We start from the raw sequence: 144,179 nt of genomic DNA, 5'->3' as shown, positions 1-144,179 counted from the left end.
CTTCCTGCAGATACAGCGTCTGCCGTTTTTGCAGAGCTCCCACCTGGCCTTGGACACTCTACGAAATAACGACGAGAGCATCAGCTTTCAAGACATACTCAATGGTACATCCAAAAACTGTTTATATATATATATATATATATATATATATATATATATATATATATATATATATATATATATATATATATATATATATATATATATATATATATTTTAATTGCATGGATCCCAACCCACCATACCACGTACGTTCACACAATATTGGCATGAGAAAAAATAATAATAATAACGATGAGTGTCTTGTTACCTTGCAGATCCTACTCAGAGTGAGATGATGGGCGAGCCGCACTTGATGGTGGAGTACAAGCTTGGACTTGTATAAAAAAATAATAATAATAAACTGATGGAAGCATATGAAAATAGACCAAAAAAAAAGCTTTAGTTATTGTCTTCACTTTGTTCCTTTATTTTAATTGAGAGTTGACAGCTGATCCAAGGGATTTACAGACATCGGCCATCCCTCATGTAGAAACATGTTTTTTCATCACGGCTGAAATAGTCAAGGATGGATAATAACTGCTTCAGGATCTGACATGAAAGCCAGGAGAGAACGTAGACCATGGTTATTAACCCTTGAGTTTTAATTTTAACTGTTGAGACGCTCACCTGAACAATAGTGACTTGTGTGACTTCAGCTTTTGTATGGTTGGATTACCCTTTGGCGTTTTTAATAAACTCGTACCACACAATGATCTGGGTTTGCCTGTATGATGTGATGAGGTCATAACTTCAAACTAAGGTTTATCCGTTTGCAAAGACCACAAAACACTATATTGAGCATTCGAAAGATGTAAATGACAAACCTTAGGATACAATACATGGTGGACTTAAAAGGATGTTGAATGATTAGAGAATACATTACAAACTTACGGAAGAATATTATATAACATAAGCACAATAAACACACCAATATGTGATCCATAAGTACCCGCAAGTCCAGCATCTCTCTTGGAAACAAAGGCTTGACATCCATTATAAGTTTTGTAAGAAAATGTATTAATGTAGTGATTGCGATAGCGGCAATGTTATGTTATTCAAGATTCTTTGTCACAAAGTCATAGAGTACTGTGCAATGAAATGATAACAGGGCAAACTCCTGAGAGCTGTGCAAAATAATGTAGGAATAGAATAAATTGAACTCAGAAGGAAATTGTGCAGAAAGCAAAAAAATCTTAGCAAAGTATATACAGTATGTTAAATGTATGTACAGTATGCACTGTGCAATGGGAAATAGATTTTCGGTAGGGGGAGCAATCCACAGATGTGACAATGTGCAAGTGTATTGTGCAATGAATGACTGAGTGATAGTATACATGAATATAAATATGCAGGCAATGTAGGTACAGGTACTCCTCACTTCAGGACCAACCTGTTTAACGACCGCTCAGACTTACAACCAGCTCTCTGACCAGTCTATTGTACACTGTGTACAATACTGCGGCGTGCGCACTGCGTCAAGCATCTCATCGTGCATCACCTTTTATACACTATATATAATATATACACTACATACCGTACACTATATATACAATTTACACTATATACACTACATACTGTACACTATATATACAATATACACTATATATACTATGTACACTATATGTAACTATACTGTATATACCATATACACTATATACACTGTATACATCTCATCTCATCACCGTTCTCAGTCTGTGTCGTTCCCGCAGTCTGTCAGTATTCACTACACTAGGGTTCGCAATGGCCACGCCCCCTTACCGTGAAATAACACGGGTCCCCGCTTATCGACCAATTCGCTTGGTCCTCGGAACGTAACTCGGTCGTTAAGTGAGGAGTACCGATGTACAGCTATACAGATGGATCCGTCGTTTGAATAGTAACGACAATAATAAATCTAAGCTTAACGTCTTGTGACAGTGAATCCACAGTGAAAACACTTACAAAGGTACAGATCAAATATTATCTACGAGATAAATGTGTGAGGAAACAACATATTCTTCTTCTTGAAAGCTGAAACTTTGCGCATTTAAAACTAGGACCTCGTAGCAGCAACGCATGATGGGAAGTACCTCAAGACGGGAAAGCAAACTATTATTTTTGAATGGTTATTATTGTAACAGTCAAAAAGGAATTAAAAAAAAAAAAACAGTAATTAACAGCAGCATCGCAACTGATCAGCCCACACAATAATGTTACATTTTGTTTTCTTTAAATGTTTGGAAAATAATAATAATAATAATAAATACAATAGGAAATATGTTTATAAATTGGACCAATCATCACATTTGCAAACAGTTGTTCTCCATGATGAATGATCCATCTATCTATCTATCTATCTATCTATCTATCTATCTGTCTATCTATCTATCTATCTATCTATCTATCTATCTATCTATCTATCTGTCTGTCTATCTATCTATCTATCTATCTATCTATCTATCTATCTATCTATCTAACTATCTATCTGTCTATCTATCTATCTATCTGTCTATCTCTCTTTCTACCTGTCTATCTGTCCGTCTACAAAACATACATTTTCACAAGTTAATAAAGAAGTTGTTTGATGCAACATTTGTTATATAAATATGTTTGTGAGTTTTGGACTGTTTGTAGAACAATGAACCCATTTAAATACGTCCTTGCCATTTTTTCAAAATATCTCGCAACTCTCATTTATCTGTTGACCGTTGGCGCCATTTAGTGGATGTAGGAGAAAGCAGGGAAATTGCTGTTGGCTTTTTTACTCTTGATTTCACATATTATTTCACATATTATTTACGGATAAGATATATATATATATATATATACTCATTTAATTTCAATTGTAAGATGTCTCATATAATGTCAACCCATATTAGGAGTTGAAAGTCATAAACTAGTCAAATTAATCAATATATTATGTTTTTTGATTCCAAATTTGCAAGATTCGAAATATTTATTTGTAACACACGGTGTACATACAGCGTGTAGTGAAATGCTTTAAAGGCAAACTCCAGAGATGGGGCTGAGCAGGGTATCATAAATAGAAAAATATTAATAGGAATAAACATAAAAACAGGAATAAAATAAAAATCTATATACAGCATTATTTCTAAGTATTTACGTAATGAATCTGTTACATTTTATTCCATCCAACGGTTGTTTATTCCACGTTTTCGTTCAAACGCTGCCCCGAGAAGAAGTCACCTGCGGGCAAACGGAGCAGAGTCTTGTCCAACCGCCAGCGCAAATCTAGTCGCCATGGAAACGACGCGTCAACACATTTGCGGGAAATGCCCCGCAACGCCCCCCCCCCCTCTCCGACGGCTGCGGTTACGGGGGGGCGTGGCTACCGACGTCACAAAGGCTTCACGCGCTGGCCTTGTGACGTCTCAGCCCCCCCCCCCCCCATCCACCAATAAACGTGGGCGCTGGGGTGCGCCTGGCATCATTCAAACGCACCCAACCTACCGCTCTTAACAGCAGACAAATAAGAACGTGCATTCCACACACAGACACACACACATAGACCGACACGCACACGTAAGTAACACTCAAACCATTTCTGGCAAAAGTCTACCGCCATGTAAACACATCACGGGGATTTCGCCGCCACCCGGCTGCGACGACCATCGACACATACTATCACAGTGACATTGATTGGTTCCCGAAAGTAGCGGCCACTCCCAACACTGCTCTGCTTCTACAGGCCTGGCTCTTCATACAGGACGGCCATGCGACACCTCAAGAAAGACAGCGACCGCTCACCCACCATGAAGGTACGGTTGGCTGCTTGCCGCCCCGCCCGTTTGGCGAAGTCCATATTGCCTGTGCGGTGGTGGGTAACGCGGCTACGCCTGTGTCCCTTGTCTAGGACGACTCACGAGGGAAGGACTGCGAGAGCGAGGTTCCGCCACCGACACCGCTACCACCGTCCTACATGGGCCCGCCCAGGAAGAAAGCCAAGGCCGAGAGGACGACGCCGCCGGCGCAGCAGAGTAATGTCCTTGCATTGGTGGTCTTTTCCAACCGCCATTTCCAAAAGTGACCAGATCTGTTGTTGAATAGGCCTGGTATAGAGGCAGAATCTATCTATCTATCTATCTATCTGAAGATAGGAAGATCGTCCTTCTATACAACCAAGAATAGAATCGTTCATGTGTGTTCTTCGCTCATCAGCATATTTACGAATTCAACATGTTGGTGTGACATGGTTATTTATGCGTTGCCCGTCTCTCTCTCTCTCTCTCTCTCTCTCTCTCTCTCATCCCTGCAGCGTTCATCCTTGGAGGTCATGTCCACAGCCCTCTCGAGGGGGTGCAGAGCTTTCCCGTGCTGGTTGTGCCTGGACCGACCATGTCGGAGCCCTCACAACCAAATATACTCCAGTGCACCGGACAGATGGGAGACGGTTTTCACGTGATATCAGGTAAAAACGGCGTTGCCGACATTGGAACAGGTGTTGAGGTGACGCTGGGGGCCTGTAAAGCCCTTGATATTAGATAGAGTGAATAATATGCGGGAGACTTCAGTCCTCGGTAAAGACAAGTCGCTTTGAACGCGCACGGCCCTGGTACGGTTAAGGCGATACTTCACTTTATTATGAAGCATGCTGTCAACTTGTGCTATCAGCGCTTTTTCTTTATTTAGCAAATACACAATAAAGAGCACGGAGACGGGGTAAAAAGCAATCCAAGGGCAATGACAGCGTGAGACCACTGTGCTTCTAACGCTGCCTTTCATCGCCGCCCCCCCAGCCTCCACGGGTGACATGTCGGGCTACCAGCTGCACAACCCCAACTCCAGCCTGCCCCAGGGCGTGGTGATGCTCGATGATCCCCATCAGGCTGCTGGCGATGCCTCCAGAGAGAAGAAGCTGATGAAGAACAGGTAAAGGACCGCACAGATCCCACAGCATTTACAGTGCACCACCCACCCCCACCCCCACCCCCTCACCTGGTCGTTCTCATTCCGCTGCGGGTTGCTGCGAGGGAATCACGTGGGTCGTCCCCATCCGTTTGTGCAGGGAGGCCGCCAAAGAATCCCGGAAAAGGAAGAAGGAGTACGTGAGCAACCTGGAGTCTCGGGTCAGCCAGCTGGAGGCAGAGAACCGGAGGCTGACGGCCATAGTGCAGCGCTTCCAGAGCATCCACAGCATGGAGTTTTTAAATCACATAGATTCTCTGTAAATGTCGTAGCAGTGTTATTTGTTGTATATTATTATTTGCTTTTAAATTAATAAATATTTGTAATGACTTGAGGGCGAGAGGGTTTTCCATTGACCATGGCTTGAAAGGTCTGGTCAGAGGGTCCAGGTCAGGTCGGTGAAATTAACACAAACCAAATAAACCGCGCAATGGAATAAAATAGAATTATATAAAAAAAAAAAAAACATTTGAGAGGGTTTAACCTGAATGAATCAATGAAGCACTGTTGTAAAAATGCCATTAGAGGCGGCAGGGGTGGCCATAAATTGAGTTTTGAGTCAAAGTCAGAATCAGAAATATATAATTTTGCGTCCTGCACTACGCAGCGCGGGAAGGCCATGTACGTACGCGTTTGGCAATCACGTTTGGGACAAAATAGTGGATTATACTCGACACCATACTCGTGATTCGGTAAGCTGCATCGAGTTTGGAAACACTTGTGAGAGGTTTTCTGTGAATTAATGGAAGTGAGGGGGTCATTGCCACCCATTAGAATTATGTATCCTTTACTATTAACGACAGAAATGAACTCATTAAAATCAAGGCCTCTTGCAGACAAGACCATGGTGCGAGCCTGTAACCATGCAGCAGCAGCAGCAGCAGCAGCAGCAGCACTCCTGAGTGACCGCGAGGTGGCAGTATCGTTCAGCACTGTTCTAACACATTTTACCAACCGACGGTGCGCGCCGTCACCTCCGGCCCTCCTCCAACTCCGGCCCTCCTCCAACTCCGGCCCTCCTCCAACTCCGGCCCTCCTCCATCTCCGGCCCTCCTCCATCTCCGGCCCTCCTCCAACTCCGGCCCTCCTCCAACTCCGGCCCTCCTCCAACTCCGGCCCTCCTCCAACTCCGGCCCTCCTCCAACTCCAGCCCTCCTCCTCCATAAGCGACCAGGTCAGGTCAACGTTTCCATTTTTCTGTTGTCCTCTGGCAGCCACCGTGCCATAACAAAGTGGTTTATCGGTACGACAGCGATAGACACGCTTCGAAATCGTCTACGTTTCTGTGGCTTTCTTCGTGTTTCATTGACAAGAGTACCATTTTCAAAACGAACCGCCAACTAAAGGTTTATGAATAAGGTGTTTGTATTTAATATGGTTAGAAATAAGATGTATGATTATTATTATTATTATTTACGTCCTGTGGACCTGCAAAACGTTACCTGAGTTTCCCCCCGACGTCAAAAAAGTGCTATCTTAAACAGTCGCAGTAAATAAAGTTGAAGCGTCGGTTACGTGCGTTACGATGTGGCCCACCTTGGTGACGACATTTTACCTGTACAAATCCATTTTAAAGACGGGTAAAACAAGATCAAAACAATAAATAAGACGTTTGCGAAACGTGTCGCCTGGTCAAAACGCGCACCGCGTTGTTAGGAGTCCGGGAGAGGTTAAACGAGCGTCTGACTCCGGCCGTCTCACGTACTTTATTTGCGACTTCTTTCGAGTGTGCCGACGAGGAACTTGCGTGATGGCGCCGTCCCTGGGTGGTTACGACATTCGGCGACTGCCACCACGCCGCGACGGTGTGATGCACTTAAACGTTTAGACTGCCACATGTTTGGGTTTCGATGGCGTCTGGTTTCGAGGTTCCGGTTGAATGAAAGTTGACGTTATTTTACTTTATTTTCAAATCCCAATGTTAACAGGTATGTTTATTGATCGGACACGAGTGGGGATCGAGGCCCCCCCCCCCTCCAGCGCAGGTAGCAGGCGCAATTTATGCGCAATTGATGGCGCTATTAGCGGCTGCAATCCGTTCTTTGTGAATTCGCCCCTGAGTGTGTACTTTATTATGTACTACACCATTACAATCCAATATTATCCAGTACACCAGCTCAGCCATACATTATGATTTAAGTTGCCTGTAATGGTTTTTTTTAACGCTGTCATAGAAGAGGTGTTAAGTCAATGATCTGTTTCAGCATCAAGGTTATAGTTGGTGGTGGTGCGGTACTGAGCTGCATTATATTCAGAGTTGTTTCTAATATTCTGTCCCCCTCATGTATGTAAGTGGGGAGGCCAAAAATTTGAAACACAACAGCACATTTAACTATGACCACACTCATAAACATGTAATTTAAGTTGCACATTTCCGACTCTGTCAACAAAACTTTATACAAGTAATATTCATGGCTGAGCTGGTGCATTGGTTTGTATAAGTGTACGTAATATATACAAGATATATACTGTATGTATGTGTATGTATGTATGTGTACATATATATATATATATATATATATATATATATATATATATATATATATATATATGTATGTGTGTGTATTGGACCCCCCTGGTCCCCCACTCAAAAAGAAAAATCCTGATAACCTGATCTCAAACTTCTAATTTTTAGTGACTTTGTCCTTGAACCTTTAGTTTTGTGACAAAAAAAACCTCAGCTCAGCTGGACATTTACCATGTTCCATGAATTGTGGTTTTAAACTCCCTTCATACTGTATAGTGTTTGCAAAGTGTAAAAAAAATAAAAAACCTGACTGGACCACTTTCGGCCACATGAGTTTGAACATTTTTAACACATCCCGTAGCCTGAGTCCGAGTAGACATTTTACACCGCAGCACGCCATAACTTTTCGCATGAAAAATCCAACTCTCCCTCAGAATGAATAGACTTCTGTTTGTCGTTCTAGGTGTGAATCAGGCTTCAGTAAAAACGTTCCCACTCATGCTCCCACTAATTCATTGCTGTTATAATTACACTAACGCATTCCATCGGAGCGGAATGGCCGTTGCTTGTGTCAGAACAGTCTTTTTAACCGGCTGTTGTTTGGATGGTTGGACTCAAATAGCCAAAGCCCCCGTGGTGTGCCAGTGGGTGGGGGAGGCTATTCTCAAAGCTGGATCCCTCAGCCGCCCAATCGATGGTGTGCACTTAAGTAGCACTCTGCCACTCTGCCCACTGATGGGAAGACTGGGGGCCTTGTCTCTCCGCCTTGGGGTTGGGGGCTCTAGGTCTCTGGATCAAACCCTTCAAAATAGGCCAACCCCTCCAATAACATGGTGCATGATAAATCCTCATGTTTTTTTTTTCCCCATTCAACTTTCAGTATCAATTATTATTCTATTACTGTGTTGTAATTGCCTATTGTTTTCATGAGTCCTGCTGTAATTCCCCCACAATTCAACTCTATCTATCTATCTATCTATCTATCTATCTATCTATCTATCTATCTATCTATCTATCTATCTATCTATCTATCTATCTATCTATCTATCTATCTATCTATCTATCTATCTATCTATCTATCTATCTATCTATCTATCTATCTATCTATCTATCCATCCATCCATCCATCCATCCATCCATCCATCCATCTATCCATCTATCCATCTATCCATCCATCTATCCATCCATCTATCCATCTATCCATCCATCCATCCATCCATCTATCTATCCATCTATCTATCTATCTATCTATCTATCTATCTATATATCTATCTATCTATCTATCTATGTTTATCAATCTAATCGTGTCTTTCTTTAATGTTGCTTTTTTCTCTATCCTCTGTCTCTGTCTCTCTCTCTCTCTCTCTCTCTCTCTCTCTCTCTCTCTCTCTCTCTCGCTCTCTGTCAGTGGGTGGTGAGCATCATTGGCTGGGCAGCAACGCAACATGAAGCAGCTTCCCACACCTTGTCGCCAAATGCCATACGGCCGATCACAGCGCTGCCACTGTCCGACTCTAAAGACGTCTTTCTCTCTTTCTTTCCTCCTTTCTTTCTCTCTGCCACCCCCGGTCGTCCACATTTACCAATACAATGAATATTCCTTCTCCTCCAATAGTGCATTTGCTTTCTTGCCTCGCCCAAGTTAGCATGATGTTGAAGTTAAAGTGCTTTAAAGTGCCTGTACGCCTCCACGCCTCCTCCACTGGACCGGCCCCTTTTATTGGTTAAAGTTCCCCTTTTGAAACACAATTAAGTGACAAATAACCCGGTGTGAGTCTCGCAGACACCGGAGGATGTTCCTGTTCTCATCCAATGTTGTCTCTTTAATGAGATGGAAAGAGAACTGCCGCTGCCCAATGCTGATGCGCTGATCCATCTTTATCAGGCGCGACGTCCACAGCCACCTCGGCATCCTCCACAACTGCACCACTGCCAATAAAACCGACCGGAGCGTGGAGAGAGAGAAGGAGGGTGGGAGGGAGGGAGGAGGGGGAGGGAGAGGGAGGGGTTTAAATGAAAGGAGAAGCCCAGAGGAGAGGGAGGAAGGAAGCAGAGGAGGGTTTAAAGAGGCCCCCGAGGTCGCACCCTAGGAGGCCTCCTAAGGACGGACGCATGGCACCTCGTTGCTTCGGGGGAGCACTTAGCCCCCACCCATGGAGAAGTGCATGGCTGCATCCAACATTGCTGCCGGAGCGGTGGGGGCTTTATTCCGATTTAATTCCGCTTGCAAAACGTCCCCCGCCACCATCCCCAGCCGTTATCCCCCGGTCCCGTCACTCTATCCTTACGCTCTTATAACCCGGTTATACACCAGCATGCGCACTTTGTGATGCCCAGGTGAGTATTTATACCTCTCGTTCTCACTGCTGTTAAACCTACGCTCCGTCTCCAAGGAGAATGTCTCCGGGATCTCGCTCTATACTCGATGCGTGTTTTATTTCTCGCTTTTACAGCGTCAAAACACTTTGGCCCTTGCAAAGCTTCGATTTTCTCCTGAAAGACAGGGGGCGCTGTGCACAAACCACCAGGGGAAACGGAAAGGACTGCGATACGCATCACGAAGAAGTCCCGAGAAAAGGATCTGAATAACTACAAAAGAGCAGTAATATCAAAATAGAAAGTGTTAAATGTATGTTCATTTATTGTAGTCAGTTGCAGGTTTTTTTGTTTTTTTTTGGATTTTGTGCAAAGTGTCGGTGTAAATATTATGAAGAAGTGCCCGGGTATTAAAAAAGTCCAAATTTTTGGACAGAGACGCTGCTATCTCCTTCCATGAATTCAACTCCCTCTGGTTATTTTTGTGGTCATGCATGGATGGATCGTACAGATTGTACCTGCGGACCTCGCACGACCTTCCCTCGGAACACGTCCGTCTTGAATTACCTGAAATTGGGAAAATTGCCGCGCAGCACTGTGGCGAGCGTGTGTGTGCGTGCGTGTGTGTGTGTGTGTGTGTGTGCATGTGTGTGTACAATGACAGTAATATACTTTCCAACAGGATGTACTAGAAAAAGATCATCTAAGCGACCCTAAACACCGATAAATGGTTAAAGAGAATGAATGCCGTCATTTTATTATTCTATCACATCATATGATTTTGATTTTACTGTTATTGTACAATAAAAACCTGTGCTTGGTCTTCTCTCAGGCCCTTTTCTCACTTCAGCTCGAACCTGAAATGGTTTGATTAATGATGATTGGCCCAATCTCTCATTCCCATGGAACTTATTCATTCAGTGTCTGGAAGGGTCCGGACGTCACTGCACTTACGCCAGTGACCTAACATCACCGAGTCACTGAGGCAAGATGCCGGCGGCACATTGCAGTGCGTCGATAGAAGACGCACATCACAAAGGGACGGGTTTTCCTAAAGACAGGTACGACGAGATAGTGCATTTGCGTTCAACAGCGTTGGGAACTGGGAAGGTGAGATAACCGAGCTGCTACCATCAGATACGATTTCCTCGTTTTGACACAGGTTTTCATAATTCTTCCGGATGTGCAAATGATCTTAGCCGACCTGCATCTCAACCCTCACCGGGGAGGACCAAATTATTCAAAATGAATTTGTTACATCAATACACAATGAAATAAATCAATAATTTAATGTTGTGGTGTGGGGATGGTGTGATTTGAGCAGCCACGCCTGACCTGGAGCTAGGTAATTGGGGGCCCAGGATCAGGGTTAGGAAGGGAGGAGGGGGCAGTCTGTCGTCACCCTGGGGGAGTGTCGCCAGTGGACCATGCTGTTCCGTGGAACCGGGTCCCTGCGAAGGGGAACATTGTTTTTATGTTTGTCTAAGGTATGGAACCCTGTTTCAGAGCCACAAGTATATGTTTATATATTATTTTACATGGGAGTCAACAGGCATGAGAGTTCCTAAAAACAAATGACTTAATTGTTTTCATTTGAGGCACTTTTTTCCAAAATATTTATTTTTGAAGTGAAATAAGAGCATTGAAAAAGGTCGTATTGGCACTACCTTTATGCAGACACACATCAATGCAAACGTCTTAAATGTATACATGCAACAGATAATTTTATTTAATAATATAACAAGTTAGTAAATTCAATTTTATAATGAAATTAGTATCTATACAGGGATGAGCAACCCTTCCGGGACAGTATGCATAATTATTGAGCTTGCCATCCTCCCTGAACCCACCACCCCCCTGGGGATGAATAATATGTTGCCTTATCTCGTTGGTCTTTTTTTTTTTTGTGACTCGCAAAATAAAGCCAGAGATGAGGATCTGGGCACGGAGCATGAGGAGAGGAGGGGTGTTGCTGGTCACCAGACCCTGCAATATATAAGCTAATGATTCATACTGTATCCCCCGCTGACCTGCTCTCTATGATCAACTCGTCAAAGACGTCAATGAAATGGAGTTCTTGAGTCACTACAGTGGGTCTGTTCTTGAGGAGGACGCGTTGGCGGACTCAAAGGGTGAATTCAGTGATTGCATTTATAAAACGGCAATCTGTCTTAGACGTCGTGCAAAGAAGTTGCAGTGACTTCAAAGACGAACCTCGCTGAATTGTACAGTTTTGCGGTATTGGTTCGATTAATACACCGTTCTTGCTTCCAGCCAGGATCCATCCATATTCAACCTGTCAAACCTACTAAAATCTGGGCTGAACTTAAAACCTTTGGTGTGGATGTGACGTTCAAGACCTCAAATTGATGCTGGTTGGACAACTTACTGTAATGGGAGACCACGTTAAAGTCAGTATAATGTACATATGGTCTCTCTCACCCCTGGCAATCGGTGTGATTTTCCATTTTGATCCTTTGATATTTCGATCAGGCAAAGGTCGAAACCTGCTGATTGTTTTTTGGAAGCAAGCCGTAATACAGGGTGCAGGAGAGCAAGCACGTTGCAGTCATCTCACCATAGAATTTCAAACAAAGATGATTCCGTTCCAAAACGCAGCCACTTCAAGAACTAACTCAGCAACTTCTACGCTACTTCCTTTGTGTCTTCCTCGAAATAAAACCTGTTGGATCGGACTCCTTCGGTGAGAGCTTCCTGCTCCCTTATGCAAACGACCGTCCACTGAGCTGCTGTTTCTCTGGCAAATCCCATCAAAACCTGTCGCTTCACACGGCGGAGCCTTGACAACTTGACAGCCCCATAAAATGTTCTGGGGGAAAAAAAAATAAAAACCGAGACAGGGTTTCAATTAAACACACTTCACTCTGAACTTTTCCTTCCTTTATTTTTTAAACGGCGGCGAGGGAGAAATATTTCTGGCCTTCATCCTTTCACACCGCACAGCCAACGATACGTCTCTTCATCCGCCGCAAACGGCGCTGCATCGTCGCCTTCCAAAAGTTTAATGGGGCCCTATTATGCTCCTTTTTACACAAGTTAATATAGGTCTCTGAGGTCCCCAAAACATGTCTTTGAAATTTGTTGCCGAAAATACCACTCAGATTGTGCATTCAAGCCATTCTAACATGCAATAAAAATACACCATTTTTTATTGGTTTTGTTTGGAGAAACAGCGGATCGGATGGAGCAGGTGACCATACAGGAGGCCTGAACGTTTTGCTCACAGTGATTCCTTTGGCATTAGTTTACCTCATTATATGACACCTTTGCCACATCTAATATGAACATCCGACGTTGTAACATTATATATACGACAGAAAATAAGAAAAAACATAATAGGTCCCCTTTAAAGACGAGTTACCCCTCTGTGGGAACCGATCTGTTCCACTGGTTCATTTCTCCGATGGAATATTTGGCCTTGGCTCAATTAGTACGACATATTTAGTCTCCTGCTTTGATATATGCTCCCCTTGGCCGGTTGTATGCATGTGTATTTGTGTGTGTGTGCTGTGCAGAGGTGGAATAGAGGATATAGAATTAGAACATGAGAAGGAAAATGCAGTTTGTGTAGGAGTAAACAATCTTTATTTTTGTCTCGGGGGGGTTAAACCGAAGCGTAGAGACTCTTGGTGCTGTCAAGCTGTGACCAGGTAAAAGCAATTAGACGAGGCGCACACAGGGGAATTTGTCGTTAAGCAGCGGCTTTACACACTTTTAAAGCAGAAAGTAGTATTTTCGTACTGTGCACTTTCAATGTACAGTATCTGTAATGTATCTCAAGCAAATTCAGTTCCAGAGGTGTTTGACTTTGACTTCACCACATTTCAAAGCATATATATTTATATTCTAATTTATATAGAATTTATAGTTCACAGTGTGTGTATGTATGTATGTATGTATGTATATATGTAAATATATATATATATATATATATATATATATATATATATATTTTATTTTTTTTACTTACTGTATGTAGAAATCACAATGTGGTACTTTTACTTGAACTTTAGTAATTTTGAATCAGAGTTGTCAATTTCAATCAAACCCAGGCAGGGTTTGTATTTTTACTGCAGTCAAAGGTCTGAGCGCTTCTCCCACCACTGTTTTCGGACCAAGCAATGACGATAAACGGAAACACAGATTTTTCTTTATTTTTTTCTTCTTTTTTTTTTTACCTGTGCTGTCAGCATGCTGGGCATACAACACAGAGTATTTGTATGCTATTGCATCGAGGAAAGAATTAGTCTGCGAGTAGAGTTCAACTTCTCAACCTGCAGAACCACTCTTTATTCATTCTTTAATCACCAAGAACTGCTGCAATAACTCTGTCCTGTGGACGACCTGTAGGATGACAAGAGCACAGTTTTTTTTGTTATACAGAGCCGCCACCAATCCCCCTCTTTTGTAGAACTATTTTCCATGTTTGGGTCTATAAACAACTAATCACTACTCCAAGCGGGGGAGAATCACCACGGGTGAGACAATTAAACATAGAACCAAACAACAATATGAACATGGAAAAACACAGAAACAAACAACAACATGTACACAGAAAAACACAAACATCAGACAACAACATATGTAGAAAATAATTATTTTGGTCCAGGAAAACTGGAAGAGCAATTGGACACGTAGCCCCTTCCTGTCATAGTTATGGCAGTAAATGAGGAAGAAAAGGAGAGGGATGCAACCAGGAGGGTGCTGGGGTGCGTTCAAAGCAGGTGGCAGTGGCATGAGCTCACCTGTGATGAGACCACCTGTGTCTGTGTGTGTGTGTGTGTGTGTGTGTGTGTGTGTGTGTGTGTGTGTGTGTGTGTGTGTGTGTGTGTGTGTGTGTGTGTGTGTGTGTGTGTGTGTGTGTGTGTGTGTGTGTCTTGGTGCCGGTGAGTGTACAGGACTTATCCCAACTGATTCCGGTATAGAAGGTTGGCGCTATGTCGTGGCCCTCCAGGCAGCGGAAAGGGCGCCAAAGCCCTCCGGCACAGACACCCCGCGACCACAGGAAAGCTCCAAGTACTCGGTAATGGTCATCGAAATGAAAATAGTGGAGTTCGATGTGTTAGAAAATAACTGTGGCAGTTCTGCCTGCCACAGGCGTTTTTTAGGGCCCTCTGACACAGAGACACAGGCAACTGGGTTGAAAACGCACTAGTTTTTATTGTAGAGAGTGTGCAGAATGGAACAAGCCCGGAGCAGATGGAAAACATGTCACGAGGCGGGCTCCTCTCCTGTAAATGTGGGGTTGGGGGTTTTGCCTGTTGCTCGTTGATTGCCGATTCCTGACGCAGCGTGGGGGTGTGTGTGGCTACTCAAGCCACACATACCCCCACACCACAATAACTTTAGTTAAAGTATACGTGCCGAAGTTTAATTCCACTCACAGTACCATTACAGCTGAAAATGTACTCAGGTATTGCAACAAGTGTTGTATTTGGTTACTTTCCACCTCTGCGTTTTAGCAAAAAGGGCACAGACCAGTCAAAGCTGTTTACTGCGGTCACGTCACACACACAAGTATAAATGTCACAACACTTTTTATCCAAACTATGATTTTTAAATCACATAACACTAATCCGTCTTGGTCGAGGGCAGAGCGTAAACATGACATTTGGAGCAGCTGTTTGAGAGGGAACACGCTTGATTTCTTTCTTTGATGGATTAACAACGACTTTTCTTCTGCCCTGTTTCAAAGTAAAAAAAAAAAGAGTGTTTTCAATATTTACCACTGTGAAACTTCCTCGGAGCACGCGTGTGCATGGAAAAAGTGATTGAAATTCCATTCTTAAGTAGAGGTGTGAACACTCAAAGATAACTAAATTGATGTTAAATGTACTCAAGTATTTGAAGACACATTCCATCATTCATTAATTAACCTCCATTAGTCAAGCGAAAGGTGTTGATTGGCCAAATGATTTCCTCTTTTTGTGCGAAAATATTTTTTGCACATTTTTTTGAACTAAAACTTAAAGCAAAACCCATTTTACAAACTTGTTGCATTTCTTTTATTAAAGAAATACAGTTTTATTCAATAATACAAATAATATTTTTAATATTTACTTTCAAATGTAGTGGGGTAAAAGCAATCCTCAGTGTGCTTTGGCTATATGCGTGTATGATGGTTCAACACCCTAACAGAAAAACATTGTTGAGACTATTTTGATGCCTATACCTTTTTGTTGCGGTAAAGCAGCCGAGCAATACATTTTATTTGTTTTGCTGTACTGCCAAATAGAGTCAAATGCAGACGTCAGCAACACTTTATTTTCCATATGTCGAGACACATTTTGTCATGGTCAAGGTGCACAACAGAAAACGTGTAAAAGCAGTATAGGAGACGAGGAAAAAATGCACAACCAATTGGCCAGCAGTGCAAAGGACAAACAGCTACAATGTGCAAGAGCAAATTCAATCCCGATTTTTTTTTACACTCTTTTTACACTTTTTTTACAATAAGTTATGTCTGAATATGCTGCCGTCTGTTAATGATGATCGTTGTCACGTGCGACCGCTTCGCCGCCTGGTTTCACGTTCCTCGTTTCATGGCGTCTACATGCTAATCATATTCAAGATTCAAGATTCAAGAGGTTTATTTTGGACGTCATTTTTTTTTTTTATAGGTCAAATAGTTCAAGACGTTGTTTCAGTAGCTTTTGTGGACTATTTTTCATAGCGGAAGCGCAAAGAAGCGCAAAACTTTGCAGAAGCCGAATAGCCACAATTCTTATTAAACAAGGTAGTTATATCATCATGGAATCAATATTACGTTTCAATGTATTCTCTTGTAAGTAGCCTTGTAATAAGGTCATTATTGAAAATAACCCCCCCCCCCCAGAATGGTACAAGACCCAGTCAGGGGTTATTTTACTGGCTGAATATTTTCCCTCACTTAGATTTTTGTTAACGCAAACAAACTAAGAACTGTGAATTCCGAGTCATGTACCAAGGCCAACGTCGTCCCCAGACGACTGCCGACCGATTGCGTTTGTCACCGGGAGACAGCTTGTTGACAAACTGCCGTCCACAACACGGTCTGCTCTGCGATCAACAGTGGCATGTTGACCCCACAAGTGTTCCTCTTAATCTCCCCCCGAGGCCCTGATGAGATGCCCGTCCAACCTCCTCACAACGCCGCGCCCCGCGGCTCCGAATGATTACCGAGCAGGGTCAGAGGGAGGAATAAAAGAGAAGGAGGGGGGCGGGGGAGAAAGAGTCCCGCACAAATAGATTCCGAACGAGAGAGGGATTTAGGTCTGTGAAAACCCGCCCGTCGTCGCGCAGTCTGAGGCGTAATCCAGCAGCTGCAGAGTCGCACGGGTCTTCATCTGACTCGGAGGTCGGTTTTGTGCATTTATGCGATTTGGGGAGGTGTTTTTCTGTGTGGAATTAGAATGGCGCGAATCAAATCAAATCAAACATCATAACACATAAAGGCAAATAAAAAAAACGACCATAATTGAGAGCAAAGAAAATAAGTCTTGCGAATAAAAACGTTGACCTCGACAGCAAAAAGATTTAACTTTATCTGAGAAGGAAAATTAATAAAAATAATATAAAAAATAAAATATATAATATAATATAATACAAAAATAATTCCACACAGAATTAATACATTTTTCATTTGCTTGAATACATTAATAAAATAAACTAATTAGTAAGCGTTTCCTCTCCACTGTGATTGCCCTGGTGGAACCTTATTTATCATTTAATAATTTCCGCTTCAGATTCTGTCCCATTGTTCTTGGGATAATGTGTTTTCAGTAACATCTTCATCCAGAGCTAGAATTGTGAGAAAACTATGCAACGCATCGACTTTGGCTTGATCCTCCTCCCCCCCCCCCCCCCCCATTTAACATGGTCCATCGCACGCCTTACAGATTGAACAGGGAACATTTTGGATTAAAATGGATGGCCGAATTCTGGATTTTGTGAGAAGCCTGGACAAACACTTTTCAGACTACTTCATCTTAAAACGATTTCCATGTGTTTGATAACATGTTCTTATCCTCTGAGCAATATTTTCTGGAGCTTTCAACTCAAATTCCTTCCCGATACAGTTATCTCAATGAATCTTCAGTCTCGGAAAATGATCGTGCAGAGAACGCATAAGCAAAGGATGATAAATAATCAAATAGTCTGTACATTCTACAGATTCTGCAACTCCAAAAAACGGGAAATGATGATAGGGGGAAAAAAAGTGGAGGTCATATCCAAGATCATACGGAATGATCTTTGATAGGACAGAGTGCAAAAGACATAAAAGTGGAGTCAAATTGCCTGGTGTTCAGCAATGTCAATTTCAATAGGAATAAATGAGGTAATTTTGTCTTCGGAGCAGGAACCCTAACGCGATGCGGGCCTGAGGGCAGACGCTCTGTCAGGATGACTTTCGCCTTTCTTATAACCTGCGAATTATAAATTTAAAGAGGCTGGGAAGACTGTTCTTATTGGGAAGGTTCAGTTTGGCATACCATTCCCACACAGAAAGTCAATTCAATAACGCTTTGATAAAGAAAGTTGCATGAGAGCAGAGGTGCCATGCTGTTGTTCCCGACGACCCATTATAACGAAACCCCAATAGCCTGAAAAATGGCCCATTGGACATGGATGGCACGCTAACCCTAACCATCTCTAACCTTATACCTAACCTTAACCCTCTCTAACCTTATACCTAACCCTTACCATCTCTAACCTTATACCTAACCTTAACCATCTCTAACCTTATACCTAACCCTTACCATCTCTAACCTTATACCTAACCTTAACCATCTCTAACCTTAAACCTAACCTTAACCATCTCTAACCTTATACCTAACCCTAACCATCTCTAACCTTATACCTAACCTTAACCATCTCTAACCTTATACCTAACCCTAACCATCTCTAACCTTATACCTAACCCTAACTATCTCTAACCTTATACCTAACCTTAACCATCTCTAACCTTATACCTAACCCTTACCATCTCTAACCTTATACCTAACCCTAACTATCTCTAACCTTTCAAGATTCAAGATTTCAAGATTCAAGAGGTTAATTCGTCACATACATATACATACTTTCATACATATATGCAGTGAAATGTAATGCAACGCACCCGGTGAAACACACAATATGTCCTTGTTAAATTTCTTTCTACTCGACCAACTAACTGATTCCTAAAACGTAATACAGTAAGTCGAATACTTTAGAATAAAATAAAATTATATAGAATAAAATGAAATAAAATTAAATGGAATAGATAAAGGGAATAGGCTTATGTTTATGGGATAGGAAATTATGTATATACAGATATGTACATTAAAGTGGAATGTGAATGAAGTGAGGTAGTGTTTGTGGGACAATACAGCACAGAATACAACAGTACGGCGCAGCAATACCGTATCACCAAACAACCCAGAACAGTGACACAGTATGCGATACAGAATGCTACATACAGTACCGAAGGTAGTGTAGCCTATGTGTGTGGCTCAGTGAGGACCCCTGGTGAGGTCAGCATTGACAGTCCTTATGGCTTGAGGGAAGAAACTCCATCTCAGTCTCTCTGTTCTCGCTGTGTGACTGCGGAGGCGCTTGCCTGACAGCAGCAGCTGTAACAGTCCGTTGTTGGGGTGATGAGGATCCTTCATGATCCTGTGGGCTCTGCTACTATAACTCCTGCAAGGAGGGGAGGGTAGTTCCAGTGGTACGTTCAGCTGAACGCACCACCCTCTGTAGGCCCCGCCGGTCCTGAGCAGTACAGTTACCAAACCAGGCAGTGATGTTGCCTGTCAGGATGCTCTCCACTGCTCCACAGTAGAAGGACTTGAGGATCCTCACCGAGACCCGGAATTTCCTCAGCTCTCTGAGGTGGTAAAGACGCTGCCTCGCATTTCTCACCGGAGTGTCTGTTTGTAGAGTGATACCGAACCTTATACCTAAACTTAACCATCTCTAACCTTATACCTAAACGTAACCATCTCTAACTTTGTACCTAAAATTAACCATCTCTAACCCTATACCTAACCTTAACCATCTCTTACCTTGTACCTAAACTCAACCATCTCTAACCCGATACCCAACCTTAACCATCTCTAACCTTGTACCTAATCTTAACCATCTCTAACCTTGTACCTAAACTTAACCATCTCTAACATTATACCTAAACTTAACCATCTCTAACATTATACCTCAAATTTTTAATTTTTTTTTTCAGAAAGAAACAGAGTAAGTTGTACTTTTTCAAATTGAATTTGAAACGGCGTCAGCATTGTGACTAAAGCATGAAGTGTGAGGACGGAAAGTGTGCGGAAGGTTGGTTGGCAATGAAGAGCCTCCACAATAAATCCACCACATGCCAACATGCTAAAAGAAAAACTTAGTGGGTTGCGTGTCCCACAGAAAGAAACTTATTGTATTGTTGTGAATGCACTTTAGGATATCATGTTGTTTTTTATTGTGCATTCCAAGTAATATCAATCAAACGGCAGTTGGTTTGCTTTGATTAAGTAAAAAAGAACACAGAAAAATACAGATAATTAACAAAATTAAACTTGATTAAAAGATCTTTTTTTTTTCAAATTGAAAGGTTTTTTTTTTTGGCAAAAGCAGATAACTCCATACTTCATGTTTCAGAGTTCAACAAAGCCATGTAATGGATATACTGATATATAACAGCAATATTTAACATTATTTAACACAAAAATAGTGGGCAAAGTGCTGGAAATTGCAACAAAAACAGCCCATTGATGGGCAATATTAAACATTTATAAGATCGTACCCTGGAAAATCCCAGCCAGACTAAAAAATTCCTGAGCCAATGTTTTAACCTGCAGAGAAGACCACAGCGGTCCTTTTCTAAAAAAAAAGCTCCCACAGCGGTGACCAGACAAGGTCGTGTCAGAAAGGACTCACTGTGCTTAAAGTCTTGGAAAGATCTCGGACTGGAAAGGTGTAGTTTATTCTCAGTTCTTTGAATTGATGCTTCCTGGGGGCAAAAAGTATGGATAATACATTAATGTTCTTGTTTTGCCCATAGCGGGAATCCGAGAAAAGCCTCGAGGTGTAGCGCTCTCTGAGTTCACGCCGAACAACAGCCCCGAAATAATACTGCAAAGCAGAGGCCACCGCGTTGCTGTCTTTCTTGTTTTGATTCTCCGACCATGTAAAAATGGTAAAAAGTCCTCTTTTCTCTAATTCCGGTCATGGCCATGGTGGCGAACAGCACCAAAAACATACTGGCACAGCTTTGTCGAATCGAAGACGAATTGCCATCCCATTCTGCATCCTGTACTTGGCAATGTCGCAGAGATGATCTATTTTGATGGCGTGGAAAAAAAAAACCCCCAATAATTCTTTATTAACACACTGCCCCCTCTTGTAAAGATTTTGACAGCGGTAGCAGTAAAGAATGTTCGCGAGATGTTCTTTCATTGTAAAGTTCTTTCTTCTTTTGTAGTATTAGTGCATGCCCGTTAAGACCTTCCAAGACGTAATGGCACAATAAAAATAAAATATGTCAATGATTCAACCTGTGTTCCACAATGGGAGACCTTCTTCTTTCTTCTTCTTTGTGTTTTTTTTTTTTTTGGCGGATTGCAATCCCAACTTGAAGCTGCACCAACCGTCCCGGAGTATGTAGAACAGGATTTAATTGACATTAGTCAATAAAATACAATGAGTAACAAAAACAAAAATTAAACAACACCTATATTCTATTAAATAATCCGGTGTTTATCAAGAAATCCATTACCCCTCTTTGTGTTTCCCACACTTTATCTCCATTTGTTCCGAGTATCCCTTCCAAATCCCATCTTTACCCTGCCACTCTCACCCTTTGTTCATTATATTTGACACATTGCATATTATGTGTTGTTACGTGCTATATTACAATGCGCACGTGATAGTGAATTTACTTTTCCCAATAGAAATGAAGTCTTATTTAAACCAGTGTGATCAAACCTTAATCTGGATAGAACTACCACCTCCCTTCTACTCCTCCCTTCAAAACTCAAGTGCTCAAAATGTCTTTTGTACTCTATACTATGTTCCAAAATGGTATGTCAATTATATGCCTCAAATTTTGTGATTTTTTTTTGCCAATAAGCGTTGAAAGATTTCAAACATTAGATCCTCCCTGACTGACTCCATAGTCTGTAAACCTAAAATAACTGCTCCAGAGTCAATACACAGCACCGCCCTGTCTGGCCTCGCGTCTTTCACCGGCTGCAGACCAGTAATCGCTGCCATCATCTCAGCTGTATATACGGATAATTTATCCGTCATTATGTTCCCTAAATGAATTTGAAATTGTGGGATGTATATGATAATTTTGGTCTTTTGAGCCATGAGTAAATAACAACATAATTATATATAAAAATGATTCCTTATATATTGGCTTGCACAGTGTCCTATTTCACTTTCCACCCAATCTTTTTTTAACTTCATGATACTGAAATCTATTTAAGCCAGAGGAAATAGCCATGGGGGGTGGGGGGCCGGGGCATTACTTATTAGAATAGGGGAATTAGAACTTGTTTCCTTAAAGTCACACTCTTCTAATTTATCTTTTATCTTCCATCCAAAGCCATTTCCCTTAAATTTGTTCTACTCTCAGCATTCGTTCAGGACACTTTTGGTGGAATTTTCACCCCAATATCCTCTAAGATGAATCCAGTAAGCTGCAATTTTGTCCCTTCTGAGCTCTAGTGTGGTTCCTCCTGTTTCTATCAACACAGCATTACTTGGGAGTTGATCTCATTGCACCGATGCTCAAAACTTCTCAATGCTTTGTTTTGCATTCTATGAATTTTTTATACGTTTTGTTTGGCCGCTGCTCCATAAACAAAACACCCATGCCATGAAACCCATGCTGATCTCATCAAAGTCCTATATATATCTATTAAGGCCTGCTTATTTGCTCCCCAGGCATAATCTAGTTATAGCTCTCATTCAATTAATCACTTTTTAAAAATTTGTTTATAGTTTGTTGTTTGTAGTTGTTTATAGTTGTATCTTCCGTGTACATCTTTCGTCGAGCCAAATCCCCAAGTATTTAAATTTCTTTACTTTTTCCATCGGTTGTCCTTCATCCACCGGGTGAAGACGCTCTTTGTGACTCCTTCCCTGTGGGAGCCCTGAAGCCCCGCCCCCGGCTGGTTCCGTTTCGCTGTTTATTCAAAGTTGATTAATATGACACGTGTGGCGCCAAATTCAACGCTGCACATCCATCAATACACCCGCCAAGAGTGAAGTAGATCGGATGAACGGTTGTTGAGATAAGAGAAGGACATTCATACATACATCATACAGATAGAGGTTCCTTTCTTTATTGTGAAGTTAATAGTTAGATAGTTTGATTAGAAGACGATTACATTAGAAGATAGTTCGATACTTCTCGGGTCAAGGTAAATTCCTCGCTTCTCTGGTCCAGAACAGGGGTTTCAGATGAATTTCGATTTGCTTTTTCTTCACAGTTAGACCGAGGAGGGAGCGCAGAAGAAAGAATCTGCGTACAATTCAACGGGTTTGGCAAAGATGAAGCAGGTTGAAAGTTGAAAGACTCAGCACCGGTTTTTATATGTATCACTTGGTACGACTTTGATATGTTTGGTCTGCTTTTTCCTCCTTTCCTTGCTCCTCTTTTTCCTTTGCATGGCATGTTGCACTCACTGTACCACATCAACATATCAGACGCTGTCATGGTATTTTGTCTCATCTGATCAACATCTCTACAAAGTCGCATTTAATTATCACATTTTCTGTTCTCTGTCGGGGCAGGGAGCGTGGTTAATTAGTAGGTGTTCTCGGTTGGTGGGTGCCATGCCCACTAATGGCTTTGGTACGCTCTGTTTGGTGAAACAGCCGAGATCACACTCTCATTCTGTCTTTTTTACCAGCCTCCCATTCTCCACTCCCTGCAAACTGGCAGCAGATTGGAACAATAACCATAAATAAATAAAATGGATAAAAGATTGTGGTCTCACTTTAATGGCATGGGGCCCAGTCAACCATAAACAGCTCTGGGGGAGAAAAAGTATTAAAAAAAAAAGTGTGTGTGTATATATATATATATATATATATATATATGTGTATATACAAAACACTATAAAAGAGATGTACCGTGGATAGGCATAATGCCGGACATCTTAGAGAGCAAAACATCTTAAACATCGTGGCCCTTGAGGACAGGTGGTTCCAGGCAGAAGTTGCAGAGTGAGCGAGAAAGTAGCCGAGAGTTTGAGAGGGCGTGAAAACGAGAATAAGATCTGAAGTAAACAACAAATTCCTGAAAAATAAAGGGATAGCATCATAAAACAAACGATCATTGCTGATGGGTTGTCTCTTTGCTGCGTGTGTGTGTGTGTGTGTGTGTGTGTGTGTGTGTGTGTGTGTGTGTGTGTGTGTGTGCGTGCGTGATAAATGCAGTGTTGGTTTTGCAAACGGCGTCTCGAGCCTCTTCATCTCCTCTATTTGTTATTAAAATAATCTGCTTTTAATAGTGTTGTTTATAGGGGCTCCAAAGCCGCATAATCCTTCACATCCAAGGGTGGATTCTTGCCAGTTAATCTAATCAATATTAATTACAGCAGAGTTAATGATTCAGAATGCGGCTCATCATCTGCCATCCCCAGCATGTGGCTTAACGTTCGCTTTTTGCAAAAAACACCGATGCCATTTTGTCATCCAAAGGGAATACTGTGATCTTTGTGCTATAAACCAGGGCTTCTCAACCAGTGGGTCCCGGTCTAGAACTGGGTCGTAGGTCCATTTCCATTTCCATTTCCATTTCCATTTCCATTTCCATTCAAAGCAAAGACATGCCGTCGAGATAAAACATAATTTTGTAAGCTCAGGAAATTAGCCCTTCATTGGATTTTTTTATTTAATTGGGTCTTCAGTTTCTTTTGTGCTTTTAAGCAGATTACTGCACTATCCATTTTGGGGGAAAAAATTTGAACGTTTGAATCTCAAATTGCGTTTGTTTTCGCGACTTAACAACCAAAGGCGAAGCTGTTCTTCCCTCCTCTTCTTGTCTTTTCATCATCCCTACTCGTTTCCTGTCCTCCAGCCGCTCCTCCCCCGGCCGCCCTCCCCGCCCAACCCACTCTAGCGAGCACCATGGCGCAGCAGATTGTCTGGTTCAATTTTGTTGAGCTGACCTTTTCTGCGGCTTCATGACTCATTGTCGTCCATCCTGGTTGGGGTGAGTCAGCATGCGCTCGCCGCCGATGACTGAAAAGATCACATCCCCGTAAATCACAGGACACGAGCGCAGGTTTAACTGAGGTTACGTGACGAGTGTGGAACCTGCTCCCGCCTCTATCTCTGCGACGCTGAACCCCCGTGGACAATTTGACAACAGCATGATTGTATTAGGCGGTTGCTGCAAAGGCCTTTCTAGTTCCAAGATCTAATCGGTTTCGAGGTGTCGGATTTACCTGGGGGTCGTCCTTGGTTACCGTAAATGATGCGTAACTGGCGGAGCTAGTTCTGTCGGACAACTCGACGGCGCCACATGCTTCCACGCCCTTATATGGGACGGCCTATTCCAGCAGCCGATCCCTCTTGCCCTATCTGGTTTTGCTGCCTGCTTGCTTGCTGACCCCTCATCCACCTTTTGTCCTCTATTATCCAGTGGAGGGGGGTTCAAGCTCATCACTCCATCCTCCTATTTCTAGCTCACCAAGGATCGTCGGGAGTGATGAGCAGTGGAGCCCAGATGCCAACCACCTCCAACCACCAGTCCAAAGGATCCAAACATCTGCCCGTCCTTGAGTAAACGACGGCGCCTTCCATCATTTTGTGACAGCGCGTTCTGGGAAATGATAAGGCTTGGACACGGTACATAAAACCGTAGGCTATACATAGCACTGCTTCAGGGTTCAAGGGCACGGGCTAAAGAAGCGGCTTGTATAATTCTGGCAGCTTCTCCAAATCGAATCTCTCCCCACCGGATTTGGCCCGTTGTTCAACCTCACAGCTAGAATCTGATTTAGCTTTTCCTGGAACGTACGTTCTCTCCTCCCACGTTTCTGCGTGTGTTCCCGTCTTCCGCTACCGTTTAATTAGCCGCCAATGACACAACATTTGCGATTGGTCCGCTGCCATGTTGAGGCTCTCCTGCAAATAATCGGGTTCGGTTCCTCTCGCGTTGGGTAAATGAAGCGAGTGATTGTGTGGTTTTTACTGCTCTCTTTCCCTTCATCTACCGCTGTCTTTCACTGCTCGTTGCACTAACACTAACTAAACTGACACCGACCAATGAACAGTTGCGGAAAAGGTATGGGAAACTGACAGTGCTGCGCTCGCAAAATAAGCCCAATATTACGTCGTTTTCGAACAGCCGTGATCCTCGCCTCCAGTCACGGCAGCGTTCAAAGAAAGGTCACCGTCTTTATAGTTAACACTTGAGTCAAACCCCAAATGTTAATCGGAATAATTATCAAACAGCGATGCTCCGAGAGAATAAATTAGATCTGAAGTTAACATAGAGATACCGTCATGGTGGTGATTTGGTATTTTTTGGTGGATTTTGTGCGTGAGCTGGTCTGATGGTAGCCAGCTGGTGGAGCTGAAGTAATGTGTCTGCAGAGTCTGTCGGCATCAGATGGCCATTACATCACGTTGGAGAAAGGCCTTCGTAAGGATTTTCCACATTTTTTCTGCGTAGTGAGTACCATTTGGAAAAAGCTTTCAAACACATATTTCTGTAAGATAGTGTAACATGTTGCGTACAAAAATACTACGCCCAAAGTACTCAATTGTAATGCATATTTCAAATACATTTACGTTTAATAGTGCCCCGGAAAGTGAAAGTTCTTGGACAAGGAATAGTCAATTACTTCTGATGCTTCACCTCTGCTGATGCTGTTGCGAACATTATGTAGGGGCCATCCCACCGGGGTCGCACCATTTGAGTGACATCATTGTACTCTTAATGGATCGGTGACATGTTACTCTGTGTTCACAACTCGAGACTTTCAAGCTGCTTCTGGCCGGCTGTGACGTCACACCGGTTCACGGGGAAATTAGTCACCCTGGTAAAATGAAGGTATCAGTTACTTCAACAGTTGCTGTTAGTCACGCTCACTGACAGAAAGAGAGGGGCTCCAGTTCCCTGTGTCAACAGACACCAGGGACAGTACGTGCAGTACGTTTTACTGTTTTTTTTATGACGGAGATGACATCAGGCTCTGCGTCTCACCTTTTGGGAGTGATGCGACATGATATAACCAACTTCTACCGACGCCGATTCCGAGTAAAATATCTTGTTTTTGCACGTCTCTCTCTTTCCCCTCCCGGGGCCATACGTATTGAACATGAGCATATGGCTGTCATCAAGGGAGGTCAGCGCTCGAGGCAGAACCGTGGTTGCGTCCTGCGGGCCATACATCTGCCCCTATACCCTCCTAGGGGGTGCCAGGGGGAGGGGGGGTTAGACAGAAAAAGTACGAGAGAGAGAGAGAGAGAGAGAGAGAGAGAGAGAGAGAGAGAGAGAGATCTGCCCAAGCGTGTGTGATTCCCACACATGGCTGCAAAAAGAGAAAGTGTGTGTGTGTACACGTAGGGCTGGTAGATATTGACAAAATATCACAATTTTGAAGAACACCGCGATATTGATAATTTGGCGAAGTTTTGGGGATGACTACTGGCGCTATTTACACAATACAAATATACACACATTTAAGAAACAATCAGTACTTTCATGACTCTTACGTCATTACATTTTTTACTATTACAATTATAACTGTTGTTTTATTACTAATTTTTTTTTACTTTGTGGAGCTGAGTCGAGTTAATTGCTTTTTTATTTTTCAATGTATATATTGTATGCATCACTCTCTATTTTATCTTCCTGCTGCAAGGCCTGAAGTTCCCCTGCGGTGGATCAATAAAGTACCGATGATACCGGAACGTGGATATTGTGACTGTGAATAATCATTACTGTCGTTCATAGTATTGTAACGCTCCGTGTGTCAGAAGAAGACGCACTGTGGTTATGACTCACTGGAGTTTATTGTCCCTTCCAGGTCATTGTCCGGGCCATATTAAACATGCCGAACTCGAACTCAGCACAACAACTCCAACACTTCTCTCTCTCCTCCTTCCCCCTCTCCCCCTTTCTCGCGAGATTTGGAACCGCCGGCCGTGCAACACATTCCGACAACCATAACAACCCCAACACGTGCAGGGTCATTACAGTATTATTAGAAGCATAGATTAGCAGTTAAAGGTCTAGATTTTCGGAAAATTGAAGACAACATTTAACTACATCACCATATTACGATAACCAAACTTCCCAAGTTTGTCACAGTGTCAAGATATCGATATTTTAACGCTATATCGCCCAGCCCGATGGGTACGTGTACACTTATGCACAGCTATACACACAGTTGCAAACAGGGTGTATCTGTTAAGATTGCAGTGCAGCTTATGCTCTGAGATATTGCCACTTTAATTGGACGCATAAGTGCACAAATGCTAAACACACACACACACACACACACACACACACACACACACACACACACACACACACACACACACACACACACACACACACACACACACACACACACACACACACAGTCAAACACACTGCAGCAGTGTGCAGTACTCCTCTCTGATGGCAGACGCTGGAGGATGGCAGAGGTTCACGCAGCTGATCTTCCTAATGCACTCTCCTCTGCAGAGGTCATAAATTAGTTTGAAATGTGAAGCAGCCCACCGCTGCCAACCTCATCTGCAAAGTGAGTGAACCGAAGCAGAAAGAGCCTCTGCGCGAGACGCAGTGTCAGGCTACGCCGAGCGCCCAAGCCCCATATGTTTGCAGTGATGGCACACACTTAATTTTTTTGGTTCGGCAAGAGACATTAGAGATATTAGATATTACATTTGGCCCTCCTCTCATAGTGCAGCGCTTCGGCACGAATTGACAGTTTTCCCTCACAGCTCACTCCTGAATAATTTTGACTGATGGGCCTAATTCCCTAAACCCTGCATTAATTGGAAAGTCATAAAATATATTGGATTTCCAATATAAAGGTAGGCAGAAAGATAAGAACCACCTTTTTTTTGTCTAGAAAAATTCTCTTTGCTTAGCACTTCTGAATGTCGTGAGAGAAGCAGAGAATGAAAAAGTGAGATATGACTCAAAGCAGACGTTGCTATTTTAATTTGATAGCATTTCCATTTTAACCTCCTTTTGAAGCGTCGCGGAAATGAAAAATTGTGCGTTCCGGAGAAAAGCCTATACAGTATTACTCCATTAACCATCCCTACCCGTTACGTTCTAAAACATCGGCCTTCTTTGGTGCCGTCGGAAATTAACTTGGTGCGGATTGACGAAAAAGTAGACGGGAGTTTCACTTTTTGTTCCAAACCATTTATAAAACCTTTTTAAATTATCATTTTTTTCCACCACCTGGTTTGGCACGCAAACACTGTATATTTTTGAGCCGGTCTCCTTGAGTGTGTTTTCAGCCATCCATTCATGCCACTTTCAAGGTCAAACACAGAGATGAAAGAATCTGCGCTTATTGAGGCCCATTCAGCAATTTCGAAAAACGTTTGTGTCTTTTAGCCAAAAATCGAAACATTGGCAAAAAGTGGTTGTTTTTGGCTGATGACTACTGACTACTGATGCATTCTTCAAGAAGCCTTCAGAGTCATTCCCATAATTTGGGGTTGGGGGGGTAAAGGGGTGGAACATTTCAAAATCGGCCGCAGGATAAAATTCATTAGCTAATACTTTTTAACATATTACAGTAAATAACATGCTTTTTTAACATACAGTAATTCATTTTAAAACAGTTTTCTCTATCTATTTTCAGTGACATAGTGGAAAGGTTTTGCTTGACAGAGCCCCTCAAACATTATAACTAACGTACAATAACCCGGCCTCCTCCTACATCGCTCCAGGAGGTCCGTCAATTCATCGGCCTGGCATCATATTGCCGACAGTCTGTAAAAGACTTTGCCACTATAACTGAGCCCTTCCATGCTCTGACTCAGAAATACGCCCGTTTCCAATGGACTATGGAATTCCAGGCGGCACTCGACTGACACACACACCTGCAAACCACCACACCAGTCCTGGGTTACCCACTAGACCAGGGCAACATGATACTGGACACTGATGCGAGTGATGTTGGCATCGGTGCCATCCTGTCGCATGTTCAGCAGGCAGGGAGTGTATGCTGGCCTCAAGCTTACACAAGCTGTCCAACACCAAACAGAACTGCTACACCACACGGCGAGAACTCCTAGCAGAGGTGGAGTTCACGTCACATTTTTGGCAGTACCCCTTCATCGTGTGCAACGACCACAGCAGCCTCCGTTGTCTGACAAAAATGAAGGAGCCTGAGGGACGGCTTGCCAGATGGCTTGAGAGAATCGGCGAGTACAATTTTGACATCGTCCACCTCCCCGACCGGCTGCACAACAACGCAGAGAGCCTCTCCAGGAAGCCCTGTCGCCAGTCCTGCCCATGTAAGCTACCAGGCCCCTCCCCTCATCCAGGGAACATCTGCCACCAAGCTGTGCAGTGTCATCAACCGGGCATTTCGGAGTCCATTGGGGGTAGAGAGACGCCTAGCCCCAGCAACAGCGAGTCCAGTTGGGGTAGAAGAAACCCTGCACACAGACACAGACAATTTAATGCCCCCTTGAAGAATCTATTTGACCAAGACCAGTGAGACTGCACTGTTTTGCGGCTGGTCCCCAGAGGAGCTGCAACAGGCCCAGGAGGCCAACTCAAACATTGCACCTATTAGGGTTACAGTCTCCCCATGCACTCCAACCACAGCCGTAAAACTTATACAGACTTACAGAGACAAAAGGCCTGGATGACACCCAGTTCTATTCACAATTTGTGCTGCCAAGCACCTTTCAGCCTGATATCATGAGGCAGATGCACGAAGGACTGGTTGGTGGATATTTTGGCGTGGTGCACACTGTGACATCACTTGAAACTTGATACTACTGGTAACGGCATAGTGACCACTACTGAGTCCGAGTGGTCACAATGCCCCATAGTCGGGCATAGTGACCAAGGTCGGAAGTGTTACAGAAAATGTGCACACTGTTCGGTATTGACAAAACACACACCACACCCTCCCAACCACAGTCAGATTGCCAAGTAGAAAGGTTCAATGCCACCCTGCAAAGGATTCTAGCCACAACAGCCGAGTTTTGTTACTGGGACCACATGATCCCCATGTTGTCATGGCCTCCAGAGCAAAGACACAGTGGCACTAGTTTCACCCCCAACTTCATGATGTTCGGCCAGGAAGTGAGTGAACCAGTGGACCAGGTTTTTCCTCTATTAAATGATCCATTGGTCTATTAATTCAAGGTTGGGTGAGAATAGGGATATAGGGTCATCCCCTCAGTATGAATTTGATTCATATATACAATTTTACTGGATATAAATGTCAGTGTTTGCACACCTGGCCAAGTATATCCAGACCCTATAAAACATGGCCATTATCATAATTTGTTAGCGGTGAAAGAGGTGAAGCAGCTGCAGAGTCCAAACCACGCCTCCTCCAAAACACCGCCACTTGTACTCAACGCTATGGTAGCTGAGGAAAACAATAGACCAAGCAGATCAAAAAAAAATAAAATGTGTTATTAAAGGGAGCAATTTCAGTCTATGTAGTTTGGTATGTTATTGATATGGGCCGTTATGGGATATTGATAACACCCTTTGCACCATATTAGGGGACCCACTAATGAGCTAAATCCTTCACATTTATTTTTTTTATTTTAGGGGGGTTACAAGACCTTTACTGGAATCCTTATGCACTCTGGATGTTTCTTTCGTTTCCATGCTGGCTTCATGGCTCAAGATTCTGTTGTTGTTTGGGATGATTCACAGTTATTTTAGAATTAGATATCCACATTTCCTCTTCAAAACTGAAACAAGGCAGTTGCTCAAAAAAGCAATTCAGGCCTCAAGCTCCCTGCCACTGACTTTACCCCCTTCTCCACATTGTGCAGTAGTCTTCCAAGTGCAGTACTTTCAATGCTGTTTTGAAAATGTATTGTTCAAAAGGTTTATAATAATGTATCAAACGGCAGGAGATGCCTGGAATCGATTTTTTTTACAACACCCATTGTACGACAAAAATATAATAAAACTATTCCAGTTAGTTGCTGGTGGTCCCCCTGAAGCCCCATCCAGTGAGGCACCTCAAGTTCAAGTTCAAGTTCAAGAGATTATTTGTCACATACATATACATACGGTCATGCATATATGCAGTGAAATGTCATGACACCTGGTGATTACGCATAATAAGCTTTATAAGCTCTAAAAATACAAAAAATAGTAAAATGTGCGTCATCGACATGAGGCACTCACGCAGGTGGTCGCAAGGTGCGGCACCACAATCGCGATACTGGGTTCTGTAATTAAATAATATAACTAATTGTCTGTGTTTTATCTTGATATAGAATACTTAAAAATGGCTTAGCCCACAAACACAAGAAATCAATAAACGGAAAGAAAAAGTTTAATGAGATATACCAAATGGAAATTTTAACACAACGTCACTCTTTGAGGTGAGATGGGAGATAGTTGAACAAAATGTGTCTGTGGCGTTTTCGAGTGTCGTTTTCAGGGCCCTCCGGCATAGAGACACAGACAAAAGTAGAAGACACACAAGTTAATTGTAGCGAGTAGGCTAGGTGAAACAAGCCCCGGAGCAGATGGAAGATATGTCATGACAAGGGCTCCTCTCCTGTGTGTGTGTGTGGGGATGGGGGTTTTACCTGTTGCTCATTAGATCAATCAACAAGCAACAGGTGTACAGTCACCCACTGTCCTCGGTCCTATTACCTAGACCCAGGACAGTGTGGCTGCTCAAACCACACCATCCCCACACCACATATCCCGACACCAAACTGAGGACAGGGAGACTGGGTACTTCCTGGTGCCGGAGGGGAGCTAGGGCACAGTCAGGTCCGGAGTGCAGTCCGCGTTGCCGCTGCCTGGCCTGCTGCATCCCTACATTGATCTGGTTGTGCTTCCCTCCCAGTGCTAACACTCAAACTGAGCACATACACCATACAATTACCCTAGGGTTAGGGTTAGAGCTATTCGGGTGCAATCTTGTCACCCTTGGTATGACTGTCCTGCAATTTTAATACCACTCATACTAGCTTAGATCACATACACACCCACACCCATCTTACTCCAAACACACCACCAGACCAGGGTGTGTGGGGCAGGAGAGGTGCGAGTGACTCGGGTTTAATGTGCTTGGATGGCTCGCACCCCACACAGACCACAATTTTAACTGCACACACAAACAGCACACGGTGGTAGGTTGGTGTGGGTGTGTGGATGGCCGGTCCTGGCGGCTTTCCCCTGGTGTTTGGTGGTGTCTGGCCTGCTGGGCCAGACACGGCAGGAGTGTGGAGAGCAGCTTTCCAGGACCCCTTGGTGGCTGCTCGACATCGTGGATGTGGGTTGCGGTGTGGGAGGCGGCTGTCAGCCTTACTCCCGCCGAGCGGCTTCTCTGCGGCGGGTGCCCTGCGTGCTGGCAGCAGTGAAAGGGCGGCATATCTGGCTGTCTGTGGGCATTGGATGGGGCTCAGTTCGTCCGAGGTGGGTTGATGTTGGGGTGCCTCGCATCCTATGGGCTAGATGGGGTAGTGCTCAGGGCTTGTGGCTTGGTTGGGAATTTAACCGGTTACAGTATGGTGGGCCTTGCCTTTGCATGGGGCGTTGGTGGACATGGGCCGCCGGGTGGTCCTTGAAGGGTGTCAGTCTTTTGGCCGCAGGGCCAGGCTCCAGGCCTGTCCACGCCTGGTGACCGCAGCCCGGGTTCTGCTCTTGCAGGTGCATTTCATGCCTGCTCATGGGGTTGGGTTCTATGTATGTACCTCATTGGTGCAGGGTCACTTCGTGCTCCCTGCAAACAATTCTTGATGATTAATAAAGAGTGGCATTGCAGGTTGAGAATAAGAACTCCACTTGCAGATTAGCTGTCCTGTATGCAATGGCATACAAATACCCTATGTTGTATGCCAAGCCTGCTGACAGCACGCATAAAAATAAAGAAAAAGAAAATAAGAACCCTAAACAAAATTCATACTGAGGGTATGACCCTATATCCCTAGTCTCGCCCAACCTTGAATTTAAAAGATCATTCAATCGAGAAAAATATTTTAATACATCCATGGCCCGCCACCTCCCTGCAGTGGCGTACTATCGTCAGATTGATTTAGTATATGACTCTGTGCCTGAAATATCAGAAAATACACGCCACGACTCCTAAAGAACAAGCTGGGCTTCCGTGTTGTGCTTGCCACATTTGCTGGGTAAAGTGAATGGGTTTAGGCCCGACGTTACAGAAGACTTCGGCCCTGGAGCAGAGAGTCTCCCCTGTGCTTCCTGACTACGGTCTGGATGCTGAAGCAGGAAAGGTTAACACCTTCATAAAATGTTGTGGACTAAAATGGCACTCCTTTCATGCAATGACTCACCACATCTTCCAAGAAAGCAGCTCTGAATGACGTCCATCTACCTTCCTAGCTCCCAATCTCTAACCAGCTCAACCCAGTGCTCAAGCTCCTCAAATTTTGAATCAAAACAATTTCATAAAATGACCCATGAAAGTGTTAGCTGCATTCTCCTGCACTTACACAATGAGAATACCCAAAAGTGCCTTTTTTCTCTAATCCTTCAAATTCAGAAATAAATAAATGAGGGATTCTTCCCTGAAATACTCAGAAGCACACTGGGTTGAAGATGCTTTATATATTTCTGTAGTTTTATTTGAAAAAGATATATATATATATATTCCTGTGTAGCGCTCAATCATTTTCTTGTGCAATTCTCTTTCGGAAAAAAAACCTCTGTGAGCTGGAATTACCCAACAGGTTGATTAATGATCATACGTTTAAAGGAACCGTCCTAAAAGAGACAGAAAAACAGAAAGGAAATTTCCTAGATTAATAATATATTATATATAGATATAATTATATTGAAATTATATACTTAAAATGAGGGACAAATGAGAGGATGGAGCATCGAAAGGGAATAACTGAGTGTCTCGCATGACGTTTCCAGGATAAATACCCCCAAACTCATTATCCAAGGGGTATTGGGTTTTCCTGCAGTTTGGCCATTTCTTCTTCTGCCGATAACCTCGTAGAATGCGGAATGAGCAGATTGTATGAGATGTGTGGCTGCGTTATAATGAAATGCATGACAGCAATAAATGGGGGTCTCACTTATCGTTTTCTAGGGGCAATAGCTGTAGGGGGCGAGAGGGAGAGAGAAAGCCATGCCAATTTGGCATTTCTAAATTTTTACTAGTTTGGTTCCTCTCTGAGCCAAGGCGATGTGTGTGTATCCAATGTGTGGCCAAGGTGTCTTTCAGGAGATCTCGGGTTTAATGTGTGGTGCGGATGCTGCAAATTTATATTGTGAGCCCTTTGACAAAATCTCGCCCGGTTGCCAAACCCCCCCCGATTCCTCACTTCCTCACTCCAAAGTCGCAATCTGCTCACACGACACCGAGTCGAGGATAGAGAGCTCGGCACGTCCTTCGTGCTGCATGATTGGGAATAACAGCTGACTTTAAACAGCGTTTAGCCAGCTGGCAGGCTCTCTTTCTCCACAGACCCTTCATCTGAATGAAGCCTCTTACCACACACACACACACACACACACACACACACACACACACACACACACACACACACACACACACACACACACACACACACACACACACACACACACACACACACACACTCAAAACCATCTTGTGCGGTTCCTTCCTGTCTCAATGTAAGGGCAATCACCATTTAGCAATAACAGTGTTTAATCAGAAGAAGATGACGGAAGCCGGTCTGCTACCAGATTAATCAGCCCACTTTACCACTCCTCTTCCGGGCTCATTATGGCTGAGCCACTAATGGTTTGATATGTGTCATGTAGAGATGGGTGAAAAATTAAAGGATAAAAACTGAATAAATGAGTGGAGAAACATAACTAATAAAGGTGCTTCCATATAGGTGTAGTCCATGATACAATTAAGCAATGCTCTGTGGCATGTATTAAAATGCTGAGCAGGCCCAGTTGACCTCGATTTTGGATCAAGACAGTAAGAAGAAAACTGACTTTGACAGAGGGTTCGTTATTGGGGCAAGGACGGCAGGAGCTTGAGTCCGCTCAAGGCCCGCTCAACTGGATAGTGTTTCAATAGGAACGGTGACTAAAGCGACATCTTTATTCAGATCTAAGGGAAAGACATCAGTATATAGGGTCAGAAAGTCAGCAAAAACTCAATCCAGTTCAACACCTATGGGAAATTTTGGACTGACGTGTTGGAAAGCGCTCCCCATCATTATCAAATCACCAAATAAGGGAATATCCTTTGGAAGAATGTTGGAGTTCCATCCCTCCAGTAGAGTTCTAGAGACTAGTAGATTCTATGGCAAGGCGCACTGAAGCTGTCCCGGCGACCCGTGGTGACCCAACACCTTACTAGGACACCTGTTCGGTTTTCCTTTAATTTGTCATCCGTCTTTACTCCATTCCTATGGCTGCACACCAGTGGAGAACCTTTGTGCAAAGAGAACAACATACTGAACAACTTTGTCGGATCTGTCTGTACATCTTCCCACCTGTGAAGACACACGCTTGACCAATTCAATCCAATGTCAATTTACTCTAGAAAGGGGAGGTGTGCGCATGTAGCCAGAGAACACAATGATAGGGCCATGACACCTCCCATTGTGTTCTCTTGTTCATTCACTCCCATCTGAGAACTACTCCTGTTGTAGTTGGCGAGGAGCAGCAGCAAGCGATGCGTCTCAAAGTAAAGCTTGATCACACAAATAACCTTTGTTTTAACTTTGGTGTCCCCTCAGAGAGTTACCTGTCATCCTGGACACTGCCGGATGAAAAATGAATAGACGCCCAAGTCACAAGGTAAGGTTTTTAGTGTGACTTACTGGCAATAACAGCTGTAGCCCACTCCTATTTTCCTTGTGTGTGTGTGTGTGTGTGTGTGTGTGTGTGTGTGTGTGTGTGTGTGTGTGTGTGTGTGTGTGTGTGTGTGTGGCTGTGTGTGGCTGTGTGTGGCTGTGTGTGGCTGTGTGTGGCTGGCTGTGTGGCTGGCTGTGAGAGAAAGAGAGAGAGAGAGAGAGAGAGAGAGAGAGAGAGAGCGAGAGAGACAAACAAACCCAACCAACACCACCACCAGAGACATTTTTGAGCTTCAACAAGATAAGTGAATGTGCTAGACAGTGAGTGAGAGAGCACTTTAGTGAATCTCTAACCATAACTGAATACTGTATAATAACTGAGTATTAAATGAATGGGGGAAAAACAGGTCAGTTATTCATGTGAGAATTTACAATCTAGAGCCACACAACACACTCCAACTTAAGAAAACACATGCAAATCGATAAAACACAAATGCAAAAGCCACAACATAACTGCAACTTAAGAAAACACATGCAAATAAACAAAACACAACCAAATTAGGTGCGTTGAGCTCTCAGGGCTACATTAGGTTGACCCTTCTACCGCGTTCATCAATCACTGGAAGTTCTCCTACGCACATTGTACGTTATACCAAGTGAATCAAGGGACTAAGTAAACCTTCTGTTTACAAATTCAAGTTCTTCATGGTCAACATAATTTTGAGCATCCTGCGATGGGAAATAAGTTATCTGGAGGGAAATGCAACCAATCTGTCCAGATGACAAACTAGAGCACTTGCATCCATGCATACAACCCTGCAGACCTGTGGACGTTGAACAAACATTCCCAATTACTGACTGGAATTAACAAGAAGCTTAAAAAAAAAACCTAGCAATCAATAACTTGCTGCACTACTGTACTGAGTAGTGGCTGTGGCAGGCTAGAGTATTATTCTTTGTTTCGATTGCTTTGGAAGATTGTGCAATGGAAACAGGTTTTAAGGAATTAATAAGTGATAAAAAAAATGAACTATAAGGACAAAAAAGTATATCTTTGATGAAGTATCCTGAGAATGTCTTCAGCCACTGTTCTTCAGTGACTGAGCTGCAGCTAGTCCATTCAGTTACACTGTAAATAGATATATAGGTTTACCGCAGACACAAATTAAATATTTCTGTGGCAGATAGAGCTGCCACACGTCACCTGAGTGGCGCATTCAGGGCCCTCTGACACAGAGACACAGGCAGAGATGTTGCAAACACACCAGTTTATTGTAGAGAGTGGCAAGATGGACCAAGCCAGGAGTAGATGGACACATGAAAGAGGCCCTCCGTGTGTGTGTGTGTGTGTGTGTGTGTGTGTGTGTGTGTGTGTGTGTGTGTGTGTGTGTGTGTGTGTGTGTGTGTGTGTGCGCGTGTGTGTGTGGGGATTGAGGTTTTACCTGTTGCTTGTTGATTGCTCTGATGAGCAACAGGCTTACAGCCACCCTGATCCCAGGCCCAATTACCTAGACCAAAGACAGGTGTGGCTGCCTCAACCACACCACCCCCACACCACCATTTTCAATTTCTTTTGACTAAGTTAATTAAACATTTGCTTATTTATTTATGAGGGACCTTCAGTGCAAGAGGGAGCACTGGCCACTGGCCACTAGCTCATGACACATGAAAGAAAGGGTGCATTTTTGCAGGGACAACGGAAACAACAACAAAAACAGAGACGATCTCATGGCCCGGCTGAGCGAGAGAAATGTTGCCTTACACAGCAAGCCACAAGCTGAGAGCCTGGGCTCCTCTGGAAGTCAGCCATCTTGCAAGGCCCGTCGCATTGTCTCGGGTTAATTAACAGTGTCCTGTGAGATCTTTATTTCTGAGAGCTTAATTCAGCAGTCTCTCCCGCCGCGCATCTGAAGGATTCTACTCGCCGTCTGCTGCAGACACACTTAAGATAATGAATAGCCAGAGGAGGATGCTGTTCTTTATCGCGGCCCCATGAAAGGCCACTCTCCAGTTGAAATCCGGGATGCTAAAAAACATTTCGTGGGATCGGGCAGTTAAAAATTTTGTTTCCAATATTAATATCATATTTATTTGTGGGGGGGTGGGGGGGAGGGAGGGCTGGGTTTGAATAATTATCAGCTCCTGTGACCTCATCAACAGTTTAACAACAATGTTTTTTGAAGACAAACTAAATAATGCAAACCACACAGTATATTAATCATATGTGTCCCACTGCAGCAAAACACGACTTGTCGCACATTTCAAAAATTGCCACGGGCTGCCAAATAAGTTGAAAAACCTTTCTAGCAGGAAAATTACATTTTTCCAGATTCGTGTTCCTTTTCGTTTTTTTTATCGATCAATGTATTTTCAAAAGCGAGTTTGATTCATAGATAGTAGAAAAATGTGAAACCGTCAAGTTAAATATTCCTGTTAAATTACATGGGGTAATGCAGTTCACTTACTGAGATGCTGAGCAGCGCGAACGCCGATCGATCATTTCCTTTAGTAAGGGTTTAGGGAGGGAGAGTTTTTCTGGCCGTCATGTGCCAACATGGCGAGAGCCTTTATTGTCAATTTCCACAATAAGTTACGCTGGCCATAAGTATAAATAACAAATGCTGAGTATTATAATAATGTGGACGATAATGATCCTCTCGGGCGCAGGGGAAATGGCATTCCGCTGCTAGGCTGCTGACGAGCCCCTGCGCCGATCCCCGAAACGTGCTGCTGTCCGCAGCTGGTGCTTGACCACGCCCCTTTGTCCGCCATCCAGGTGAAGATTATTCCTCCACTTCCAATTCACCGTTTTGATAGAGTCCAACCTTCAAATCTTACGTGTCTTTTACACACACCTGGAGACATTGTTGTGTATGCTGCGTAACACGCCTAGAAGAAAAGCTGACGTCACTTCCATAAACAAGACGAGGAACCTTTGGTTTCACTAGTCTGAAACTTTCATCCCTATGTTGTTATGGATTACCAGAAGTGGGTGGCGGAAGCTCTAAATCATATCGCGGACCTTAATCTGACCAGTGCGATAGATTCAAGTCAGTGTAAGCAGTGCGTACTGGACTTCATTTTCCACGATGATAGTCAGTTCTCTGACAGCGATGCTGAATTTGATACCGGCATTATTCCGGAGGGAACATTTCAAGAACATTTCAAACAACGGATTTCAACCTGAATGTGGCGATGAAACAGAATATTTTCAAGAACAACCAGAGGAGACCGACAACAAGCCCAACTTTAAAAATATTTGCTTGATTCGTACAAGTGACGCCTTTTTTGAAGCTCTGATTTTCAACTTTCAAATGACTAAAGAGAAAAAAAATCAAAAGGCACCAAAACCACCTAAAATATGCGGTGGGTCGCATATTTCAAGATTTAAAAAATGGGTGTTTTGAGTCAAAGTGATTTGATTCTGTTCAGGATCAGAAACAGAATCTGTCTATTATAAGTACATTTTTATATACAAGGAATTTGTCGTGGTGAGGTTTGATTTCTGTATTGTCTGTTGTACTGTTCTTAGCTATTTGTTTCTATTTTACTTAACCTGTGCTGTCAGCATGCTGGACATACAGCACAGAGTATTTGGATGCTATTGTGCCTAGGACAAAGTTAGTCTGCAAGTGGAGTTCAAGTTCTCAACCTGCAATGCAACTCTTTATTTATTCTTAAATCGTCTAGAACTGCTGCAATAACTGTGTCCTGTGGAGCACCTGTAGGATGACAAGAGCACAGTTTTTTGTTGTACAGAACCGCAACTAATCCCTTTCTCACCACAGGTGAGCCTAATAAACATAGAACCAAACAACAACATGTACGCAGAACACCGGATGACAACATTTATCGAAAAAACAGAGTTAATTAGGTCCGGGAAAACTGGAAGAGCAATTGGGCACGTGGCCTTTTCTTGTCATAGTTATGGCAGTAAATGAGGAAGAAAAGGAGAGGGATGCAACCAGGGGGGTGCTGGGGTGCATTCAAAGCAGGTGCCGGTGACGTGCGCGTGCCTGTGATGAGGCTGCCTATATGTGTGTGTGTGTGTGTGTGTGTGTGTGTGTGTGTGTGTGTGTGTGTGTGTGTTTAAGTGTCCACCGCTGAGTCTCCGCTGACTTATCCCAATTGGTTCTGTTGTGTAAGGTTTGTAATATGTCATGGCGCCTCAAGGCAGCGGAACAGCGAAGCCACCTCTGGTTGCCACAGCCGCATAGACAATCCCGGCTGCGGGAAAGCCCCACCCTGCAGCCGCAGAAGACCCCCCGGTCCCCAGAGAAGCCGGAAGCCTGCGGAGCAACCCCCACGCCCGGCCCCTGAGGACCATAACCCAGTCCCAGGGAGTGCTAGGAGATGCACACACATACAACCCACCCCCAAGTAGCAGGCACAAGATGCAGCTGCAGGCGCAGAACCAGGGCCGCGGGCGCCAGGCACGGACCGCGGGCCCAGAGCCAGGTCCCATGCCAACAGACTGACATCCCCATGCCCACACGCGCCTCACGCAAGAGCAAGGCCCGCCTCTCCCCACCACACCAAACCCTAGGCCTATTGTGTGGTGTATGTACTGAGGATGAGTTTTGGCACTGGGCGAAGCGCAACCAGATCAACGCAGGGGTGCAGCAGGCTTGGGAGCGGCCACGTGGACCCCCCCCCCCCCCCGGACCCTACTGCGCCATAGCACGCCCACCTCCTGTACCCGGCGCCCACCTCCCATACCCATTCTTAGCGATTTCTAATCTGTAAAGACAATGAGAATAAAAAAGCCATCACAGTCAAAAAAAATAAAAATAAAATAAAATATTGTGGGAGTCTCTGTCCACAAGTAAGGGTTTAGGGAGGGAGACAAAGTCCTTTTGCCGTGGTGCGCCAACATGTTTTTAAGAGTTTTCAGAGTTTCAGTTTTCATCAAGCGTTGAACAGAACGGCTCGCTGGCCACACGTTTATATAATAATTAATAAAAAATAATGATGATGATAATGCTGAGGATGGTTTTGGGCGCAGGAGGAATGACACTACGCTCCCTGGCTCGAGGGCGGCTGACGAGCCCGTGCGCCGATCCCCTCTGCAAGACAGACAAACACTAACGAATCTCCCTGCCTCGAGTCGGACTAATCAGTGGCACACGGGCGCTGATTAGGCCAATTCGAGGCAGCTTGGCGGCTGCGGGAAGGGGAACCGTGCTGTCGTCCACAGCGGGTGCTTGACCCCGCTCTTGTTCAAATATAATTAGAAATACAAATAGCCAAATATACTCAAATTGTACAAACGTATAAAATATATGGAATATACACAGACAACAGAACAAATTATTGTTCAAAAACCATTGAAACAAATGATGTTGTGTTTGTCAGATTTCTTAATTTTCTTCTGTTAATAGACTATTCTATTCTGTTCCACTTGACACGTGGCACAATGGCACAATCTACCTGGCACCATGTGGGTGTTGTATTCCCACCCACTTTCTCCCATGATTTTCTGTGTTGTTGTCTTTTCCCGGACTATATGTCGCCTCTGCCACATGCCACCGCGATCAATAATATCTAGATTAAGGAGAGGCCGGGATTAAAACCCTGAAGGGAAAACATTTTTAGTGGTTAAAAGAAATAAATTCTGTGACTGTTGACACCTGACCTGACTTACATAGTCGTTTCTACTTTTTTAAGACTGGGAATCCTCAGCCCCCAATAAGAAAAAAAAACAAAACCTTTTCAAATGGGGTCAGGAGATATTTAGGGACGAGAAAAGTGTTTGGGGAGGAACAGAAGGGAGGATTCAGAGGGATTTAAAAAGCTGTTTTGTTTCATTGCCGTTGGTTATTGATGCACATGGGGGATTATGGTGCCGGTCCCACGTTTTTTATGACTGTTTATTTTAATCTATATAAAGTGGAGGTTTACTGTTGCGAGAGGACTGAGGGCAAAAGGGGGCAAATCGCTGTGGACATGCCGGGGGACCCACATAAGGTTGCTGTCTTTTTCTAAGCTGTTTACATAATGACCTCCCCTCCTGGTGTTTAGTGGTCCAAGACGTCGTCACAAATTACAGTTTTACGATTTCCCATGAAACGCAGCATCACTTCCCACCGAACCAAATTACAATTTTCTGAGTTCCCATGGAACGCAGCATCAGTTCAAACTAATTTTCGAGTTCCCATGAACTCGGAAAGCACCGGCTCCCTCTCGTCTCAACCCAGCGCAGATACTGCGCAAAGCAACTAATACACGCCAATGAGTCTAGACCGTAGTGCACCGCGCACCTCGCCCCGTACGAAAGTGCCCCCTAGAGCCACAACCTGCACATATATAACAAATTGGTTGATGATGTTACAAAACGTTTTGCTACTTCCGGTAGATTGGCCAGGCTTTTCACCAATTCCTGCTCATATATTGATGAATGTGGATCAAACTGGACCACAAAATGTCTGAAGTAGCCCCGAATCCAACAACACTTCATTCATGTCCATGGGTTGGTGGTTGCTGTGCGCCAGACACTTTCAGTCGGAAAAATGCCAAGGCAAAAATAATAATTAAAATCTGAACAAAAACAGTGGGGTTCTGGTATTATTACCTCACTAAAAATGTGTTTGGTTTTGTTCCACGACAAAGTAAAAAAACAAAAACCCTGCCATTGCAATAGGGTGCCATGTGTGGATTCCAATTCATAACAACCATTCATAATCTATATGGAGTAAAACAGAATTATTTTTTCAACTTTTTTTGACACAGACATGCACACACAAAACATATGCATGTGCGTGCAAGCTCACGCTCATGTGCACATATAGAAACAAACTCATTTCTAGTCATTTCTTGTCCTGGAACTAATCCTCTGTCTAAAAACACACACCCACACAAAACGCACACACAGACACACGTGCACACTTACATGCACATATTAGCAGTGTGAGGGCCAGATGGAATCACAGCGTGGGCTGTTGGCCTTTCACACTGTGGAGAAACTCTGTTTCTCCAAGCTTCCTCATCTCCACTGACCCCCCCCTCGCTCTCCCTATCTCATTCATTTCTCTTTTCTCATTTTCGCGTCTTCTCTCGCATAGTTTTCCCACGTCACCTCGGCCTTTTTCCATCTTCCGCCCCCTCTCCTCTAAGTGTCCGGCGTTGTGTCGGTGACCCTCGTACGAGGTGCGCTGACCCCCACAGCTCGTGGTGACACTGAGCTCCCAGCCGGGATTTAGATGGGATTGTTCCCCGACTCGAAAGGTCGGAAAGAGACGCGCACGATCAGGGACGTCGGACCCTCCCGTCATCCGAGCCCGGGACCAGGCATCGCACTCCGGCATCGGCTTCCCGCAGCGGTCCACCTCTAATCAAATTTGGATGCGCCGGGAATTGATGGAGAGATGCTTAGTCTTCCAACTCTCCGGGTTTGCCTGCGCCGTAAATATTGATTACACGTTAAAGGCAATTAGAATAATTGGGAAAAGAGAAAGAGAACGAAGGAATGAAAACGTGCGTCCTCTGCCAAAACATTCTTGGCTTTGTCCCGCTGTTTGTAGATTGCAGACTGTGGAGGGGGGCAAGCGGCAAGCAGGCCCCGGTTCTAATTTAGAGAGCTGGAGTGTCTTACCGAAATAAGCCTTTAATTCGTCTTACGGTGGATAATGCACATTATACACTACAGCGTAACATCCTGAGCGAGGGAAATCACTTGCCAATGCCCCAGAGCTGAACTTAAGAGGCAAACTTAAAAGTTAGCCAGCTAAGTGTTTCAGGAAACATCCGGCCCCAGCAGCGCTGGAGGTTTAATCACCGCAAACAAGCAAAGGTGTTTTGTTGCCCCCGCCTGACGCTAAAGAACAGAACGCGCAGCTTGGAAATTGCTCCCCGGGTTCACGCAGAGTACAAACATGCCACGTGAAAAGACGCCGCTCCCACGTTCACTGTGCCGAGACTCTTTCATTACAGGAGTTGAAAACAAATGTCTTTTTCCTCCTGCCGGACGTTGGCCACGTCTCCCCGGCGGCGTGGCATCATCAGTAACGGAGCCTCCCGTTGCCAGGCTACAGATGGCGGACGCCCCAGGGTTCCCGTCCCGGAGCAAAGGGGTGTGAGCGACCCTGTTCTTTTCACAACGGTGAGCCACGCAGCTCGGGGCAAAGTCTGCATCGCCCCGCAACCCATTCCTCATAACCTCCCCCTTCTCCCTCCACACACACACACACACACACACATAGTGTCCGTGTCAAAATGTCTTATAAATATTTAAGGTGTGATCAGGGGACGGGCAGCTGCCTTGAGGGTGGTGGGACATGGAGATTCCCGCAGGGTCCATAACCTTCATTCCCTTCTGTCATATTCAATCCAATCCATTTTTCAGCTCAGACCACGCACATTCCTGTCGGAATGCCGGTCCGATCAACTGCTCGTGATCACACGCACCCCCGAAAAGTCATTTCCGTTATCAATATAGGCTTTCAATCAGCATTCCAGCTGTGCTGTGAGAGCTGTGGTTATATGCTTCATGACCCACGCCGAGGTTCAAGAACCTGTAGAAATCCCATTTCTTTACTGGAAGTAGAAATACACAACAGTCGAATTCAAAATAACTTCAAAATGAATAAAAATATATAACTAAATAAATAAAACTGTGGTTTTATCTTTCATGTACCAACGATGATCGATGGCACCATGGAAGTTATTTATGTATTTAGTAATGGACTTATCTGTTACTAAGTACATAAATAACTTACCTTGGGCTCCAGTATCATTTAAAGGTTTAATAACATTGATAACATTTTGTCAAGAGCAATTACATTTTTACTTTTACATTTTTTCATTCATTAAAAGTCATAGCGCTTTAAAATAATAATATCTCTGCCTAGCTTTTCAAAAAGAAACCCCAAAATCGCCCATAATCTTTCTGTACAGACCTATTTGTTTTATTTCTGGCTCAGGTCAGCGGTTTTGAAATCTGCCATCGAATGCCATGATCTTCAGGACTGGATGGTGCCGATGCCGCTGAGTCGATACAATAGCAGTATTGAATGTGGACACTGTTTCCTTGTCAGGCCCGCACCGCGTTGCACGGCACAAAGCCGTTATTATTAGCACCTCGGGGAGGTACGGGGGGGGTTTGACCGAGTAAACAGAGTGATGTGGTGATAAACATTCAACATCCTTAAAGGCCCTCCAACCCGACTCTCGCCCACTCATCACGCTGTTAAAATAAATGTGTCCCGCTCTGAAACGACTGGAACAGGGTTCGTCCATTGAGTCCCGCCATAGACAGGAGTGATTACCGGGTGACCATTTCACCTAAAATAAACAACACGGCGGGGAAGGTTGGGGTGGGGTGGGGTGGGGTGGGGGTGGATTGTGAGGTTCTTTCCAATGGTGGCTTGAGCTTAGGGAAGGGTGTGTGTGTATGTGTGTGTGGTGGTGGTGGTGGTGGTGGGGTGGGTGGGGGGTAAGTTGGTGTGGTACAGATATGAGATTTGTGAGCGTGTGCTTGTGTGTAAATGGAGCAGTTGTGATGCAGCAAGGGAAGGGGTATATGGGGTACCAGTTTGGAGGGCTGGAGTGGGGGGGTCCCTTGGTTAAGGAATGGGACCCCAGAGGTCCAAACTGGGTCAGACAACCGTAGAGCCTTGTTGGATGGCCGTGTGTGGGAGTGCTGTACACATGTGGAGGCACCTAAAGCGACGATACTTCCTTATGCATATATGACCAAGCAACCCCGCCACCCCCATACACATACACACATCCATTTATACATACATACATAACCCTTCCTCCTATATATATATATATAGATATATATATATACATATATCGTATTTATAAAGCAGAGGGCCCTAGTGGCCCTCATCCCGGGATCTGCTGAGGCTCTAGTGGTAATTGGTCCTAACGTCAGGCGTTTTGCCAGTGGACTAAAGAAATCAATAGAACAAAATGTACTTATGAAATATGCAGTTATTGTCCCCCCCACCCCTCCCGGGCTGATTCACTCGGGCCTGACCACTGATAAAGAAAGCAATCTAAAGCAGGCAGACACATGCATGTGAAGCAATGCTCCACCTTTCCTTATGTCTGAATAATTTCTGGAAACAGCTCGGTCAAGCCGGCCCCATCTCCCCGCTGCCCCTAAAGGGTCTCAGTCACCTACGCAGTAAAAGCTCCATTATAGCTAATTCGTATTGTGAGCGTGTACTCTGGGAAAAAATAAAATAAAATTGGGAATATGTGCTCCTTGGAAAAAACTGGGAACAAAACATTGATGCATTTGTGATGGAAAGTAACAAGTATATCAAGATGGCGCTCGTTTCGCCCGGTCCAGCGTTGGAAATATTTTATCCCTCTTGATGGGTCGTCTTCTTGCACAGCGACGACGCCCGTGGGGCTCTGGGGAGAAAAAAAAAACAAAAAAAACAACAACACGCAGCGCCCTGCGTGGAGACAGGCTCATCGAGAGGTGAAAATACCCCCAAAAATATCTCCACGTGATATCTTCCCCGCCGATGCTTTGAATCTAGAGCCCTGGCTTTGATTCCCAACAGCCGCGTAAATGAAAACTAACCAGACAGGCGAATCTAACAGAAATGGGCTGGTTTTCTGGAGCTTAAAAAACAAAAAAAAACCCACACCACCCAAAAAAATGAAAGGAAGCGGTACAAACAGCTGATATTTTCGGTGACAGGAGAACATCTGGGATGCCTGCACTGTTAATGAACCTGCCTGTTCATCCGTTTTGATCTCTTTTCTATCCAGCCGGCAATTCCCTCCACAGCGAGAATTACGAGGAGTCGCTTGCTGGAGCCGAGCCAGGAGGAAAGGAGGACGGAATCTGAAAGATAAATGGCAGAACAAACAACCGCTCCAACAAAAGACGGGGAGATGAAGTGAAAGAGGGAGAGAGAACCCGTGGCAGGCAAACACACATAGCAACACGGCAACAGACCTGGAGTTCACAGAGTGTGTGTGTGTGTGTGTGTGTGTGTGTGTGCATATGTGCATTGTGGAGACATTAAGCATTTGTGTGTTTGCCATCTGTGTTTTACGGCCATACTGCACAAAGCTGTGTGTGTGTGTGTGTGTGTGTGTGTGTGTGTGTGTGTGTGTGTGTGTGTGTGTGTGTGTGTGTGTGTGTGCGTGCATGCGTGTGTGTGTGCGTGCATGCGTGCGTGTGTGTGTGTCAGCACTCAATGTAGGGACACACAGTCATCATTTGTGTGTTTGTGTGTCTGTTTGCTGTCATATTTTTTGTGACCGCACAAGTATATTTTGGTTGATGAGTGTGTCTGCATTGTGTGTGTGTGTGTGTGTGTGTGTGTGTGTGTGTGTGTGTGTGTGTGTGTGTGTGTGTGTGTTTGTTTTACTATACTTGTGAGGAACGTTCCCCAAATTGACAGTTTCTTTAGTTTAGAAGTGCACCAGAAACACGGGTCCTCACTAACCATATATATTTACTCGGACCTTACTTTGATACCAGTACAAGAATATGTGTGTGTGTGTGTGTGTGTGTGTGTGCGTGCGTGTGTGCGTGTGTGCGTGTGCCATGCTTGGGACAAAGGTAGCTCTGGTGCAAGATAGAGGAGGGTGGAGGTTGAGAGAGGGGCGGGGGCGCGGGGCACGGTGGGAGGGGGTTGTTGGCCAGCCCCACTTGCCCGAAATTGCTTCCAGCTTTCGAATAAAAGAGGAAATAGCATTCTCTGGGAGTGGGATCCTTTACGTCTGCATTAGACGTTGTTCCCGTCTGAGCATTTTAAGCTGAAGCACCTGCTCCGCGTCCCTCCCCTCCACCTCAAATTATAACAAGCTTGTTTCTCCACGTTCCTTATTGACGTTTAACTTTCACTCCGAGAGATTTAAACCAGAAGTGAGAGGTTTCGCTTTTTCTCGCGACGGCCTCCAGTTGACCTGACGCCTCCATTAGCATTTTTTCCTTTTGGGTTCAGGAAGGGAGAAAAGACGCCTGGTGAGTCGAGGGAACCGCCGAGCGCTCGAGGAGCAAATCGTGAGCGTTCGCCGGGAGCATTCCCATCATTTGCATAACAATTTGGTTTGATTTATTCGCCTTTGCACCCCGTGTCTACCCACCGGCAACCGTTCCTGCTTTTCGCCTTTTTTAGTGAGCTTCACATATTTTCCGGAACACCACATACATCTCCCTGATAATAAAGCAGTCTTATACGTACATATATATGATGTATACACACATTGTATATTTCAGCGTCTTATGTGGAATCATCAGTTTGTTTAATGTCTTCCGCATGCAGAAGAAGAATAGCAGGAGTGTTCCTTCCTTTCCTTTTATCTTGCCAAAGAATAGAGATACACCGATAACTTATGCTGCATTGACGGGTGGGAAAAAAACAACCAAAAAAAAACAAAAAAAACATTGAAAAAACACTTCACTAGGCTTTAGATCATGGTCGAATTCTGCTCGAGGCTGGAAATACTTTTGTCCTAAGCTGTTGTCTAAAATAGAATACTTGCTCAGGACAATGTAGAAAAACAAATATTAACATAAAAACCGTGAAAGACGGTTTACAATGATACATATATCATTTGGATATTCTAATTATAGAATTGTCAATTTTCTGGCATTAACTTTGTATTGTATGTTATCATTAATAATTTGTATTGTATTATTGTACTACAATTTTAATATTATTGTGTTGCTTTGCAATTTTCTTGCTATATCTTTTATCGTATCCTGTCAAGTACCGTTTTCCTATGTTATGATATGTTTATGATATGATATGTTTACGTCACAAAACCTAAAATAAATTAAACTAAGTGAAAAAGTAAACATTACAAAAAAAAAAAGAAAAAGGCTTTGCAGATGTGACAGCAGCAGGGTTTATAAACGTCGCCAAATGAAAACGCGTTTCCCCGTTTCATTTCCCATGCGAGACAGCTGACCGAATAAAACGATATTGTCGGGGATGATTACTGCAACCTATCTGCGCTAAATAAACGGCCATTACAAATTTAACGGAACAGTGAAAAAAAAAACATTTCTGCATCGTGAGTGTTGCTTGCGTGAAACGCAAACTGTTTCATCGGACGCCATGAGTCTCCGGCACTCGCGGCAGCAGATGGCTGCCACAGGCCAACGTTAATACCGCGGGAGAAGACATCTTGACGGAGGAAACGGATGAATTTCGCACTTCCGAACGCGTCCCTTTTTCCCAGATGGACTACCTTTTACTCACTGACAGTTGACATAAAATGTTATTTATTTATTTATTTTTTTGTTTCTTTTTTATTTTTATTTTTTATTTTTTTACGTCAAGCATATAAGCATACACTTTAATTACCAGGGTGATTTTTGAGTAATACGATCAGCTGTGACTTACCTGCATGCTATTAAAAGGGTAATTGAAAGCGCGGTCAGAGCAATGACGTGAAAATCTCAACCGTCTCAGGAGGAAGGTAAAGGTAAAGCAGATGGTGGTGAACTTTTCCTCTTTTGTTCTTGTTTCTGTTTAAATGGTTGTGTTTTAATATCTAGAACCAAGTTAAGCGTAGCAAAATGAAGCGAGGCAAAATAATAAGTGGAATATTCGAAAGTAATAGCGCGAGAAGAAATAAAAACGTTAAATAACATTAAGCGAGAAAGATAGACAGACAGGCAGACAGGCACACAGGCAGACAGGTAGGTAGATAGATAGATAGATAGATAGATAGATAGATAGATAGATAGATAGATAGATAGATAGATAGATAGATAGATAGATAGATAGATAGATAGATAGATAGATAGATAGATAGATAGATAGATAGATAGATAGATAGATAGATAGATAAATGGATGGATAGATGTCAATATGCAATAAATAAAAAAATTAACAAAAAATAAAAATTGGCAATATACAATAAACTGAAAAAAAAAACCAACCCAATAAACAACTCTATCAACACGAGGAAAGTTTGCATACCCATGTATTTTATTGTAAATATATGTACACATTATTTTTATTCTTATTATGTATTTACTTTGCTTTTTATTTTATCCAATTTTATTTTATATTATTTTATTTTGTATTTGTATTTGTATTAAACATTTTTCTCAGGCTGTCAAGCTTTTTTGAAAGGACATATTCCTCGTATATGTACATGAACCTGGCGGAATAAACAAATTCTGATGCTGCTACTGTGTGTGCCAAGTGGCAAAAAAGGTTCGAATTATATGGAAAGCTAGATGGGCAAACAAGTTCATATACTGTAAGTCATGATTCTGTTCATAGAGAAAGAGAGAAACGGGCCAGACGGTGAACTCTTTCTGCTCCTGCACAAGGCAGCGCGCGGCGCAATAATAAGATCCACCATGGCACGGTGTGAACCGTGCTTATTCTCGCCTATGTTTTATCGATTGACAAAGCTTCACCTGTCAGGCGTCGCCGGCTCCTCGTCCGGGTGAGCAGCGTCGAGGACGATCGCAAAGAGGCCGAGTGCTCCCCGGGGACGCCGGCAACGCCGCATCGCTCGCTCTTGCGCCACGTGCTGCCGCGCAAGAAGCTACGACGAAGCAGTTGGGTTGGGTGTCGTTGGAGAGGGTATATCCGCAGCGTGCCCTCCTGCTCGCCCCCGAGCGGGAGACATCCCTCACTCGTCCCTCATCGAGGTCCGTCAGCCGCATGGTGCAAGGGGCAGTTTGTGAGGCGGCGTTTACCCGTGAGCGGCGCAATTGACCTCGCGGGGGCCGCGGGAACGCACAACGCACGGATACGTCCGGCACACGGCCGCCCTCGTTACCCCCGCCTGGGATTGTGACGACATCCTCGTTGAACGCCGGGGACAGTCCGGCCGCGTGGCGTCATGTTCTACGGAGGCGTGGTGAGGCGTCTTCACGTCGGCTCCGCGATGGCAGCGCGGAGCGGGGACGGGTGGGTCGATGCCGCGGGATCGATACTTTAGTACTCGCGAGCAGACACGTCACCAAGTCCCTCTCATCCAAGTCACGAGTCAGTCTCAAGTCACTTGGTCCAGGTCTCAAGCAAGTCCCAAGTTATTTTTGCTCGGGCAAGTCAAGTCACGTCACGGGTTATGTCAAGTCAAGTCACTTTTTTCCCCCAGCAATACGCAGTTTTACCTGCAGTATCCGGTCTTTATAAAGAGAAAGACATGGTGTTAGTACCTGTCTAATAATAACATTATTGGCCAATCTATCAACCCTGTTCAAAATGTACAACAATGAATTGTATTTGTATTATAATTATTGATATTCAGTGATATAAATGTAACCAAATAAACGCAAATTACTTGATAAGTTAAAAAAATGTAAATATAAGGCTTATTTATTTGTCTATTTCTTTTCAATCAAATATAACATTGCTTGTTTCAAATTTCAATTGATCTTTCATTTGGACTTTTAATGGAGAATTGTTTGAAAACCATGTCTATTTGGGTGGCACCTATGCGACACGAGAACCCCGAAGAAAACGCGGCGTGGAAATCAAAACGAAGTAAATAATACGCCGAGGTCTTTCTGTTTGGAATTCTGAAGAAATGCCAGAATGCAAGAAAAAGAATAAGGTATTTTTTTTTCTTCTGAACATCGCTGCGTCAGGAAGCCTCAAATCGTTGAATATGCAGAAAGTGGAAGTTGCTCTGGAAAAATCATGGCCAGTTTGAGAAGATTAAGAAGTCTTTAAGAAAGTGCCAATGTGCACATGTTTTATGTTGTTGGTATTTCAATTTATTTTATTCATATTTATGTTGGTATATATGTATATATTTGTATTTATTTTCTTATTACTTAATCATAGTATTTCTGTAAAATATTTTTTATTTAACATTTTTTACATTTTTATTTAATTGTACTTATATTTGCTTTTATAATAAATTTGTTATTAATGGCCGGTATGTGTCATGTGATTTGCTTTTAAATGTTTTTTTATTTTTTTTTTATAACCATTATTTTGAAAAATCACATACCCATTGAAGAAATGATCGGTATCGGTAAATTGTAACAGTGTCACATCGAATTAAAAAAAGTTTGGTCATCGCCCTTCCCGAGCGACTTGCGCAGAGGTCGGTAAGCGTCAGTGGTGGTGATTGGACTGCAGAAATAAGAGAGACTGGGAAAAGGGGCGAGGACTGGTGAGCGAGGCGGTGACGACGGGTCAATGGAAACCTCATCAGGGCACAGTCGGCCATAAGTCACCGACCAGGACGGGCTTGTTGACAGGAAGCGAGGGCCGCACCGCCGCTATCCAGCTCTCCCGCTCTCCCGCTTTCATTCGCAGCTTTCCGGGCCCTCGCAGGGAAGCGGCCTTGAGGTATGCGCAGGCGTGAAGGTTTTGAATTGGGCTATGTCATGAGTTTGGCCGAACTGCGGAGGGGAATTTATCAAGACGGTCGTCCAGGGGTCAACCCCACGTTCCCAAGGTCCTGTGTTCCCAACGGCCCCAGAAGACGAAAGTCCCTACCTGTGTTATATTAGCAAAAATGCATAATCAGATTTTAGTAAGATAGATCTGAACTGGTCTCCACGGCCATGTTGCTTCCAATCTCTTATTCAATGACAGTTGTGTCATACATTACAGTATTTGATCATACAAATCACTGGAAGTTTTTAAGTGAAGGTTATTTAATTTCAACTTTGCAAAAATCAATTACAATATAATTATGTAGATAAGATATATACATTTCTTTTTTAATATGCAGCATTAAAATCCATGTACATGTACTGTATATAGGGCCCTGGGAACTCAGATAAGCTCCCACGACCTGCACACTACCTCAGCAGCTGAATCAAACTTCACCCTAATACCCTCTGTTATAAGCGGGGGGGGGTTAAAGTGTTCAGGAGGTCTCCGGGAGGGACGGGAGCCTCTAACGGAGTGCCTGGGGTTGATGACGGCCATAACTCTGCTGCGCATCGCGTTTTTTTTCCAAGGTATCACAGAGTTCGGGCATAAAAATGCACCTTCGAGGCAATCACATCCAGCTTGGTCTTTTATGGCACAATAGACTCCATAAAATCGTAGTCATTACCAGCATCTCAACACAACGTGCTTTGTATTAGGGTTTTATGGATGATGATGAGATAGCAGGGAGGGGGGCAGGGGTATTGCCCCCTGTAGCCACCTATAACACTATTGCCCTCAGCAACCGCTGGTTTTTGACGTAATGGTCTTAATTTTTTTACCGTGTTGAGATTAGGGTGTTTTTTTTTTTATTGAAGGTTCGCTGTTATCACCCAAAAAACGTTTCCAGGTTTCTCCAACTCAAGTGATGCACGGCCAAAACATTTCCACGTGAGATATGGTTTCTGGGAGTGTGGGGCGCACATCAAACGTTTTTACCCCCCCCCTCCCAAAAAAAGAGAGATTAAAGAAAATGAATTGTGACTTATAGGCAAACATGTTTTATGATCCCTTCATTATTTGAGATCAATCCCACGCCTGTTGTTTTAATACCGCTCTCCAAATTTCTTTCAGCGACAAAACTTGCGATGAGGAACGGGGCTTTCGTCTGATTCATGCTTTCCGCGCGGATCCGTAAATTGAACGTTATCTACGAAACAACTGCAGTCTGTAGGGGAGTGGCTTGTGATGAATTGGATCCAACGCAAACTCTGTGAAAACAACAGTAAAATATGAACTTGACTGTGGCTGGAGGCCGCAAGTAAATACGTCTGGGATCTGGCAAATGCGTTTGGGTCCTGCATTGCTTGCTTACTTACTTACCGATTTTTTGTAAATATCTTGTACTGTATATGCATTTTACCCACTGTCACTTTTTTTGAACTCTTGCATTGTTGGGGTTGGCTCAAAGATGAATCAGATGGTCGCTCACATGAGGCTGGCTGGAAAAAAACACATGCATAAACAAGTTTTCTCCCATTTTCCCCACTATTCCTCCTGTGCATCAGTAAAGAGTCCGGGGAAGGCAAACAGATGCCTCGAAGTCAGAGCACTCAGAGAGTCGCTTTTGGGATTCCCGACGCTCTTGTTTGCCAGGTTGTCAACAAGCAAAATATTACATATTTTGAACCCCCCCCACCCCCCCCGCTGTTTAAAGAACTGCTGCGGTCGACTGTGGAGGGTGAACCGCAGGAGGGTTGACTGTACTAGACCGAAGCGATGCTGGTGGGGCACTTTGAATAGCGACAGAGCACTCTGAAGAACAACAAGTGGGCAAGAAGGGAGCGACTGCAAAACGTTTCTTTCGGCTTGTCAGCCTTTTATTCGCTGAAGCGCACACCCTCCTGCGCTCGGCAACAAGTACAGTCATGCCTCGCGTCTTCACAGCTTCACACATGGCAGATTTGATTCAGGTACTTGACTGACACGGTGCCATATTTGTAGTTTCATATCCCGCCACAGAAAACTGTCTCCGGCATGCTGGCTTACTATTTTAGTACGCCACAGGAGTGTTTAGTATGTCTGAAACCATAGTATGCCGTCAAATGCTATGCGCGGAAGTACCAGGATGCCAAACTACGTAGAGTGAAAAATTGCAGTATATAAACACAGCATGCTACGCCTCCGATCCAAGGAGGACAATGGCGCGGCTGTGTATTGACCACAGTTGTGTGGTATGTCCACAGAGCCATCGATCCTTTGACTCACACACAGTAGTCTAGACAATAGTATGCACATGTACTATGTAGTCTGCCATTCGGATGCAGTGCAAGACTTGGATTAACATTGCCAAGATGTCCGTGGAGATGGCCTTAGATGGCTTTACCTTTATGTTGAGAGCGGACGTATTACCTTTGTGGCTGAGTGTTACATTGTTAGGTATGCATACAGTACATACGGACTTCTGCTCATTGATGTTTTATCATTGATGGTATAACCCTTCATGGCACTTTGTCGGAGAAAAGTAGGGAGCACAACTCCAGCGCCGCTCGTCCGGAAAGACTCCATCTGGGCAACCATTCACCAAATGACGAGTGGGCGGAGATCGTCACAGCGAAAAAAGTGTGAGTGTGAGACTAAAAGAGAGTGAGAGAGAGAGACAGATTCAGAGATCAAGGTGCAAACCGGCCAGAGGGGGCCATTGCAAACACACTCCCAGTCGGTTCCCTATCAGAGACAGATTGTAGTGGGAGGGCCGTGTCCCATTTCTGTTTGTGAGCAACAGCAAGACCAGATGACAGCATGGTCTCAATCAGAGAGGAGCCTTTGGGGATCTGCAGACAGACGTGGTGGCAGTCCATTGTAACGCTCTTCGACTGTAACAACTTATCAAAGTGGGACAGAGCAAACACTACTTGTTGGGAGCACAAGTGTGCAAGTCGCCTGACCCAGGCCATGTCTCCGCTGATCCACGTGAACTCGAAAATGCATGTTTTTGGCGGCGGCCTTCTGACCGCACTACGATGGCGTTTTTGTCTGCCGAAAACTGAGCTTTTCGTAGACGATCTCCCGAGTGGGGGGAGCCGTATGATTCATTCCACTTAATCGTCTGTCCAAACAAAAAGGCCTGTCTGGCTTTAGAGATTTGATCGTAGACGATCTGTTGTCTTAGACATTGCGATAATCTTGCTTGTCAAAAACTGCTTCTGGTTTCCTGCACATGGAAGATATGTCAGCACTTAAGCCGTTTCAGTATGGATGGCCAAGTTTTATATTAAACGCTGTAAAAACCCTAGTTCGGACGGGAGACAAGCTGTTTTCAAATTTCTGCGGATGTAAAAATGAATCAAACTACTGGAGGAATTATGGGTATGTGGATGTTTATTCACTTCTGGTTATACTTTCAACTTGTAACCTCTCTTTGTGATGAGAAACAAAGCGCCAGAATCGATGTAAACGCCCCAACCATGGCGGTAAATAGTCGGTGACCAATTTCTCTTCCAGGCAGCTCCACTTTTTCTTCGGCGTGAGCAACACATTTTCCGGAGCATCACCCCCGCAGCTCTGTCGAACACCCCGGTCAACAGTCATCAAAAGCAATCGTAAATGACCGAAGCACGTAATTCAATTGGACCTTGCTCCCCATCAGCTGCACCGGGCTGCCTCACGAGGTTGATAGTCGCTGATTACAGCACTCAGAGATGGATTCGCATGGCTTTAGATAAAGCTTAAAGGCCCATGGGCCTGAATTCTGCATTGGGTATAATAACATCCACTGAAGGCAGAAATTGCCAGTAGTCGTTGTATTCGTGGGTAGTCTGTAAGCAAGTCAGACACACTTGCACACAGGGGTAAAGATGGGTACATGGGTAAAGACCTGCGTTATCCTCGTCGTCACATTCAGTCGGCGTAGTGCAGACGGAGTGGGAGCCGGCGTGCGGACGGACGGACTGGAGACGCATCATGGTGCCTCCAGGAACAAGACATTCGACGATGTTATCGACAGAGCGTCTGCCTCTGTTGTGCCTCCACCCGCCCCCCCCCGCCCCTGCCGCTGCTCCCCCCTCTCCACCTCCACACCGAGCCTAACTCACTTAGCGTCCCTGATCTCGGCTCCCTTTGCATGTAACCAGATTAGCAGCCTGCTCCGCGCTCGTACGTATCTCTCTCTCTCTCTCGACCACTCTCTATAATCCCTCACTTTTCTCTGTCTCATGTTGCTTCCCTGGAAAAACAAATACACGTTAGAGATTACGGAGCGTAGGGCTTCTGCAGTCCTGCAGGAAACCAGTTGTTGAGGTCTTAAAAATTCCACGTTTTAACAACATTGTTTTAATTAATGGTTCTCTGTTGGACCGGTGTGGAATATAATCACAGCAGCATTCCATCTGCCACTTTATTTTCCTCCTGCCTGGCATCATTTGACACCCACATCATGATCGGATCTGTTCATCAAAGCTGACTCACCGTCTTCCCCATCACAGTCACTCAAGACGGGATGGCGAGGGGCAGAGGGAGGAAAGGCTGCTCAACCAACCTCCTGTCATCAATAACTTCCCCTATTCTGGCAACCTGTCTGGAGTTGCATAATGATGGTGATCCAGGGACGTAAATAACTGCGCCGACTCCTGTGGGACGGCGCGTTTGATGCCAGGACAGTCGTGACGCAGGCATTGTCCATCCCAGGTGGAAGCAACATTTTAACATATCAGCATATCTGTATTTGAACAAAATATTTTCCGGGGTGAAAACAGGAGACAATGTCAGACTTCTACAGGCCTGAAACAATTTACGCATTGAAGCAAAGACTCCGTCTTAGTCACGGGCCAAACCTTTACATTGTGCCCGACCATGGTAGAGGAGTAGAACTTGCATTAGGAGTATTCAGCCGAGGTTGCGAGCCATTGAAGAAGCATTGCAACCGTTCAGAAAGACATCACCGTTGATCTGTTGCATCGCTCTAAATGGCCTACAGGCACGTGAATGCACGCGCGCACGCACGCGCACGCACACACACACACACACACACACACACACACACACACACACACACACACACACACACACACACACACACACACACACACACAACTTACCATATAATCATGTGACCCTCATACTCTCCCACTGAGCCTGAGGGGACAGTTTCGTTGGTGAGTCAGGGTTGAATAGATGGTCATGGCCGGAATGTTTCATCACTCTCATTCGTGCATGTTTTTTTTCCCCCCGCTATCTAGCTATGCCTGTCTCGGTCTCGTCAAAATGTTGTGTGGCGTCATCAAGATCCTTATCCTTGAAATTAACCTAAATCATACCTTAAATCCAACCACATCCAACCTCAAATGAACTTAACAAACTCCAAACGTAACCAACTCTGTGAAACAATTATATTTCCCACCGCTCGTACTCTACACCGTCACTCAAAGACCTAATTCCGGACAAGAGAGGGCAGACCTGTAACGGCATCACATGTGACTGGTGTTACCGGAAAAGTGACACATGTCGGTTGTTACTGGATGTTGATGCTGCCAGATCAACCCTCACACGCGGCGAACATGCATTAACCCACACACAAACACATACATGGCCACACAGAATGTGTCACAACATCCAACAAGTACACAAGGATGTGTTTGTGAACAACGATTACGAGGAGGCAGCGCAGGGGAATCTTTGGCCATCTTTGGTGTGTGACTTCAACAGTAACTGCCTACTTCACCCCGCAGCTCCTTTATGGGGCCATTCTGCCCCCCCCCCCCCCCCCAAGAGTGTAAGTTTGAAAAACAAACTGTTGGTGAGGTTTAGCCAGAGAGAGAGAGAGAGAGAGAGAGAGAGAGAGAGAGCGAGAGAGAGAGACTTTGACTTTTAAGATTCCTTTATTTGCAGTAAGTCACTTCACAGTACAGCAACTTGATCACGAAGGAACCAATAAAACATAGCAAAAAAACAGAGACAAATCAGTCAACCGGTAAATAGGCATTAAGAGTACAGACATCCCTCTTCAGAGATAACCAGGTACCCAGGGATCTGTTGGTTTCTTCACCATACAACTGAGACAACTGTTCACTATAAGGACTTCTCCCTTTGTAGCCCAGACTTCCTCCCTTGTACAGTTGACCTCCTTGGAGAGAGAGAGAGAGAGAGAGAGAGAGAGAGAGAGAGAGAGAGAGAGAGAAAAAAAGATCACGGCTACCACTGGAAAAATCACAGGTTAACAATGAGAGAATCATCCTGGACTGAGCACAGCACCCACCAACACCCCATATACTCCTGAAAGTGTCCAATTTGCTGGTCAGTTTGTAAAACTCAAACTCCACCCTGAGGCGGGCTGAGAGCAGACCAATCGTCATCTGGGCCGGGTCTACTGACCCCTGCCCCTCTGCTTTTCCAAAAGGCCAGCTTGGCCACCCCCGAACACGGTGTTCACCAGGACATGGACAGATTTGTTTGACACAGTGAGAGAGAGAGAGAGAGAGAGAGAGAGAGAGAGAGAGAGAGAGAGAGAACACAAACAAATTTTTCGTCAAAAGCATCAACCGAAGACGTTTCCGATTGAACCGCATAGAAGAGTATGTTTAGGTCGTGGGCCAAATAAATGTATATTTTTTTAATCACAAACGGAAAGAAATTGACAGAAATTGGGGCGTCGTATTGGTTATTTAAATAGTATTTTTTCCAAATTTCCTGAGTAATCAGGAAAGGACGACATGTTTAAGTGTTCTGTTGATTCAGCCATTTCATGCTGAAAGGTTTGCTGTATAGAAGTGTAGAATTCTTTCTAATACTACTGCCTTCATGCTAAGCCAAACAGAGTGAAAAGCTGAAGAAGCCGATCCAGAGGTACATAGTACGATTAGAATGTATATGAAGTCCACTTAAGGGCAGTAAAAAGTTTTTCCAGCCACAGAACAGAGTGCATATATGTGTACCAATACATTTCAAGGTACACTACATTATATCAAAATATCTCAGAATTGTAATGTACGGTATACACCCATCAGCCCCAACATTAGAATCACTGACAGGTAAAGTGAATAACATTGCTCATCTCGTTCCAATGGCACCTGACAAGGGGTGGGATACTGTATATTAGGCAGCAAGTGAACAGTCAGTTCTTGAAGTTGATGTGTCGGAAGCAGGAAAAATGGTCAAGCGTAAGGATCTGAGGGACTTTGACAAGGGCCAAATAGTGATGGCTGGGCGACTGGGTCAGAGCATCTCCAAAACGACATGTCTTGTGGGGTGTTCCCGGTATGCAGTGGTGAGTACCTACCAAAAATGGTCCAAGGAAGGAAAACCGGTGAACCGGTGTCAGGGTTACAGTATGTGGGGAGCGTCTAGCCCGTCTGGTCTGATCCCACAGAAGAGCTACTGTAGCATGAATTGCTGAAAAAGTTAATGCTGCTGTGATAGAAAGGTGTCAGAACACACAGTGCATCACAGCTTGTTGTGTATGGGGCTGTGTAGCTGCAGACCAGTCAGAGTGTCCATGCCCCCTGTCCACCACCAAAAGCGCCTACAATGGGCACGTGAGCATCAGAACTGGACCATGGAGGAATGGAAGAAGGTGGCCTGGTCTGATGAATCACGCTTTCTACATCATGTGGATGACTTGGGTTAGGGTCCCATCTGATCGAGCATCTATGGGATGTGCTGGAAGAACAAGCCCGATCCGTGGTGGTTTTAATGTTGTGGCTGATCAGTGTATATCCATTCAGTATTTGTCCCTCTAAATTCCCTCAGCCGAACACTGCTGCTTTTTAATGGCACATCACAACTAGAACAACACAGCGGTGCGACAATGTCAAAGCTGAGCGGCTCAACTGAAGCATACAGTATCTCCGTTCTGTCCTCACTCAATGTTCGTGTTGTCAAAGGTATGAAACAAAAAACAAATCTCCGTTGCACCAACCCATTTTCAGGACCCATTTCCACCGTTTCTCTGTCTGTCTTGTTTCAAAGAGCTGGCTTCGTGAGGAGCCCGCGTGGCAGGGGTCGGGGCTTTAGCGTCATTGTTGGGTTAATAGGAACAAGCCCTCTGCCTTAGATCACAACTTCCCAGAATGAGGAGCAATCATATCAGCAAGGAGCCTAATCCCAACCGGAGACCCAGCTGTGTCTACTTCCTGTCATCTGGTCTTGGAGTGGAGTCAGTATTGGCTATTTTTCCTTTTTTTTTTTTGGTTAATACAGCAGGTTTGCAATGTAATGGAAAAACACATCCCCAATATGCCTTATTTCTCCCCTGTCCCCTGCTTCTGATGGGGGATATTGTTGAGTGTTGGGTGCTACTACAGCCTGATGGCCAACTGGCAAATCCCCCCGGCCAGCTGTGTCTAAGTCTCTCTCTTTATATGTATATCTATATATAGATATGCAGATGTGTAGTCGTGATGACTACATTATAGTTGACGATTTATTTAATTCAAATAATTGCGACCTATTGCACAGAGGAGCTATCTATTGACATTGAACATACAAATGTGGACGGACAAGTTCATTCACCTCCACCCAACACCTAATTCACATTATATTTCTTGTGGCATTTATAGCAACACTATGTCACTATTTTACAGCTTCAAAATCATTTTGATGGTACACTGACTTGTAATATGGAGAATGGCAGATCTTCCATTCCCACCCACCCCTCCAAATGCTTGTTCTTGCACTATGTACCTCCTGTGTTCCGGTTCAAAACCACGGGAAAAGTGTGTTATGCATTACGGGACTATGTCACGTGCTTGATGTTTGGCTCCAGTAATCACAGTTTTTTTGGCCGGTAAAATTAATTAAAAAGAAAATGTCCGTCAATAATGCTCAGACAAAACGTAACCGCTCCACCTCCCCAACCGGTGCAGATGAGACGGGCCAGTGGTGCGCCCGGCACCCGCACCTCAGCCGGCGTGCGCCGGCCCTCACTTGCATTGCGCCACAGGGTTTTGTTTCACCCACTGACTCGAGTGTGTGAGCCAATCTGCCAGGCTGAGCACATCTGGTACCTACACCGGTAGAAGGGGGCCCTGTCCCTCCCGGCGCCCTGGAGCCGTGGACTGGGTGCTCGCTGCAGCGGCCAGGTCTGTGCAAGGGGGCACTGTAACCTAGGTGTACATTATATCTGCGTTTGTAACATAGACTGTTATTGAAACGTGACTGATATGGTGCACATTTGTCCAGTGAAATAAATTATTTTCGGAGACTGCCTTGACGTGCAGTTGCACTCTGAAACTGTAGGGGCGCCAAATACCAAATACCAAAAGTTACATTGTGCTGCTTTAACTTTGGTTTCAAATACCTCTGGATTTGGATGGAAAAGTTCAGGCGCAAATATTCAATTTAAATGTAAAATGTAAAAAAATGCTCATTGCCGCTGAAATAACACATAAATAAAGATAACCTAAAATTTAAAAAAAAATGGTGTGTACATCTCTACATAATAGAAATATGCACAACCTTCTCTTGTGCCAGGAGTGAGTGGCGTGACAGCGGGGAAGCGGATCCGCGAGGTCTGACTCCCGGATCCGCCCTGGGAGGACCAGTGAGCAGAGGAGGAGAGAAGAACGACCCCAGAATGTTCACAAGGAGGGAGCACTCCGGATCACAGAGAACCAGCGGACATCATTCAGGAGAAGAGGACGGGGACGGGGGGGCGGGGTGGTAGAGAGAGAGGGAGGGGCGGAGGAAGAGGGTTTGGATGGAGAGAAAGACTCAAAGGCTCCCAGATGAACGGAGAACCAGGAGAGAGAGCCGGTCAAACCAACCTTCTTTTTGACAGCTTAGTGATTTTGTTCACATTCATCCCAATTAGAGGCACAGTGGAGCGAGCTGAGCTAATTTAGAGAGAGGGGGAGAGATGGATAGAGAGAAGGAAAGGGAGTGATAACGCCAGCACAGGACTGTGGTGAGGTGCGGATAGTAGTTTGTAGGACTGAGCCGTGACCTATTTGGTTTTTTTAAAGACAACGTAGTCCGTGACGGGAGCATGGCGACGACGCTGTCCTTCCCTGCTTTCTCTGGATGAGATGGAAAAATAACGTGAAAATAACTCTAATCAGGGGTTCAATCATTTCTTATTTACTGATCATTTTTGGTTGCTTTTTTCTCAATAAATGCATGCTATAATCAGCTTGAACTATAGGTAATTCAACCCTAACCCTTTTTTTTTTTAATGTATTTAACACGAAAAGCTAACTGTGATCATTCTAGGTTCGATTCAGAGAGTTAATTGTGCTAAACAATTAGATATGAGAGGTGTTAGCGTCGATGCCTTTCAAAACTTTCAAATGGAGTTTTCCATTTCGCTTATTAGTGGGGGCGGGGGGCTGAAACCTGATCAATGAGCTAATGGGGCCTGCTGCACCATACCTTTGTTTACAGACACACACACACACACAGACACACACAGACACACACACACACACACACACACACACACACACACACACACACACACATACACTCATCGCAGTCACACCCGCATGCACAGACACACACACACACACACACACACACACACACACACAAACATAGATGCATACAGAATCACACCCGCGCACACACACACGCACACACACAGACACACACACACACACACCCGGATGCATACAGAATCACACCCGCACACACACATGCACACACACACACGCACGCATACACACACACACATACACACACACACACATACACACACACACACACACACCATAATACGCAAATACACAAACACATTATGTACACACCTCATCCCCTGGTGATAGCTTAAGTGGAAAAGTATTGATCTGGCTCATTAGATCTCACCATTCTCTATTATCCAAGCAGATTATCAAAGAGTAAAGCTTGTCTTTGGTTTGTCATTTATTCTGTTTTGCTCGGTGGTTATGGTGGAGCTACGGTTCATTTAATGCGATCACAAAAGCATATGCGACACATGCGTAGATGCTTAATTAAATTACGGTATGACAGCTGCATACATCAAACAAATAGGCAACAATATTTGATCAGATTAGACTTTATTTACCTCGGATGGAAATTGTGGATAATAATAATAATAATAATAATAATAATTTATTATTATTATTATTGTTATTATTATTATTATTATTATTGTTATTATTATTATTATTATTATTATTATTATTATTATTATTATTATTATACTACACATAACACACACACAGACAAATACTGTAAATACACACAAGTAAACAAACAGGGTTATCATAATTTTCTATTCATGTGTTACCCTTGGATCTTACCGGATACATATAATGTGACCCTTCTTTTAATATTACACAATATAAGGGAATATCCATAGATAACAATATTCAAAAGCTAAGGTTTGCAAGATCCATTTTCGAAACGCATACGGCATCCATCCAACGTTGTGACCTTTGGCGCAAAATACTTCATGGGACCTCATCAAAAAAAAAAAAACCTCAATCACTGAACGATCTGCAATCAACAAGCAGCAATCAGCAATCAACGGTGATGACAAGGCGATGCTCTCGTCACTTACAGGAAAGACAGGACAGGCTCCTGGGCACTGTGGGTGCTTCTCACCCCGCAGTCGAGTTTATCGTCGCCCCCTTCTGGCCGCAAGACAACGTGGAAGCCGCCGTTCCCCTGGGAACGCTCAACAGAGTGACTTGTATCCGCATGTTTACCCTTCTTTAACGGACCATCATCGTAAATATTGTATGTATCATAAATGTATTTTTTATACATTGATGTAGCTATTCAGGTTAATGATTTTCATCCCTTATTCGTTATTGCACATTGTTATGATTTTTACCTGATGAAAATATTTATTATAATACTTCAACGTATGGCCGGCGTGGCTTGGCCTGATCCCTCATCATCACCCCCCTCATCATCATCACTACTAGGTCGGACAGCTATCGGCTTTGGGTGTCATTTGATATTTTTAAATCAGTTACCCGTTGCCTAGGCTACAGAGTAGGGTGTAAGGGCTTCAGTCATGGAAATGTTGATTGACTTTGGCGTGGTGCAGAGCACGGTACAGGACTAAATAAACCACACACCGCTTAGCATCCTACAGCGCTATTATTGTGTGTTTCGCCATTGCACTTGGGTCTAGGTGTGTCAGACAGAAATTATAGCTCGCTGTTTTCAAAGATTACTGGTGGAAAATGTGGCAGCAGACTGGCTGTACGTAGGCCTATAATCAACTGCTCCGGGGCCTTGTCGCAACCTGCGTCCCGCACCTTTCCGCACACGAAAGCGATGCGGCGGTACGGATGATCAGGGCCGGCAGCGCCCTCTCTCCACGCTGTGACACAGCGCCATTTCACACGCAAACTGCTGGAAGAATGTCCGCATGCCATCGGTGTCTGTAATAACCCTCCGTCTGTCAAACGGGGCACCGAACCATGTTTTTCGCGAAGCTTTGGAAGTGGAGGGTTTTGGGAGACGCTGGCAGACACTGCTGTCACTCCTTTCCCGGTATTTTTGTCAATCTTATCACATGAGGAAGAGACAGAATACTATATATATATATATATATATATATATATATATATATATATATATATATATATATATATATATATATATTATGATGATATATATATATATTATGATATACATATATCATCATATATAGATCATAAATATTATATATATGTATAAATATTTATATAATATTTATTATATATATATATATATATATATATATATATATATATATATATATATAATAATTATTCCTCTCGCCGGTTTACTATCCAGTAGTACACTCGAATCGAAAGGTATCCTTTTACAGGGCCAATTGCGATTCTAATGAATGAATTAAGAGGTCATATATCGTACGACGAAGAAGATCAGCACAAGTGGCTTCAATATACAGAAGAAAAATAAAAAAGTCGTCCCTCCATTCTAGCGCGTCCACACCGGCGACGCAAAACGCGCGAACGACTCGCCCGTCGCGAACGATTGTTTTTCACCGAGTCGGTTTTGGTCGGGAGTCACTGGTTCCGTGACTCGGCGAGTCACTGCGGCCGGCTGAGTCCGAATCTGGGTTGAATGCGTGAGGGAAAGGCGCCCGGGTCAAAGCCCGCCTGGGTCTCAGTTCAGCGAGCGGGCGTGCGAGAGAGTGTTTGACCCACAGGTTGAAAGCAATGACACAGCACTAAATTAATCTGGGGGGCGGCATCGTTCATATTGAATCTGACTGATTTATGCGCGACTTTTGCGTCCGCGGCCCCCGATGAATCATTTTGCCGGGACTGAATGATTCCTGGGCGGACTCCGACCCCTTGGCCTCCGTTTACCGTTCACCGGTAGTGGCGCTCGCATGAAGCGGACGACTCCCCCCACCACCCTCCCCGCCGCCCCCCATTTTGATTTGACTCGTCGAGGACCGAGTCTGGAAAAAACGGTCGAAACCGCCGCCGCTGGAAGCGGGAAGGGATGGAGGGGGACGCGGAGCTGCGGCGCATGCGCAGTGGCGGGGCAAACGCGGTTGAAAAAGTGGCAGCAGCTATGCCGCGCGGCGCGGGGGGAACCGAGCTAAATGTGTCCGTCAGGAGCGGTCGATGTACACGCACAGCCGCCGTGCCGGAGGACTGAACTTGGGAGAGGAGGAGGAGGGGAGGAGGTGGTGGTGGTGGTGGGGGAGAGGAGGACACAGCAGCGGGGGCTGGGGAAGCGGACCGAGAGCCGTGCCCGAACGGTCCTCCTTCACCCGGGAGAAGAGAGCTCGGTCGACGGAGCCCCTTTTCCGAGCGGGCACGGAGGAAACCGAGCCGCGACGGCGCTCGGAGACCTTTAGGATCTACTCCCCCCTGACGCCTTGGGTGTTTGTTTTTGTTTTTATTTTTTGAACGTTTTATTTTTCGTCGTTATTATTATTATTTACTTACTGTTAATTTTAAAAATAGAAAATAAAAACTCGAAAGAGTGTTTCTTTGGGTTGTTTTTTTTTGTTGTTGTTTTTTTTTTGGGGGGGGGGGGTCTAGTTCCCCACAGTTTTTATTGTATTTTTTTGTTATAAATAGAAAACAATAGCAAACACAGCCACTAACGGGGGTCAGCATGGTTTTGTCACCCCTCCGCTCTGGGGGGTGTGTGAGCGGCTTGTACACGGGGACGCTGAGCCTGCAGCTGCTGCTGTGGATCCTCTGCGCGGTGCACGGAGAGGAGCGGCCCTTCAGCGTGGAGGTGAGGACCGTCATACAGGCGTTTTAAACGCTCTGAGGTTGAACACGGGGCGGGAGGGAAAATGTCCCCCTTTCCGCGACATCATGATGTCACATTTTTTTTGCTATTTTTAATGTTTATTGTTTATTTCCATGTATTTTGTAGTTATTTATGTTTTCATTGTATTATTCATACTTTCGTATTATTATTATTATTATTGCCTGTTGTTTTGATGTTGAGCTGCTGAAACACCCTATCTATCTATCTATCTATCTATCTATCTATCTATCTATCTATCTATCTATCTATCTATCTATCTATCTATCCATCCATCCATCCATCCCTCTGGGGCTTCTTCTGTTACTGTGGAGGAGTTGGATTCGCAACAAGAGCTCTCTGTGTTGTCATCTGGGGTTTGTTGTTACCGACTCTCATCCCTCTCTTTCCCTGTCCATTCATTGTCCGCGGGTGAGAGACGGAAGACAGTAGACAGAACACAAATCGGGGCTTGTCAGGATGTATATGTTTATTCATTTTTCCGTCATTGCTTCTCCCACCAGGCAAATAGTGACATTCGCCCCATGATAATAGAGGAATGCGGCGCAGAATGAAAGGCTATTTTGTTCTGAAATGAACCCGTGCTTGCACAGGGACACAGGCCAGTACTTTACTAGTTTTTAACCCTTCAAATGTATGATGTGACTTCTAAATTGGGCGTACCTGCAAAAAAAAAAAAAAGGACTACCCAAAAGGAGCACAAGTTCTGTAATGATGACATAGCTCAGAAGTCAGTCCTGGATCAGGCAGTTGTTGGGGCTGTGAGGGGAAAATATTATTTATACCATATGTTTAATCCACACTAGGTTGACTAAAAAAACCTTTAACATGCTTCTCAATTCTCTAGCAAATCACATATTATGCCCAATGTGTGCATTAACCTTTCACCGGGTCAGGTGTCGTGCTCCACTCCACATCTCAAGTCTCTCTCACACACACACACACACACACACACACACACACACACACACACACACACACACACACACACACACACACACACACACACACACACACACACACAAGATCCTCTCATGTGTACTGACAAGTCATACATGTCACCTACATCCACAGAGAGAGAGAGAGAGAGAGAGAGAGAGAGAGCCAAGTGACATAAGAATATTATGAGCTTATATGAATTTAAGTGAGGCACAAGCAAAGCCACGGGGGAATACTGACAGAAAGACTTTGGACCGAGTGAAGGTGTGTTTATCAAAGGGTGTAAAGCCTTGGCTGGTCTCTGTGAATGGACCCATTCGGTCAGAGTAAATAGATTTCACTGCAAATGTGGAAGCGGTTACTTTTTGCGCAATCCAAAGCAGTGAAATTTGTTGTTGTATGACTTGTTTTTGAAATCACTTTTTGAACCAATGGATCCTCTATTGCTTCATGTAAATTTTGTTATTGCATTATTTCCTCATAAAGCCATCATGTCCTGAAAGAAGACCATTAGGCAGCATCCCCTATAGAGAATTTTATTAACTTATTAACTATTAATTACAGATCATAGTCACACATACGCCCTTTAAAAGCAATAGATGCTTTTGTTCCCCATTAAAAGCACAGTTAATTCTGTATGACATGGCTGCCCTGTCGGCTGATGTTTCATACAAATCCACATTTGCTCTGAGCTTGGATGAGTTGCTTCTGATTTGCAGCGTGGTGGGGACAGCTGGGGGTTATGGACAAAGTATTAGGTCACGATTTCAGCATATTTCTCTGCGGAATTTTCAGATACAAATCACTTTGGCATTCGATTTTTTTGGTATTTAGATTAGTTTGCAGTGTATTGCAGTGATATGCAGTTCTTGTATCTGTTTAACTACTATGGTATTGTAGAAACACAGAGGTTTTGTGAAAGCCACATGGGTACATCTACGAGATCACAAGCCAGTAGCCAGTGGGTACAGTAAATCAGTACAACCCCCCACCCCCAAAACCCCACCATCTCCCTCCTTGTTGCCTTGCATGAACTGCAGCGCACACCTTGGCCTGACACGTCGGTTCTAGTTAGTAGTGTGTGTGTGTGTGTGTGTGTGTGTGTGTGTGTGTGTGTGTGTGTGTGTGTGTGTGTGTGTGTGTGTGTGTGTGTGTGTCCCCAGAAAGAAAAGTCATCCTGAGCATTGCATTGCTCTCCAGTTTGTGGTCAAGTGCATTCCCTGGGGCTCCACTTAGGAGACAGTGCTATACAGCCAATGGGAGCAGTGACTGATGTGCCACTGTGTGTCTGCGATGCTGTAAAGCTCCCGAACCGGCGGGCTTGAAGAGCTGGCGGTTACGGCCTGGCTCGCTCACCATGGCGATAGCTATACGGCTTTCACATGCACGCACACACACAGACTCAGACCGCAATATGCAGAGGGCACTCAAGCCAAGCAAGATGAGTGCATTATCTCCTGTAAATAACAGGTGTGGTTTGAGGTGGGAGGTTAACCTAAATCTGCCTTGTAATTGGTGGTCAAGATGCGGTGAGCAAAGATGTTTGGCCCCATTGGACGTGGGGTCGGACGTTCCGTAACGTTCTTCCCGGATTTGATTTGAGTCATATTTTCCTAGCTTCTGTTATTTTCCCCACTCAAAACATTCAATGATAAAAATAAAAGCGCTATCTTTTGCCATAAGCGCTTCAAATCTCTTTCCGCACTGTTTCAATGTTCTTCTGCCAATCATCCATATCTGAAGCCTGTTGTCTTTTTTAAAAGTAATTTTCCTATTAAATAAGATGGGACCGTTACCAGGAATGCCACTGTGACTTAATTTCGTTCATCTCCTTGTGTTTTTTTTTTTTTTCCTTTTCTCTGTTTGAAGCCATGCTTGTTTAATTTGAGAAATATTAATGAATTTGTGCGAGACAAAGGAATCATTGGGCAGTAGAATTAATCTGTATTATTATTGGTGTTTCTTTCCAGAGAGTGATTAAAAGAGAAATAATGGGTTTGTTAATGGAGTTTTTCCCGTCGCCACTTTGCCGCTGGGAAGGCTGTTGGAAGAAATTGCGTGTGGGAAAAAAAAACAAAAAACAAAACGATCTTGCGCAAGGGTTTCTTCAATGGCGCCGTGCTTGCACAATGGCACAAGCATCCCTAACATTGTTCCTTCCAATGTCAAACAAGAATCTGTTCTTTGCAATCGGTTGAAGGTCTTTTTTTGGTAAAGTGCCAAGTAGAGAAGAGGAATAAAATAACTCCTCTTTACAACTCGGGCCCTCTGTCGCCGCACATGCTCGCTTCCTGCGCTTTCTCCGCCTTCCCAAGATATTTCGGTTCAATGTGTTATTGAAGTGCGGATTGTCAGGCAGAGGATCAATGCTGCACCGGGTTTAGAGGTTTGGCCCATCAGTGCGGCATGCCTCTCTACTCCCTTTGAAACCCCAGAGCCCCATGGCTGACTGTCTACTCGGAGATCCACTAAATTAAAGCGAGTTTCAGTCAACGTGGCGGCTCGGCCATTTTCTACCGCTCTTTTAAGGCGGTGAAAATGTAAGCATTTCTTGAGGACAACCCTTGAAAGCACATAAGCCATCCGCGGATGAAACCTTCGAAGAAAACACGCACAGGCGGACAAATATTTGGATTGTATGTTCAATTGAAGCGTTAAACGCTTTGTAGGGCAGCTGCTGTCATTTTATTCTCTTTGGAGTACGTTGGAGAGGGGGCTTCACTGAGATGCTTGTAGAACCCAAGTAAACACCCATTGGTTTATAAGCTTGTATCACACGAGAAAGTTCTGCCACCGTGCATGTCATAGAAGATAGAGACAAGGTGCTTAGATGGTGAACTCCAAAAATTGGGCGGTTTGCACATTCTGGTTTTAAACACTATTGGTGTTAATAGTCTGTTAATTAGTTTATAAGGACGCTGTTTGATTGGAATAGTTCACAAGTGGTATCGCCCACTGGACCATGTGCCCCCAGAAATTACTGTAAAAGGAATTATTGTGTGCTAGACATAAATCAAGTGTGTACTCATTAAAGTTTAGTGTGCATTTGGATCTGTCTCGTGTCCTGTCGATAAATGGGGTTTCCAGCCAATATTTGACAGGGGAAAGTGGGTGTGTTAAAAATCCTGTGCACCCTACGGTTCTGGTGTCAGTGCTACACAATAATAGGTCTGCACAAAGATGCACCTGCGGGCTTTTGGTAATACGTCTAGCCCAAGACGAGTTCAATGTATTAATTAAGAGGCAATTTGCCTTGATTCTGCTGCATGTCAGTCAAGGCAAGTGGATATGTAGTGCATAGCAAGTCACCCAAAGCCTTTCCTGTAAGCCACAGGACTGCTTATTAGAAGTAATACCTAGCACGTTGTTGGCAAGTTCATTCAGGCTGCCATTTATTGAGGTTGGAAATAAATCATTATTTTGAATTTTTTTCTAAATACACCAGTCTGAATCTGGGGTGGATCTACTGCAACAGCTGGCGTTGATGTGGGAAAAAAAAAACGATCTGGCCCATCTTCAATTTTCACAGCCGACCAAAACCGGCGGATCTGGTTGAAAAAATAAAAATAAAAAATCTGACTGATCTGCTCTTGAATGGACCTGCCTCCGGCTTACCGACCTCCTTTTCTGAGATAATATGGAAAATACAGTTAGTATGTTATTGTTTTAATCTTTTAATTGTTATCTTCTAATGGCGCTTTCAATGTTGAAGATCTCATTCTGGATATTTGTGGCTCTTCCCCCAAGGATAAAGCTGGCAAAACACCTGCTAGTGCTGCTAGCACCAGCACATAGTTGGTTTTTAATACAGTGCTAATTCCTAGTTATGCCATGGCTGATCATTAACTTCTCTTGGCCGGTGTTACTATGCAGGAATGGCTGAGCTCATCCCATGATCGTGTTCCTGGCTGTAACGCCATGCCTCCAAGGCCTGAAAAGCATCTGAATAATAGAGAGCCAGTGCTATTTCTGTTTGTCTGTGTGGTTGGAGTGTCTCGCATTCTCCTTTCCGTTTGCATCTGTGTCTAATGTGTGTGTATAATCGGGCTGTCAAATAAATATCTTTAAATGGATTGTCCGCCATCAACTTCTATGTTGAACATTTGATTGGTAGCCTGCTGCTGAATATTAAAAGTTACATAGCGCTCAGTTGCAATTTTTGAAGAGAGCAGAATCTGTTACAATTTACCAACACCCCTTACTGCTCTGGTTGCAGCACTGGTGTACTGTACCTGTAAGCCAGTGTGTAGGTTAATGAGAGTCCACATTTGCTTGTTTGTGTTGCCCCCACTAATGCCATCCCTTTGTGTTTTACTTTCATGAATTTTTGTTCAAGTACCATCGGGTTATATTTGTGGCAGAAAAATATAACTGTAATAAAATCAAACCTTTCATAACTGATTAATGAATGAGTTGCAAGTCGTCATCATGTTATATATCAACATTGCAAATCTAAATGTATCTAAAACTTTAAATATGTATCTAAATACTAACAATTCCAACATTTTTTTTCATGCCACATGGCATGGTGAGAATGTTAGAAACGCAATCTTCTGTTGGCTGCTTCTGCATTTTGTTGACCTATGTCGTTGTGCGTTTGGGGACAAATTGGTTCAAACCGAGGACCAATGTCACTCGAAGCTGTGAAACGTATCCCTCGAAAAGTTCTACAAACATACTGTATTGACGACAAACACTACATATGTGGCGATATTGACAAAATGTATTGACGGATAGCTTGACATCAATAAGTTGACGATATGTGAGGGATAATGAAATAGAAAAACAAGCATTTGAGAAACTATCATTAGTAATGTAGATATTATGAGCAAGCAGGAAGAGGCATTGATGAGAAGAGCAGATCTTGTTGCTGAGTCTAAATTAGTCTCATAAGACGACACCGATAATATAACGATATATTGCCTGTTCTATGTGAGACTGTATATTAGAGTTGTGACATTTGAAGATTTTGCTTACTAAACTCTGAGCGTTGTGCCCGTGGCAGTTTAACCAACATTTTAATGGAAGGTACTGGCGTGTGCCGTCGGGGCCTACAAATCCAATTGTCCTTTGTGAATATAAGTGTATGTTTTTTGTCTAGTCGGCAGCCACACACGCACACACACATTTCTTACATTGCGGTGATGGTGGTGCTGCCCTCACCGGTGTCTCTGCCGCCGCACGTTCATGGGTCAAAATTTCCGGAGCGCCCAGTGTTTGGGAGCCCCCTTTGACCCGTCGCAGCAAACAAACCCGCGGTCGACTCTCCTTTCGATGCGCAAACGGTGGCTTTATAATATTTGCACAGCCCGTCTGATTCGTTCCACCATTCGGAGATGCTGTCAAGGGTGCAGGTGACCCGCGTGAGATCTGAAAACATGCACGCCGGCCCGTCCATACAAAGAAATCAAACTCTTAGTTCTGATACTTGGTCAGCGGGACGTGTCTTTCTGGTGTGTTTTTGCGATGGGTGATGGTTGACCTATTCACCAATCCAGTCTGTGTTCATGTGTTCCAGGTTGCCCAAGCCCACATTGGTTTCTATTTGAGTGTGGTGTACTGTGTATGCATTCGCGCGCCTCATCCTCATAAACTTGCGTAACACACTCACAGACACACATGCTCACACGCACCCACACGGACACTCCTGGCGTTATCTGACCGCGGCGAGTGAACAGATTTTGGGGGCCACGGGGGTGTCTGTGTCAGTCTGTTTACACAATCCTCGAAAAAAACACCTGCACTGTCCTCAATGATTCATAATCTCTCTCTCTCACACACACACACGCGCGCACACAACAGATTTTCCTTTTACACTTGTTCGCCTTCAGCGCCGTTAACTGATTTTTCGCTCATCTGAAAATTGTTTCGAATCTCACATGTAATTTTATTTTTTCTCCCCATACCCCCTTTCATTTTTCACTCCATCTCTTTGTCTGCCGGTGTCTGTCTATTTGAATACCTCTGTGCACGCAGCCTAATGGCCTGATAAATCTTTAATATGAGTGACACGTGCAACATGCCGACGAGCCGCCACATGCTGGGCTGTCAGTTCGCCGGTCGACAGGGAAAGCCTGTGGGTGTGTGAGTCTGCACACTGCGATTAGCCCGTTCCCTCACCTGCTCTCCGATATGGGTCTACTTTTATAAAGACCGGGAGGAAAAAAAACAAAACCCTGTTTCCTCTCCGTCGATCACAGCGGCGTTGAGTGTCCTAGGTCACCTCCCCCGCGACAAAACCGAAACCAACCAAAAAAAAAAAAAATGGAACCAGGGAATTCCCCGAAGATACCGCCGCTCAACGAGACGTTCTGATCGGAATGTACAATACAATCACACTGTGACATTTTAAGTGACATTCTTATGACATTTTGGTGTGTGTGTGTGTGTGTGTTGCAGGACATGTGAAGGATGTTTAGCCGGTCCCATGTGTTTGCATACGCACGCTCTCCACTTATCAGGGTTGATCCGAGATCACGGCCCTAATTAAAAAAAAAAAAAAAAATGATAGAATGAAAAGACATTAATAGAAGGAACAGATGAAATACATTTCGTCTGTACAGCAGGCACAAAAAAATGTTTATTCACAGCTTCGGAAAATTCCAAGAACTGAATTTTTTTTTTATGTTTATGTAAATGACATTCAAATGAAGCATTTAGAATCCGTACGCAAAAGATTCTGTTTGTGTGTGTGTATAAGAAATGTGTGTTCGCCCTGGATTTTGTCAGCGGGAAGGCATTGGTTGCCTTGACGACCATGGCACACTTCCCGGTGATGCTGCGTGTGTCCCGTTGAATAATTCAGGCCGGTCAGAGGCGGGAGGCGGCGCAGGGAGAGAGGGTAGTGGGGGCAGGCTGACGTAGAGGCCCACGTCTCGCCAGGGCTGGTGTCATGTCCACGCAAGTCACCGGTACGATGACCACTACCTACTGACAGCAACACAGAGGTGGAGTCCATTTCTCTCTGTGTTGCCGTCAGTCGGAAGTGTCGGACGGGAGGACTCGTTTTTCTTTAGCGTTGAGCTAAACGAGTGAACTGTCTTGTAGAATTTTGGAAGACACCGGAGACGTGCGAAGGAAGAGGCAGAGATCTTGTTCGGCTTTTAACTTTCCATTTGACTATCACTAGATCACTATTTTGTGGAACTGATTCTGTCCTTCATCGTTGTCTTATTTTGTCTTGCGAGGAATGCCTAATGTTGGTGATGCGTTGCCATGCCGACCGCACCTCATGAAGCTGGCCTCATCTATAATGGAGTGATCACGTTGCCCTATCGGTTAGCCTTTTGGTGTCACCCACCGGCTAATTAGCCCCCCTTCTGTTCTTACGCCTAACTGCCAAATTGACCTTTGGGACGGGAGGCGGTCCTGGGAGGCCAGCACACCAAGTGCTTCAAATGTACACGCGTTGACTGCTTTTGCAAAGTGACTTTATGGGGACGACCTTATGTGAGTCACCCCAGACCTTGTCCGGTTCCCTCACTGTCTCGTTGTTCAGTTGGGAACAGTGAGGAATAGAGGACTTCATAGTCACAATTTTCAGCTGTTGTTGTGTTTTGCAGTGGATTTTTGCATTTAGAGACGCTTTTGTCCAAACTTACACTTACGGTTATCCGTACACCGATGGAGCAATTAGGGGTTAAGCGTCTTGCTCAAGGACACTCAAGCATGCTATCAGGAGGAGTTGGGGATCGAACCAGCAACCTTCAGATTACTAGACGACCCGCTCTACCTAGCTACTGCCATTTCATATGGGTATAGGTATTTGCAATTTAGGTATTTAGAGTTGGTTGTGAGCATTATTTATTCTGAACCAGTAGAAAGTAAGTAGTTTTTATTTGGTCGCATTGGTGAAACATTGAGGAAAAGGGAATGTGGGGCTCCAGGCCAAGTTGCAGTGATGGCTGAGTCAGCATGGCTCTATGGTAGGAGAGGGGCCTTAATGCAAAGGGGGCAAAATGTAACAGTGGATCCTAAATTTCCCTTTGACAGTTGTAATATAGCAGATAAACTGCATGTGTATGTATTAGAAATCGATTAACATGTACACAGTTTGATGCTTAGAGCAAGGGTTTAGAGGTAGTAGAAGGGCTACATGTATAAGTAAGCGATATAAAAGGTGAGATGAAAGGGGCGAGAGTTTCTCTGGCTTTGGAATGACATACAGTCAGAGCTGAGACAGAGAGAGAGCTGTTACCATACAACGTTGTCTCAATAGGTTCTTTTTGGCATCTTTATATGTGACCTCAGTGTGGCATAACATCGTTAGCTGAGCTAGAAACTTCACTGCGGCATGGATTCCACACGAAAGTCATGTATTTTTGCTCTGGGCCTTAATATCAGTGAGATGTCAGGGGTAGGAACCGATAATGCATAAGTAATGACTGGAATGAATAATGGGCTTGACGCTAAATTGAAAGATGAGAGTCCCCGTTTGGTGCTAGTGAGATAAGGGTGTGACCAGATTTCAAAATTCCAAAACGGGTCTGGTGAACACATGTAAGTATATAAATAATGTATGTTTTATCTCAGGAGATGCGGCAGGCATTAACATAATGGATAGACTTTGTACAGATTATGTCCAATGCGGTACAGACAGTTGAATTCGAAGAAAATAAAGTGTCGTTGCAATTTCAGATTGAAAACTGGTTTAACATAAAATAAAAAGTTATCAAAAGTTAAACAACCCCTTCACATGGGAAGGATGATGCTTGGTCGAAGAATATCTGGTTGCTTTACATTACATTAACTTGCCTAATACATTTAGATATCGCAAACCGTTAAAACCAAGACATGTTTGTATATTTCACAGATTCCTTGGGACACTGGGACGCCCAGTTAAAAATGGGGACTGTCCTAGAGAAACCTGGACATCTGGTCACGCTACTTAGTAGTCAGTCATACAACTAGTTTGCTCATTGTGTGGCAAGGCAAATCCACAGAAGATGTGTATGCTGTCAGTAATGATGGCAAACAACAGCTGAAAAGTATCAAGGCATGTGCTACCAGATGCTGTGTATGTGGAGCCAGCCATTCAGAGTCATACTGCAGCAGTGGCTGGAACTTCAAATGCGCTTTGGAGTGGCACAGGAAAAGGAACGGTACTTCATGGCTGAGGGACTGTCTCTTCCTCTATTGAAACCACCAGAGAAGGCCATTACTGGCGGTAGTAGAGCAGGCTGTACGAGCAGAGCACACGATATGAAGATTTGCACTTGACAAAACATTTCAGGCAAAAGCACCGGATGAGACTCAATTGGCGGAAGGTCCTGAACTACTTACGTCATGTCATTTAGCGGGTGGTTTCTTTCCACAGTGTCTGTACATGCTGTACATCAGTAACTAGCAAACCCCTCAATTAAATAATATGTAGTAGGGTTCCAGTGTGTTTTTTAAGGGTAGAAGGGGGTGAAGGTGTGTACCTTTGGGTCCAAATGTAACCTCAAGAGAGATCTTCAGTCTCAACTAGGAGGAACAACTTCTGGGTCCTTGTAGCGGTGGTGGTCCTAGGCAACCGACTAAATGGGTCACTTGGACAAAGTGTTACACATCTCAACACAAATATAGACTTTCAAACAGGATCACCCATACATAGATCCTCGTCCATAAATGGGATATGAGGTGGAGTCTGTGCAAAGGCTGCATTCAGGGAAGGTTGAAGAAGATTCACACAAGGCTATTATTAATAAAATACTTATAGAAATAGATGGGGAAATCAACACATTGTCCACTTGTAATGCTGTGTCTTACACAAAAACACTCGTGGAGTTGACTGAGGCACTGGCGACCGCTATAGTCACCCTACCTACAAAGGATACGACGTTTGGCTACTGGCAAAACATTGTGGAACTAAAGTCATCCATAGATCTTTTTGGACTTCACAGTTCTGGGGACTCCCTGAGGCAAACTGGGAACTGAGGAGCTCCCCTGAGAACTAAATACCTTCATGGGCTGTTTTTCTCTTTGTATTCACACCGTCAGTAGGAACTCCGAAGTGACGTCAGCCAGTGGGGTTTCAGCACAGGTTCCGGGGTAAACTTCACGTATTTCACCGTATTAGTCCGCCAAAGTCTGTTTCTGAACAAATTTGAGGCGAGAAATAAGCAAGCCAGTTGCTCTTCACTCATATTAAGTCTACAAGATGTAAATGTAATCTGTAATCTAATGTATTTAAAAGATTGCTCCTACTTTTGTAAGGTAAGGGCTTGCATTGGGACACCTCACAGGGATTTTTTTTATTTCATTCAATTAACGTGAGAAAATAAGATAAAATAAATACATCTACAATAAAAACACTGTTTTGATTGTTTTTTATTTGTACTGGTTATTTATTGTTTTGTTTTTTTATTGGGAAGCGGCGTAAGTGTTAATGTTTTGTAAATACATAGTGTCTAAATAAAGACAGCTTTACACAGGAAGGAGGTTGCAGCTGCTGCATTGGCTCATGTGTTCGACCAACCGACATACACTTACGTCCGGACCAATCCCCGTGTACTTACATCACTGGAGTTTCCTCTTGTGCTGGAAAGTACCTACCCTAAAGTAGGAGCCAAAGGACCTGCGATCGTTCGTAGTTCTTGCAGTGTGGACACAAAAAAAGGGATGCTTCCTCCAAAAGTTCTCGATATTATATAGTATATATCATGTCACCTCTGGACCAGAGCACAGGCCTCCTCTGACATCCTCCCACTCTCTCATCTGAAGCCCTCATCCCCTCCTTTAGCATTTTAAAAAGGAAAAATTGAATTGTAATAATGCGTAGGCCTTGAAGGCAGCCTTGAAGTATCCGTGTAAGAGCAAGGACACCAAAATCAAAGTTGAAAGATGTCGGATGAATCAAAGTCAGTGTGGTATTGATTTATTTTTTCTCCTGCACCACTAGTAGTTCTCCTTCGAGTCTGTTAACTCTAATGAACTACACGGGAATCTCGAGCGTGTGCGTACATACACGAGTTGCATTTGTAATACATTGGACTTTAGCTGCATGGCTGTTTACGCCAGGGATCAGCAGATTTTCAATGTGACTGCGGTGAACCGGCTGACTAGACGTCACAGGGAGCAAGTCACCAGTTGAACTGTCCGCCACACAACAGTCTGTGTCGGTCAACAAATGACTATCTACCTTTGAACATTTCCCTTTTTTTAATCAGTCCGACACACACACACACACACACACACACACACACACACACACACACACACACACACACACACACACTCTATCAATTGGTTACAAGGGATGTTCACCAGTTTGCCTCATCTGTCTGTTTTTTGTTTATTCGGGGGACGTTGTCTACTCAGATGATTCGCTGCTGTACTGTCAAAAAATGAAGCAACCAAAAATATTATTAATTAATTAATTAATTAATGACTTCCTCTTTTTTTGAATTTGCATAAAACTTGTCTGAGACTGGGCTAGAATAAACACATTTACCCAATTTCCCCTTCCTCAGGAAGAGTGGCACGAGCCAGAAAAGCCCTTTCCGGGATTCTATCCAGTAATATTCTCTCCAGACAAAATTAAATTATTAACATTAAGATTAAATCGATCAAGCTCTTTGACGGGGAAGGCACAGGAGAATTTAAGGTTATCTGTGCACATGAGCCAAATATAAACTAAGCACAAGGTGTGTGTGTGTGTGTGTGTGTGTGTGTGTGTGTGTGTGTGTGTGTGTGTGTGTGTCCCCTGGTACTTTCCTCAGGTAAAGTCTGTCAGTATGAGCTGCGATGTAGCTGTTTGTGCACGTACTGTATGTCTAGGTCCACCTTTATGTGTTTGACATTTACATCTGCATGCTCTCACAATTATTTAATAATCGCCCAACCGCAGTTGTTTGAGTTGAGCGCGATCATTGTCTAAAATGGATCCAAATTTCTGGGGAATTTTGAGCCAATGTTAGAAATGCCTCAATAATCAGAACATGAATAAGGTGCGTTCCCATTAGTATTGGGTCGGGCGGCCAACTCAAACTTTAACCTTCCAATGCCTCTTCTCCATTAGGTGGATGTGTATTAGGGTTGTCGCTGTTCCGATTCTAAATCAACAATCACCCAAAACGAGTGTTTGATTTTGAAGCTGCGCCGAAGCCCCAGCTGCAAGAGCCGCAGCTCGCAGCTTGTGTGTTGTAGTAATTTAAAGAGAAAGTGCGCTCAGATTTAATAAAATATGATCGATTTTACGATATGTCCACTTGATTTGTCCACTTGAGAGTGCAGAACAGTGTACCGGCAAGCATTTAATTAATCGGCAAGCATATATTTTGTTTATGTATTCCACTACAAAAAAAAAACATTATTTATAATGATTTAAGGTGACTACCGTTTTTACACCAAAGTTGACCCGGGTTTTTTAAACATTTTCAAAACATTTCATGGTCAAAAGTTATTAACTTCTGATTTGATTTTGGATTCTAAATGGGATATAAACTGATTGAATGACACACGTTTATTCCTGCCTATTTAGGCGCCAACGTCCGGAAATTCAATGTGCTTCGCATTTCGTACATGTACGAAAACACCTCTCTTCGTCCCAATCGCAGAGGGACGTGTAACCGTACCTGTATTTGGAACCGTTCCTCCAAATAAAACAACTAAAAGCAGCTTGTTTTTAGTTGTTTTGTAGTTGTTTTAGTTAGTTGTTGTCCCTCCCTATTTTTATTTTACCATGCAACAAACCTTCTTTTTTAATGACTTTTTTTTTTTTATATAATATTTTTTTAACTGATAGTTTTAATCGGTCAAAATCATTTTTTTCGGTTAATGGTTAAAAGGCTAATTATTAAAATCCCTAGTGATACCCCTAATGTGTATTATAACACTTTCATAGGCTTATACTATGATAGTGGCATTAAACAGACATAAAAGCCAATGTGACAGCCATAGCTCTAACGTGAGTGTATTACGTTGCATTTCTCTGGGCATGTGTGAGCGTGCGTATGATTCCAGAGCGGTGGTTTTATTACCTGAGCAGCTGAATGGAAATCTCAGCTGCACCTTTTCTTTCCGCCGAGGTCTATTCACGCCATAAAACCTTGACACACATCATAATGTTATCACCCACTCACTGAGAGAGAGGGGGGGGGGTGAGAGAGAGAGAGAGATAGAGAGGGGAAGAGAGGGAGGCAGAGGCTGCAAAGGAGAAAACATTTGAAGAGAATCTGCTCCGATGCAAAACATAGCCCGCGCATAACATTTGGACATCTGCAGCGCTGACAAGACTCGGAATTGACAACGCAACGCTTCCTGCACCGCAGAAGTGTTGGATGCGCGAGCTTGCAACCCCCGTCGTCCTCCGGGAGCGGGAAGTAAGCGAGGCAGAGCGTCTGGGATTTGTCGCTCTGAGTAGCTTTTTCTGTCAATCACAGCAGAGATTAACGACAGACACAACGTTTTGGTTGTGCAATGATGGGCAACTCCCCCAACCCGATCCTTTTTTTTTTTTTTATGTCAGCATGTGATATAGTACTAATTAAAAAGTATCACCAAAATGATTGTTATTGCGGCATTTTTCCAAAAATATTGTGATATTTGATCATTATCGCCCAGCCCTATTTTATATTTGTATGAATGACTAGGGTTGTCAGACATTTTCTTTTGCATAACTCACCAAAAAATAAAATAAAATAAAAATCAGCAAACATCAGACAATGCATACATCCAACGAGATGAAGCAGATAAATGAGGCTGTTTAAAGATCTAAACCTTCTTCCAGAGGGACGGGGGACAACACCTGAACAGGTGAAAGGAACTCAAGGCTTTAGCGCTTATAAGGAAAGTAAGGAAAGGCTGTCGATAATAATGCCTCGCCTGTCCAGGATAAGTGGTAATGTAGTCTCCTGATGTGACACTGAATAAAAAGGTGTCATCGGGTGGAATCGCTACTCCGTCAAATTTCCGGCAACATTTCCAGTGTGTGTCCCGCTTTTTTTTTTTTTTTTCACGATTTTGGCACTATCCCCGGCTTACTGGTGTCTGGTATCAAAGTTCCCTGCGCTTCCCAGTAGCTGACCGGTATTTTCAAGCGGTTGAAGATCAACTCTTTCCCCTCTAAAAGTCAACCACAGTCATTAATTCTCCTCGCTAGTTTCTAGACCGGCACTCGCCGCTGCGTTTTTAATAGCTTCAGTCCGACGTGGTTCTAAAGGGCTCCTTTCCATTCTTTCTCCCCCTCCCCTGCCACCTGGCTCGCCCACTGTGATGCAAGCTGCAGCGGTTTTTGTAATGGTGCCTCCTTCAAGCCATACCTCTTTTATACCCCCTTTCCTACTGCACTTCCTCTCCAATGTATTATAGTCTAAGTGCTAATGCATTCCCTAACCAGCAGGCCTCCATAATGTTTGAAATGTAACTTAAGAGGGAATTTTTATTTTTTTCTGTGTGTCACAGAGCGAGAATGCCAACTGAGGTGTGTGGCTGCGAATGCCTCACCAGCGGCGTTGAATTCATTTGTTGTGAGCCGTATCATTTTGAGCTCTATTTGTTTATTCGATTTATTTCCAATTTATTATCGCAGAGTTCGGATGATTCGGCGTTGGTCTCATCTTTATCGGGTGGTTAAACGGCATGCTGATGTAGTCCCGCCCGGCGAATCGCGGCAAATATGTTTAAATACATTTTTATTTTATTTATTTATTTTTTCTCACTTTTATGATCCGGAGAGAGAGAGGAGAGATCACAGCGAGGCAAGGTCGTTCCGAATCCCAAACGTCCATTTCAAACGAACCCAACCCCCTTCCAAGCTGTGATTCCCTTTGGAAGTGCATTGGACGTTGAAAACTCTTTCATAGCAGAGTTGCTTTCCGACGAGCCCAGTGACATGGGAACAAATGACCTGCTGCACTATCATGTGGCCTGAAGCGCTCTCTCTCTCTCTCTCTCTCTCCCCCCCTCTGTCTCAGCTTTTGTCTCGTCGCTCGGTGGAAATTGTCATTTCGCTCACATTCGGTCATCAAAGTACTCATGTTTTGTCACGCTCTCTGCTGAACGCTGAGCCCGCGTTGAACCGGGGGGAGCTGTCATCTGCGCGCTCCAACTCTTTTAGCCGGGCGGGGGGGGAGCAAGGGCTCCAAGAACATAGTGGGAACATTAAAACATATCTGCGGCTCGGCTTGTCAAGCAGACGCCGGCGTTCAAAAAGGGAGGCTTTCGAAAAATGGGGTCGGAAAAAATAGCAGCGCAAACATGACGCGAGGTGTTAAAAATACCGTCCTGAAACATCCTCAGACTTCTGACTCCGACCCAAATAGTGATCATCTCCTCTGTTGCATTCTAGGTCAGTTTGGTTTGGTGGATTTTCACAGCATAGTAATCGAGTCAAACGTTGTCCTTAAGGTTTCATTTCAGTAATGCGATTTTCCTCTCTCTCTCTCTCTCCTTCTCCACAGGCGTGGCTGCAGAGGTATGGCTACCTCCCCCCCACGGACCCCAGAATGTCGGTGCTGCGTTCGGCCCGGGCCATGCAGTCCGCTATCGCTGCCATGCAGCGCCGCTACGGCCTCAACGTCACGGGCAACCTGGACCGGAACACCGTGGAGTGAGTGGCACGTTCACCTTTTACGTGACCACCGTCGTCGGCGACCCGAGCCCGGTTGTTGATGCATTTGTCAAATAGACCCTAACCTGTGTACTTTAACCTACCTACTACACGTGGCCGGATTTGTACCTTTTTTGTACCTAAACGCATGGCGGTTTGTGGAGAGGGCGAAAGCTTTTTCTGATGGGGTCCGCAGAGAAAAGAGGCGAAAGGGAGAAATAAACACCGAAGCCGTTTTTCAGACTGTTATATCCAGAGAGCAGCTGTCCCGCTCGGTGTCCAGGCATTTGGGGAATACGCGGAGGCGACGAGCCGCGTCTCAACCGCAGCGGTGAGGGAGGGCAGCGGTGGGCAGGGAGCGGGGCGGGTAAACTCCTCCCATCGTCCTGCTTGGCATTCCCGAGGCGAGGCCAACCCCCTCCCCCCACCGACACAAAGTTGCCGTGACACGGATTGGGTTGCGCGTTTTGATTTGATCAAAGGAAGGTCTTTTCTAAATGCCCGCGCGCACCCCGGTTATCAGATCAAAGCAGGTAAATGCCACAGTATTAATAGCCGGGAGAAGAGAGCGAGGGAAGAGAGGGTTTGCCTGCGCCTCGGCGAACCCGTCAAACACGGGTACGTCAGCCGCCGGCTACAGCGGAGGCTTTTCCTTTTGAGAGAAATTGAAAGAGGGAGGTTCATCCCTGCTTGTAGGGAAAGAATAGAAGGAGTATTATTTAAAAAAAAATTTTAAGGGATGCACCGATTTATCGGCTGTACATTGGTGCCGGGTGATATCCGCCTTGTTGACGGATATCGGCAAATAAGATGACATTCACCCATGGCAGCGCCCGATGTTTATCCTGTGTTTTCCACACATAGACTTCACTTGGGCGGGGCGCTCAGGTATATCACTATAGCATTTTTACTTATTTATTTTTTATCCGCCCAAGAGAACGACGCCATCCATGATCAATTTTATAAGACCCGGCTGCCTGCAGCGCTCCAAGCAGGAAGGGATGCTGAGTTCGTGGAAACTCAGAAAACTGCAACTGATGCTGCATTCAGGGGAACTCGGGAAAACATCGGTATTGGCATCAGCTGTCGGCCAAATTGTTATTTGGAACATTGTACGGATATCGGCCCAGAATTTCACAATTGGTGCATCCCAAATTTTTTTTCATTCATGCAGCCCCAGACGCCGGGTTCACGAAGCCAATGCCTCTTTTGCCAATGCCTCTACCTCTGACTATCAGCCATTGGAAATAAACACTGCAATGTGTTTTCCAGCGGTGTCAATGAAGTGCAGGGAAGCTAATAACTAACCACAAGAATAAGCTTAACTAACCCAACGATAAGTTAACAACATGCCTACTCTTTCTGTTTCCCTGTGCTTCCATTTGATGACGTAGCGACAACACATTAAGGTGAGACATTGTTGTCTTATTGTCTAAATTGTTTATTACGTGTCTTATTGTCTATTACATGTGTGTACGCATTCTCTAGTGTGTGCGCGTACATTTTGTGTTTTCCTTTTACTGTCCCCAATATATTAGTGATTGCATTAGTATTGTATTCAGACTCCCAAGCCATGAATCCCCGTTACACGCCAATGCGCAGACGTCTCGGAAGTCAATATGTACTTGTTATGAATCACTCGGTGGCGCGGTGGCCATGTCTGACACCGCTACATCGATAAGAAGGAGGTGCTAGGTTGCAAATTGCAATTGGTGCATAGTTACAATGTTATTTGCGACAATGGGCTGGACGTTCCGGTAGGTGCAATCTTATATTGACCTTACAATGAATTAGATTCAAGCCAACGGTCGGGAAAGAAGCTTGGGTTTCCTCACCGCTCTAAATAGAACAAGCCTCATACAAAGGGCAATTTTATTTATGTATGAGTCATAATACAGTGGTTGCAATGGTTTGATAGCCTCAATGTGTCATGTATGCTGGATAGTTAACGAATTGTGCTGAAGCCATGTCAGAAAAAAAACATTATTTGCAGAGAACCAAAGGCATCCCCTTACTCTCCTTTAAATACGGCTTCCAAAGCTTCCCGTCGTTTCTCCACACCCTTCCCTGCGTCACATCTTCCTGTCTCCTCCAGCTGGATGAAGAGGCCCCGGTGCGGTGTGCCGGACCAGTTGGGAGGCGTGTCCCGGCTCAGCGTCAGGAAACGGCGGTACGCCCTCACGGGGCAGAAGTGGCAACACAAACATATCACATACAGGTGGGTGGCGGACCGCAGCGGTGCTTCATATTGCTTTGCCTTGTTGTTTGTTGACCAAGTTGATTCATTTCCTATATCAGAAGCCTGCATCTGGCATCCCATCATCATACGAGGATCAAAAGCAGCCCCCTCGCTCTCAAAGCTTTTTTGAATATATTTTTGCGAGTTTGTCATGTTGCGCAACCGTCTCGCAGGCAGTGTCTTGTGGGGTTGACGAGATGAGCTTGGCACAGGCCTGCGGTGAAACCTTAGATGTCTTTCTGGGCGAGGATCCCCTTCCATGCCAGCCGCTTAGAAATGATCGCAAACAACCCCAACCCCCAACACACACACACACACTTACAATAATTCCTCCAAGTGTGTGTGTAAGTGTGTGTAAATTGTATCGGCGTCAGTTCCATGAACATCAACAATTTACCGCCATTTGCTTGTAGTTACGGAGTGAAGGCCACAGCCCGCCGGCGTCTCCTTTTTCACACCCAAATTATCCTGCGTCTTCCCTGTTGTCTCTCTGTCCTCTTCCCTTCTCTGTCTCTGGCCGTTCAAATCCGTCCAACAAGGACCCCCCCGTCCCCCACAGCCCATCCCCCACTTTATGGAAATAATGACTTTACGGCTAAACCATGCTCGAGCCGCACCAACCCGAAACAAAAATGGGAAAGGAGTGTTTGACTGTCTAATACACACACACACACACACACACGCCCAGGAGGGCTCCTTCTCGCACTCCATAATTCAGAAGCGCATGCCGTTACATGGTAATAATGTATAGGGGAACAGACCGCGGTTACACAAGCTACTTTTGCCGCCGGCGCGGTGGGACCGCTGGCCTACATTTCTGATAGTTTTTACTGGGCTTCAACCCTCGTCTGCAGTCACTCCTATATCTCTCACTGGATAATCCTCTCAAACTGAGCTCGGTAGGAGGGGGTGGGGGTTTGCCTTGAGGATGAATCTGTGAGCGCGGTCTCGTGGAGCAGCCGCTGAAGTAGGTCTTTGTGCCACTGATATCAGATGGAAAAAAAAAAACAAGAGGAGTTGCAGTGTGAGCGAATGGCTGGTGTTTCGGGACGGACGGTAGTGTCAACAAGCGCGGTGGGGCTTTGGAGAAAAAAATCGTGTGACAGCTCGCCATTTTGGCCAACTTTTTTTTTTTTTTTTTTTTTTTTACACTTTTGGACAACTGGCACCAGCCTTTTCAACTGAACGGGGGGGGAAACAATTGAGTAAAAGTTTTGAAAATATAGCACCATGGACGCACATGAGCCAAACAAAAAGAAGAGTTTTGATGAGGAAGAGGGGCGGAAAGTGGACGGCTGAAGTGAGGGACGGAGTGGGTGAGTGCGGCGGTGGGAGGGGAGGAGAGGAGGAGAGCGGAGTGAGAAGAAAGCCTGTATGAAAGCAGGGTGCTCCCTGACAAATTGGGTTTACGTAACGGGATGTGGGAGTTCTGAGAGCGTCTTGTATGCACGACCGTGTTCAACCGCTCATGTTGATGACTTAATTACTTTTCATCTTAACAAACAACTGACCGTTTGTGTGAAGCGGACGCTATCGGTAGTGGAAAAACCCGCCTCTTTAATCCGATTAGCTGAGTGACCATAATGTGACGTTGGCGAGCGCCCCTGCTGTTTGGCTCCCGACCGAAAGTCAGAAGGCGAGTAGAGAGGGGAGCGGCGGCACGTCATACAGAGGATTTCAAGCAGCGCTTCAAACCATAATGTTTAGAAAAGGCGCGTGTGGCGGTTTTTGGAGTACCGGAGGGCGGATATTTCAATTGGCAGCTCGGGCATGGCACTGAATTGAGGCACCAAAATCTGGTTCAGCCCGTCGATACCGATCATATAAGAACTGGTGTTGTAGTGGGCTGCACGCAGCTCTACAGTGGAATAGGATTTTACCCATTTTTTTTTAAGCAGCCAAATTGAAAATCAAACAAACAAATCAATACGTGACGGTCAATGTTGGCATTGTGACGGGCCACCTGCTTAACGTCTGCATTGTTTAGATGAATACATTCTAATCTGGATGAGTCCGTACACACTTCTCACATCCAGCCGACCACATGTTTGCAAATGTGAAGGAAGCCGAGAAGATTTTAGAGCAGGTGAAGGGCGGCATAAGCTTTTATTTTTTTTGCAGCTTTATAGCTGCCGAGCACATCCTGTATAGGACTCCACACGCTCTGCGTAGCTGCGAGGGGAAACGGCGCAGTAGTCGCACCGCATCGGCAGTGCGGCTTTTCCTGGGCGTAGGGCTGTTGGCCTTTGGAAGGCTGCGGCGCCCTGATTCCCGAGGCGTGCGCGGGGGGAGGAGGCCGCTAATTAGCCGCGGCATCCCTCCGCTCTCCCCTGCGTGGAGGTGCTACAGAAGCATAAAAGTAGCATCCAGAATCATTATCGCCACACGACGCGGAGCTGCTCCAGCTGAGCCCGGTGCTCGATATGGCCTTAGAGCGGGATGAGACTCACCCATTAAGTCCCCCTCGCTCTCTCTCCCTCACTCTCTCTCTCTCTCCCTCTTTCTCACAATCCCACGCTGCTCCGTGCGCCGCTGTTCTTTGTGCGTCCGGCGCCCTACGCGTCCGTGTTTGTTCCGTCTCCCCTGTATCTATCGCTCTGGAACTTGAACTCGGAACTCGGAGCTCGAACTCGCGAGCGCCCGGCGGCTTGAGTAATGGAGGGGCGCTTATTTTTAAAAGCACTTCACTCTTCGTTCTGCGCCCTGAGTGTGGGCAAGGACGCGCGTTGGCAGAGAACGTTTAAAAGGCTTCCCCGCCTCTTTATAAACCAAACTAAACAGCTCCTCTACACAAAATGGCCCTATCTTGGCGAGCTGGCATTGATTTGTGGATGTATTGTCTGCACGTCATTTCAACCCTAATATTTATCAGACGTTTTTTCACATCGTGCGTCCCGTCCTGCTCTCCATGAGCACTTTAAGAGACAAACGCTGCGTTCAGATGTCGGCGGCGCGCGGCGGACGTAAAGCCGAACGTGCCGTTCTTTAAGTCGGGAGAACCGTGGAAAAAGTCTTGCCACCTCCGGCTTTGAGGCGCCACGCATCACAAAGGCGGAACATGACTTCAAAAGTTGAATTTCTCGTAACTTCTGCCTCGGTCAGACTGGATGTTGTTTTTGGGATGGATCCTGTGCGTCTCATTTTTTTTATTATTTTTTTTTATTGCAGCTGCACCCAGTATTTTATGACAAGCGAATGAAAGAGTTTTCCCGACTGGACTAAACGATGCATGGAGAAATGTTAGCACTGAGATTAAAGCGGTTCAGTGACTTTTATTCACAACCCCTTTAACGTGGGACCTTTCGCCTAAACATACATTGCTTACATTACATCAGTAATTGGACAGGTCAGAAGCTGGGGAATATTGGATTGTCAGTAAACACTGTGAGTATTTCCATTCCAGAGTAAATGATGGAAGACGGAACAAAAACTGAAAATTGCCTAAAATATATTCTTAGCTAGAATGGCAAGAGCACCATTGTAACCTATATCCCATGAACAACGATGCACCTGAATCTCTTCTCCTGCTCCTTGAATACCTCTGTACCAAGTTTCATGACAAGAAAACCAAAGCCCGACCATTTTAGGTCAAGGTTTGAGTGGAGGCTGACCCAGGAGCTGTATACCCAAAGGTTTTTTTTTTTATGCATGTTTACAGGTACTGCATTCAGGCTTTGTTGATGGCTAGTTTACAGTAGCTTAACCCAAACGTTTGGACATTTCAAGATACAAAACACCAACTTCATCAAAACACTATAAGGGTGGATCTTGATATGGATAGAGGATGCGGATCTTGCCGAAATGTCTTGGTTATGTTGATGGATTCTGCAGTACTTTGCAGACTTAACTCAGCAGGTCATTTTGGCTTACTTTTTCGTTTAATCTGTAAGTAACTAAAATATTTATTTGGAATTGATTGATAACCATCCTATGTCCCTCTCACTCAATGTTTTCCGAACAACATTTTCCCAGCAGTGTCGTTATGTGAGGCATTTTGATTTGACACTTTAGGAAAAGGAGGCGACATTTGCTGCTTGTGTTATTACTGGCATAATAACAGCTGCTTTGGTCACCATATGCAGAGGTCAGGCTTAACAGCTTTAACAGTGCCTCAGCCACAATCATCTTCCCAAGGGTTTTTTTATTTTGCAGTATTGAGGAACTGACATCAATGAACAGACGCGGTTTACATGAACGGCTCGCTACCACAGTAGCGGCGCCTCACCTCCCCTCCCCTCCCCTCCCCTCACCTCACCTCAACCGCCCGCGTTGTGACCGAGGTGCAAATGAGTTGGAGGTGTCGGCGCAAGGCGGAGGGAGGGTGGAAAGATGGAGGACGGAGGGATCAGAGGACGGCAGTAAAGCTTCGGTGAGCGAGCTTCCCGCCGCTTCCCGTTTTCACCGAAGCAAATGTAGCCAACGGTCAACCGGAAAGCCCCGTTGGAATACCTTGCGTGATCACATCTACCACATCCAAGTCAACAGGACTTCATGCACTATTTTCCCAGTTAGCTGATTATAACCGACCTCCTCCCCCACTCACTTTGATTGAACAATGAATGAGTGGGCACTAACGTACAGTATATGAACGGCTCCCGGGAGCCTGCCCGTAAAGAAAGGAGCGCGGGAGATGCACAGTAGTCAAAGATAAAAGACACAATAATGCTAGTTATTCCCATTATGGGAGATGACAGGCTGACAGCCAAGAAGAGACGCTTTGAAGGAACGGATAAAGGCGAGCGGTGTAAAAGAGCGCAGGTGAAGGGAAGAGAAGGCGAAAAAAGAAAAAATCAAGGCCGGGTGAGAGAGAGGGGCGGCGGCGGAGAGGGTGTTCGGACTTCTTAAAACAAGCTTTTCAAACGCGCCGCGTCGTCCACGCCCTCTGAAAGATGAACGAGCCGTTATATAACTTTGCGGCGGTCTTCACTCAGGGGTTGGGACTTCTTAAAACAAGCTTTTCCAACGCGCCGCGTCGTCCACGCCCTCTGAAAGATTCACCGCGCATCGTGACGTCGACGTGAAAGGCCAGTACGGCCATCCGCATGGTGGTGGCTCGCTTGTTTGAAATGTGATTTCATATCAGAACGGCACTAAGTCCAAAGTAAAAGATCTCTTCCGCGGGCTCCCGCTAGAAGATCCCCCCGATTTCTATAAACCATCGGGCTGTGAGCTGTCGATAATCCCAGATCGGGATTATATAAATTCTTGGTGTGATTTAGTCATAGGCCGTGGTTTAGTCCTATTCCCGAGTACCGTCCTATCTCCTCTCCCTGTGGACAGTGACCACAGCAGCGTCGGCTCGGCTAAATTCTCACTCCCCTCCGTTTCCCCTCCCTTTCCTCCGCAGCATAAAGAACGTGACGCCCAAGGTGGGCCGCGAGGAGACCCACGACGCCATCCGCCGGGCGTTCGACGTCTGGCAGAACGTGACGCCGCTGCGCTTCGAGGCCGTGCCCTACAGCGAGCAGGAGCGGGTCAAGAAGGACGTGGACATCACCATCATCTTCGCCTCGGGTTTCCACGGCGACAGCTCGCCCTTCGACGGCGAGGGGGGCTTCCTGGCGCACGCCTACTTCCCCGGCCCCGGCATCGGGGGCGACACGCACTTTGACTCGGACGAGCCGTGGACGCTGGGCAACCCCAACCACGACGGTAAGAGAGGGGGGCTTTGAATCTTCCGGAGTCTAAATGCCGCCTTCACAACATCTCACCGCATGTGGTTTGTGTGCTCAAGAGTTTAAAATGTTGCCGTTGTTCGAACGAGGCTGTAGATCACGTGCCAAAACTGTCAACAGGATATATAGCTCTCCCTCATCCATGAGCCACTATATATGATTATAGGATTACACGCTTTGATTGTTAAGCTTTTCCTAAGAGATTGAGTGTTGCGCTCCCGGTGCCATTTATTTATGGTATTGCTTGAAATAAAGTGCAAATCTCTTCAGGCTCCCTCACATTTCTTTCTTGGAAGAGACAAAACATGTGAGAGCGCTCGTCTCTTGTCAGTTAACTGCCGAAATTGTTTCAATTCCCCTTCCTCAACCTTCTTTCCCAGAGCTTTCTGCTTGGCTCTCCAAACACTCGCTGATGGCTGCCACAGAGCGTGTGATACTTCAGTAGCAGGCGTCGGTGTTGCCCGTGTGTGTGTGTGTGTGTGTGTGTGTGTGTGTGTGTGTGTGTGTGTGTGTGTGTGTGTGTGTGTGTGTGTGTGTGTGTGTGTGTGTGTGTGTGTGTGTGTGTGTGTGTGTGTTTGCGTGTGCGTGTGCGTGTGTTGAGTTGTGCGTACAAATCTGGATTCGGTTGTCGCTTTGTTCAGACCGCCACGCCTCGCCCTTTAATGGCCGCGTGCTTGATTAAGTTTTTGGATTATTTGTGTGCGTGTGTTTGGACATTTGTCGGGTTTGTATGGGTGTGGATCCGCAGGTGTGTTTGCTGTTTTCCGTGTGTTTGTGTGTGTGTGTTTGGTCTCGGCTGCGTCCGGGTGCATGTTTGTGTTTGCGTCTGTGAGTCACCGACGGCTAAGCTCCCCGGTCGACCTTCGAACCACTCGCCGTATTCGGCGCTGTCAGAGCAAGTCCCAACTGTGATGAAACACCCTGGTAACAGGGGCGAGATAGAGAGAGAGAGCGAGAGAGAGCGAGAGAGAGAGAGAGACTCATTAAATAGAAGACGAGAAAAGGTTGATTAGATGTAGATGTTTGACAAGATCGTTTGGGGGGGGGGGGTGCCAAACGGAAAGCCAGCCAAGGCGGCGGTTCAACGTGTTGGGCCACTGAAGTAGGGAATTAGCCGCCCTGCGTCATCTTTTAGGACACGCCCGATCCGAAAGAAAGAAAGCTGAAGGTTATAGATCTTTTTTCGGCCCTTTATTGGGGGTGCTTGTCGGTTCCTTCTCTCCGTAATCTAAGCGGTCCGTTTCTCGCCGCCTTCCCTTTGGTCCCCACGCCCACACCGCGCTCTATGGTTGAATTGTCTCATTGAGACAAAGCGGGCGCACAGCTGCGGTCGAGCGGGGCGTCGCGGAAGTGGGAGACGGTCGTAAATCCTTGGTGGCGACGGGCGGACGGACGTGCGAGAGAGGGGTGTGGGAGGGTACGGGGGGGTAGGAGCGATGGCGGCGGCGTCCCGAACGCCGCCGTGCGATGACAAAGCGCCGCCATGGGCACGGAGGATGGACAAAAAACAAAGGCGTGGGTGAGAGGGAACAGAGACGGCGGACACATCGCAATCGGAGAGAGAGAAGGGAGGATTAACGGTGGAGCATCTCGAGGCAAATGGTGCCGGATGGAGATCTAGAGAGAGAGAGAGAGAGAGAACAAGGAGACACCGCACTGGGAAGTAAGCAAAACATCTGAGAGAGGAGTGAGAGATGGAGTAAGGGTGGAGGAGAGCAAAGCCGACGAGTGGGAGAGAGAGAGGGGGAAGGAGGGAGAGAAAGAGATGGCTGTTGAGAACTGCGTGACGGAAATAGCAGTCAAGAACTGCGCTGGTGAAGGCTGAATATAAACTAGGAAGGAAAAGCCTTTTTTTTATTTTCCCCTCTGGAGACTTAGATAACTCCAGTGTTACATATGGCTACGTTCAATGCCTGTGGGGGGCGGGGGGAGTAGAAGCAGGTGGTACGCGAACTTGCATCGTCGGATGCATGTCAGGGTTAGATGTTTACCCACAATCGTTCACCCCCGCTGCATGTTGACACTACCAGGACAGAGAATCTGCCGCCATTGAAGCCAGTGAGTCATACCCCTCCATTCAATATTAATTCAGTCCTTCTGAGCAGTCCATCCTGCCCAGCGACAGGAGTTTAACGGGGAGCGCAGCGGAGAGCGGCCACGCCGCCGCCCCGCCGCAGCCCCGCGTACGCCACCGCCGCCGGGGCCGGCGATGTCAAACGACGTACGAGCAGAACGCCCCCAGGAAATGCCTCGCATAGTACGGCCGAGCAGTACGAAAAAACACAGGCAAAAAAAAAACGAGCGACCAATGTTTTGGTGCCGCTGCAGCTGCAGCTCCCCTCCCGAAATGTGAGACTCTCGGAGAAGGAAAAACGGCGCAGGCAGTTTTGCGGAAGCACTTTTGCATTTTGAGGGCCGATGATCAAGGGACGACCGGAAGACGTTCAGAAAAAACAGTCTGTCAGCGGTGGCATCGAGAGTTCCCTCAAGCGGAGCGGAGAAACGCGCCCGGCCCCGGCAAGCACCTGCAATCCCGATTTTATTTGAAGTTCCAAGAGTTTCTTTTGGTTCGCGCTTCCGATAGCTTTGTAGCGCGTTGTCACAACGCTCTCGTCCTCGGATGCACATTCGTGTTATTTTAGCTGGTGACAGATGCCGTTGCCGGGTAGGGATGATCCATATGTGACCCGGCGCATCCCAACCCAGCGCATTTCGCAGTGCTGTGCTGTTTGCCTGTCAAAATTTCCTTTTCCTTTTCCTTTCAGAAAAACACATTCCACATGATCTCATTGAAGGAGTACAGCACTATCCAAATGCAAACCATTTAAAGCACTTATTGTAATAATTAGTAAATTACTAAAGTAAGAATTTCCAGACTTTTGCAGCACAAAATACACATTTAGAAACAAAATGTGTATTTTGTGCTGCAAAAGTCTGGGAATGCCTCTAAAACTTTAAAAAGATCTCTCAGAACTTCTGTTTTCAAAAGCTTCAAAGTCATAGCTTCCGGAATATTGATTCCTACGAGCGATACCTTGTTTTGCAGCTCTGGTCTTACACTTTCATATTATGTCGGGGGGGGGAGTCAATTTTCGAAATTTGACCCTCAAGTACGCAGGGGTGTCACATATGACGTTTGTGACACATAACCACTAAATGAACATAATGTACTTTAATTAAAGTAACGATAACTCATAGCAGCGTCTCATCAAAAAGTAACCTTTCCGACTTACCGTGTGTCTTCACTAACACTAACTACAGGTTGCACCGAAGGCCAACACTACTTCAGCTGGATAGTTTAAGTAAACTAATTAAAGGGATGTATACACTTCAGACAAACATTTTGAAGCTAAGCGGTCCGTCACGTCCTCGTCGTTTTGCAGGCAACAGCTGGAAATGATGTAACACGACGTCTGTGCACCTGGCACCTCTCTTCTCACTCATTCTGTTTTATTTGCTTTCTCTTGTATTCATGTTTATTCATACCTAATCGTTGCATTCAACACACACACACACACACGCACGCACGGATACGCGAACAGAAGAGGAGCTGCCATCATTAAGCTGCCCGTGTCTTTCATCTTCTAATCCTCCGCCACTGTTGCCGGGGAGGACTGTTGCCAAGCCGTTCTGTCGCCATGTCCGTAGATTGTTGTTGTTGTTATTGTTGTTGTTGTCGTCGTCGTCGTGGGGGATGATGTCACCCGTGGACGCTCGGAGCTTAAGCCCCCCCTCTGCGTTGAGATAAACGCTTTAGCAGCCACGTGATTACTGGTGTACACGTATACCCACGTATACCTTGCACAGCGCTGGGACCGCGATAAGAGACCGTTACTCTGAGGTAGGGATGGTCACAATGCAGTGAATATCAATTCATTGGTAGAAAGAATTTAATTGATTAAGATTTTGCCTTTTCAATAAGAACTGAGCAATGTAATGCGGTCTTGTTGTCGTTGTATCAATGGGAGTGTTTGGGGCGCGAGGCATTACAAAGATATAAAATACGCAGCCAATAAGTCGTAGTACTCACCGGTAAGACAAGGGGCAGTCAAGAGGAAAAAGAAAGCCCAGTGGAGCAGGAAGTAGAAGTCGAAGAAATGGAGGCTTCGGGGAGGACGACAAACAACAAACTTGGCCGCGTGTGGAAAACGGGAGCTTCTCGACGCCGAGGAGGAAACGATATGTTTATTGTAGCAACTAGTCAACAACTGATGCTGCGTTAAGATGGAACATGGTCGAGGGGAACAGGATAACGGCACTTTCTGAGCGGCAAGGGGGAAGGGAAAGAAAACCCGGAGCATGGGAGCGGTACTACGGCAAAACGATACAAGTGAGAATAAATTCAGTATGTTGCTATGGTGATGACTCCAATAAAATATATTAAACTTAATTTAGTAAGGTTGAGTAATTTTATTAGCCTCTGGTTGTTCATACATTATGTGAACCAGACTTGATCTGCGACGTAACATGCGGCTCATTCCGTCGTGGAGGACGGTAAAAAAGTAAAAATATTTAACCCGTGCAAAGACAACGTAAATATTCATGTGTGCGCGAACCAGCTCAGCGAGTCTTTCCTCAAATTTCTCCATTTTGAAATGAAATGAAATTAAATGAGGGGAAAGACTCCTTGCAGCCCTCGCGCCAGGTCACAAAATCCAGCTCCAACCCCTGGTGACGTCGTTAGGTTAACAACTATCGATTAAGGAAATTCCTCTAAATTTGTATCCCTACTCCAGAGATACACCACTCATTTTTCGTAGGCACGGCGCGGTATGTTTTGGCACATATATGGGTTTGCCGTAGTTCCGCCTGCCCCCCCACCACCCGAGTGGCGTTTTCAGGCACCTCCCACACAGGGACGCCGGCAGAGATTTTGCAAGCATACCAGTTTATGGTAGAGATCGGCAAGATTTAACAAGACAGGAGCAGATGGAAGCATGTCACGGGGTGTGGAGATGGGTTATCTGCCCGTTGATCGCTGATTACCTAGACCCAGGACAGGTGTGGCTGCTTTAACCACACCACCCCCACACCACAAGGTTTTAACAGGATTATTATTATTATATATATTTTTTTTTTTCAACGTTCACAGTCAACATGTTTTTTCCCGGCTACGATCGGGCACAAGATACAGCGACACCTGCACACGCCACGCTCTACCAGCTACTTGAACGGTGGGTGGGTATCTCTGGGTAGGTGGGAATCTCTGGTTAGGTGGGTATCTCTGGGTGGGTGGGTATCTCTGGGTGGGTGGGTATCCCTGATAGGAGCTTGGCAGCTTCTCCTACCAGCTTTGCCTCCTCATCTGAAACGCTGTATTGTGGTGTTCCTCCGGTTGAGTCCAGGGTCCCATTCTGTTCGCCTTGTATATGCCTCCCCTTGGACAGTTAATAAGGCACTATAAAGGTATCTCCTATCACTGCTCGCAGATGATATTCAATGGTACGTCTCTTTTAAACTCCGAAACATAGCTATATTGTCAGTTTTTAATAACGCCATTAAAAACTGGATGGCAGATAATTTCTTACAGCCAAATGCAGATAAAAACCTTTACCTCTGCCTCTCCTAGTCTTGTCCCTAAGATATGGATGGTCATGGGTCTCTTACCTCGTCGATCCTCCGTAAGAAATCTAGGTGTCACTGTGGACTAGGCTTGGGCAGATTTACGATTAAAATCGTCAATCGGCGATCGACTCCATCGATTGCGATTGACATTGATGACAGAGGATTTAAAAAAATAAAATAAAAATCTATCCGCCAGGAAAAATCAGAGCAATGAAACGGTGTCAGTGCAGTTTACCGTGTTCTGGGGGAGAGAGGGGGCTGAGGCCCTCGCCCTCTCCGCTCAGTCGAGTAACCACTTGTGATCGGATCTCGCTTCCCCGCTCTGTCGGCAAATCTTCAGATTATAATACAGCAACAGATAATATAATCTCATCGAGAAGGATTTCGATTTCTTTCGTTTCCGTAGTTTCTTACTTGTATGGAAAATGAAAAACTTGACTCCGAGAATTGTAGCAGTTTTTTAAATTTTTCTCCTCTAGGCAGCGATGCACCGTGCTCGTGCGCCGGTTCCCGACAGCCGCCGTGTTTTTATTTTCGACCTATTTATTTTCGTTTGTTTCCTACATGAAACAAATTTATTTATTACATTTATTTTTATTTTTTTTTTAAACAAATGAAACAAAAATTTTAACTGAGTTAAGGGACTGCCCTGTTGCGTCCCGTTCCAAAAAAACCTGTGGGTCTTCCCTTTGTTTTCCGTTGCTATGGGACTTAACTTAGTAAAAACTGGATCTTTTTGGTTCCACTGATCAGGGTTTGCTGGTCGTTGCCCGATCAAGACATAAAACGAATGGAGACGGTGCTTTTGAGGTTGTGGCTCCTCCTCTCTCTCCCTTTGGAGTTAAGATCTGCGGACGCTGAACACTTTTAAAAAGCAGCTCAAGACCCATTTGTTAAACTTGCCCTTGTGTAATTTGTCTATTTTACTTCATTTATATTTTTTTTATTGTGTTTTATTTATGTATGTATGTTGATGACTATCTACCTCTGTGAAGCACTTTGTGACGTCCCTGCTATTGAAAGGTGCTTGATAAATGAAGTTACTTACTTACAGCTGTATATCACCTCTCGTTTGAGGGCTATGGAAGTGGTGGCCTTTTGTCAAGCAGATTCTTTACCTTTCCATTGATTCCCGTCGGATACTCGTGGGGTCTGAGACGCAGTGACCGTGAGGGTAAACCCTTCGCTCTGCTCTTTGTGATTACAGTGTTTAAAAAAAAAAAGGATGCTTGTAATTCACACTGTGTGCAATACAAACGTTGATGTTGAACTGGGTTGGCCAGTCCATCGAGCCCCTGCAATATATTGGAATATAACATTGATATTGTGATATGTGTGATACACATATCGTGTATGTGTTGAACACCCGCCTCAGAATAAATGCAGGCAAACAAATGTGGCGCGGATGTGGTGGGGGGACATACGGCGGTGTCGGATTGATTAAAGTACATGAAAGACGGGCGGAGGGATGAAAAACGAAGAGATGGAGTGATAAGTTAACGGGCTGGACGACGGGACCAATAACCAAACAGGAAATGGGAGAGGCGGAGCGCCGGAGGGCAGCGTGGAGGGGGGATGGGCCTGGGATTCGGAGGAAACGCGGGACACAGGAAAAGAGGGAGGGGAAGATGAAAAACGGAGGCATGTAAGCCGACGGTCCTTTCGTTCAAATCAGATATGAACCCGCTGCTGACTTTTGTTCTCTTTTGCTCGTGGTGAGATGTCTGACCGTTTCCCTCCATCTCTTTTCGCCCCAAAAAAACAAAAAAAAAAAAACCGAGGCAAACGGGCAGGTTTCTCGTAAACACTTCACGGCGGCGAGGCCGGAGTGTGTGTCCGCCGATGTTTAAAGAGGACTCCCGCCCCAGGCATGTGTGGAGCGTCGGGCGAGGCGTGTTCCGGTTCCACTTCAAGCCGCATCGATATTGATTGCATTTCAAACACAACAAGGAGAAAATGTCGGTGGAAGCCTCGAGTCACACTGGCAATGCAGGGAAACCTGCGGAAACATCATGGTGGACTTATCCACCTCCTCTAACACGGTAGCGGCGACCTCCAGAGCAGGGGGGTTCTCTGCCTCTTTTTGGCCCCATGACCCCGTGTTCAGGGACCCACGTTTCTCATGATTACAGCAGCTTGAGAGTGGGGCAAACGTTCTTTTCTTGGTATTTATTGATTATCGTTTTGGCTCCAGGGCCACTAATTTCTATGTGATACGATTCACATTTAGGCCAATGAGTAATATCAATATCAAGTGACCCCCCCAAATATGGGGGGCGCAGGTGGCAGAGCGGGTCATGTAATAAGTGGAAGATTGCCAGGTTCGATCCCCGGCTCCCCCTGGGAGCGTGCTGATGTGTCCTTGAGCAAGACGCTTAACAGCCCGCTGCTCCTGGATACGTCAGTTACTAGGATGGGTAAAATGCAGAGAAATGCAAATTTCCCCATTGTGGGACTAATAAAGGTTTATAAAAAAAATTATAATAATGATAAAAAATAGAGTCGCGACCTCAAGGTTGAAAGTCTGTGCTCTAGAGCCCGGAAAACGTACTGCGTGTCAAAAATAGGTGTCGGCATCACTTAACCGTAGTGAAGAGGGTTTTGAGGGTAACGTTTATAGAGCGCCTTGGTCATCCCCTGAGGTTCTAGTTCTATTAAAGCCAGGATACCGCTCGTTCTGCCCGTTGACCAGCATCCGCGGGCACATGCACTCCAGGACCCCGGTACGTGCACGCGGCTCCGCCCGCGGCGTCGGCCGCCCCCCCAGTGAAAACAGTAAGGTGAAACACGGCTCGCTGGATGTGGACTTTGTGTTCCTCCGCTCAGGAAATGAGACATTCCGCAGATTCCGCGCGATGTTCCCTCACCTTTCCTCACCCCGGAGGTGAAACCGGAGAAGTATGGCGAGGAAGCAACAACAAGGGAGAAATGTCATGAATGTGGAGATAGCCGGGGAAGGGTTTTTGGAAAGCGGTGGGAGGGTTCGGGGTCGCCGGAGAGTCATCGGTTAACAGCGTGGCGATTAGCCCACGGGGAGGCCATTGAGTGGTCGTGGTCGGACGAAGGGACAAAGCTCGGATCCCTCGCTTCGATCGCCCGACCGCTTTACCATCGACGTCCAATCCCGTAACTTGATTGTTCATTCAACAACTAGCTGGCGTTTTGAGCTTCTCTTTCTCGCCCTCTCTCTCTGTCTCTCTCTCTCTCTCTCTCTCTCTCTCTCTCTCTCCATCTCTCTCTCTCGCTTTTTCCAATCGGTGGACAATATCCCAAATCAATTGACGGCTACTTAACAGCGGAGGGGAGCGCCGCGGTCACACAGAGAGGGGGAGCGGGAGGAGGGGAAATGAAAGGAGGGAGGGGGGAAAAAGAGAGGGAGTGAAGATAAGGAGAAGGAGAAAAGGAGCATACGGTGTCCTCGCAAGGTTTTATTTTTAGGTCCCTCTCGCCGCTCGGCGACAGAGAGGAAGTGGCGGGGCTCTGTCCCTCTTTCGCACTCATCCTCTCTTTCATTCTTGTTCTCTCCATTTCCCGCTTTCGCTCGCACCTACTCCGTCCGTCTCTGTCGGTATCGCTTTGTCTCCCCTTTGCCCTCCCTCACCCCCTCTTTCCTATGTTGTTTTGTTTTTCTTATTTGTCTTTCTCCACATCCTCCACTTTCTTTCTTTCTTTGTGTGTGTGTGTGTGTGTGTGTGTGTGTGTGTGTGTGTGTTTGTGTGTGTGTGTGTGTGTGTGTGTGTGTGTGTGTGTGTGTGTGTGTGTGTGTGTGTGTGTGTGTGTGTGTGTGTGTGTGTGTGTGTGTGTGTGTGTGTGTGTGTGTGTGTGTCAGAATGTCTACATAGAGGGCACAGTAGGCACATCTTTCATGGCGGGGTCAGGTACGTAAAAGATTGTTATGGGAGAGAGTAATAAAATAATATTTGACTTCCAATCCGATTCTTTGAATTTCTGAATTGATATAAAAATTGTGATACCGACACTTTGTTTTAAAACGAACCACGACAGTCGCAAATGATTTGAAATATTAAATTTCTGTATTGGGCCACATTTTTTCCGTGATCTATTTTTGTAATCCACGTCAGATGGTTATTTGTTATTGGACCTCTGTGCTAGTTATGGATTGGCCATAACGAACACCATGTTCGAGCATAGAGTGGCTCATAAGTGTACGTGGTACCAGACCACATTAGGTCAAAGATGATCGACTTTGTGGTCGTGTCATCAGATCTGCGGCCGTATGTCTTGGACACTCGGTGAAGAGAGGAGCAGAGCTGTCAACTGATCACCACCTGGTGGTGAGTTGGATCAGATGGCAGGGGAGGCTGCCAGACAGACCTGGTAAACCCAAACGTGTAGTGAGGGTGAACTGGGAACGCTTGATGGATGCCCCTGTCTTTGAGGTCTTCAACTCCCACCTTCAGAAGATTTTTTCGCGCATCCCGGGGGAGGTTGGGGACATGGAATCCAAGTGGGTCATGTTCAAAACCTCCATTGCAGAGGCGGCTGCTAGGAGCTGTGGTCGGAAGGTCGTCAGTGCCTGTCGTGGTGGCAACCCAACAACCCGTTGGTGGACACCAGCAGTGAAAGAAGCAGGCCTTTCGTGCTTGGCTGGCCCAGGGGTCTCCCGAGGCAGCAGACAGGTACCGGCAGGCTAGAAGGGCTGCAGCTTCGGCGCTCACTGAAGCAAAAACCCGGGTGTGGGAGGAGTTCGGGGAGGCTATGGAGAAGGACTTTCGGTTAGACTCAAGGAAGTTCTGGCAAACTGTTCGGCGACTCAGAAAGGGAAAGCAGGGCTTGGATCAGGCTGTGTTCAGCCAGGGAACTGAGAACTGCTGACCTGGACTGGGGATATTGTCGTGCGGTGGAAAGAGCTCTGGAGCTGAGGAACTCCTGAACCTGATCAATACGTCCTCAGGGGAAGAGGCAGAGTCTGAAGACTCGGGGGAAGTCTCATCCATATGCCTGGCAGAGGTCACTGATGCAGTCAAAAAGCTCCTCGTGGCTAGGCGCTAGGGGTGGACGAGATTTGCCCTGAGATGCTGAAGGGCTCTGGACATTGTTGGGCTGTCTTGGCTGATACGCCTCTTCAGTGTCGCGTGGATGTCAGGTACAGTACCTATGGAGTGGCAGACCGGGGTGGTGGTTCCCATTTTTAAAAAGGGGGAATGGAGGGTGTGCTCCAATTATAGGGGTCTCACACTGCTCAGCCTTCCCGGGAAAGTCTACTCCAGGTTGCTGGAAAGGAGGCTCCGGCCGATTGTCAAACCCCAGATTCAGGAGGAGCAATGCGGATTCGGTCCTGGACGTAGAACAGTGGACCAGCTCTTTACCCTTGCAGGGTTGCTGGGGGGGTCGTGGGTTTTGTTGGCTTCATCAGCGACCTCCAGCAGGCACTGGGGCGGTTTGCAGCCGAGTGTGAAGCGGTCGGGATGAGAGTCAGCACCTACAAGTCTGAAGCCATAGTTCCCTGCCGGAAAACGGTGGATTGCTTCCTCCGGGCTGGGAGCGAGTTGCTGCCCCAAGTGAAGGTGTTCAAGTATCTCGGGATCTTTTTCACGAATGAGGGGGAAATGGAGCATGAGATGGACAGGCGGATCGGTGCAACGTCAGCAGTGATGCGGGCGTTGTACCGGACCGTTGTGGTGAAGAGGGAGCTGAGCTGGAAGGCAAAGCTTTCAATTTACCGGTCCATCTACGTCCCAACCCTATGGTCATGAACTTTGGGTAGGGACCAAAAGAACGACATCCCGAATACAAGCGGCCGAAATGGGTCTCCTCCGTAGGGTGGCTGGGCTCAGCCTTAGAGATATGGTGAGGAGCTCGGACATCCGGAGGGAGCTCGGAGTAGAGCTGCTGCTCCTTCGCGTCGAAAGGAGCCAGTTGAGGTTGTTCGGGCATCTGATCAGGATGCCTCCTGGACTCCTTCCTTTTGAGCTTTTCCAGGCACGTCCAACTGGTGGGAGACCACGGGGTAGACCCAGAACGCGCTGGAGGGATTATATATCCCAGCTGGCCTGGGAACGCCTCGGGGTCCCCCTAGGAGGAACTGGAAAACGTTGCCGGGGAGAAGGGGGCCTGGAGCTCCTTGCTCAGCCTGCAGCCACCGCAACGGATAGGCGGTGGAAAATGGATGGATGGATGAACATCAGATGGTATGCATTTTATACATCATGTAGAAAATAGAATCGTGACCCCTTGTATCCAGAATCAAATCGAAATATAATAAATTAGGTATGAATCCAAAAAAAGAAATAATTAATGGATTAAAAATGGACTAATATAGTTTTTATAGAGGTACTCCTCACTTAACAACTGAGTTCCGTTCCTGCGACCAGTTGTTTAGCAAATTGGTCGATAAGCGAGGACCCGCCCTCTTACCGTTATTTCAGTCTTGGAGATTGCGAACGCTAGTGTCGTATCGGCCATTTCTACACAGTTTTTTTTTGTTGTATGTCCCTGAAACTGCAAAAATGAGGTACCTGCTCGGATAGAATGCAAAGGGATAAGTTCAATAGATCTAGACCATTGGTTACATAAAGGCAGGGGGGAGAGGAGGAGAGGAGGGAAGGAAGGTAGGAAATAGTGTGCTTGTGCCGCGTGTGTTTGTTTACGCTCACCGGGCTGCCGCTGGAAATAGACGCCCGCCCACCTGCGAGGGCATCGACGTCCACACGGAAAGTCTTCCGCCCCCGCACACACACACGCACACACACACACTGACACAGACACAAAGTGTCTTTTAATGACGGTCCTAATGAGCCTTGACCCGCTCACCAGCTCTACGAACGCTCCCGTCTGCAACGTCTTCTCCGTTCGGGAACATTTGGGGAGACGCCTGTTCGGCAGCAGGTTTCACCTCTTTGCCGTCTTTGAGTCGCTCTCCCAGTTTCAGGCGGGAAAGGTTTGCTCCACTTTTCACGCCGCGTGGCGGATTTCAGCGCTCACGTCGCCCGCTGATGGTCGCAAACACACACGGAGACACACGCACACACAAACACAGACAAACCAAATATTTCTCGCAGCTGTTTTATTATTGCAAAAAATATTGCAATACAAAAGTATACGCATTTTTCCCCGTGGCACCCAGGTGCAGCGAGGGAGATAAACGTGGCAGGAATGAAGGATGTCCAGTTTGTGGTAGCGCTCTTTCCCTCCTCTCTAGGGGTTTTTGTTTACCTCCAGTCCACAGAAACGGACAATATTTGGGCCGGCTGGCTGGCAGCCATCCACGTAGGAACCTCGCTCTGTGGCACTTTGTGTAAATAAATAATTACTCCCGGGTACCGTCGCCGCTCCCACCGCCTCTGCTTTTGTTCTCACGACGGGCGTAGGATCACTAAAGTGAAATAGATTCCGGGGTGTTAGTGAGTCCGGCTGTGGCCCTGGTGTCCACAGCCCAGAGCAGGGCGGGGTTAAGAGATTGAGAGGGCGCGGACATCAATTGGAGAGAGAGTAGGAGACAAACGCTACCGAAGAGGCGGAGATAGGCGCTCGACGGACGGAAAACACTCACCTTCGTACGGGGGCCCGAGATCCCTACCCGGTGTTTCTACCTCGGCCGGAGGGACTGCGGGTCCTTGAAACGCAGGCATCTGCAGTGTCCTGCTGAAAGACCCTTTGGGTGGATCTGTTGAAAGTCAAAAAGTCAACGCGAAAGTTAATGTTTCTGAGCTGAGGGGAGACGGAGAGAAGTGTGGGGGTGTGTCCTGCATCAACGCTTTGAGGTATCTCTTATGCGTCCGTGGATTTGTGTTTTTCTTCTCGCTGCTTCCTGCTTTCCCCTTTGCGGGGTTCCCGGGGACACCACTGCCGTCGCGAACGTGTGTCCCTCGGCTAATCTCCAGCGGTCTCCCCAGCGCTTGAACTCCTCCTCGTTTTTAAAGAGGTGTGTCGAGACGTCGACTTCGGGGTTACGGTGCTTAGCGTTGGAACAGCTGTGCACGGCGCCCCCCGGACCCGAGAAAGAGAGAAATGAAGGACGGAGGGGCGACACAAAGCGAAGCGAGGCCAAACTGCTTTCGTAAGATTTCTCAAACAATACAAATTATAATCGGGAGGTTTCGAAATCTCTTCTTTCCGAACCGAGAGGGTCCAAAGGCCACTGTTCCGTTTGAAAGATCTGTTGTTTATCTTCCGCTTTTCCGAACCCGCCGCGCCCACGTGTTTACGTTTCATATGTCCGCGGCGTAGCGTTGAGACCCCACGGCCTCCCGGGATACTAAGTATGAAGTGGAGGACAGAGCGGAGGACGGAAAGGAAAAGAACAGCATGGGACTGTTCACCTGTGCTTGTGGTCGTCTTTGAAAGCCCGGTATGATGTGATCCGTGGGAGAGCCAAGTGGAACAGCGTGGAGTGCACAGGGTTTACAGCCCCCCTGAGGTCCACACAGACGTCCTGAGATTGTGTGTGTGTGTGTGTGTGTGTGTGTGTGTGTGTGTGTGTGTGTGTGTGTGTGTGTGTGTGTGTGTGTGTGTGTGTGTGTGTGTGTGTGTGTGTGTGTGTGTGTGTGTGTGTGTGTGTGTGTCGTGCTCTAGAGATAGAATGGCCCGAACGCAGCGGCATGGGAAAATAACCACTGAATTAGGGAGAAGAAACAGGTCTGACTTGGCGACCCTGGTTTCCTGATCACGATCCCTGTTTACTTGATTGCATCCCTGTGGTGGGAGAGAGCTGTTCAAACAGCGAGAGAGAGAATGAGAGCGAGCTGCACGCGAGATCATAAAGTCTCGCATGATTCTCTTCCTCCTGCTTGCCTTCTGTATCGTCCTTTCTTTTTCCTTTGCCCCCCCGCTACCCCCCTCAATTAGCTATGAGGTCTCATTAGTGGCAACTTTGGCCTAAGCTGTGAAGTGCTGCAATGATCTCTCTCTCTCTCTCTCTCTCTCTCTCTATCTCTCTTTCTCTCTCTCTCACAAAATAAATACACAAACCAACCGATTTGTGCATGTTAATTTAGCTTTTCCACATTGTCTGCCCCCTTAAGCCTTGTCATGTTGTTCTTCTGTCTTCCTACCTGGCTTGATGTGTGCCATTCAAATGGAACAGGGCTGTGCTGGGGTCTGCTTTATGCTGGATTATTGATGGAGTGTACGGGGCGGACGGCCTCAGTCCCCTCGACCATGATGTTCCCTGGGTAGTCGTCATTTATCTGATCACCTAAGCGGGCTCACTTTCTCTAGAAATGTTTTTTGTATTGTATTGCTGTCGTCACGCTATATATATATATATATATATATACAAATTGTTACATAAATATGATAACTTAGTAAGTATGATGGAGTTAATTTTAAAAAGACGTTAAAAACTCAATAACTATTTTTTTATTTGAGCCGGACTGATATATTGGTTTTGCTGATATATCAGCCATTATTTGGCTTTACTTGTCTGTTTTACACTACTTTTAAGTTACACACCAAAATAAGCGCAGTCCAACTAGGCATTATAACTCCATCCATGTTTGTTTACACTCGCGTTCAGACACGGCTCTCCGACAAAAAGCAATGCTGCGTTCATGGAAAACCTCGGGAAAACATTTATTTATTTTTTTCGGAGGGGATGACGCGTTCATCATCTTTTACAGTTTTTTATCGATCAGAAGAGTTCTTTGTGTGTTTAATTTTGCTTATTTGTTTTGTTATTGTGGCAGTTTCGCCACCACACACCATCCAAGTGGCGTTTTGGTCTATGGTACACACAGCAGACTGTGGTCTTTGCATGGAAAGCTCATCTCGCCTATGAACCCCCTTTATCTCGAGGCATATTTTGCTGATAACTTCACCATAAAGAAAAAGAAACAGTCCTCTTTGAATAATATTGGATAAGAATGGAGACTAGAGTGTTTAGTAATGGAACGGTAGGTCCTGTTGCGCATCTTGACACCTTTTTACGAGCATATAATCAGCACTCTAGGAACAGGCTATAGCGTTTTTGGTCCAAATAGCTGTTGGATGCTGTTGCTAACCACCACCACAAACTCCCATTAAAAATTATTTCCACCCCTTATAATTCACTTTCTCTCTCGAACAATAGTGTAATGAGGTTGAAAATTGGGTTTGCCAGGAACGGCCAGAGGAAGGCGACGATTTAAATGAATAAGCAGGTGCCGCGTCGTACCCATAATATTTTGACGGAGACAGCAGTTCTGAGTCATTACGCAGGGAGATTCATTTCTGGAGTGTTTTTTTACGATTGCAACTACCACATTTGAGAAAATGTGCCGTGGAGAAAGTCTCAGAATGGGGCTCGAGAGTAGACAACAACCCTGCGGAAGTGCATTCCCAGCATTACCCAAATGTAATTATTTTGTTGATTTTCTAATCTTATTTGTATGATTACTGACGTTTTGCATTTTGTCCTCGTCTGCACTCTTTTCATCCGGTCCGTGAGCCAGCAGCGAATGCCGTGATTCTTGCGATTCTGGTCCCGGTGCCCCCAAAATGTGCCTTGGCTGCAGACAGGTGTTCTACATGGGTTGAAAACCACCTCTCTATCCAAGTCCTGTATTTCAATGCATTCGCTGGGTTCCTACGTCGTGCTCTGCCGACCCGGCGGTGAGACGTGGCTACCATTGCAACAAATGTCAAGGTCAAAGATTAATGTCGGGGAATTCATCATCCAGGCCTGTTCTGTTTTGGGTCGTTGACCGCGCTGGAACAGTGTTGTATAACCATGTCTTCTTACAGGATGGGGCCACAGATGTCTAACCTCAAGCTTTTTTTTCTCCCAGTTCTCTCCTCCGTGCTGGTTGTGTGTCCAATTCTCCTTCGTTTGGCCGCCATGCCAAGGTGTACTTTCTCTGAGCCCATTTTCTCTTATTTATCTCTTATTTATCTCTCTCTCTCTCTCTATCGGTTCATCTCTCTTCACCGTCCCTAACATCCTTTAATCCTCCCCTTCATCTCTACCTGCCGGCCTCTGCGCTCGATTCCTCCACTCGGTTCCTCCACTTCTCCGGGCGGTGTTGTGTCTCGCGTGGGATTCTGCACCTTCCAGCTGATAATTAGAGAGGCTTTGGCTTGGTTTCATGGCCGCCAGGCACCCACACTCCCACTCCCACTCCGCAGCCCAGGCAGGACAGTGCTGTCCTCAGACGGCCCCAGCAGCTGGAGAGAGTGAGAGCGAGAGAGAGAGAGAGAGAGAGGGGGAGGGAGAGGGAGGGAGAGAGCGCGAGATCTTCCATCTGAGCCATTCTTTACAGTAGATGTGACTGTGCTGAAGGCCTCAGACGGGTCGGAGAGGAGGTGGGAGACTGGGGAAAATAGGGCAGCCGAGGACGCCGCCGGCACTCCTCTCTCTCTCTCTCTCTCTCTCTCTCTCTCTACTCCTCCCTCCATCCATCCCTCTCTCACTTCATCTCTCAACCTCCTCTGCTTTTTTTTTGGCTCGGAATAAATTACCCTGCGCGCCCAAATCTTCTCTTCCGCAAGCAACGCCTAGATCGCTGGCTCTGTCTCTCTCTCTCTCCCTCTCTCTCTCTCTGCACTTCATCTCCTTTCTGACTGTCTCCCTCTTGTTCTGTTTTATTGGCTATAATCTCTGTCTCAGGTTCCCTCTTCAGACTTACAAGCTTGTGTAAATCTCGCTCCAGTTTAAGGCACTATATTTTCCTCTCTCACTCTCTCTCTCTCATGCTCTCTCCTTTTTACAAGCCATCCACTGTTCTTTCATTGAGGGAATTTAGTGGAACTAAAGCGCGTTTTCATTGCATGTCTTTTCTTCTCACGGAGGGGCCTAAATTAACTCTATCTGCCTGGGTCGTTGACAGTCGCAGGGGCGAGCGATAACGTCGGAGACTTCCTGTTTCACACGCTCCGCCGGTTAATTGTCTGGCAGGGATTTTTGGGTTGCTGTCACATTCAAATACAAAGAAGTCGTTTTGTGTTCCGGTACGCTTAATCAATCGAGTGGCGTGTTAGCAGTCCCCGTGCCGTTAATGGCAAAATACAAGGTTGAAAGTTAAGGCAACAACCAAGTGAAAGTCCCTCCAATAATGGGGGCCGAGTGGGCTGTCAAAGCATGGAAGAAGGAAAACAAAGCCTAACAATTTGCTACACCGAAAAAGTGAAAGCTTTGTACTGCGATGCAATACTTTTGTCTGGAAACGGCCGTATCCTGGGGATTCTACTGCTCCCTATTATGTCCCTGACGGAATTCTGCTTCCGAAGGTTTTTCCTCATGGGTTCTACAAAAGGCAGGACACGAGGAGACAGATGATACAATGTCAGGCCGTGGGTCGAGAATTTCAGTTTTCCTCGCCAGTCAAACAGATCGGGGGACGCTTGGGAGTGGCGGCTTTTAACGTGGTGATTTGAGTCCGGCGGAGAATCACTTTGGGAAAGTGGTCGCGGCCTTGGCCGTCTGCCACAAAGGGTTTTGTGAGTCAAAAGGTCAAGGCAGGCTAAAACCATCTGTGTACCGCGGCCAGAGACTAATTACAGAGCACAGGCTTTTCCGTGCTTTCCGAAGGGAGGATACTTCACTTAGTGTGTGTGTGTGTGTGTGTGTGTGTGTGCGTGTGTGTGTGTGTGTGTGTGTGTGTGTGTGTGTGTGTGTGTGTGTGTGTGTGTGTGTGTGTGTGTGTGTGTGTGTGTGTGTGTGTGTGTGTGTGTGTGTGTGTGTGGCGTGCAGCACGTGTGTGTTTTTAATGGGTCCCTTCAGTGGCTGGTGGTCTTGCTGGATAATCCACTCATTAGGTGCATCAGCGGTGGATTATCTACACTTATACAAACGTACACACACATACATACTAATGCTTTCAATACGGACACACACACAATACCACACATCCACACAATCATGAAGTCCTATTGCACAAACCAAGACAACAACACTCATTACAAATTGTTGAACAACACATTGACAATGCTGCTCTCTCTCTCTCTCTCTCTCTCTCTCTCTCCTTTTTCCTTCCCCCAGGCAATGATTTGTTCCTGGTTGCGGTCCATGAACTTGGCCACGCGCTGGGTCTAGAACATTCCAACGACCCCACGGCCATCATGGCGCCATTCTACCAGTACATGGACACAGACAACTTCAAGTTGCCCCTCGACGACCTGCTGGGCATCCAGAAGATTTATGGTGAGGGCCCTAGAATGCACGATCGATTTTGAATTTCTTCTCTTTTATTTATTTTATTTTATTTTTCAAAATGTGGATGTGATTGAACTCCTAGTTTCTTCAGGCGCGAGGCAGCACTACCATTAAAATACAGAAAACGGCCTGAGTGGTTCAGACACTGGATTCAAAAAAATAATAATAATAAAAATGGCGGCGAAGAAAAGCGAAATATCTCCTTGCACTAAAAGATTAAAGCCTCCCTTATTTATTCCCAATGTTTCAACGAAAAAGCGGTCGGCCATAAAGGCGGTATTTTATCCTTTGCATAAATAAGGGAGCTTTAATTTTTCAGCGCGCAGACTTTTGCCTTTCCTGCGAAAATCAAAAAGGAATCACGTTGAATTCTAATGTCCCCCGCTACTGATCCCAAGGATCCCCTAATGCGTTTTAACGAGCCTCGGATCCGGGGCATAGAGACAAACCTCTGATGTCGAACAAATTCCACAGGGTTTAACTAATTAAACCCTGCTTAAGCTGCGTTTTGCTGGAACAATTTAAAGTGCAATGGGTTTGACTCGTTCCGGGTCCCGATTGTGGCTTGACCTCTGGATCGGCGATCGGTGTTTTCCCCGTCGCCATCTACGCTTCGGGGTAAGACGTGGTGCCGGGATATACCGCTACAGCTCAGACCCGGTAGCAATCTGGTCAGATACCGAAACTGTGTCTCGTCCCAGAAGGACAGTGGCGCATGCGTGTATGCGCGCGCACACACACACACACACACACACACACACACACACACACACACACACACACACACACACACACACACACATTAACAGGTACACAAGGAGATGCCATCTGCTGACATGGTCAAGGCAACTCCCTCTGGGAGTGACAGACCTGGGCAAGTGATCAAATCTCTCACCATCCCTTTCCCCCTCTATCTCTCTTTCTCTCTCTCTCTCTCTCTCTCTCTCTCTCTCTCTCTCTCTCTCTCTCTCTACCCCCCCCTCTGGCTTTGAAGAGGTCAAGGGCAGTACAGCTGTCAGGTCTGCTCCCTTCCCTCTGCCCTGAGCGCACGTACACACAGTACCAGTCAAAAGTTTGGATGTACCTACTCACTCAAGGGATTTTCTTAAATTTTTACTATTTTCTACATTGTATGATAATGGGGAAGACGTCAAAACGATTTAATAACACGTATGGAATTGTGTAGTGACCAAAAAAAGTGTTTTTTGAAGAAGAATCTTTATTTGTCACACAGCACACACACCACAACACATGCATTCATGCAGTGACGGCGACCAACACACACACACACACACACACACACACACACACACACACACACACACACACACACACACACACACACACACACACACACACACGCTTCAAATGGTGGCTGGTGAAATTAGTTCTCTGCATTTGAGCCATTAATTAAGTATTTTATATTTGAGATTCTTCAAAGTAGCGGCTCTTTGCATCGATGACAGTTTTTCACACTCTCACTCCGTCATGCGGCTTCATGAGGTCGTCACCTGGGATGCCCCCCCAACACTCTTGAGGGGGTTTCCACATGCGCTGAGCACTCGTTGGCAGCTTTTCCTTCACACTGCGGTCTGACCCGTCCCAAAGCATCTCCGTTGGGATCGGTCATCAGGTCAAATGATCGCTTTCCTTTTCGATCAAATGGCCCTCACACAGCCTGGGGATGTTAGTTGTTTATTTTTTTTGGGTCATTGTCCTCTTTAATTGACTCCTAAGGTGGAGATGGTACAGATGCATGATTTAGATAGAGCTCAAATCTGATTCTGAAATCCCGACGTGTTCGAGTCAGCGAGGGTTGTTGACCCAAGTGAGAAACACTTACTGTACGGTGAACCGTGGGAGGAAAGGCGCTGGAGTCGAATGAACTCGATCCAGCAGATAGGACAATAATAGCTTGCCAATATTGTGGTCAGCGGTCAGCTGTGCTGCTTCAGAGGAGGGGAGGTTGTGTGTGTGTGTGTGCGTGTGCGTGCGCGTGCGTATTCGCGGGAGTTAAGCCATTCAACAAAAGTAATGTTAGGGGATGCGCCGTACCTCGGCATAAATGTCAGCACTCCCTCTCTCTGTGTCTACTCTATTCTGTCGCCAGTCAATACATTTCCAATTGTATATGATAAATAATTAATATATGCATAAATGACAGACTAGGAAAAAAAAAAAAACATAAAATATAACAAAGCGTATTGCGCCCGGAACATAATGGAAAGTCCTTTTTATCTATCTGACAATTAATTACAAAATAATGAGGTTGTTTTATGAAAAAAAATGGAATTTCACCCTTTTAATATATGCGTCCCACACAGAGCATTAGGCATCATAATCCTTACATGTGCTCATCCAGTTAACCCTGTGTCCTCCCTCGCTCGCGTAATTGCAGAATTCCGTGGATCCACAAATCCGGGTTGCATTTCAGCAGATTTGATCCTGTCAACTAAAAGGAATCAGATCGGCTGAGTGGACTGGATCGCTGCCCAATTAACCGTTCGTTTTGTCTTTCAGTGTGGTGGGTTTGTGCGTTCTCTCCTTGGCAGCCTCATTATTTTATCATGTTATCATCTATTAATGAGGGTTTTTTTTTTTTTTATCTTTAATGAGTATTTAATTCATCACTCCATTCATTTAGCCAGCCAGTCAGTCATTTGACTCCTAAATAAGTCACATTAATGCCAAAATGAAATATATGAATGACATCCAATGAGTAAAGAGTAGATGACTGGAGTGACTAGATAAATACATTTTTGGAAATCTTGTTTTCAGAAATATCCATATACATGTGGACAAGACCTAAGTGACTCATTTAGGTCACGGTTTGAGCAGGCGGCAATTCATTTGTGGGTCAAAACAACCCCCGTCTTATTTTTGCATGTGAAAACATGATTGTGGCCATGGGAGGGGGAAGGACAACATGCAAAGGCGAAAAAAAAATGCCACGCACTATGGAATTTAGAATGCCACCACTTGGCACCAAATAAAAAAAATGTATCCCTAACACGATGGTTTTCTGTCCCAACAAGTACACTTTCACTTCAATTTATCTTTGTCCTTAAACCACCTCCATCATAGCAGGGAAAACACGTCCTGACAGCTGAGAATGTTACTGTGACATAGTCTTCCCCCTGTGTTCAATAAGAAAGGAAGCTCACATATCTTTTCAATTCATGCTGCTGACTTGTTTCCCCACAACAAGTAAGTGACTTTCAGCCTGATGTCCCTAAATTTGTCAATTATTGCAGGGGAAACGCAAGGATTTCCTTACAATTTTACATTTTCATTAAACACTTTAAATCAAAAATAACTACTGTCCGACAATCATTTTATGTTTTATATTTATTTGAGACTGATAATTCCTAAAACAGGCAGGTGTGGATGGAGCGGTGGCGTATGTGTAAATGGAGACGCCAATACACATCTCCGCTCTGCTGTGTGTGTGTGTGTGTGTGTGTGTGTGTGTGTGTGTGTGTGTGTGTGTGTGTGCGTGTGCGTGTGTGTGTGTGTGTGCGCTCCACGGAGCCTGCAGCGGGCTCCCGCTGGCGCACGGATGCACAGGTTATTTACTTTGCCACGCGGATAATTTCCATCACACGAAAAACAAGGGCCAATTGCACTCAACTGCAAAACTTTATGGGCGTGTTTGCGCTGTGGTATCATTGGCACAATATCTTTTGTGAATTTGGACGCTGAGACTGCGCAGATAGCGGAAATATTAGGGGGGGGGATTTTGCGCAGCTCTAGATGCGATTATATCATGTGCAATAAACCTGACTCTTTTCGCTTTGTACCTTTTTCTACCTTTGCAGGACCCCCTGACAAGTTGCCGCAGCCCACCAAGCCTTTGCCAACGGCGCCCCAGCCCCGCTCCCACCCTCCCTCCGACCCCCGCAAGCCCGACAGACAGACGCGGCCTCCCAAGATGCCCCCGGGAGACCGGCCGTCCCACCCCAACGCCAAACCCAATATCTGCGACGGTGGCTTCAACACCCTGGCCATATTGCGGAGGGAGATGTTCGTCTTTAAGGTGAGACGCCGGGGAGCGCCAAACGGCAGCGGCTCCGGGGAGTGGGGGATCATCGGGATTCAAGCCGAGCGATTGGTATCCGAATCCTTAAAACTTGTTCAGTATTCCGAGACCGGCCTCGGCTGAAGGAACGAGGCCGGGATCGCGAGGTGGATACACATTTAAAAGATTCCGATGCCAACCGCTCTGTTTGACTCCCAATGATGGAAAAAATTAGGTTTAGGTTAAAAAAATAACCAGAGTTATGTGCACTGTCTGTGACTGGTGCACTGAGCTGTAATTAGACGGCGTGGTCAACTACGAAAGACCTCGCGAGGGGAAAAACGAGTGGAAGTGTAGCACACGCTCGCCTTGTAGCTTGAGCGGTATTACTGAACACATTAGTGTCCAAATCCTCTGCTGAGTAGTTGAAAAACATGTTAAGTCTACACCCGAGATTTCCCCCCCGGGAACAATAAAGTGGGAAAATTGGAAAAATGAAAGCTTTTGAGGAGCCCTTCCTGTCCAGGTTTTACCCTTGACACGGGCTCTGTTACCTTGCACAGAAAGAACGCTGTGCCTGGACCGCCAATGAAAGGCCTCACTCTGCAAAACAGAAAGAATAATCCAGTTTTATATGCCCCCCCACCCCCACCCGAAAAAAAGTCTGCGTGGTTTTCATTCCGATTCAAGAGAGAAGGTACACATTCCTGTCAATGCCTCTTTATCCTTGGTCTAAGCCTACGAGCACAAGACCTTGGCAGCACGCAGCAGAGAGAGAAACCTTGGGGCAATACAAAGCTATCCTGTGTTCTCCATGGAAGACAGAGAGAGTGCCTGTGCTGCTTTTGTGCGCGCGCGTGCGTGTGCGTGCGTGCGTGCGTGCGTGTGTGTGTGTGCGCGCGTGCGTATCTTTATATCTGTGAGTGTATTTTCCTGGGGATATAAATAGACAGCATTCATTGGTTCAATAACAGGCTTGTAGAACTTGGGAGGGAAAATAACCCTCCCTCTCCATCTCTTTCCTCGGTTTGGCCGTTTTTAACACAAAAGGAAAATGTGTCTCTTCACGTTGCAATATTAAACCGGGGGGAGCTGGATTTCAGTGCGAAACAGATGGACTTCAGTCTACCCCAGGTCTGCTCACCTGTGGACAACGCGAGCCACAGCTAGCTTCGAAAGCCGGCTTGGCCTCTCAGTACTAGTCAAAATTACGCCGGGAATTTGCTCCAGCTGGACATAAGAGACGTAAGATTTACAGTATTGTAAACACAACCACCCTCTATGATCCGGGCCTGTCCTGGGATGAGGGCTGAGCGTAAGAGACTGACTGGACCCTGAGATATAGTCGACACATGGAGGTTGAGCAGTTGACCTGGCTCCCTATGAGGAGAAGCCGCGGTGGGGGTCTAGATGGGATTGGGTGACATGATATGCAAATGAAATCAGGAGAGGCTCGATGGAAACAAAAAAACATTTAATAAGAAAAATAAAAGATTCAATAAGTCAAAGTTTGTGACCAAGGCACTTTGAGGGCCGTTCTGGCTCTGTTCTGGCCGGTTCTGGCCCGGTGCCTAATCTCGAACCGGTTCTTTGTGTTTGGACAGCAAAGGAACCGGCTCCCTGCCAGGAAAACTGGTTCCAGAGCGGCACCACTTGGCTGCCGGTCTAGAACCAAGAACCGCTCACATCAGGGGCCGGAGGCGGGGACAACCGAGACCGGCCGAAAACTTTGTGACCACCGTTTTTGTGACCGCTTTAGCATAGACGTAAAATCTAAACAGTGGTCAGTGGAGGAGACAAACTGTCTAGTGCTTGAATTACTTGAGCTTGAATTTTTAAAACACGCAAGCTGCAAGCTCCAGCTCGCAGGCAGTCCGGCCCGGTTTTCAAGGGTCACGACAAAATGTTCCTGGTTTTCACCACAAATAAAATAATAATTATAATAATAATAATAATAATAATAATAATAATGTTAAACTTTTTTTCAGCGCTTACATAGACATTTGTCATGTTATGTCCTAGGGCTGGACGATATGGCCAAAAATGTTATCACAATATTTTTTCTATATTGATCGATGTTGATTATTATCACGATATATATTGAATAGTAATCATGTGCAATTTACTGTTTTAAGTGTATTCTCATGGCTTTACGTTAAACACTGAATATATACAATCATATAAAAAATATGTAAACCAAGAAAATTGATAAATAAATCATAAATAATATATCACTATATATTATATACATTCAAATATATATCATCATTGCCGTCTGAGAACAGTCCGAAAAGTTCCTGAATCTGCGGCGCTCTGTGATTATATGCCTGGACATTTGGAGCAGACCGCAGGATGCTCACCACCCCTGTCGGACCAGTCGCCACTGAAAATCAAGGATTCTTTCTCTAGTTTCTAGCACCGGCCCAGAACCAGAACTAGGTTTGCGTTGCTGGAAAAGCGGTACAAGTGGTGATGGAGAACTGGAGCTTCTAGATGACCTCGCACTAGAACTGGGTGGCACCTGATACTGGTGGAGATGGGACCTGATAGAGATGTAGACCAGACCTGGTACTGGTGGCAATGGGGTCTGATACTGGTGGAAATGGGAGCTGATACAGCCACAGGATTGGTTGAGTGAAGTAACTGCAGGTGAAATCTCTAATGATCAGTTACTATGATGAGAAGTACAAGGGGATTTTCCTCGTTCCTTTGTGCGGTTAACTATGCATGAGTAGTTTTCAGTCAACAATTTGTTGTTACCATTTGATATTTGTTCATACGGTACATCTTTACAGGCCATCGGCTGCGTCAACGCTTCCCCTTTGTGTCTGAGATCATGGAGGCAAAATCCATGAGTGCTCATGGTTTCCATTCTGTCCATCAATTTCATGGGAGGATCTTATGATATACTGTAACGATCAGCCACAATATTAAAACCACTGACAGGTGAAGTCAATAATATTGATCATCTCTATATGATGACACGTGTCGAGGGGTGGGATATATTAGGCAGCAAGTGAACTGTCAGTTCTTGAAGTTTATGTATTGGAAGCAGGAAAAATGGGCAAGTGTAAGGATCTGAGCCACTTGACAAGGGGCCAAATTGTAATGGCTAGACGACTGGGTCTGAGCCTCTCCAAAATTGCAGGTCTTGTGGGGTGTTCCGTATACAGTGGTTATTACCTACCAAAAGTTATCCAAGGAAGGACAACCGGTGAACCGGCAACAGGGTTATGTGCGCCCAAGGCTCATTGAGCCTCATTGAGTGTGGGGAGCGAAGTCTAGCCCGTCTGGTCCGATCCCACCGAAGAGCAACTGTAGCACAAATTGCTGAAAAGGTTAATGCTGGATATGATATAAAGATGTCGGAACACGCAGTGCATCGTATAGGGCTGCGTAGCCACAGACCGGTCAGAGTGCCCATGCTGACCCCTGTCTTCTGCGGAATGCGCCTACAATGGGCACATGAGCGTCATAACTGGACCATGGAGGTTGGTGGCCTGATCTGATGAATCACGTTTTCTTTAACATCATGTGGATAGCCGGGGGGTTGTTTACCTGGGGAAGAGATGGCACAACTATGGGAAGAAGGCAAGCCGGCAGAGGCAATGTGATGCTCTGAGAAATGTTCTGCTGGGAATCCTTGGGTTTTGGCATTCACGTGGGTGTTACTTTGACACGTACCATCTACCTAAACATCGTTAAGCGGGTCAGAGCTGTTCTGGTAGCAGGAGGGGGTCCTACACAATATAAGGCCCGTGGTTTTAATGTTGTGGTTGGCTCAGTGTGTGTGTGTGTGTGTGTGTGTGTGTGTGTGTGTGTGTGTGTGTGTGTGTGTGTGTGTGTGTGTGTGTGTGTGTGTGTGTGTGTGTGTGTGTGTGTGTGTGTGTGTGTGTGTGTGTGTTAGATTATGCTCAGCATAAGGGTTTCCACAATATAACTGGTGTATCATGTTAACACTCCTGTTCATTCGCCATCTCCCATGATAGAGGAAGCAGCCCAACTATAACACAGTCTATCTGGAATCATAATCAGTGTTTGCGTTCCTCCAGATCTCCGCGGCTTGATGTATTCCCCCCCAGACCAAGCCAAGGTCTTGATAGAGATTTAAGATCTTGTTTGATTGATCGCTGACAGAAGGAGAACACCAACCAGCGGGAAGAGTCGTTGACCGTGTTATCTTAAGTTTTCTCCCCTCGTTTTGACATTAATTTCATCTTTATCTCTTGCTCTTTTGCATTGTAAATAAGCACGGAATTAAAAAACAATTGTATTTTGCTTGGTTGATTGTTGGATCAACTGTTCAGTTGGTGCTGGGGGTTCAATTGGCTTGGCATTGCTCTGTTTCCCACTTGGTTGTTTTGGAAAGGCTGAGTCTGGCCCAAGCCAAGTCATTATAACAAAGAGCCCAGCAGCCCCTGAGGCTCACAGGTGGTCCCGTAATGTAAATGGAGGGTTTTGGGGGGGGGTTGTTTAGACTTTATCTGGTGAAATATAAAAGATATTTTCACATGGTTGCCTACGTGGCAGAGGCTGTATTTGGACATATTTTGGAAACCAGCGGGGCTATGCTCAAATTGATTCACTTGTGTCTCGTCTCATTCGTCGAGCGTCAGCCGATGCTCTCAAAAGGGTTTGATACGGGAGTGGAGTAACTCCCATCTGCATTTCAGCATTTTAGCACAAGACCAAAAATCTTGGTCCTTCAATTGAGTGGAACCAATTGGACGGTGAAAGTAAAGCCCGGGCAGAGGGAGAGTAATTATACTCAATTACACTTCTGTGTTTATTGAAAAGCCCCACAGACGTGGCAAACGACATTCAGTCAGCGGTGCACTCCCGAAGACGGCGCTTCCCGAGCCTTTGGATGTGATTCGTCCTGCTCCCTTTTATGCTTTTCGCTCGGAAGGGTATTGGGCACAACAGTTTTTCAGATTGCGCCACATCCATTTATATGCAGATGATGCATTTATGGTGCTTGGCTGTTTTTTATGATTTTACGATTTTTTATGGTTCAAAATGGGGAAATATTTGCAGTGCTGATAACAAATTCAGGGCCTGTAGCTGACTTCCACCCTATTTTCAGATTTTGCTTATAATGTAAATGAGGCAAACCTGAAGACCGTCTAACTTGATGGGTCTTTCCAGGTTACACGTTTTGCATAACCTGTCTCCCAACCATATAGTAACCTGCCTCATTTTTCTTAAGGACCATTTCAGCTGTCTATTTTTTAATTACAGGAACAATGTGTTTTTTTTCAGTGTTTTTGCCTTTGTGTGTTCATGTTCCTTAGTTTGGTCCTACGGAACGTGGTCCTGCATTTAGAGAACAAAGGTAAGCAGCAGACCCCAAAGTACCCTTCGAAGAACATAAAGGGCTCATTATAACCGCCCTGTAACGTCATAACACAACAAAAAAGTTTGTGTTATAATGAAGAAAGGCCAAAAATGTGGTCTTTCTTCAAGGCGAGGTCTGCCCAGAACAAACAAGGCCTAAAACGGAACTCGAGGGTTCAAGAGTGAAAAGGACAAGAAAAGGGAACTGCTGCCCTCCTCTCTTGCTTCCTCTTCCTCCTCCGACGAGGGTCAGGATTGTCCACTTGGCCGGCGATGTTTCGGACGGCCCTCCTCTCACTTTGATGTCCTGCGACGCAGACACGAAGATGGAGTCGATTCTTTCGGGCAGTTGTGAGAGAGAGAGAGAGAGAGAGAGAGAGAGAGAGAGAGAGAGAGAGAGAGAGAGAGAGAGAGAGAGAGAGAGAGAGAGAGAGAGAGAGAGAGAGAGAGAGAGAGAGAGAGAGAGAGAGAGAGAGAGAGAGAGAGAGAGAGAGAGAGAGAGAGAGAGAGAGAGAGAGAGAGAGCATCAGAGGAGCAGATGAGTAAAAGAGTGATGGAAAAGGTGTCACAGAAGGGTCTCTCTCTCCTTCACACACACATACACACTTGCTTTTCTGAGTGTTACATGGGGGGACAGTGAGGGAGGGGGGATTAATTTCCTCCTACAGCCACAAACTATTTACCTCTTCTCACTCGGGCGTGTGTGTGCGTGTGTGCGTGTGCGTGCGTGCGTGCGTGTGTGTGCGTGACACATTAGCCAAGCGAGGTGCTCCAACCCAGTTATCCACAGTCACACCCTGTACTGTCAAGATCTCACCTCTGCCGTTTAGCGCACACACCCGCTGACAGACAGGCCTCGATTCTGGTGAAGCCCAGACTTTAGTTTAACCTCAAAACTTGAGAGCCCCGGGCCTCCGTTCCCAAGGTTTCGGAAATCGAAAGACACAATTAATCACTGTCTATCCGTAGATCCCCGCGTTTGTTTGTTCCCCGTGCTTCACACACAGGAGAAATTAAAAAAGCTTCTGGCCTTGGTCATCTCCAAGGTCTCCTCTGTCGGTACTGTGTTATGTATCGCTGAGTTAATACGTTCTGCTCCCGATGGTTTCATCAAAGTTAATGTCGGGACTGTTGTTGCGCTCCGCACAGAAAGGCAAAACTTGTTGTAAGCGGTTGTGATTTGCACTTTTATATTAGTGCACGTCTTGTTGCTTGCTTTGGCTCTCTGAAAGCAGGGCCAGATTAGAAAGGGCCGTGTGATCCACACACCCTGCCTCTCTGGAACGAAGAAACATGAAAACACCGAGCCATAATTTCCCCCATTCCGCCGAGACCGGACTCGTTCATTTGATCATTCTCGACGTTCTTTAATTGTGAAAGCGGCCAGCTGAAAGGGTTCTACAGCTCCGGGCTGGCTCACATGGGCAGTATTTTTCACGGTGGGAGCGGGAAGGTGTCGGCGGGGTGGGGTGGCGGAGGGGGGCGGTGGGAAGAGAACATTTTCTCTTTTATGGACTCACAAGGATTTAAAAGGCTCCGATTTCACAGTTTGATCTGTTTTCAATTACTGAGCCGCGTCCTGTACAGAGGAAAATGCTGAACAATTGAAATCAATCAGAGTAGCGGGGAGTGAGAAAGAGTGGGGGGGGGGGGGTGTAATTGGATGGTAAAACAGGGGGAAATGAAGAGGAGAAGGAGGAAGACTCCAGAGACAGTGGGAACTACCTGAGAAACAATTGGATTAGACAGAGAGAGTGCAAGAGAGAGGGGGGTTGATAAATGTGGTGTGTATTTAGCTTTCACCGAAAATAAGACAGAGTTTGATGCTGGGAGCACTAGTTTCTCCCCCTTCTCTCTCTCTCTCTCTCTCTCTCTCTCTCTCTCTCTCTCTCTGTCTCATCGACTCGCCCTCAGAGGTCAGAGTTTTGTCGGCCCGGAGGCTAGGTTTGTGCGCGAGGCGAGAGCGGTCGTTCTGTGCCAAAGGGTGCGGCGTCTGGCTGAGGCCTAGTGGCTTTCACAGCTGGGGCTCCCCCCGGCTTCCTCCGTCGTCGGGTTTCAGCCAGCATCAAAAAAGGACACACCTTCCACTTGGCCACGCTCACCGTGTCCTCCCCAAGGAAATCAGAAAAACTCTGGCTTCTCATAAAGGCCCTAGCTAGCACTTTGACCCGCAGTACTTGATGGTTTTCGCAGCGAGTTCTTTAAAATTCTGTGTGCGCAGCACCGGTCGCGGTGGTTTTCTGAGGCAACCTGAGAAAGCACTGAGCACGGATCTCAAAAGGCCGCGCAGCTGTCAGACCAGCGGCCGCGCTCTGACTGTTGCCAACATTGGACAGGCTTTGTTGTAAGAGCAGCCAAGTGAGCAATCGGTCCGCCTTGACCTGTATCCCAGCATGCTTCGGTAAAAATGTAATCTACCACCCACTGCTTTATGCAAAACTTCCCATATATTTTTTCTTTTTGGCCCAAGGAAGCGGTGCCGGTTTCACATCAGCACCACAATCACAGGAGGAATTGAAACTTGAAGGCTATCTCTAAATGTTGTGTGAAATGAGGTGTTCTAATAGTGAAATAGTGTAAGTTGTACTACTTGCATATGGAATCGCCGGTGCTAATGTGCTCGTGATGGTAGAGGTGAATGTGGCTGTTTTTGAGCAAACCGATCCCACACCCAATGAGACACACCAACACAACCACCACAGCAACAGGCGTACGCCATGATGTAGGACTGACAATCCGAAAGATTTGATCATCTCACGTAAATAATTACGATTAACAATTTCATCGTCCTTTCTGTTCATTATGCAACTATTGTAATGTAATAACCACAAATGTTTGTATGTAATAACCAAAGCCATGATTATTGGACCATATCGATTTTGGTCAGATGGTTAATTTGCCTCAATTCAACATATGTGACCCACCCGAGATTAAAGGTAAATTTGTAAAATTTCATTTGAAAGTGGAGAATGAGAGCTTCAAAACAAGGTGTCACTTGTGTGAGTCAAGCAATATTTTTAAAGCTATGTCTTGTTAATGATGAGGGTGTGGCAAACTGTACTTCTGAGATAATCACCCACAAAGTTTCCCCCACACCTGGCTTTGTTCAGCCAGCTCCCACAATGCTTAGAGGACCAACAATGGAACATGGCTACTTGCCACTTGGCCACTTGACACCCTTCTGAATGGGGCAATCTCTGCATTGTTCTTGTGTTTATAGAGAATGTTGAACAAGGTTATTGACCCACAAAATCATTGTTTTTAAAAAAAAACCTTTTGTTAAGCAGTAGAAATATGCATGTTTTATAAAAGTGGAATTATTTTGAAGTTTAAAGGTGCGGACAACACAACAAAACAGTGGTATCTGCACCCCTCTAGAGTGAATGAGTGAACTTAATGTACAGGTTATCAATGAATGCAAGTACAGTATTAGTAATTAATATTAGTCTCTGTTTATCAACCTCAGTGTGTTGATCTCAATTTTACAAAACAATCGCGATTAGCTCAAATAATTGCGATCAGTGAGTCATCTAATACTTATAAGAGGTCTACACAGATGTATGTGATATTTTGCACATTTAATGTTCTCGTGCCCCCTGCTCTCCTCTCACGTACAGGACCACTGGCTTTGGAGAGTGAAGGATAATTCAGTGATGCCTGGCTACCCGATGCTCATCAACGTCTTCTGGCGGGGCCTCCCACCGAAGATAGACGCCGTCTACGAGAACAGCGAGGGAAAGTTTGTGTTCTTTAAAGGTGAGGACCGACTGCACACGAACCCACGCAACCGCATCCACTCAATCCTTTAAATGAATACCGGGGATACACTCTTTCATTTTTTTTTCTCTTGCGTATCACGTCTCACGACAACATCATTTCACGGTGTTGAGCCCTTTTACAGTGTCAGATTAAGAGCCAGATTGCAGAGCTCACGTAGAGTGGCTCTTGCTCAAGCGGATCTGAGATCTGTAAAATCCTGGAGGTCTTTATCGCGTCCAGGTCCGACGCCGACCATGCTCATCTCTGCAACTTTTGCACACAGAAGATGTGTCCACAAGCAGCGTGGGGTGCGTTCTGCTGGAGAAGCCGGCATGTCGTCCTTGTGAAATGCCTTCTCGCACTCTCGGCACTCTTACACAACACCAGTACCGCTGCTCAGAGATGTATCACTGTTGCCACATGAAAGTGCTTATGTTTTTTTCTTGTTTTTTTTTTTGTTTTTTTTTCCTGCAAGGACAGTGAGTTTTCTGTAGTAGAGAGTAGAGATGGATTTCAGTACGCGAAAGGAGGCTTCTCTTCTCTTTGTTATTTAAAATTACCCCTGGCCGTTCTCCCGATGATAGCTCACATGGTTAGATATTTTTCATATTGCCTCTATTTTCAGGTTTTGGAAAATTCAAACGATAGGATGAGAACCCTACCTTAAAATTTCTTAATTAACTCATATTTACTCAATTTTGCAATGTTGAGCATTTGTTTATTTCATGTTAAATCAATGGCGCTTCCACCTTTAAAGTATGTTTTTAAAGGTGTGGTCCTTCAAAAGCTAGATGTGCTGTTGGTTCAACTGGGTAAGTGCACATAACATAGGCAAAATGCATTGCAGCGACCTCGGTTCGAATCCGGCCTGCAGTCATTTGCTGCGTGTCTCTAACTCTCTCTACCCCATATTTCCTTTCTCTCTCCAATGCTCTCATACAACAAAGGCTTTGCGGGACCACTGTGAGCTGTTTCCCAATGCAATTCCAAAGACGAAACAGTTTTGTGTAGTTCCTTTGTCGTGCAAATGGCTAAGTACAGCCTAAAACTGTAAGATGCCCTCCGTTATTTATGTGTTTTGACTGCGGCCCGTGGAAAGTGCTGCATGGTGACACGGTGGCGCATAGCGGCGACGTGGCCCTCTGTTTTGCAAGCTTTGTCTCTAGACTAAGCGAACGGAGATCATAGAGATTTAGGAGTAATTATGATTCATGCAGGGAACGCGAGTGGCAAATAAACATAGTCATTACGCGAATTCAAATTGCCGTGCGCATGGGAAAAAGAGAGAGAGCGAGGAGAGAGAGAGGGTGTGGATGAAAGGAGCGATCGATAGGTAAACAAGGAGTCAGACTTGAACAAAAAAAAAAGCTATTTTGGTTCTACGGTTCCTAGAAGCTCAGGCTCGCTCGTCACGTGTGCGCCATGACAACCAAAATGCTTTACTTCCTTCTAGTCTCAGTCTCTCCTCTCTCGGATTTTCTTTTTTTTTAGGATGGAGACTAGGCGCGGATTCAGAAAATTCATCATAACCAAATGTCGTCTTTTGTCAGAATATGCATCGGTGATTTTCGATGACCTTATTCCATCTCCCTCTTCCTCGGTCTGTCTCCCTTCTCTTGGAAATGCAACGTCTCGGTCAGGAAAGATAAACAAAAAACCAAGATCTTTTGACACCACCTCCGTGTGCCGGGCGGGTGAAGACGGTGCGGACGGTGTTTCCGCAGAAATATCCGGTGATGTGTCTGATGTGAACCGGCGACGGAAAGATGAAATCTCTGAGGTCCCTCCCTCCCTACGGCATCACGCCAGTACAGATTCAATTCAATGCAATGCTCTCTCTCATTTAATTCAACGTCCCACTCTCAATTAAATAAAGTGGAATGCTCTCTCTCTCTCTCATTTCACTGCAATGCTCTCTCTCTCTCTCTCTCTCTCTCTCTCTCTCTCTCTATCTCTCTCTCTCTCTCCCTATCTCTCTCTCCCTAGGGCATCACGCCAGTACAGACACTGAGACTTCCATTAGATTGTCATACATCAGTCTCTCTCGCTCTCTCTCTCGCTCTCATTCAGTTCAATGCTCGCTCTCACAATTAAGTTCAATGCTCTCTCTCTCTCTCTCTCTCTCTCTCTCTCTCTCTCATTCATTTTAATGCTCGCTCTCTCAATTCAATCCAATTCTCTCTTTCTCTCTCTCTCTCTCTCTCTCTCTCTCTCTCTCTCAAGTAAGTTCAATTCAATGCCCTCTCTCATTTCAATCCAATGCTCTCAATTAAATTCAATTGAATTCTCTTTCTCTCTCTTTTCAATGCTCTCTCTCTCTTTCTCCTTCTCTCTCTCGCTTGCCCCCTCCCTCCTGGGAGACGGTGCCGGTCCTGCGCTCAGTCCAATCAGTTGCTTGACTCTGCATCTTCTTGATTGGGGCTTTTTTTGTGTGTGCGTGAGGACAGACCTCACTGCATCGTTCCCTAATGACCCCCCTCCACGCACACACACGCACACACACATACACCCATACACACGCTTGTTGGCCCCAATCCGCATAACAAGCGGATTGGGGCCGGGAAGCTGCTATGTGTTTGGGCTATACAAAACGTAAAACAAAATGTTGAAAAAGCTCCGTTGACAGCTGTCTCTCTCCAGTCTCTCATGCCTACATCATTCGGGGCGAGCGGCAGATTAGCTGCTACAGATGCCTGCAACCTCCAAGACTTCAAAGAAGCCCCCAGAGCTCTGGAGATGATGATATGCCTGAATTTTGACTTTTTATTTATTTTTTTTTCATTTTATTATTTTATTTCAGAGGCATGGGACTGGGCTTGAATCGCACAAAGGCAGAATTCCATTTTGGGTGCGGGATGCAGAGAGAGTGAGGCTAGGCTATCTCTCTTTTTTCCTTCTTTTTGAGGTGTGTGTGTGTGTGTGTGTGTGTGTGTGTGTGTGTGTGTGTGTGTGTGTGTGTGTGTGTGTGTGTGTGTGTGTGTGTGTGTGTGTGTCGCGTGTTGGATGGAGCGTGACCTTGCCAAGTCAGGCGGCAAAAGCAAAAAAAAAACAAAAAAAAACACCCAGGTGATGTGACAGGAATTTCCTTTGCCGCCAAGGAGACACCCCTCTCCCCTAACCCCTCCAAAGAGCAGGAAGTAGGCCGGCGCTGGAATTCGCCAAAAAATCCAGTCACAGTATCAAACTGACCTGTACGTCGGAGTCACAGCCAGCAAAACATTCTTAAGAAACAAGCAGCACTAGTAGAGTGAGAGAGGTTAGTAGCAGCTCGTTTCACCATCGCGGCGCCAGGGACGAGAAGAGGCGTGACTGGGATGACTGACCCTTGGGACCACAGATCGATTTTATCGGCTTTTGCTTTGATTTGGGGGCGTGGAATAAACAAAACAAAAAAAAAAAAACACCATTTCCTACATTTGTTCATGCGCACACGCACAGGCAGACACTAACCCGGCGTTTCCTCGTCCGTTGTCCTTATCAGCCTCTGTCCTGCCCTTCCTGTCGCCTTGTCCCCCTCCATTTCCTACTCTTTAAAATTTTGGGGGATGGGTGGGGGCTGGTGGTGGTGAGTAGCGGCTTGGATCCTCTGAGGGGGAAGAGATGACACTACGGCAAGGGATCCAGACAGTTCTGTTCCGGGTGACGAACTCTGAAATTTAGATTTAAATGCTCTTTGTTTGGTCGTCGGTATTAAAACAAAAAATATTGCTATTTACTTGGGCCTGCATTGCTGAGACAAAACTGGTGTGTGTGTGTGTGTGTGTGTGTGTGTGTGTGTGTGTGTGTGTGTGTGTGTGTGTGTGTGTGTGTGTGTGTGTGTGTGTGTGTGTGTGTGTGGTCACGTCTTAAGCAATCGCACGCGTTCCTCCCAGGGCGGCCGCGTTGACTCAGCGCGCGCCGTCAATTCCTGCCAGATCCAGAGGCCCCGGGGTCTTCGCTTCTCTCTCTCTCCCTGCTTTATCTTCATCCCTTCTTCTCGTTCCCCCTCAAACAGCAATAAACCTCCATTTTAAATCTTCAATATACCACCCCCATTTCACGTATACACACACACACACAAAACCCTTCCTCCCAATCAGTCCCAGACCTCCGCCGGCGAGTAAGAAAAACCCACTTCCTGGGGTCGGGTCCCGTGTGACCTCAGGAAAGGGGTTAAATATGCGGGGGTGGAAAAAAAAAGATGTGCCGTTTAACGTAATTGCAGGAAAGAGATTGTGGGAGAGGTCGTTGAAGGAAAAGGGATACGCAAAAGGAAAGAATTAATAACGTGAAAATCATACACGGAAAGCAGGAGGACCAGGGTCAAGACAAAAACTATAAATCTCAAGTCTCAATAACGTTTTGGCTCCATAAGGGAACGAGCCAGCCCCCCAACTTGTTCCACACCTGCTTGTAGTTTATTCTGAAACAATGTTCACCTCCCAGTCACAGTACACGCAGAAACGTATACCCTATGAAGCTATATATAGGGTATAGGATAATACCCTATGAAGCTATACAGTACAGAGGCTTTAGGTTAGGGCTGTCCCCAAATAGTCGACCAAACGTTGGTTGACGAGAAGAGTCTTCGTCCAGATTTTTCATTGGTCAGTTGGTCGGGAGCTGCGCCTTGTCAAAATGAACCTCAAAACCCACAGTATATGGCTGGACCCACGTATGAAACGCCAGAGGGCTTTTAATTTGAAAAACATTTCGCCAAAAATAAATGTTCAGTCTCCGTGCTGGTTGCTCTGACACATTCAGGAGAATAATTACAGCTTTCGATGAGCAATGATGAGTAATAAACAGGTGGCTGGCTCCATGCGTGCGCGCTGCATGAGGTCGACTAGTCTAAAAGTCAGAAAAAATATTATATATTAGTGTATATTCTAAACAAAATTGCATACATAATAAGTGCCATTTGAAACCGTTAGTTACATTCTTCAATAACAAAATTGTATTTTTAATGCCCTGACGGCGGCGGTGCCCCTGAGCACCCGGGGGGGGGGGGGGGGGGGAGGGACTGGGAAAGCACCGCGAGTAGGGCCCTGTAAAATGCACCGGACGAGGGGTCTCTAACAAGGGGATGCCGACACCAGGAAAATTATGTTCCTTACGCCACATTTCAGTGCAAATTATGTAATTTAAAAGGCCGGATAAGTTTAATCGATGTAATGTTTAACCGTTGTAATTAACAGGCGGCTCGCTTCATGCGCGCAAATTACATTTATATTTTAAATGCCGGTTATTGGGTTTTGGAACTATCTGTAATGTAGCACAGTGTTAACAATGTTAATTATAACATTCTTTCTCAGCCCTGGAACTCAAACCATTTTCCGATGCCCCAAAAACATATATTTAAAAAATGTAATTAATATTGTAAACGTGCCACGGAGGAAAATCTTGAGTCGGGGGCAGCGCTATAGGGTTATCCTATATACCGACAGTATATATAAGTTTATCGATGAATACCCTATGTAGCTTTATGAAGACCATAGGTTAGGACCCTATATTCTTATACCAATAATTTATCTTTAGTATATAATTGTGTTTTGTCTATTCTGTATATACCAATCAGCCACAAACTTAAAACCACCACTAATAACCACTAATATTGTGTAGCCCCCCCTCGTGCCACCAAAACAGCTCTGACCCCTCAAGGCATGGACTCCACAAGACGCTCCCCACGCGCGACATGGGCGCCCATGACTCTGTCGCCGGTTCACCGGCTGTCCTTCCTTGGACCACTTTTGGTAGGTACTAACCACTTCACACCGGGAACACCCCACAAGACCTGCCGTTTTGGAGATGCTCTGACCCAGTCGTCTAGCCATCACAATTTGGCCCTTGTCAAAGTCGCTCAGATCCTTATGCTTGCCTTGTTTCGAACACATCAACTTCAAGAGCTGATGTATAGTATAGAAGTGTGTGTGTGTGTATATACATATATATATATATATATATATATATATATGTATATATATATATATATATATATATATATATATATATATATGAGTATATGAGTATATACATACACAGTATATATGTGTAATATGTGTATATATGTATATTTTTTTGTTTATTTTTCTTTTTATTTTTTATTTGTTTTCATTACTATTATTATTCTTATTTTATTTATTTATTTCTGACTTCAACATTTTATGCTAATAGTCTATAGAGAAACGCACCAAACCTCACTAGTCACTGGTGGATGACAATTTATTCGGCGTAATAAATCATTCTCATACGGATTCCGAGGCCGTAGGGCCGCTACTGTCCCGTGTTTGAAAAAGGATAGAAGGACCTACGAGCAGGTTAGCAGCTCTCCTGCTGTGCTGTATTTTTCTTTTTAAGCCAGTTCTCTCCTCTGTGTGCTTTTGCCCGGTGGAGTAATTCACTCAACTCGACAGTGGGCGTCCCATCTCTAACCTTGTTCTCCTTATCGCTCTCTCTCTCTCCGTCTCCAGGGAAGCAGTTCTGGGTGTTTAAGGACACGGTGCTGCAGCCAGGTTACCCGCAGGACATTTCCCAGTTCGGCACCGGGATGCCGGTCCAGAGCATCGACACGGCCGTGTGGTGGGAGGACGTGGCCAAGACCTACTTCTTCAAAGGGGACAGGTGAGCAATGTCCAAAAACCGGAAGCCTTTGGCTCATATTTATAGTGATTGGGGTAATAAAGTCTTCAGTCTGCATGCACAATTATATTGTACAATACAATGTGCAGACAAAAGTGTTACGAAGGTACGGAAAAATATCAAAAGAAGAAATAAGAAACAAGAAAAAATGTAGTCTGATAAGAAAAAAGATCACAATAACCCAACAATAATCCAAAAAGAAAAGTAATATACATATATACAATCACAATACTGTATACCAGTCAAAAAATAATCCAAAAGGAAAATAATACATAATAATACATATATATCATTACAAAATAATACAAAACTAAAATAACAAATAATACAATGGTTCAGTCCAGAGGTTCGTTTAGTCTTTCTTTTCTTTCAACCTTTTATTTATTTGGTCGTCATGGAGGAATGCAGACCAAAGACGGAAAACTATGCACTTATCCGAATCCCAACGCTCCTCCCCCTCCTTCATCCCCACATGCGCCCGTAGCATCGCCGCATAGATTCCCAGGCCAACGAGAGGATAAATAAAACGCATACGTTTCGCTCCTCTAATGCGGTGCCTAGGTGTAGCGCACCAAGGTAAATTAAATCACGAGCCGAGTGGTTTGCCCCCCGGAGAACTCCAGTGTGTTTGATCAGTATTGATCAGTGGACGCCTGCTGCATCCTGGCACACAAGCACAAGACACTGTTTAACAGCCAAGCTCTGTTTACACTCACCGAAATGACCTGAAGCGGGTGGATGGATGGAGAGAGAGAGAGAGAGAGAGAGAGAGAGAGAGAGAGAGAGAAAATTTAGCAAAATACTAATGCATCAACCAAAATACCAAGATAGAAAAATGATTATGAAACGCGTGGACTAAAACACAAAGATAGAAGAAATAAAATTCCTCAAATAGCGTTTCCATTATCCATTTGGCACAGACTTGTATAGCCACTTATGCTGAGTTCCACTGAAGTCGGAACTCAGAAAAGTCATACTTCCTACTTGGTAGAGTGCAATTGGAACGTCCATTTAAGTTGGAGTTCAAGTCAATATTTCGGTGTAGATCGCAGGGTAGAACAGAGTTCCCTTTAGGGAACGTTGGTTTTTATTTGAGGACATCTGACTTTGATTTAAACTCCCTTGGTTTTAATCTCCTGTGCAGATGCCTGTAGAATTATCAAGCTTCGCCAAACAAAATTTGTTTGTCAAGCAAAACACAAATTTTCCGCCGGCGTCCATGTTTTCCCCGAAAACAAAGACAATGGAACCCGTTTGGTTCAGAAGCGGGGGACTACTGATTTGGTATTACAGGCTTCAATGGATTTCAAGTTTGCTACCTGAAAGAAAAGTGGAGAGCTCCAGGTTTATTCATCGCCGCACAATGTCTTATTTTTTGGGGAAATACACCGATTTTGTGTGATATCGCTCCATGAGTTTGTTGAGCCGCTAAGTAGAGGGGATCACGACACGCTTCGTCATCCAATGGTTTTCCACTCCTTCCCTGTGTAGATACTGGCGCTACAACGAGGACATGAGGACCATGGACCCCGGCTACCCCAAACCCGTCACGGTCTGGAAGGGAGTGCCTATATCACCGCAGGGGGCCTTCGTCGACAAAGCCAACGGTAACAGTCCGGTCGATTCTGCCCGTCGTTCTGACCCAGCGGCACACACATCGCCGTAGACAACACGCTCTACCCGATGCTCGACACACCGAAGCATCGGTGTGCTGTGTGCGGCGACACTGCATCGGTTGATTTGTGCCCCAGTTACTGTGCCCGTGGCAAAGCGCTGCGGCGGGAGCGCATTCGGAAGCCAGCGCTCGATAGGGTTAGTCACGCCGGGAAGAGGCTAAGCTGTTTAACATATTGCAGTGAAGGTTAAAAATAGGTTGTCTTGCGTCTTGCGGTTTTCCAGTTTGATTCACTGTGTCAATGAGTTTCCCCAAATAAAACACGGTATCTAGCGATCTGCCTACTCTGTCCTGCTCCTGCCATGAGACCCAGTTGGACCGGTGTTGTCAGAAGCAAAGAGGAGGGGATCTGCCGCTGGGTGGTCATTCCGGTTCAGGCCAGTTGGCCCTCGCTGAGGGGGTGGGGAGGCGGGCTTTATTACCGCCATACGACTCCTAACGCCTTCCATCGATCAGCAAATGGGGTAACGCGAAGACCGAATAAGAGCTTCAACCATTGGACGCGTTAAGGCAGGCGGAGCGGCCGCCTGGATCCTGGCAGCGTCCGTGTAGGAAAAAGCAGGGCAGGTGGTCAAGAACACTCAGGCCATCTGTGCCCGCGACTCCTGTGCCAGTTCCTTAGCTGGCCGTGTGTGTGTGTGTGTGTGTGTGTGTGTGTGTGTGTGTGTGTGTGTGTGTGTGTGTGTGTGTGTGTGTGTGTGCGTGTGCGTGTGTGTGATGCCAGGTGGACGGAGCATCAACTTGAGCATGAAGGTTGAATCAATGTCCCTGGAAGGTTTTTGGCTGATAACAAGAATGTCTGTCTGTCCGTGTACGCGTACCCGTGTTTGCGTCTACTGCATGTGCTAGGAGCATTTGCCCGTGGGCTCGTGGCAGCACGCGTACGTCCGCCTGCTCGTAACTGATCTGAGCCTCATTCGCCCCGCCCATCCGCAGAGACGAGAGGGTGTCAGCGAATGCATCCATACCGCTGACCCAGATAACCAGGTGTAATTGAGTACGCCCGCCGCTGGTGACGCTAGTGTGTGTGTGTGTGTGTGTGTGTGTGTGTGTGTGTGTGTGTGTGTGTGTGTGTGTGTGTGTGTGTGTGTGTGTGTGTGTGTGTGTGTGTGTGTGTGTGTGTGTGTGTGTGTGTGTGTGTGTGTGCGTGCACGCCTCCCTCCCCGGGGGGGGGCGACGCTGACCTGCCTGTAAACCCACTGTAGCTCGCGCCCGGTGAGCTTTCTCTCACCTCCAAACACCCTCCGTCTGGCTTTCCCATCGTGGGCTTGTAGTGTTTCCGGTCGGCATTTTGGGCTATTTGTGTCTCTCTCTCTCTCTCTCTCTCTCTCTCTCTCTCTCTCTCTCTCCCACTCTCCCCCTCTTTCCCGTCGCCTCAAGGAGAGCTTTCTCGACCAGACCCCGTCCCCGCTTCGGTCTCGGTGATCTGCCAAACGCGGCCACTCTCCAGTGCAAAGACTAGCGGAAAACTAAACAGCAGTGCACAGCGGTGTACTTTCCTTTGCCGTGTCGGCTAATTCTTCGCCCCCACTACAAACGTTTTTTTCAAATCTCAACAGATCTCGAAAATGTGAGAGAGTCCCCCCCCCTTCCCCCCACACAAATAACGACTTATCGTGATAGATGTTTTTTTGGGGCACTTTTTTTGTCCCTTTTGTATGTGGAGAGCAACGAGAGCAACCAACAGTTTCCATTCAACAACAGCCTCCTCACCTCATGTAGCCACGCAAGAGAGCTTACCGAGATTACCAGAGTCGTGCGTCTCAAATTTTGGAAGTCTCGCGCGATCAAACCTCCAGTATCCAAACATGGACGTACGTGGACCGTACATGTTGCAGCGCGAGCTTATGCTTCGCAGGCGTCGGCATTTGCCGCCGTGACTGCTGTGTTGTTTATGACTTCTTCCGCGTCAGTCGGCTTGGCTCCCGATTGGCTATCGCTCTTTCCCCCGTGACAATCCACAGCCAGGTCCCCCCCCCCCACCGGGCCACATGATGTCGTATCGTAAATATTGAACGTGTTTAATAGCCGGGATTTGCGATCGGTGCCGCCGGGACGGGCTTCCGGGCACATCGGGGGGAAGACAAAAAACACTCGTAACATACCTCACACCACAGGATAATCTGGCCAAATAAATCATTGGAACCATCGAAAAATTGCTCACGGTTGCCGAAAGGCGGGGAGTCGGGCCCAAAATCTGCGTTATTATCTTGTAGTGTGCACCCCGCTGAAGCCGGTGTTGACTGGTTGATTGAGGGGTTGGACGAAACCAGTAGGAGTTGACCGTCCGCCGGGGGAAAGAAACCACAGAATCGGGTCGTTTAGCCGTCCATTTATGGCTCCTCCAGGCGGCTCGCTCACTCTTGTCTTCCACAGGCCCGTGTAGAACCTCTGCTTTCCAACTAAGGTCCGGTCTTTTCTTCTACTGATGTTGGCACCAAACCGCCTCTGACTCTCTCTCTGTCTCTCTGTCTCTCTCTGTCTCTCTCTCTCTCCCCCCGTCTTCTTCCAAAATTAATCTTTTCCTTTAAGACCCCGTCTTAAAAGGGAAAAAAACCCGAAACCCTGCTGGCCCCCGACGAGCGCATTACCACCTTGCCGGGGATTAAAAAAAAAAAAAACGAACAAAAAAAACCGCCCCCGCCACCACTTCTCAGGCGGCCGGAAATTGAGAGCGTTTTCTGTTTCTGGAAAGACTTAACTAGTGAATAACAAACAGAATAAAAACAAAGGGGGGGAAAAACATGGCTTTGCGCGACTGAGGAAGGGATTAAAAATTCAGACGGTCCATTGTGCCAAGATTGTGTCAAAGGCTAAAAGTGCATCTATATCGGTGGCTTGCGTTTGAGGGACGGGGAGGGAAGTAGGGAGAGAGAATTTTGCATCTTTCCCCGTCGCTTCCCCTTGAAAAGCCAACTGAAAGATCAAAACGTCTGAAGACTGTTTGAGTCATGCAGTGCAAAAAGGGCGCCCTGCCCCCGGGGACATCCGTCCCTGCTAAATAAAGATGACATCCTTCCGAGACATCAAGTGTCAGCTTTTTAATTGGTGTGGCATCAACGGCGTCATCAGCGCTACTTACTGTTGTGGCTCCAAGATAGGGAGCTGTCCTGGCTATTTCCTGGCACGGGTCCCCAACAAGGGCGTTCTCAGCCGACGGCCTTGCTCTAATTGGTCCTCAGGATGGTGGATGTACTATTTGGTTAGATAGCGCGGATCAGGACAGCAAAATATTCAATGCCGGAAGTCAGATTTCATCGGCTTTCACAACTTTATCCGGCCGCCCAAAGTTCTCAATAAAAGAATACATGCCATCCGAAAGGGAAGTCAATCGGACTTAGCGCCGCCTGGCAGATGAGGAAGCGGCTTTGAGGCCGCACCCCGGAGCCCGTTTGTGGAATCAACCCTTGTGTTCTCTCCTTTCTCAGGCTTCACCTACTTCTACAAGGGGAAGGAGTACTGGAAGTTCAGCAACCAGCGGCTGCGCGTGGAGCCGGGCTACCCCCGGTCCATCCTCAAGGACTTCATGGGCTGCGAGGCGCCGGCGGATCCCGGGCGGGCACCGCCGGGCGGGGGCGGCGGCGGCGACGACGACGGCACCTCGGACGTGGTGATCGAGCTGGACAACGAGGCCAGCACGGTGAAGGCCGTGGCCATCGTCATCCCGTGCGTGCTGTCGCTGTGCCTGCTGGCGCTGGTCTACACCGTGGTGCAGTTCAAGAGGAAGGGCACGCCGCGCCACATACTGTACTGCAAGCGCTCCATGCAGGAGTGGGTGTGAGGGCGGCGGACCGGCGCGGGGGGCGGGGGCTATGGAGGGACGCGCCCCTCCGCCGCCCCCCCCCCCCCCCCCCCCCCCCCGTTTCCTGTGGTGTGGCTCGAGAGACGCAAACAACTGATGAAAAACATAAAACAGCTGGGTGGGGGTGACGGTGGGTGGGCACCTTGGGACATCCGCAGCGCTTTAAAGCAACCGCTCCTGCTCCCCCTACAGGCCCGGCGGGTGCGCCACCAAAACCACCCGTGAGAAACTTTCGCCGCTCAGTGACTCCGCCACACCCCGAAAAGCCTTTTTAACTAAACACGAGGAGCGGAGCTACCATGCGTACGGGGAGTGGGGGGCGGTACCTTTGCCTAAAAAAACCCCCCCCCCCCCAAACACACAAAAAAAAATAACAAAACGAAAGAGGATGACGCCACTTTGTATGGGAGATTGCTTTGGTTTATATCCCTTCCCTCCCGTTCTCTCTCTCTCTCTCTCTCTCTCTCTCTCTCTCTCTCTCCTCTCTCTCTCTCTCTCTCTCTCTCTCTCTCTCTCTCTCTCTCTCTCTCTCCTCTCTCTCTCTCTCTCTCTCTCTCTCTCTCTCTCTCTCTCTCTCTCTCTCTCTGTGCTGCGCAGTGCAAACGCTCTTCAATGGGGAAGAGGAATGTTTTTTTTGTTCAACGTTGCGCTGCGTCGCTGTTCATCATATCAGGAGGGTTTGTTTTTGTTCACTTTTGAACTCCCCCACATACACACACACACAGACACACACATATACACTTATATGCACACACACTTCTTTTTCGTATGCTGAAAAGGTGAGAGACACAGATCCCTAACAATCTCCTCTCTCTAATGGGTTAGTGTCTGGGTGCCCTTTTTATTTGAATTTTTTTAATTTTTAATTTTTTTTTTAATTTTATTTATTTAGCTTTTTTTCATTTTTATTTTTTACTTTTTTACTTTTTTTTTCCCAGGAGAGAGGAGGTTGCTTTCCATTCCCTTTAACGTCCTCCTGAAGAAGAGAACAACCCAAACCAAATAAAAATGACTTTCTCTCCAAGAGGATCGCAGTTGTTCACGTTTTTTTCCTTTCTTTTTTTTTTTGTTTTGTTTTGTTTTTTGTTTGTTTGTTATCTGCTTTTTTTTGTTGTTGTTTTTTTTTTGTTTTTTGTTTTTTCCATCGGTGATGGTCTTTCATTTCTCTTTCCTTCCCCTCTCTGGGTCCTTTTTGGGAGGAATCCGGTTTGGGGAGCAACTCTGACTGTTGTGGCAGTCTGTCTGAGACACAGGGGCCAAAATACTCTGCAATATTTTAACTCGCCTTAATTATAAATCATACTGTATTTGTGCTTGGTCATGTCGTTGTTATTACAGTATTTTTATTTGTATACTGCGTTGTTTTTAAATTTGTTTATAAAAGAAGCTAAAGGAGACCACGAGGTTCCGGTGATTTCTGATTTTGCATACGACGATTATCCAGAATCCTCAGCACTGGTTTGTTGAGCCGATCAGAATAGATTATAGGGTCAGCCTGTATTGAGGGTGATGTATCATGTTGTAAAAGATATAAAGAGTAGGTAGAAGGGTTGTGGAGAAAGCCACTATTTTGCGCCTGTTGAGATATCTGTTTCTGCCGAACTTGCTTTATCATTTCCACGGGAAAGAGCTCCGAACTGTCGTAATTGGGAGTCGTCCATCGATATTAGGTTGTCCTTAGCTCATGTTCCCCTTCAAAAATAATACATTTTCAAATGTACTGATCAATAAATTGATCAGTATATTTGATGACAATTTATTTATATATATATATATATATATATATATATATACATTTTTTATTTTTTTTTCATGTGTTTGGTGTGCATCTGAAGTGGTCATTCTGTACGGTATATCAGATAGACGTGGCAATTTTAAAGAAGAAACAACAAACCTCTTGACTGCCTTGTCTGTTTTAGGAAAGCTCACCCAAGTCACAGAGGCCTAAACTCTCCAGGATTCTCTCTTTATATTTGTTCCCCACCTGAACGAGGACCCGGGAATGGCGACACCAATGCAAGATCAGTGCCTGTGTCAAAGTGCATGCAAGCATTTACATCCAGCTACTTCCGCGTAAACCTGGCTTTGGTCCTCTTTTAAGAAAACAAAAAACAACAACTTTAGAAGGGACTTGATACAACTGAGAATATTGGGTTTGCATTTATTTTTGTGATTTAAAATATAGCCCCCCCCCCCCCCCCCCCCCAAGCCCTTGTAACTCAAATTTGCATTGAGACCTTCAGCAATCCCGGCTGGTGTATTTGGAATATCTCAGCCGCTTTACGCCGAGCTGTAAGTCGTGTTGTTTAACTTATTGGCCTGGAGAGTTAACATTTTCGGTCACAAAAATCCACCTCCTAGTGAACATGTTGTGTCCATGCTTTCATCGCGAGTGCTGTTCGAATGTGTCTGTTTTCATGGTCGCATCCGATTTTTCTTTCTTTTTGTTTGTTTCTTTTACTGCTTTCTGGATAAAACAATTTCAACATCTCTCAATGACTTATTTGTGTAAGACTTTGGGGCATACAGACAAATGTCCTGACAGAATGAATAAATTGATCAGTATATGATTAAGAACCGCCTCGAAATTATTTTCAATCGTTTTGCTGTGATTTGCGCTGTATTTGAGCTCAGGTGCACACAAAAAATAATGCATAGCTTGCGGAGTTAGTTCTGTCAGACAACTTGACAGCGACACACACTTCCACGCCCTTATATGGGCCAGCCTAATTATGCAGGCAATCCCTCCTTCGCTGCCTGCTTTGCTGCCTGCTTGCTGCGTTGCTGGGCTCCCTCTTACTCCACTGCATCTACCTATAGACTCTACTCCTCTGTTCCTGTGTTTGCTGTACACCTCACCAGCAGTGATGAGCAGTAGACGCCAAAATCAAACCATGCAAAATAGATAAAGATCATTTTAAAGTAACTCTAAGAGTTGTCTGTCAGAACTGCTCTCCACCAGCCGCTCAAAAGCGTTCACCGAGGGCTTTTCAATTGGCATTGGGGTGAACAAGCTTGTCCTTGCGTCCAGAACAAAATTTTGGGTGCCAAGGTAAATAAGGATATTGAGTGGAAAAAGCAGGCAACCCTCGGCCTCGGACGGAGAGTTCCAACCAGTCTAAACGGCAGGAAATACAAAAATAAAACATAACATTTGTGTTGATTTGGGAAATGTCCCAGTATTTTGGGGTGGCTTGATAAGCATCAGTTGCCTTAGATGTGTGATCCCCCCTCGGTGCGGCCCCCGGCATTTACTGCAGATTGTACGTGAAACGGGAGCCGTCTGAGTGGAGCCACTGTTTGTTTTAGCTACGCTCGGACACGTTTGACATACAGTTTCTGACAACGAGTGAGCAAGAGGTCAAGTTAGTTTACAGACTGCAGTCGCACCACTCTGCATACTTGTGTGTGTGTGTGTGTGTGTGTGTGTGTGTGTGTGTGTGTGTGTGTGTGTGTCGAAATGCACATATCAAAATAATACACATTTAATGCTTAAAGTGCAAGTATCATGGTCACAGGAGAGCTCAATGGTGAATTGACCTCTCAGTGCTCAGACAAGGCAGCCATGTTTCCCAGGGCTTCTTTCTTCATCAGTGATCACTGGACCTGCAGTGCAACTCACATACAATCGTGGGTTAGAGCTACAATGCGCCGAGAAAGAGCACAACTTCACCCTGAACAGATCCAAAACTGGCTCGGCGTAAGTTGTTTTTTTCTCCCCGAGGCTTCTATTTTCAGCGAGCCTTCCTGCCTTTCCACCCCCCCCTGCCGTTGGATTAAAAGCTGAGCACTTGGAGTAATATATTTTCATTTATCCGGGGGCCCTGAAAAAGTTAATGCTGGCTATGATAGAAAGGTGTCAGAACACACAGTGCATCACAGCTTGCTACGTATGGGGCTGTGTAGCTGCAGACCAGTCAGAGTGTCCATGACCCCTGTCCACCGCTGAGAGCCCCTACAATGGGCACGTGAGCATCAGAACTGGACCATGGAGCAATGGAAGAAGGTGGCCTGGTCCGATGAATCACGCTTTCTTCTACATCATGTGGATGACCGGGGTTCGGGTCTGATCCGATCGATCATCTATGGGATGTGCTGGAACAACAAGCCTGATCCTTGGGGCCCCACCTCACAACTTACAGGACTAAAAGGATCTGCTGCTAACGTCTTGGTGCCAGATACCACAGGACACCTTCAGGGGTCTTGTGGAGTCTCCACGGGTCAGAGCTGTTTTGACGACACAAGGGGGAGTTACACAATATTATTGGTTATTTGTGGTGGTCTTAATGTTGTGGCTGATCAGCATATATATATATATATATATATATATATATACACACATACACCATTGCTGTGTTCGGTGTGAAAGATGAATGCCCCCCCCCGATTTAGAATGGACCCCTGAAAAGGTATAAGGAGAGGGCAGGGGGTGAAGAGTTTTTTGTGTTTTGTTTTTTTATTACAGCTCCCTAGAATGACATGAAATAAATCTATTATACTCCACGGTGCAGACTAATACACACGAGTGCACACACACACACACACACGGCTCAAGGTAAGAAAAAAAAAATCCCATTCCCCTGTCTGATGGCTTCAAACGAGGGGTCCGGTAAATGCGTGCCGGGAAATCTGTTTCTAATTTCCACCAGTTTCCATCATTGGTTCCAAATGGTTTTTCGGCGGCAGTCGCACCTACAGTGCTCGCTGAAATGTGGCTTGGAACAACAACACCTTAATGCGTACAAAAACACGCACCCGGGGAACGGTGGACATTCCAGACACTCCGGTGCGTTGCAACTCGCTGTTGCATTGTGGGGTCTGACTTTTATTCTTTATCTAATTGCTGATACTTCTATTCCCCCTTGGCATCGTCTGACGGACTTTGAGACCCCGGTAGTTTGAATTTAAAGCAAGTGAGAGAACACATGTATAATAGTTCAAAACAGTGTTACTACATAGTAACTAAATGTTATTGTGTAATTAACATCTTAAACGCCATACGCCATAATGGCCGTCACCGGTTGAAATCTGGAGTTGCATCTAAGTTAATCAATGGAATTTCTCATTACAGTCTCTGAATATTATTACCAGTAAGTATTATTTTAAAAAATTACATTGTATAATATTGAATGTTTACCCATTTTTATTAATTAATTAATTTAGTTTGGCTACATCATTTTCTAGGCCTTTCTTTTAGTGCATTCTGAGATATCTGATGCAGTTTTAATTGTATCATTTGTTGTAACATGTCGATGAATTCCAAAATGTTGCTTAAAACTTTCATAGGTATGATCTAACCTATTGCTACCTACTAGGTTAAGGCGCAGAAAATACTATTTGGGTACATGCAGTAGATGCATTGGAATTCAGCGGCTCGTTAATTCCCAGCTGTATTTTTCTGTTTTTAAAGAATTGATTGAAACAAGTCATTTATTTACAGTAAATGATTTCAGATCTTATATTCAAATCTTCCATTTAGCCAGTGGATTGATTCATAGCGAAATTTTGTGCAATATATATAATTTATACATAATTTATATGTATATACATTATATATTTTATGTAATAATATAATAATTTATTTACTGATAATTGAATATAAAAAGTTTTTTTAATATAAATAAATATAACTATAACTTTATAAACATCACTTCCTCCCATCCTGCTTGCTTTCATGCAAGCTTCAGCATTACATATTATTTCTTTAATTCCAATTTCCATAATTTCCCCCCCTGGGGCTCTATGGTCTTACTCCTGAATAAAAATAAATTGAACTTATCAATGCCCATTTTGTAGTGGACGTATGAGAAAACCTGCAGGCACCGTTGCCCGCCTCATATAATTGCTGCAGTGTTGAGCTCACCTTTGTTGTCAACGATGCACGTTGACTTTGCGGGCTGCGAGTCCCAATAGGCCTTTATTTATTTATTTTTTGTTCCACTGTCAACCTCGGAAGGTCACATTTGAAAAACCCTCTGGAGGCTCCTCTCTATTTATCTCCGTCTCGCGGATGTTCTGCCTGGGCGGCATCAGCCGGCGGCATAAAGCCATGAAACTTGACCTCGTGAAGAAGGGCATTTGAGAGGCCTTTCTCCGTTTCCAAGCCCAACACAGGGTTATAAATTCAAAGATGCCTTCTACGTTTGAGATCTTCAAGTGTATACCTTGAAATAAAACACACGGAAACACCTTTTGTGTTTTTATTTTTTCAAGAAAACACTTGAGATTTACGCCGCAGCCAAGGTCTGGTCAAAGTGTACGGGGAGAGTATGTGTGTTGTTACTTTGATGCGACACAGTGTTTGAAAGCCCTCGCGTTGTCTCTGGGATGTCAGCAGTGTAACGGCGGTGGAGTGAGTCCTCTGGGTTTGAAGCATGGCAAACAAAAGCGACCGCGGTTCCTATAGCTTCACCTTGGCCTCCCTATAGCTGCACCCTCCACCGTCCTCTCTCTGCGGGATTCTCATTAGCGAGGCAAACACATTATCCATGGTGACTTTCATACAGAGGGGTACGTACAGAGAGACCGGGAGGCAATGATCCGCGGTGTCCCAAGCGAAATTAGCTCCATTAATCACACCATTGATTGGTCAATTGCGTATGTCCCAGAATGCAATGCTGCGATCCGTGCCCCCTATACCCCGCAAACCAGCACAACCCCCTCCTCTCCTGGCGAACAGCGGTTAAGAGCTCAGTGTAGGGAAGAACGAGCAAAGTTCTACGGTTGAGTATGAAAGATGAATGTGGGTTTTTTTCGAAGCGGGATATAGTATTTTGTTTGAGACGTCTGCGTCTATTCCGGGGCGCTTTTCTCACATCGTTTGTGCTTTTTCAATCTCAGGCAGGAACAATCAATACTTGTCTCTTTTTTAGATTAAGAAGAATTGGGCTTGGAAACTTTCCTCTTAGTATAAGGCTTGTGGCAATTTCGGTCTTTCCAAAATACTCTCTTGGACTTTCTCACTCCAGCCCCCGCCTTTTCTACTTGACCCAGAGGGTTTTGATTTGTTTCCTTTTGTTCTAAGTCTTTTCTTCTCGTTCGCAGAAGCCAGATTTGAGAGGAGAGGATTAATTTGCTTACCGACTGTGCGACTCCGAGACAATTCACCTGCGCCTCGATTTTGGCAACGCAATGAGGTGGGCGATCATGGGATCGTCAGAGCGAACGGCTGGGGCAGGATATCGGTTTCGCTTATTGTTCTGACCCGCTTTCGCTCTGCGCTCGGACCGTGAGAAAAAGGACGGCCAAACGGACTTTCCCGCTCTGTGTTTTTCCTTCCATGACTAACTCTTTAAACATATAACCAAAAGGGAAGTCAGTTCTGGGTTATCAGGCCACGAAAGCTATTTTGAAGAGAGAGAGAGAGAGAGAGAGAGAGAGAGAGAGAGAGAAAAGGGTTTGCTTTAATGACCTGAGTGGGTTACCAAAGCAGATGGTCCAGCTGTAATAAACAAAATGTTAAATGTGTGTTTTACGATGCCACTAATGCCACTGGTGTTTCACAGTTGGTCAAACAAGATGCTGGACCATCCGCCTTCACCAGGTTAATGACTCTGGAAACCAATCCTCCATCGATTCATGTGCGCAGGTTGGATTTTGAGGCTCCTTCAGCCCGGAAAAACAGGAGGCACGAGATAGGATCTTTCTGATGTGGAATTTAGCACCATTTTTCAAAGCAAATTTAATGCATTCAAAAACACAACCACTGAGAATACATTTGTTTTGTTTTTTTGTCCTCACCCGGCACCCCTGGCTAGGACTGCACAACCCTCACATTGATTGGTCTGCCAACCAGATCGTTGGGTGAAGTTCCCTGTGCCATTCCAAATGTCTGTGTTGTGCTCTTCCTTCTGTTAAGCCCACCGCTGTCTCTGACTCCCCTCTTACTCTAGATCTGTCTGTACCTCCTGAATATCACGATTTAGGGGAGGTGTTCAAGAAGGTGCGGGCACTCTCTCTGCCGCCCCATCGCCTGTACGGCTGTACGATTGATCTACTGCCTGGTGCCTCCCTACCCTCCAGCCGCCTCTACAGCCTGTCCTGTCCTGAGTGTGAAACCATGGAGAGGTACATCACCGAGTCACTCTCTACAGGGATCATCCGACCTCCTTCTTCCCCCTTATCAGTTCTGCCTTTGATCCCCTGCATGGTGCCAGTCTTCAGCAAGCTGGACTTGTGTAACACCGACCACCTGATCCTCATCCGGGAGGGGGATGAGTGGAAGACGGCATTCAACACCCCACAAGGCCACTTTGAGTATTTAGGGATGCCTTTCGGCCTCTCCAACACCCCCGCCGTCTTCACCAACTTCTACTGGCGTTTTATTAGGGACTACAGCCGAGTGGCTGGCCCTCTCCCCAGACTCAACTCCCCCACGTCTCCCTTCGTCTGGACCCCTGCTGCTGAAGAGGTCTTCTGCCAGCTCAAAGAACGCTTCGTTTCAGCTCCCGTCCTGGTCCAGCCCGATACCTCTCGGCAGTTCTTAATCGAGGTTGACGCTTCTGATGTAGGAGTGGGGGCCGTCCTCTCCCAGCACTCTGGTCCTCACTCCAAGCTTCCCAACATCGTCTCTCCCCGGCAGAGCACAACTATGATGTAGGCAACAGGGCCCACAAGAACCTCGCCTATATTCAGTCCGCCAAATGACTGAACTGGCTTCAAGCCCGTTGGGCCCTGTTTTTTGAACAATTTAATTTCTCCATCAAATATTGCCCGGGGTCAAACGTCAAGCCTAACGCCCTATCCCCCCAGTTTGACTGG

The 144,179-nt window shown here is 45.6% G+C and overlaps 2 protein-coding genes across 2 annotated transcripts in view; both read left to right on the top strand.

Moving 5' to 3' along the window:
* The window catches only part of pomp (proteasome maturation protein), a 3,643-nt gene extending 2,891 nt beyond the window's left edge, over positions 1 to 752 (top strand). The window contains exons 5-6 of the mRNA XM_080020720.1: positions 11 to 104; positions 318 to 752. Of these exons, the coding sequence (XP_079876846.1) occupies positions 11 to 104; positions 318 to 385 (162 nt within the window). The 3' untranslated portion in view covers positions 386 to 752. The remainder of the gene's footprint in view (positions 1 to 10; positions 105 to 317) is intronic.
* Positions 753 to 67,102: 66,350 nt separating this feature from the next.
* LOC307245246 (matrix metalloproteinase-16-like) lies at positions 67,103 to 135,420 on the top strand. The gene is made up of 10 exons (XM_080020719.1): positions 67,103 to 67,134; positions 83,493 to 83,641; positions 85,737 to 85,859; positions 91,228 to 91,532; positions 110,037 to 110,198; positions 114,029 to 114,246; positions 123,183 to 123,321; positions 129,774 to 129,924; positions 131,434 to 131,549; positions 135,046 to 135,420. The coding sequence occupies exons 2-10, from the start codon at positions 83,538 to 83,540 to the stop codon at positions 135,396 to 135,398; spliced, it is 1,671 nt and encodes a 556-aa protein (XP_079876845.1). The 5' UTR covers positions 67,103 to 67,134; positions 83,493 to 83,537; the 3' UTR covers positions 135,399 to 135,420.
* The last annotated feature ends 8,759 nt before the right edge of the window (positions 135,421 to 144,179 follow it).

Source organism: Zeus faber, assembly GCF_960531495.2.
Source record: "Zeus faber genome assembly, chromosome: 19".
NCBI classification, from domain to species: domain Eukaryota; kingdom Metazoa; phylum Chordata; class Actinopteri; order Zeiformes; family Zeidae; genus Zeus; species Zeus faber.
This window is presented reverse-complemented; position numbering and strand designations above follow the sequence as displayed.

Bases quoted from the DNA above. Each gene is read 5' to 3' on its own strand.
- LOC307245246 (XM_080020719.1), top strand. From the start codon at position 83,538: ATGTCGGTGCTGCGTTCGGCCCGGGCCATGCAGTCCGCTATCGCTGCC. The intron at 110,199-114,028 runs GTGAGGGCCCTA...CTACCTTTGCAG, and splicing joins GGGCATCCAGAAGATTTATG to GACCCCCTGACAAGTTGCCG. The intron at 129,925-131,433 runs GTGAGCAATGTC...TTCCCTGTGTAG, and splicing joins TACTTCTTCAAAGGGGACAG to ATACTGGCGCTACAACGAGG.